The sequence below is a fragment of the Pezoporus wallicus genome, unplaced genomic scaffold, assembly GCF_028554395.1.
Source record: "Pezoporus wallicus isolate ANWC-B61680 ecotype Strahan unplaced genomic scaffold, APGP_CSIRO_Pwel_v1 contig_6484, whole genome shotgun sequence".
Classification (NCBI taxonomy): Eukaryota; Metazoa; Chordata; class Aves; order Psittaciformes; family Psittacidae; genus Pezoporus; species Pezoporus wallicus.
The window spans coordinates 3033441-3177619 of NW_026638903.1; the positions used below are offsets into that span (position 1 = coordinate 3033441).

The 144179-nt window shown below is 39.4% G+C and overlaps 2 long non-coding RNA genes across 2 annotated transcripts; one reads left to right on the top strand and one right to left on the bottom strand.

Annotated features, from left to right (window-relative positions):
* The first annotated feature begins 14611 nt into the window (after positions 1 to 14611).
* On the top strand, positions 14612 to 99996 carry LOC130601222 (uncharacterized). Its single transcript, XR_008972625.1, has 3 exons — positions 14612 to 14747; positions 58002 to 58090; positions 99748 to 99996. It is a non-coding gene; the product is annotated as an uncharacterized LOC130601222 (long non-coding RNA).
* On the bottom strand, positions 74646 to 83339 carry LOC130601221 (uncharacterized). Its single transcript, XR_008972624.1, has 3 exons — positions 82067 to 83339; positions 79575 to 79621; positions 74646 to 75109 (listed from the first exon to the last, which is right to left on the bottom strand). It is a non-coding gene; the product is annotated as an uncharacterized LOC130601221 (long non-coding RNA).
* Positions 99997 to 144179: the final 44183 nt, after the last annotated feature.

A 144179-nucleotide genomic window follows, 5' to 3' on the forward strand; every position in this document is an offset into this window, starting at 1 on the left:
CCTCAGAAAGCAAAATATTAACATCCTTATTGTACAAAAGGGCAAATGCAATCAGACATTCAGGCAGTATTATTTAGGATACTCGTGGCAGTCTGGGAACCTCAGCTGCTGCTCTTTACTCTGGAGAGTGCTGCTTTTGTCCTTGGGAATGGCACAAGCATGATGAGTAGCATGCATGTCAAGGACAGAGACAAAATGAGATGGTTTTGGACTGCTGTGTACAACAACTTGTATCTGGAATAAAAAGCATGTGCTTTTGTGTTCTCTTAAATGTGAGGTGTAGAACACAATATATTAAGCAGCTGAATTTCTCTGTGTAGTTTTTAAAGCTGTCTAGGAAACTTGGAACACCATTTCCATTTATTTGGAAGAAGTGGCTGACTCATTTGTCTGCCCTGAAAAACCTCTACTTCTGTTCCTGACTGAAATAAGATGGATATTCTGAGAGCGATTCCCCTTGTACAACAGGAGAGAAGTACAAAAAGTCACAGCTTCTGCTAGTACTGAGCCTGACCATCACTGAATGTATGGTTGATTTGGAAAATGTTAAAAGATGCAAACTTCTGCTAGGTACTACAGTAGCTTTAATGTGTCCATTCTTTCAAGCAGATTGATATTGCAAAATCTTGGTTTTTGTGGGTACAAATTCAGGGTAGCTAGATCAAAGGTCTGCTCTAGATTCAGACCTTTGAATGTTATATTCAGTACGATGGAACCAAAATCAAAAAAATCTTGAGAATGGAGAAAGCTGACATCTGCAACTATATTCCAACAGCCTAGGCACACCATCAGGATTCAGTTTTCCCTTATTAATATGTAAAGATGTATTAGGTCATTCTCCAAGAGCAGTGCTCAGCAACTGTAGAGATGATATGCTTAAACTGAGTGACACAATTTTTTTTTCCTTCAAATTCAAATTTTTAACAATATAGTTTAGACATGAGGTATCATATTTTCTACGTCTGCCTGTCTTTCTGTTGTTCCTGTAAGATGCCATGTTAAAGGACCTTATATGGTAGTTGCCTATAGTCATAGGTTTTCTCTAGCCTTTTTAAAATGCTGTTATATTTCACAGGGGAGCACAGAGAAGGTGTAATGTAATTACACTTTAACTTTTCAAATGGAAAGGTTCAGATTTTTCATTTGTGTGTTTTATAGGCCCTTAACAATTGTACCATTAAATTTAATGTCTGTTATGAATGAGACTAAAAAAATAAAGGGACACGGTCTGTGGGAAGCGACCTGCTGCGTAGATGAAGCATGTTTTGATAACATCTTTTGATAAGGATGAAAGTAAGCTCTGCTTGATAAATGATAAACTCTTATTTTTATTCATCATGCATTGAATTACAGAAGTACAAAAAAAGCCATACCAGGGTATGTATGTCGTTGAGTAGTAGGGAACAATTAGGAAGGCAACTTATTAATAACAGGCTAGTGGTAGGCAGACTTGCTGGCTACGTGCAAATGAGGGTAAGAAGGGGTTTGCTCCCTCCTTTCTCTATAGCTAAGCATAGTCCTAGGCTACACAGCCTACATAGGCAATACAGTTGGTAATTCCATATATGTTCTGAAACAGCTAGAACCACAGTTCAAGCAAATTCAGTACCAGCCACTGTAATAAGTATCACATAGGGCAAATATGTATTCCCCTGGCCTGTGTTTCCACCTCCCACATTATACAAGCAAGCAGGAAAGAAACTCTCACCAGAGGTTAGGAAAACTGTGATTTATAACATCGGTGGTAGGTGGAACAGGGGAGACCAAGAGAGCCAAGTATTTTAAGCATCTGTTATAGGCCTGTGCCAGATGCAGGATACCAGACAAGATGTGCCATTTGTCTGTTCTTGAATGGAATTTCCTATGTCCTTAATACCAAGCAAACTCTGTTTATTTATAATATAACTGCTTTTGGTTTTGTAGAGATGATATACAGCACATTTCATCTCTTCACTTTCACAGCGACATTTAAACACTTAAAAAGTGATTTATTTAGCTGTGTGAATTCAGTCGGGCTTGAAAGGTGTTTTGCTTTGTCACTGGTGAATCTGTAAAGATCATAAAACTTTTCTGTTTAGGGAGACTGAACTGTGTAGTTTCCAGAAGTAGTTTTCTCTAACGCTTGTCTAAGAATGATACCCAAGTTCTTATAAGACTATGTCAGTAGGCAGTGACTTCAAGTGACCATTTTCATGGGAACAAAGAGAAGAATGATTTGGGAAGTACTGACTGTCCTCTCCTGAATGTGGATTTTTTTTTTTTTTCTCCCCGCTTCTAAGTCTTTATACTTAATAAGTGATTCCAATTATTTCCCAAAGAAATAAGCAGTAATTTCTAAGCAGAGCCTTTTCTCAGAGTATGCTGATTCAAAGCTACAGCTTTTTGGCAGAAATACAAGTATTAGTTGTAAAAGGAAACATCTCTCATTTCTAGGAATGCATTTCTAGACAAAATGAGACAGAAACATAACCTTACCAGAGTAACAGTATCTCATAATGAGATTGATTACCTGGGAGTTGAGTATCCCACCTTTAAGTCTCTGTGCTATCTCATTAATACCAAAGACATAAGCCCTAAACTACACATAAGACCAGGAGGAAAAATTAGTGTTAGGGTATCTAAGCCTAGAAGGAAAATGCAACAGCCCCACAATGGAAGACCTTGGCTCCAGAGTAAGCCAGTTGTATAGAAGGATTGATCTTTTGCATATCAATCTTTGATAATGTCTACACCCTTTCCTGCCAGCTCTGAAATGCCCATTAGCTCTGCTTCAAAGGCACATCAGGCTGGACTGTTGAGCATGCTAGGCTCTTCCATAGGCCCCTTCTGATACCTCTACTCCAGCGCCACATCTCCTAGTCCTTTACCAGCAGGATGTGTCCTCATCACCTTGCTACTCTGCAGATGAAGACCTTGAGTTCAGAGGAGGTGACACCCAAGACAGACTTCTTGACCTGAGCCCTCAGCCGACCCTAGCTTTTTCATAGAAATGCCTTGGCTTCTTCCAAGGACAGGAGAATTAAAATAAACAAAAATCTGCAGGATGGAAAAAGTGAGAAGTTGTAGTTAAAAATTTGCTGACAAAAACATGGAGGTGTACAAAATCGTTAATCAGGATCCAAGTTCTTTCAGTGATATTCCCTATTACTTTTTAGGTCACAAGGAACACTAAAGCATGTGCAATTAACTATCTGCATAAACAAGCTGCATGATCTCATCCCTTTCTGCCTCAGTTTTTCTGTTTGTAAAGCTGAGGCTGTAATATTTGACAGGGGTATTGCTCTGAAATCCAGCTTCTGACTAGAGCTGTTACTGCAATAATTACTGCAGCAGACGTCAGAATCAAGTGAAAGCACTGTCATTCAACTATTGAAACACAAACCACAGCCATCACTTGCCTTGTGTTACTACAGGTATAGACCCAATAGAGCAGAAAACAGATTTCACACTTGCTTCTAGATGTGAACCACTGTTTGAAGAGCATCTTCTCTGCTCCTAACCCCCCCCCCCAGTCAAAGTGCATTTAGCTGTTTCTGGCTGTAGCTAGAAATGATACAGCTGCATTTTTTGGCTTATATAGCTTGAGCTCAACCCTCAGAAACAGCTTAGTCTGAGATGTTTTACAAAACTATTTTTCTCTGTAAACATTTTTGTTCTATAGTTATCACATGATATCTGTGCTCCCTTATAACACACTAGTGACTGTGTGCCTTATCTTCCCATTACCAGACTGGTCAGTTACTAACTCAGGAGGTGGTCTGCAAGCTGGGGACAGAGGTGAGACAGAGATCACTTAATGAAAACTGGATTCCAAGCTGGGAGTCCTGTGGTAGTCTGACAAGTTGATGCTGAGCAACACAGAGGTCAGCATCTCGAGAGGCAGCTGAAGATATGGTCAGCCTGAAGAGTAACTTCTAAGCTAGCCTTGAGCTCACGGCTTTGGAAACTGTTGTTTGCAAATAGAGCTCACGCAAACAGAGCACAAAATACAGGATCCAGCCTGGGTTTTGGGGGTCTTGCACACATTCGAGTAATTCGGGTTACTCAGAATCTACAGGCAGGTCCTTACTTGAGCTTTAGGACAATCTCTAATGGAGCTAAATCATGCCGCCTACAGAGGCTGTTGCAAGGAGGCTGCTGCTTCCCACAGAGGTGAAGTCCAGCCAAGAATAGCATGTGTTTCCTCCTCTGCATCTAGCACAACTGCAGCTAAGTGGTTGCTTATGTTCAGAAATGAATGAAACATTCAATTAAAACAAGAATCTTCACTGACGTGACCACTGCTGTTTAATCGTTACACAAAATAGCCTTGTCTTGCCCAAGCATGCCTGGCTCTTTAAGGATAATGGAGACAGTACAGTGTTTGGATAGCTATTTTTCCTGAAAAATGGGGAGGGTGTGCCTGTGTGAGGGCATGTTCACAAGAGCATTAGCCCAGAAAGAAATAGGTACATCTGGAAAGAGCATAATCCAGGTTGCCAGACTCTGGCACTGCCATGAGAAATAATCCTTTCTCAGGAAAGTACCAAAATGTGGCTGTCTGGTTTGCCCACAAGTATCTGGGCATTTTTCTTGGCAGGCAGGGGTACTGGCAGTTATCTGCATTTTGATTCCTGACCCAACTAGTGTCTGTTCTTTCTTTGCTGAAGATGGAAGGATACGCCTGTGGTTAAATCACTGGCCTAGGGATTAGGCAAAGTGGTTTCTACTTAGATTTTAGTCTGCATCCTTGGCCAGGTCACTTAAGAATTTTGAAAAGTGCTCAGCACCCACAAACAGGATCAGATTTTTCAAAAGCTCTCTGCTTCCACTGAGGCAGTGACCAGATGATCAAAAGAACTTTTCTGAAAATTTGGCTGCTGGTGTCATTGAGAGCGCTACTGGGTGCTGAGGAGTCATGAAAATCTGGTTCTCATTAAGGTGCCCAGATGGGAACCAAGATCTCCAACTAGCCCCCATCATGATGGGAAGACACCTGAGAATCTGGCCAGAAGTGATCTCTTGAAATGCTACACCAGGAACTTTCTCTGTGCCTCAATTTCCTCTAAATGAAAGTGATGTTGCCAGAGTCCTTGTAAGGATAAATTCATTAATCTACTGTATGTGATGTACTTGGATGCTTCTGCAGCCAGGAGAGGGAGGTGAGGCGTATGCAGTGTAACATCTTTCCAGACATACCAATCATCTGTGTAAGCAAGTGTGTTAAAGGGGCTGGAGTAGGAGTCCAAGAGTCAGCTTCACTCTATGTACAATTTGCAAGTCTTCAGGTTCAGGAGCTGCTGCTCTTCATCTTAAACCCTTGTTCATGAGTCAGGGCTCTGCCATGCTAGGGGATGTAACAAAGTCAAAAAGACTCACCCTGAAAAACCTTTGTGTTAAACAAAGTAGGACAGGGAGAATATATTGAAAAAAAAAAAAAAAAGATAAAGCTGTTCCATTCAGCTGTTTGCCTTCTGAACTCCCTGCCTGTTGGGTACAGTAATTTTATAATTTTCTTTCCTCACATGATATTCCTTTCCATTCCCACTAAGGCACTTGGTATTCTGGGGTAGTTTTAGACTGTTAGAATTTCAACTTCACAAGATTGGTTACTCTCCTTATACTAGATAGGCACATACAGTAATATTTTTTTCGCAGGTGTTTGGGGTTGTTTTTGTTTTAAGACCAGGGAACACTAACTTCAAAATGGACATTTATATATATATTTAACTTACAGTGGCCTCAACTTTGCTTCCAGATGGGGAAATCTGAAAGGTCCCAAGCCTCCCATGGTGCACACTGGAGCAGCCTTCCTTCTCTTTCTAAGCAGCCTCCCCTCACATGATGCAACATTTTCATTCCAGCTGAGAGTGGGGGCTCTCCCTCTTCCCTCCTTCCCCCCCTCCTTTTTAGCCTTCCAGCACTGTCCACATCTGTGCAAGCTAATGCTACCCAGATCCTTCTCAAATGGGCACTGAGGGCTGGCACGCAGAAGCAAAGCCCCCAGGCTGCATCTCTGAAACCCAAGAAACCTCAAACGCATTGTGTTTCCGTAAATGCTCCTCAGCTGACTGGGCTGTGGGGAATTTCTGCTCTTCCCAACCCTTGCCTCTCCTTTGGCAATGAGGTGCAGACTTTCAATCAACTTTCTGACTGCCTATGTGCAGAAATGGTATTAGCGTTAGAGTGAAACCACAACATGAGGGGCCCTGCCTGGCTGACGAGGAGCCCCTAACCACAGCTGCCCTTGGCCCAGGCCTTGCTTGCAGCCCAGCAAGGGTGAGCCGTCACCACCCCGTCGAGCTACGGCACCTTCCTTCAGGGTTGCAGTGGCGATGGCGCGGCCCAGCTCGGGCTGGGCTAACGCGGGTTCGCGCCGTGGCCGTTACTGGCTCAGGTGCCTAACAGCCGCTTCTTTTACAGCGTTCTAAACAAAAATGGGGGTTTTGGGGTTTGTTTTTTTTTTTAAAGTAGAACACAACATTATAACTAAATTGAATTCACTGACAAAAAACCCTGGTATCTTGACAGCTTTTCGGCATCAGGTACAACAGTTCATGTTTTTCTGGTCTCACAGACTTATGAGCAGTTGAGCAAGCAAAAATATTTTCCCTCATCATCTTTGGTGGCAGGAAGGAAGTGTTGTTGTGTCATGAGCAGCAAAACCTGTGGTGGTCTGTGGTGTTGAGTGCCCCTGAAAACACCAAGTTACTCGGCTTCATCTCTGGTGGGAGCTGAGGAAGCAGCTGTGTCATGGATGCAGTCATTTTGAAGGGTAAGGCTGTGTGTTTTGAGGGTCCATCAAGTTAAAATTCCAGCTCTCAAAATATGGTTGATGAATGGAGCATTGAATCACAGAATCACAGAACTGTCTGGGTTGGAAAGGACCTTAAGATCACCCAGTTCCAACCCCCTGCCATGGGCAAGGACACCTTTCACTAGAGCAGGTTGCTCCAAGCCCCGTCCAACCTGGCCTTGAACACTGCCAGGGATGGGGCAAGCCACAGCTTCTCTGGGCAACCGTGCCAGTGCCTCTCCAAAAAGGTTTCTGTTCACTTATTTTTTAAACACTGATTTTCATGAGTTAAACAGTAGAAAGTCAAAATCACATGTAGCAGAGAAAATGTCTCTCAGCAGTCACAAATTGAATTTGCTTTGCTTGTGTTTCCTTTTGTACTGTGTTCTTGAGAGCATTCAGCATATGAGTGACAGATGTGATGTTGAAAAAAGGGTGTTTCAAAAAGAATAAGATACTCATTGCAAGTGAATTCTGAACTCAGTGTAGGGCTGGAGTTTGTTCTTGAAATCTGAATCTAAGAGCTTTCTTGCCCTGACTGTGGAACAGAGATAATGCCATAAGAATCACATGCCAAAACTAACTGGTAGCTTGGATTTTAGATACTGAGTATTGCAACTTGCTTAAAAGCAATCTAGAAGTGAAATGCAATGAAGGTGATATTACAAAAGACAACTGAGCCAAGTGGAATTACTTTAAACTACAACTTTAAAGCCATCTGATAATTTTATAGCAGTACAAAAATAAAAAAATTACTGCTGAAATGAGTCTTTAATCAAGCAGCAATCTTTAATATTAAACAGTTTTCTTTATTTCCAGGATAGTATGAACAGTGTTTTTAGCTGAGGCTAGTAATGCAAGCTCAAGGAACAGTCGTAAAACTTTCCATGTTTCCTGATGTAGTAAGTTATGCCCAGATCTCCAAAAGATAATAATAGCCTGTAGGAGTTCCTAAGCATAAGAACTAAGAAAACCCCTGTTTGGACTTACTGGCATCAACCTGCTAAACTGAGCTATGCTGGTTGGAACTGGAGAAGAGCAGGAATTCCTGTAACAGGCACAGAACATCCAACTACTGCACCTTTTCTTTTGTGGAAGACAGAAATCACTGCTGCATCTTCACCTATATGCACATACAGAAAATCACTCTGGAGATCTTACTGCCCAGACTTGCATGTAACTTGTATGCAGAGTAAGAACTCAGTAATATCATGAGCACCTTCATTCATCACCAGAGCATATTTTTGGAGCTATTCAACCAGAAGGCTGGAATAGAATGGGACAGAATCCTTCCAGTTGTTGCCTTGTTAATTTGTGTTGAGAATTACAACTTAATAAATAGGCAGGGTAGCTCTTGTGAACTGACATTCAGCCTGTGAATTCTGTATTATAGTACTGAGTCTTGTCCAGTAATCTACAGCAGCATATCAGAAATTGTACCCACAAGTATTTCAGTCTTGGAATACATTTGAATGAAGCCAAATAATGATTACAGCTGTTTTTGAACACACAGCTAGATTTTGCTAAGCTCTGCCCACCCTCAGCAAAAGTCTTTCCATTCATTGGAGAGCTTGTGCTCTGTTTGAGCGCTCTTTTTTTATCCTAAGTTGACCAGAACTTGGCTTTGGCCCTTTAAATCCTTCTCCCTATCAACTCAGCAACCACAGAGGCAGTTTATTACTGAAAAGAAATCTTAGAATCAGTTTTGGCCAGCATTGTCTTGGAAAGTTCATTTTATTAACATGGTTTTGATTTTATTTCAAAAACACTTTGACAAGCACTGACATCTTTGGAACCAGTAAAGCACAAGAGACTTACTCCTAAAGGCCTAAGCTTTGCATTTTTCTGCAGCAAACAATGTGATGTGCTACTATGGTAAATTCAGTTCAAGCCACTGACTGAAAGGAAATAAGTACTGAGTGTTCTCTTTTTTCCTTCATTTTCTAAAATACGTTTTGTGTGAATGCTAGTGCTTGTGGGATGTACTTGCTTAACTACTCATCGCTTATTTGCTTTTTTATCTAAAGTGTGACAAATATATCAATACTGGCAACATAAACTTCCCTTACAAGTCTTCTTTTATTGCTCAACATTGACCTTAAGTAACTACCTCTTGACTTTTTGCTGAGATTTGCCAATAAGGGTCCTAGTTATGTGTTTTATATTCCTGTTCATCAACTGAGAGTTGTTCTAAGATCACCTAATTCATTTACAAAGAAATTCTGGGAAATAGCTGAGCGGGTTTTTTTTGTGTGTGGTGTTTTTTTCTTTTTTTAAGGCATGCTGAAAGAGAGTTTCTGGTTTCTTTGCTACATAGAAGAGCCTTGTTGTGATATTCTGCATTCACGGGAGCTCCACACATGGTGGGAATAATGGAAGGGCAAAACAGAGGTAAGTCATGTGCTGGGATAAGCAGACTTGACTGAAGAAATCTACCAGTGGTAAGTGGATAGTATTTGGTGTGTGTCCCTGGGGCTTTGCCATCTTCCAATCTGTCCCTTTGGAAATTATGTCGAGTAATTAAGAGACAGTGTAAGCATCTCCATTTCAGGGGCTGTAGTGTATTTTATATATATGGTGTTGTTTCACATCATAACACTGGGTTTTGTTAGAAACTTATTTTGCTGTCTGGAATTTTAAATTGTGAAAATGGCCAAATGCACTGCTTGAAGTTCCCTAGGCAAGCCCACAGTGAGCTACTGTCCACTTCTTTCTTTCCTTTCAGAGAGAAGAATGCAGCAGTATGTTGGTCTGGAAAGAGTAGCTGCTTTTTTAGTCAGCAGGAAACATATGCTGCAGATGTTTCAGAAATCTGGCTTTTAATATAGCTTTGATATCTAGTATGTCAAGTTATGACTCATTCTCCCTTTAACAGAATACGTTATGTGTATCCTATATGTTGCTGTGATGGATACTTAGGAACTGAAGTGAACTAGCATACCTGTGATCCAGGAGTATGTTATTTTCAGTACTATGGATATCTATTTAAAATAGAAATTCTTTCTTAAGTCTGGAGTATCTTTTTTTCATCTCAGCTTTATTTCAGAATGACTGCATAAATTGTATGACCTGTTTCTCCAGCTGCATAACCAGATTATATAGGCCTTTCCCTACAAGAATGGAAAAGAACTTTTTTAGGTTCTTTTTGTTTTGGTTTGTGATTTTTGTGATTTTATTTTTTTAGGGAAGTGTTTAGGGGATTTTGTGGTGGTTTTTTGAGTTGATGTCTTCTTGCTGGAATCATTCATCTGATTTTTTTTTGTAAATGTGGAGTTCTCAGAAGCTGACATTCTGAAGTGTTACAATTTGGGATTGCCGAGAATGTTGTCACAACTGGCCAGCTGTCTCTTAAACTCAGTGTAATGAACACATACACACTTTTCTTGGAGAGGTGGAAAGCCCAAGATGTGCATATGGTGTGTAACAGAAGGATACTCTAGCTGCTTGGTATTATGAATGGCATAGCTGCTAGCATGCTTCTTAAATCCTAAGTGGAAAGTTTCTTACCTCCCAGGAATTCCATATTACTTTTGAATGCCCTCATGTTGAACTCAGTGTAGTTGTTGATGAGACCCTATAAAGAATGATGTCCACTTACGTGCACAGACACCACAGTCATCAGTTTACAGCATGCAAGCAGCACTGGGAATAGAATTTAAGACCTTCGCCTCCGCAAACACAGCTGCTCATCTGGCTATAGGCTTTGTAGCCAGCAGAGGGAACTGATAAACGCTCTCATAGGGCTGCTTTATATATGTTTTTCTAACCAAGAGAGGGCACTGACTCTCACTCACTTTTGAAAAGGGTCTGTTACAAGTCACCCCTCAACAGTTTCACCTGCCATTCAAGAACAAACATGCTTACATTCATCTTGCTTTTGCTATAAAATACGGACTTGCATGAAGTTGTTTTAATCACCAAAAGATGCCCCTAGACTACATCGTGATATTAATCCCCTGCAGTGCAATTACGAGACATTAAATTCATTACACACCAAGACAATTACAGAAACACATCCAACATTTCAGGAGTACAGAGAGACCAAACACAATTGTTTACTGATGTGTACAGAGAATAGGCACAGTTATTGCACAAGACCCACAAAAAGCTTCAGAACCAGGACGCACCAATATATTTTTAAACACACATCGCTCCACAACTTTTGCTGAAGGAGAATTCTGTTAGTATAAATAATAGATCTCACTTTCTGGACGGAATGCCACAAAAAAAGCAACATCACTTGCACAAAACTCTAGAAAATGTAAATGGCAAAAGTAAGAAACTTTTGTACATTCAAATACAGGTACTTGTTGGTTTTAATCAGATAGAACCATCTCTAACGCTTTTTGTCTTTTCTTGTTCCTTGCTACAATAACTCAATTGAATCACTGCTCTTTTAGAAATTTGACTCTAGTGAAAAGTAAAAATTATCTCCCTGTAGAAAGAAAGAATGCTCAGCGTAGAATAACTGAAAGGCAAAAATAGCAAGGGAAAATACAGCGATATTTTAAAGTTTCAAGGATAAAATTTAATCTTTCCTTCCCTGAGATATATGGAAAGACGTACAATAAACAGAAATTTCTGCCTTGTAGATATGCTCATGAATGTATAAAAATTGTGCTACCTTCTATGGTAGGTAGTGACAGGACAATTTTTAGAATCTATTCAATGTTTCATACAAGACCTACATGAATAACTTTGCTTAAGCAGTAAAGAGATTTTCTTTGAGCTCTTTGCTGCTACTGAGTTACCAAGACTGAATTCTTAGTCAGATGTTGCCCACTGTTTCTGGTTCATAGCAGTGGACCTCAGTTTGCTTATCCTTCCAAGAGTGAACTGGTCTCCTTTAACCACAGAGGATAAAAAAGAGGTGGTCATTTGGTTGATTGATTATTTACCACCTCCAAGAATGATTGGCAAATCCTATTATGGGTTTGTAAAGGGTTTCATAGGAAGTTCAAAAGTGTTAGGAGGAAATTACCTCTCAAGATTTGGCACTGGAATTCTCCCTGCTCCTTCAGCCCTAAAGAGTCTTGCAAAGACAGACCAGCTGCAAAGGGGTGTGCTTTATAAGGCTGAATACAAAACGAAGCATGGATTGAAGTGCTAGACTGAAACCTGGAAGCTAAATCTGACTCTCTACCATGTATTTTCACTGTGACCATAAGAAAAACTGTCCATGTATTTAATATCAGTATGGTCAGAGAAAAATGTGTTTTTGCTTCACAGAGAGGCAAATAAATTCATGAAGATCAGAATGTCTCACAAGCAGTGGTATTGGCAGGCCTATGGAGAGATAAGCAGACAGTGATGTGTTTATCCTGTGTGTCTAAATACCTAGTATAACACTTTTGACAGCAGTTGGAGTTGTACTAGTGGCTTAAGTGCCACCAGTATAACTTAAGTGGCTAAATGCACACTTAAAGAACCTAAGTGCAACTGCCAGGAGAAATGGCTGAGCATACCTGCTTAATTCTGAACTGGTCTGTGGCTGAAAAAATAGTACAGTCTCTACCTTTTGCTTTTTTAAAGTGTTATGGTCATTACTCAAAAAAAATCTAAACTCCTTGTTCTTCTGCTTTTTCTTTTTTTTTTTTTTGATCGCAGTTGTAGCAGTATTTTAAGATGACAGTATTTTTATCTTAGTATCTGTATGCGTTGATCTTATAAAAAGGAGTTACAGATCAGCACAGAAGTCAATAAATGCATTCCTAGACATCTAAGTTCTCTTGGAGACCTGCTGGGTGCAGTTTCCCTTCATCCCCTGCTGTAGAGTGATGCTAAGCTGAATTATCTACTCAGCCTAAGAGAGAAATTGCTCAGAGGAGATTCTGATCGTAATTAAACACGTTCCTTTGAATAAGGTTTTTTTAATATGTCCTGCAATCCATTTTGCAGATGCCAGCACATCAAATTTCAGAGCAGGCTTTAATAAAAGGTATTTTGCTATATACACATTTCTTGTGTATAATGACAAATGCAATTTTTAATGTGTTGGGGTTTTTCTTTCCTTGAAAATTGCTCTGTTAGAGATTTTGATTTATCTGATAGATTAAAATACTGCGTGAACAGTGAGGCCTTATTGCCAGATTGTAGACTTAAATTCTGTATGCATTACACTTTAAAATCACATATCTGTGTTTTACAAGAGGGGTGTTTATAAAGATGGAAGGTAGGTTTGCTATGAAAATAAGATATTAACTAAGGAATGAAATTTTGTAGCTTAGAGATAAGACAAGAGTTATGAGGAAAACAACTGCTATTCCTGTCTCTTAAGGTCAGTTTATATGGTTTACCTGGATGCAAAAATAGTTTTACTGTAAGCCTGCTTTAGAAAGCACTGCACTTTTTTTTTTCTTTAATAGTTGCATTTGTGGTGGTTTGTTGTGTCGGGGGTTTTTTTTGTTTGTTTTTGGGTTTGTTGTTGTTTTTTTTTTTTAATACTTATGTAATCTTCCAGGAAATTAGTTGAAGGCAGCATTTTCAGTGTTTTTTTTTTCCCCCCATTATTTACAATAGGTAACATGCAAAATAAAGAAAAACTTTTAGATAAAATAAGCAGGAAAAGGCAATTTGAGCAGAGTTTTGCTGTTATACAGTACTGTAGCTTAAAATGTTGCAGCTGATGTGAGTACAGCTATATGTGGACATAATTTATTTTTAGAAAAGACTTTATTTGGGGAAGAGCAAAAAAAAAAGTCAATTTAGAAAGAGCATTGTTTGCCTACCAAGAAGAAAATATCACTCAACTGCAGAATGTATTACATAGTGTACAAAAGAACAATTTAGAGACAGCATTCACTACTTGCTTTCAGTAGTTCATACTTTTCCTCCTCTCTGAGCACTGGAGAGAGGCATTCTAGGATTAGGATTTCTGTGATGGAATTTCTTTAAACAGGTGACTGTGTGTTAAAAGTGCAGTGACTCACACAATGTGAGAAACTGGGACTATTCACAAGTAGGTTAATCTCTGAGGATGGACAGATGAATAAAGTGCAAATACAGTTATGAAATCACACTTTGTTTCAACCGTTCCAGTAGCTGTCTCTGAGGCACTTAACTATTCCTTCTTCTAGCATTAGGAATGCCTATGTAGGCAACTGTAGATAAAATATAATTCAAACTGATCTAGAAATTTCATAGACACACAAGGTCTGTTGTTCCAAGAAACAGAACTTTGCTTGTGAAATGTGTACTTTAAAACTGTTTGGTGCCAGATAGTGAATTCCATCAGCCTAATTACTGTACTTCTGTGAGGGCTTAAGCTTCATCAGACTTTTTATAAAGGCAATGAAACCTGTGAAGATACACTTCAGTCACAAAATTCTCTCAAGCTGCCTAGTAAATAGTAATAAAAACCAATTCCTTCCTTAAATTAGCTCTAAGTGGTTTTTTTTTTGGGGGGGGGGTGTTGTTTTTTTTTTTTTTCCTCCCTTTCTGTTTTTCCCCTCCCCTCAACCAGAATTTAAGGAAGCTTTAGAGTGTAGTTTATTTGATAACTTTGGCTGGACTGAGAAGGAGACTACTAAGAGGGGTAATGAATTGTTAGATTTGATCTGGGTATACTGATTTCTTAAAATCAATCAAAAACGGAGAGACCTTTTTCCAGCCACACAGTTTCCCATCAAGGTCTGTTTTTATTTCATTGCTAAACCAACAGACTATTACTAACTTAAATGTCAGATGACACTACATCTGAAAAAAAAAAAAAGAAAGCGGGGGGGGGGGGGGTGGGGGGTGGAAGCCAGCAGCACCACCCAGCAAGGCAGTGCTGGAGTTCACATTGAGACTTCCTCACAATAGCTGGTTAGATCAGAAACCTGAAGTAGCAGTAATCTTACCTTGAGTATACAAGATCCAAGGAGAGAAGATCACTGGCTCAAAACAGTGGAGGACTGAGAAAGTGCTCTGATCTGCTGCTAGTAGCATGCACTTGGCTTTTATGTGCAGGTGGGAGGAGCTGCTCCTTACGGTAGGTGGGCAGTGAGGATAGCAGGCAGACAGCTTTCAGAAGGCATTGTAGAATAGGTTTTTGCTCTTTGGGGAGAAGAGGAGAGAGGGAGAAAAAGGAAGCTGGATCGCGTTTACAGGAGAAATAGTGATGGATTTATTTGTTGGGGTTTTTTCTTTAAATATTTAGTTATGTAAAGATTTTTCTACTGTGTGTGTTCCTTAATCTCTGAATTATTCCAGTTACAGTCACAGTTACTGTACAATCACTGTTACATTAGTTACTACTAGGTCTCACTTTGTCTTTTGGAAGAATTTTTATAGCAGTGAGATACAAAGGCTGCTGTTTCATTTTCTAAGAAGGGAGAGCTATGAAGAAGCAGCCCTTGATCCTAGAAGTTGTTTGTTTACTCTGGGATTGAACTTCCTTTTTATTTCAAATGTCTACTAGATCTCAGCTCTGGAATCCTCCTAAGTTTCCATTGTGCTGAGCTACTCAGCTTTTCGTTGACGCAGCTGTAACATGTTCCATCTACACACTGACTTTCTAGCACTTTAGAGCAGTTTTATTGTTCCCTGTGTCTGAGTTCTAAACAATTTTCCCAACTGGTATTCTCAAAAGGCAAATGTATCCAAAAAGACAAACCAGTAGAAATATGCATTCCTGGTGGTTTCTGTGTAAAATTACTCATTGTTCATTTTAACTCATTCATTGCTTTCAGGGCACTGAGAATGGATGGCACAGTGTCCAGACACTGGCTCCTGCAGGTGAAAGAGACCTTTGTACCCATCTGGAATACACGAATTCTGTATTTCTGTGTGTCCCTACACAAGGCATCTGGGCCTGTATTTTTTTTTTGTCGTAATATATGAGTAAAACCTATATCATATTGGAACATTAGTGAGTGGAGGAAGTTAGAAAGAACAGGAAGGGGGCAAGGACTGGTATGAAATCAAGGGTGAGGTTAGAGGTACATACTGATTTAAAACCAGACAGAAAAATGAATGAGAACCTGAGTTCACAGAGTTGAGATAAGCAAGTTTGTAGTGAAGGTAACAGAGAGGCGATATGATATATGCTGCTTCTTGCACTAAAGGGCCAAACTGGTCAGTGGACAAAGAGGTATAAGATGCTTATAAAATCTGGGAACTTCTCTCAATATCCTGACTTGACTCTCAGTGTTAGACTCTTGTGTCAATATTTTAATATCTGAATATATATATGCTATGATCACTGTAAATAGCTCTCGAGTCACAAGATATTTATGATGGGAAAGATTATGAAGACTTAAGATAGATTCAGAGTAACCTTTCCTTCCTTATCTTCTTCTGTTCTCTTTACCATGAGTGGTATTTTTGGTTTTGGGTTTTGGTTTTTGTTGTTTGTTTTTTTTTTAATGTAGTACTGAGCTTATCAGAATCATAGAATGTTTTGGGTTGGAGGGGACCTTAAAGATCATCTAGTATCAACTCCCCAGATACTTAGTTGCATTCAACTTTATTTGGTTTTGTCTTTTTAGAAAGAGGCTTACAAATCAATTGCCCATCAACTTGAATGTCTGTTAGGTGGTAGAAGTAGCTGCCTAACCTTGGTGATACTTAAAACTGTCAAGCTGGAGAAAGGACTGGCTAATTTTGTTACAGGTATCATGTTGCTATTAGGTAGGGCAATTCTACATTATTGCAACTGATTGAGGAAAAAAATGTCATGTTATTTTGTTATTTCTGCAGCACTCAATGTATTTTTAAAGTTGTCATTAAGAAATGAGTTTCAGTTCTGACAAGATTACTGTGTGCTTTTAGGAAAGCTTCATGAAGTAACGGTAACATGGGTAACAAGTAAAGCAATGGTACAAGTTACTGCAATGTTTATGTAGTTGGTTTAGTTATGGCACATAGTAATGATTCAGTTGATTAAAAGATGTACGCAAACTGGAATTCTACTCAGCTAACATCTAAACAATCAGATGGGTTTGTATTTAGAGAAATCTAGGTCAAGATTTTCAGAAATTAGAAAGTGAATAGTACCCATTATGTGATGATTAAACTGTTCTTACTCTCTCAAAATTGCTGAGCTTTCTGTAGGTTCTTTTAAAATCAGTGGCTACTTCTATAAACTCAGTCCCTTCTAAAGATCAAGCTGTTTGTGTGCACTGATCATGTGTCCTACTATACTGCAGACTCAAGGCTAGCCTTGCCTTTTATACTTCTAGAATAAGAGAATTAAAGAAGTTTTTTAGTTCTTTCCTTCAATGAATGTTAAAGCACTTTATTACAGTATTAAATAAACATACCAATACATAAAATAAAGTATTAGACCTATGCTTATGTTTATTAAAGCACCTGTGATTTTCTAGTTACTGGATCACTTATCTTCCCTAATGAGATTTTTAGTAGATGAAAACTTTGCCAAAATATCTGTGGGAAATTTGATTAGGTCCACATAGGATTAACTGGATTTCAGGGCACACTGCCAGGCTGGACAGTAAATTCAGTGTGGATAGTGTGGCAGGAAGGGTTTTCACGTTCCTATGACTAGAAACAATGACCAACCTTTCAGTTTCCATCTGCCTATTAAAAATAAAGTTATTTTTTCAAGGGACACTTCAGTGCTCTAGCTCTCTTGCTCCATTCTTGCCCCAGAATGTCCAAATTCATTTGCCATGAGCTTCCAAGAATTGTTTGAGGCATCCTGTGCTTTTCAAAATCTGTATCAGGTTTTTGCTTTACTTGATGTTATGGCTACACCTCTAGTGCAATAGAACTGTTTGTAAGGGAATGTGCTTCATGAAGGTACCTTAGACTTGCATAGATTGTTTTACCAAACTTCTGGGAACTGTGCACATTCGCTCTTCAGTGAGTCTTCTATTATATTAAATTTGTTTCAGCATACAGAGTATATGGCAAAAAAACCCTTATTAACAGAGGTGGCATTTCACTCTAGGCCTCTTAAAAGGAGATAAGCCAAAATTCCTTCATTTGTTCCATAAAGAAGCTAAGTGATGACTCCTAGTTTGCCCTGAATGTAACTGAGCTAAAATAATGTGGCTGAATGTGTTAGTGGGGGATGCAGAAATTATCACCCTGAATAGATTGGAAGGTTGAACCTTTGCAAATAAATGATTTCTGTAGCGTCACAGCAACAGCTCTGGTAGGTGGCTGCATGCTATTTGGCTGTATTATCAAAGGAGGAGGGTCCCAAACATTTAGGTAGCATGGTGAAGATTAGCTATCAAGGTCAGGGTGTCAACATTTATTTTTTTTTAAAACACAAACCTGAAAGAATTAGAGGGAGACCTCCTAAGGTAAAGTGCGATAATACAGCTGCAGTAACCTCATGAGGTGAAAGTTAACATTTGGGGGTTTTGTTGTGATGTTTGTTGATATATAAATGTTTTGAACAGCCTACAGGTAAATTTCTTTAAACCTACACAGCCCTCATGTAAATATATTCTTTCATCTTATCTGATTGTAGGACCAAAGACACAAACAATTTCTCCATTTGACCGGTAGTGTATTCTATTAACCTATGGCTTTGAGCAGCATTGTGTCTTCTGTCATTCTTCCCATCATCGTAAGATTTATCCAAAGCCTTTCCAGCAGATTTGCCTTTTAAAGAATTAGATGTGACAATGTTGTAGTTTTTATAGAGCATTTTTGTTTGGTTTTTGTGTTGGTGGTATAGGTTGTTGGGGTTTTTTTTTTGGTTGGTTGGTTGGTTGGTTGGTTGGTTTTCTGTACACTAAAGATTCACAAACCTGGAAGGAAGAGTAAGGGGAGAGAGTGAACAGTTTTCAAAGGGCCAGATCAATTACGTTTGTTTTCTCAGTATACCAAGAATCTGACTGATACTGTCTTTCAGATTTGCACTTGTAGATTAGGGCCAGTCAGATGGTTTGGCTACAAAACTATTGTATGCCAATCCAATGTAGGATACAAAATCAGGATCTATTTTGAAAGTGCAGATACTGCATTCTAGATAAGCATACATTAAGGCCTGAATGTGCGTGTTGATGGAGCACATTTAAGAGAAAAATGCCTACCTCAACATTTCCTCCTGTATGCCAAGGTTCATTCTTTAGCACGTTATTTGATAGAGGTAGGATTGAAACAAGAAACAAACAAACAAAACCAACCCTACAAACCATACTTTTTATACAGCATGTTCTGTATCAAAAGAATTAGACCTCATAGCAGCCTTCCAATATCTGAAGGGGGCCTACAGAGATGCTGGAGAGGGACCCTTCATCAGGGACTGTAGCAATAGGACAAGGGGTAATGGGTTTAAACTTAAACAGGGGATGTTCAATTTAGATATAAGGAAGAAGGGTGGTGAGGCACTGGAACAGGTTGGCCAAATAAGTCTTAAATGCTCCATCCCTGGCAGTATTCAAGGCCAGGCTGGATGGGAACTTGGGCAACATGGTCTAGTGTGAGGCATCCCTGCCCATGGCAGGGGGTTGAAACTAGAGGTTTCAATCTTAAGGTCCTTAAGGTCTTTTCCAACCCAAACTATTCTGTGATTCTGTAACTAATGCCATTTTGTGTGCATCTTGGCTCAGCTGATTGTGTTTAGTATCGTGTCCATCAATGAAAAGGGAATGCAGTCAAAAGCTGCTAGTATTAGATCAATCAATACAGCCTACAGTTGCATCATTTATCTCCTGTATTTACGGAATTCCTGTATTTGTGGAAGCTCTGGACTTCCACTGGCATTCACTAGCTGATGTTGATGCTTACCATATCAAAACAGAAAAAAAACCCAACATACTTTAACAGAGTGACTCTTGGCAGTGTTTACTGAAAGATTGGATGTTTTTCTAGGTATATGATATAGCATAAGCCATACTAACATCTGAAGGATGGGGATTCACTTGCTGGGGAAGCAGTTCTGCTAAAAAGCAATGGCAGAGTCTTGCTAGACAGCAAACTGAATGTGAACCAGTAGTAGGCTGTGGCCGCTAAGTTGTCTTAAGGGCTGTAGCACTTGCGTTTTCAGAGAGACTGCAGGAACCAGTCTTGTTCATCCTGGGGAGCCTAACAGACAACACTTTCCAGTACCTGTGGGGAGGTTATTAAGAAGGTGAACCAGGCTCTTCACAGTAGTGGGAGGACAGCAGACAATAGGCCTAAGATGAAAGAAGGGAGGTTGTGTCTGGAAATGAGTAAAAAAATTTTCCATGCAAGAACAATCAGTGGCAGTGGAGCTGGTTATCTGTTGAGGTTGTGCAGGCTTCAGCCTTGGAGACTTTCAAGAATCAAGTGGATAAAGCCGCGAGCAGACTGCTCTGACCTCATGGCTAACCCTTCTTCAAGCAGGGAATTGATTCAATTAGAGATCTTCTCAGGTTCCTAACTATATTGTACAAAAATACTGAGTAAGTTTTCATGCAAGTGAAATTGTGCAAGAGTTCGTTAGCCGGGTTTCAGTTCATCTGTGTTCAAGAGATTGAGGCATTGGCCCAGGGGATGATCAAAGCTGATAAAGTGTCATTGTATTCAGATCTAGGGTTTGTGCATTTCTGAAAAATAACCGAGATAAGACATGGAAGTCTTAACTTCTAACATTTGACTGAAGATTAAATAAGACTTGTCTTCAGTTCCACCAGAGTGTGCTTGGTGGCAGTATTATGCATTCTGTGTGTGCCTTTTGAATATTTTTCTTTTAAATAAGTTTCCTGAAAGTTTATTTAATGCAGCCAAGTGGCACACATTTTGGCTGTAATACATATTCTTTTAAAACTCTCCTCCAAAAGATTATATTGTGTTTTTTATTTTAAAAAGATAATTTGTGCTCTGTTTCAAAAGAAATATAGCATCCTTGGGAAAATATACTTCTGATCAAAGGAAATATTTGGCCCAGTGACACTGAAGTTAAAAAGGGAGTGAAACAGAATTTGAATAAAAATGTTCATGTTTCTGTCTCTACCACATAGGTGTTACACTTTATTTCACAGATATTGCTCATTTTGCAGCTACACAATGAAACAGTTCTAATACTATACATATTTTTGCTATCTTACATCATTAATAAATTCTTTCCTCTTCTGCACAAAAAAGATGTATAGCGACAAATTTTTTTAGCTTCATTAATGTTTAAACTGCCTTGTATTATGAGGAAATCACTAAACCACTGGAATTTAATGCCAAACATTGTAAGAATTCTTCTTCAGGACTGGGAGAAAAGTATAGTTTTATTGCATGTTTGGTCATTAGCAAAATTATTTTTAAATTCTAATGACTGAGGTTTTTTGTTGAAACTCAAAATTACTGTAAATTGTTCTGGAAATGGACATACGATAACTTTGACGAGAACACCTAAAACACATCTTGTAGTAGCAATCCACACTTTCTTCAAATTGCATCAAATAGTGTTGTGGGAGACACAATATTATTTATCCTAACTCCTTAAGAATATGATGTAAAGGAAGCAGGCCAGCTTCTGCTCTCAGTTGTATTGTGGCAAAATAGGAGTGTGAGCACAGATGTGATTAGCAGTGCTCACATGGATTTTGGTGGAGTTGCATTTCAATCTTTCCATGTTTTACAGTTGTCTTAGATCAGAGCATGGTTTACAGAGTGTTTAGCAAAGAGCTATCAGCTCAATGCTGTTTGCAAGTGTTTCATAACTTTCATTATTTTTATTATACATTAACTTGTAATCAGTCTTCCTCTTACTGATTTTGGTTTAGAGTTCAGTGTTTCCATTACTCTCTTCTAGGGTAGATATGAAACTGTGCTAACTTGTTCCCAAGAGCCATAGGCTAAGTTCAAGTAAGTTAAGAACTACCACAGTTATTTCATAGACTTCTTCCATGGTGTGTCCATCTTCCCCACCCCCTCCCCTTTTTTATTTTTTAGCAAAGTACTTTACAAGTTAGTACTTCTAAGTACTGACAGAGCAGTCAGCTCTGGAAACAAGTCCTTTGAGTTCACATTATCATGATGGTTAAGAAGAATTGTGAGTGCTCTGTCCAGCTTGTCTCCCATCTTTCATAGGAAACCACTGAAATCATTACTACTGGGCAGCACTTAGATCAAAAGAAGTTCTAGTATGGATTAAAAGATTTCCTGACATTGCTGGTGAACAGATATAATACTTGAGTAAATTTCAGTGGTTTTTTGTTTTTTTTTTGAAAGAATTGGTTTATTATTAAGAAATTTGCTTACCCCCAAGTTCACAAGGAGGAGAAAAGGAATACAAAATGAGCACTTCATGACACATCAGCATTTCTGTATGCATTCCCAAATTTATATTTGATCTTTTTTTCCCCATGGTGTTTCATCTGGAAAAAGCTCTTTTCCTGTCAACATTCAAAACATTACCTTAAAGAATTAGTATAAAATGATATTTTTTGTGTATTATATTCCGGAAACAGGCCTTTTTCTAACTGTAAAAATTCAGTTAAGATAACTCTTACAAGTTTGTAATAATTTCTTTGTTTTTAATTTATCTCATTTGGAGTAGTGGATACTCAGGGTCTGCCCCTGCTCATGTTAAAACTGGAGGAGTTAGATCAATGTTGACTTTTTGATTTTATTTCCTTTAATTCTCTCCAAAGCTTCAAAACATTAGGTAGCCTTTATTAATGTGTTGTAACACATTCCATAATAATGCTAGACAAGCCTGTGACAAGAAAGTAAGTTCACCACTTAACTAAGACTTTTGCATTTAAGATGACAATGGTAAGATTTTTGTTTTTCCCACTTGCATTTGTCTTTTAGAGTTATTTCAGTAGCAACCCACTATCCAACCTGCAGAAAGGATCTTCACTCTTTATCTCTGATCCCGCTTTGGGCTATATATTAAGAGTAGCTCTTACAAAGGAAAACAATATTGCATGTGATTAATCAGAGGATTCTTCTAGTGCAAACCAATAAACTGATAATATCAGCATCAGGGAGATGGAGCATCCAGAACTGTTTTATCTTTGTAATAGCAGTGTGGTTCCACTGCTGGAGATGGAAAGTAGTACATCTAGTACAGATCCTACATTCTCTGATGGGAGATGTGTAAACTTATGCTGTAAATCACTATCTGACCATGTGGTTTTCTTGCACTAGACTACTTTTGGGCTGTTTATCAAATTCCTTGTAGTCCCATTTCCGTGTCGCAATTCAGTGTTATAAATTCTTAAAATTATAGAGAACTTGACATTGTTTTATTTCTGTGAGTGCTCAGTTGAGGGTTGTTTATTTTAGCAGAAGAGCTCTTCTAGCTAGGATCTGCCTTTCATACAGTTGCAACAAGAACAAGCAGGCTGAACTACTGAAGCTTCAACTTTCAGCATAGCATGTTATGTGAAAGCCTTTCTGCTCCATCCAAATACAAAGGCACTTCATATCTTAAAGCATTTATTTCTGTTTATGGTTGACTGGATGGAGTGTGCAAGTGTTATTTTTCTCAAACAGCTCAATATTTGTTTGCTATTCTTAACATTCGAATAAGTGATAAGCCAAAATCATTTTCTCCCACGGACCTCAGATGAAGTTTACGTGAATGAAAGCAGCTTTTTATTTGTTTGGTTTCAGTTGACTTTTTGTGTGTGTTGTGTTTTATTTTGTTTTTCTAAATGAATGGAGTCAGCTCTGTATATCTCCACTAAGCTTCTTGGTGACAATTCTAGAGCAGTTCTTCCAGAGATCTTTAGAAATGAACTATCAGGTATACACAGTTGAGTATGGAAGGAAATGGACTGTTTGGCAAGTCAGATGCTGTTTGGCAGCTCCTATCTACATATTCTTACCATGCAGCAGAGGTGAGGCAGCTGAAGGGACAACCAGTCAGGGAAGAGGAATTCAGTGTAAAATACTGACAAACTTGTTATCCTGCACTCATGTGTCTATGCCATTGTTTATAACAATTTTGTCTGATATACCTTATATAGAAATTTCAGGAGAAGTTCTGAGGTAAGTCCTTGTTCATTTTTTGGGTTGGATAGTCAGCTGAAGTAGGAGATACATATTTATAACATGTGATTCAGGAACAATGGGAATAGCTTTCTCACAGGATTCTCTCTACTTTTCTGGTGGTGGAAGAAATACCATGACTGCAGCCTTTATAATGCATGGTTTTGGATGAGCAGGACATTGTCAAATGTACTTAGTTAATGTTTTGGAACCGTCATCTGGTTTTCTTCATAATTTTTCTGTAAGAACATTTCCATATTAATTTGTTTGCTTAGTTTGCAGTTCTTGCCCTCAAACTTGTTTCCTCTGCCCCGCAAAAACATTTTAATTTTTCATCCCTCTATACTGCAGGTGGTTAATTAGTACAGTAACAGCAGTCACCACTGTGTGTTAACGCTTAGCAAAAAGTGATTTTGTTTTGTGTTTTCATGGTGTTCAGTTCAAGTCCTCACTCATGATGAGGACCAGTTTCCATCTGACCTTTCCAGCCACCTCTCTGTAGGCCAGTTTTATGATTCTGGAACAGCAAATTTCAGGGTTAAATTCATGAGAACTAGAAAAAAAAGTGGACTTGATCAAAGCTTCTGCCTATGAAATAATCTACAAAGAGAGACAAGACAGAACCAGCGTCAGGCAGCACTCCAGAAATTTTCTGATCCTATTATTTTTGTCATAACTCTTTTTAAAAGTTCATAGCTTTCCAGCATGACAACTTAAGGATTCAAATATGGCTGTACCTCAGAGATGGCTGTTTTTTTTTTTATTGTTGTTTCTTTCTATTTTAGCACCTTGTGCTCTTTTTTTTTCGTAAATGGGTCTGAGCCTGTTGCCAAATGTTTTGTAAACTTTACTAACAAATTTATGTCCTGTTCACATTTAACTCCCCCCCCCAAAAAAAAACTAAACAAAAAATTCCCTGAACAAGATCAACCAAACAAAACAACTCCGCAAGCAAAAAACAAATAACAAACTAGGAAAAGGGCAAATCTTGAGGAGGCATTGAGCAGTACAAATGTATTCTCTACAAGAAAAAACTGATCCAGTCAGAATTACTGCATAATATTTAGATTCTGTAGTAATTTTGTCAAAAAAACAACACCAGTATATCTGTATAATGTTTCTTGTCAGTCAAAACAAAAGTCCTTGTGCAAATCTGAACTCATGTCACTTTTTTTCAGATTTTTGAGAAGCAGGAAAAGCAGGAAATAAAGCAGGAAATAGGAGGCTCCTCAAGGGATTTCTTTCTTTCATTTTTTTCTTTCTTTTTTTTTTCTTTTTTTTCTTGTTTGACTGTACTTTGGGTCTTTAGGAAAGGGAACAGTATATCCCAAGTGTCACTGACTGCTGGAGGTACTTCCAGCATATGTATTAATTTATTTACTTAAAAATGAGAGTTGGAAAACAGTCACGATCTGTAGATTGGTTAGTGACTAAACTGGGAATGCAGTTGCATTTAAGCCTGTGATCTTTAAACTTACACACTGTGCATGGTGGCTACAGGAGGATCAAGGGCGTTTACTGAACATGGACATTTAAATTGCTCAGTGTTCCCAAATAACATTTCATGGCATAGTATTTTCCACATTCCTAAAGACAGTTGAAAGTAAATTATAATATGTATGAGGAAAGAATCTTTGACTTTTTTTATTAGAACAAACATGAGGGTCTGAGTATTGTTTCCATCGAAATATTTGATTTAGCACTGGGGACTCTGTGTGTATTTTTACATATGCATATACATATGTAGCTGCCCTATATTAGGTTGATGCAGAATGGCATTAGAGAGGTGGCTTATAATTTTTCTCCTTCAGTATTAAACACCCTGCTAATTAGGTGGAGCATTTAAATCTTTGCACAACAACTTTCAATGAAATTTGCATTGACTTTTATGGTCACAGTAGAGAAACGGGTTCAGTGCATTTCCTTTTGATCAATTATTCATTAATTGTCATTCAGTTGGTGCTTAACAATACAGGTTGAATAAAGTAAAATCATAGATTATGGATATTCAGAGAAAGAAAATTCTTGTCTTTAAACTGAAAAGACCAATTCTGTCTTTCACCATCTGAGTATTTGGGGTATCACCTCTCTGTTCACATAACACACAGTACTTTTACAACATGACAATTTCTGCAAAAAGGTGTCCTCCTAAATATTCACATTCTCCACAGCTTTGACAATGGCCTGCTTCTAAAAATATATGCACTAGTAGCAAAGAATTCAGAATACAGCGAGAAGAATGCTCAGAAATCAGTAGCTTCTTACCTGCAAGGGAGTGGAGGAGAGCTGGGGCTGTTTAGTTGAGGGAGAAAATTTAGGGGGAACATTAGCAGGCTTCAGAAGTATATAAAAGAGCACTGCAAAGAGGAAGAGGCAAACAAAAAGTCAAAATTTGAATCAGCAAAGAGCAGAGTTTGCTATCTTTGCTATCTTATAAATTTTTTATTTGTAGAAAAATCTCAGCTCACCTGTTTGTTTACACTGGCGCATACGTACAGCCAGCTATAAAGACTTCCATGTGGTACTGGGAGTTGTACAGACAGTGTGAGAAGCAGTATCAAACACTTTAAACAACTGATTGCATGCTTTGAATAGCAAGTACTTATGGCCATTGTGACTATGAAAAATCTGTGTGTAGTCCATAAAGTGGAGTATGCTCACATAAAAAGTTAATTAAATAATTTTGAATATTGAAAGTCTGCTCAGTGATTGATTCTGAACTAAATGGGGCTAAATTATTCCTATGAACTGTCCAGTCACAAGCAGTACTCATTTTCACTTGTAAGTAATTCAGGATTATTGTCTTCAGGTTTTCCCATGTATTTAATCCTTATGTTTCAGATTATTTCCTCTGCTAGTACAAGCTTGCATTAATTTTGTTAAGAGTTATATGGTTATTTTCTGCTGATGTTTCCAGTATCCTATGTCTATATACTTCTTGCTCCTTGTTGGTAAAGCTGTTAATAAAGAGTTATGCATTGCTTGGAAAAAAAGAAAAAATACGCTGAAGATCTTTTCCAAATTATATCTGAAGATATTTCAGAAACATTGGCAAATTTGCAATTTCTGTTACTCTCTTCCTGCCTTTCAGGTTCCTCCCTCTTCCTGAAACAATTTCATTCCCTCCCCCAAATCTGATTAATAGTAAATTAATAGACTAGATGTTATGAAAGAAAATGACTAGACTTCTAGATAACAAATTTGACTAATGGCGACGCATGCTTTTAATGAGAGAAGAAAGCAGGCTTGTATGCATCTTGTGTCTTAACTAATGAGAAGTTTTCTGGTAGATGAGCAGGATACTGCAAAACTAGGGTTTTCATATCTGACATTAATAGCCGGATTGTAAGGAATCCAGGTGTAAAATGGGATTTCAGGATCAGCGTCAGGAAAAAAAAGTATCACTGTGTATATTTCTGAAACAGCATTTGGTACTCTCTCATTTTGTAGAATAAGGTAAATGATCAACTGCCACAGATCAGAATTACTGTATGTATATGGCTGCTTGTAGAGATCTCTCAGCAGGACAATGTAAGTTAGCCCTTTGTTTTGTTTAATTGAATTGTCAGATGGTTTCTGTTGCTTGCCCAGTAGCAAGGTAATTAAACATTAGAAAGGGAAACATTTTAGAGAAAGTAAAACTTGTCACACCTCTAAATTTATGTCATAAATGTATGTCATAAATTTGTGTCACAAATTTAGACATAACTCTGGAGTATATATCTAAATCTGTCATCAAACTTAGGGTATTTGGAAGTATATTTGAAGTTTCAATTGTATCTGTTTTCTGTTGTATCAGTTTTCTGTTGACTTATTCTTTGCCATTTTATTATGGAAGGGTGGTATGTACTCACAAGAAAATGGCTAACAAATAAAATTAGTGTAAATACAGTTAAGCAATGAAGAATCACTGAGAAGAGAGATTTGGGCAACGTGTTTTCTGGTTTCTCATGGTGGTAGTGGGGCAGGAGAGGTGTTCTGTGCTGCAGGGGCTCAGAAGAATCACCATGGGCTAAGGAAGACATGCCGGCCATACAGAAAGGACAGCATGTCAGGTTCTGTGAGATTGAACCAGTTCCACAGGACCCGGAAGGTGCCTCTGTGAAGGGAATAAAGTGAATCTTTGCAGGATCATCAATGGGCAAAATACATCTCGAGCTTCTTACTGACCCTGAGATTTCTAGGTAATTGAAAAGGCTGGAAAGCCAGTTTAACAATTCTTTTAACATAACTTCAACAATTCTTCCCAGAGTAGAATAATTTTTTGTACAAAATACAGGGAGAGAAAACATACAGAAATGGAAGCAATGCTACGTCTAGAATCTGTAGTTAAGACAGAATTGAATAAAAGTTAGGGAAAAGGCTGGTAATTCCAATGGTCTGTCCATGTATTTGGGTTTTTTCTTTGTTCTTTCTGTCTTATTCCCTCATTATCTCTCTTCCCCTCTCATTGTCGCTGCTATCATTTTCTGTCTGACCCACATCCTAAAGTTACTTTGTGCTACTTGAGAACATAAAATGTTGCATTTGCCATTATGACATAACCTACTTTCAAATATTTGAAGAATGATGCCTTGCCAGTGACTGCAGTGAATATTCAGAAGTTTTTTGTTGGCTTGTGGTTTTTTTGGGGAGGGGGTAGGTTTTTTTCTTTATTTCATTGCTTTTCAATTATTTTTTTACAACAGTGGAGTAAAATCTGAACTAATTTCCCAAAATAGAGATTAAATGGGGGAAAAGAGGGAGAAAAAAAAATCTTTAAAAAGCACTGTGGAGGTGTAGACCGGATGTGCTGTTAAAAGCCCAGGTGTACAAGGGGCCTTTAATTGCTGTGGAGACTTCCCAAATATTGTACTGGAATACCTGCTCAGTCTGTCAATGAGCAGAACATCCGGGATGAGGGGGCTTGCTGTCTCTGATTTGTTGATTTTTTTTTTTTGTTGTGCACTCAGTGCTTGCTTATCAGAATCTGATTATTTGTGTCCAGCTATTTTCAAGACATAAGCTATGCAAAAAGGTGGGGTTGGGTTGGGGTTTTTTTGTTATTCTTGTTTGTGTGCTGTGCACAGTCTTCCTACCTGATTAGCCATTTTTAAACTTTCTTGAAAATCAAGTTCCGTTTAACCTGTTAGAGACTTGAGTCTAGTTCTGTAATGTCACTTGTTGCTTGGAGGTCCACTTAGTCTCCCAAGTAAAAAAATCTGTAAGAAAGCATTTCTACGCTTATGGCTGGCAAAAATTTATCAGTTTTCTCCAGAGAGTTTCTAGCACATCATGCATGTATTCCTGAAACAGATTTCGGTTTCCCAAGTGCTTTTAACATTTCCCGATTACTGTCAGAGCCACCCAAAGAATTTGAATTTGAACAACTATGTCCCATAGTTCTTGTGTGGAAGAGACAATGAAGAGCAGTTAAAATTTCCCTGTAAAAGTCACAACTTTATAAACTGCTACTGTACCCTCTCTTAGCTGTCTTTTTTTTTCTATACAAATTCTGGCCTGTGCTATGTGTTCTGACTTCAGCCTGAAGTTGATGTTTGTATCCAGTGATGTGTATAGAGGTCTGATTAAGGTAGGGTACTAGCTGACAAAACAAGCACCGACTATGATATTGTGTGTTACTGGAAAGGCTCTAGAGGAAAACATTCTGTACAGGACAGTCATTCCTGACCATCAGGCAGGCAGAAAGACTAGTACACTGGAAAATTTATTGTAACAACAAATATACACAAAAATCACACATGCAGGCAGTTAATGTAAGAAAAGCCCTGGCTAAAAATGTATTTATGGAATTGTTACAGTAATGAAAATGTCACTGAAAATATAGTTAAACCAATGAGCATTCAAGAGAGAGAAAACTACTTGGGCTTCTGTCTATTTGGAGCCTTTGCAGGGCTGCTATGCACCTAGATATAATGCTCACTGGTGAATCTGAACCACAAAATTGAGCATGTAAGGGAATGATATTTAGGGGCAAAATAGTATTGTTAAGGGGGATGATGTAACTTGTGGCACAGTTGCAAAATAAACAGTGCTTTACACTTCTCCGAGTTTACCCTGGCTTCTAACTGAGCCTTTTTGGGCAGAAGCATGTGTCCCAGTTGCTGGTGTACTGGGGATAACAGGGTAGCCTTTCCCTGCTTGTTTTCCAGCTGTATTGGCTCCATCAGTTTGCCACCTGTGAGCACCTTCATTGTGGGAGTGTAGGCCTGTAGCTAGCGGATCACCTCAGGGGACATTGTTTTATCCTTTTGACATGTGTAAGAAAATAGGTAGAAAGAGTAAGATGATCATCTTGTCTGTCTTGTACCTTCAGCTTTCCTTGCCTGCACTATAAATGCCTTTCATGTCAGAGGTTATGATGTTGGACATGCTCTTCCTGTCTGTTTAAACCTCTGAAAGCCTGATCCCCTCATCTAAGCTGAGTTGCAGTTTCCTAGCCCCAGTACAACAAATAGCTGCAAATGGCTAGAGGGAAAAAATGACTTTTTCCTTGTGTCTGAGTGCAAGAGGCGCCACCAAGAGAAGGTGCCACAAAGAGAAGGTGTCAAGCTGATCCTTCTTGCAGAAAGATTTAATAGCCACTCTGAGTCTTTTAAGTAAGAAATACAAATATTCTGCACTTTTTTTGCCTTATTAGTCTTAAATAGCCTACAAAGGATGATTTTACAGGCACAGTGACAAAACCCTAGAGAGGATTGAGTGGCACTTAAACTTTTAGATGGTTCTTGAAAGCTCACAGTCGATTTGAATTACTGTAGCTGAAACTCTATGCTATATGTGCTAGAGGCAAAGATCTAATATAAGGCCTGTATGTTTAGTCTGAGGAACTGCAAATACTTTCTGGGGACATGTGATTCCTCTTGTGTGCCCCCCCCACCCCCCCCCCCCCCATGTTTTTTTTAATGGATTGGACAGATTATGGAGCTTCTTTCTTTTGTGTGAGAGTACTGCAATACAGTGATGGCTGTGGAAGAGGTCTTTCTATGGATAGTTTCTGTCATCTTGGTAGCTGGCTATTAATACAGGCTGTTCCCATGCATAGTAAACTTCTGTGAGTGAAAACACCTGTGATGTTCATACCAAATACAGGAGTGACATGGTAGATGGTAAGCTCTCCATGATGGAGAATTTGTTGTCAGGATTGTTTGGTGGCTATCTCCAAAAATTGTGCTTTGTCTTATGAAAGAAAACCCTATGCATTCTCATATAATAAACCCCGTAATTATTAGTTTGTCTTCCAACCCATATTTTGAAGATATGCTTGGGGGAGCAAGGGGGAGGAAAAGCAATCTTTCTTCTGAAGTGACAAATGACAACACCTCTTCTTTTTTTCAGTCCAGTTTCCCAGGGATGTCTTGTCCAAGTGGCCTCACACTTTCCCAAAATAATTTCCTCTGGCTACAGACCAAACGTGAGAACTTCAGGCAAAAAATTGGTTCTTTAAAAAAAAAAAAGGTTGAAAGGGTATCTGTTGAGAGAGGGGAAAGATTTTCAGCCTTATTGTGGTAAAAATGGAATGATATATAATAATGCTTATTTAGCACTTAGGGTTACTAATTATGTGTTAAAACCAATTCTGATTTTTGTATGGCTCCTGTAGATTTTCTTCTGTCTAGCTGTGTGTATGCATATTGGATGTAGGGAATATCAGACAGAAAGTCCTCAGAGTTATGTCAGTCTTCTTCCCAACCAAATTCTGGCACTGGTCTGTCCCCTCACCATTCTCAGGACTCCTTCCCAAGGTCTCTAGTGGAAGGAAGTGGCACTGGTTGGGGCTTGCTGGCCTCATTGCTGTTTACTCACATGGGAACAGCTGTTCCAGTAAACATCACGGGGTGGTGTAACCCTTTAATTCCAGTGTTTTGATCACTACTTTGGCTGTCTGTCAAAGCCATTAAATTGAAAGACCTCAGTGGGTATAGGGTGCAGCAGTTGCTTATTCCAGAAGCTTCCACAATAGCTGGATCCTCAGAATGGACATGTGCCAGTGCAAAGGTGAGATTTATATTTTTGATTTTTATTTTACAATAATGCCTGGATTCCTGAAGCTAGATCAAGTCCTCTTCATTTTTGCCTTGTACAAAAAAAGTAATATGAAATCAAGCCATCCCCAGGGAAGTTTAAAATCTTGATCAATTTAGTAATCTAGATATCTAATATCTATATTGCAATTGCAATACTCTTTAGAGATTTGCTACAAAATGCAATAAAACACCTACCTCTCAGCCACTGATTTTGTGCAGCTGGGGAAGCGTGAGGGGAAAGTTCTTGTTTAACAGAAAAAGGAACTTCCTGCTAGCTACAGACTGAAATAAGGAGACAGCATTTAGAGATTTTTCTTAACAGAATAATGGTTGGTGATGAAGTTGCTATGGGCTGGACTGGCATATGTGTAGTCCCTGCATACCAGCAATGTTAACCTTAGAAACAGGAACAAAGCTATCTTTTCGATCAGTTGCTGCATCTCATGTGGGAGCTTTCCTTTTGAAAAATCCAAGGGAGACCAGTGGACACAACATTTCTTTGCTTGGGTTTTCTTTGCCTTTTAGGGTTAAATTTCCTATGATCTGTAGCTTTGCAGGAATGGTGTCTGTAGCCCTCTCCCACTTGCCCAGGGAAAGATGGACAAGCTCTGCCATCTGTCAGAACAGGCTATTTCGAGAAACTGCACAAGTAAACATTCAGCAGCAACATTACAGTGTTAGGCTGCTGCATGTGTAAAGTGTAAAACATGGAAATTAGTAATGTGACCGTTGTACTTACAATAGTTTTCTCCATATGTAAGCAATCAGTAGACTCGATTAATTATAGTATGAATGGGGTAGAAAGGACTTACAGCTGATGGCAAAGGAAATTCTATTATCTAAGAAGGGGTATACATACATTGTGGCTTACAGTAATTTATTCCAGGTCTAAATGAGTATTGCATTAAAATGTGTAACTTGTGTGTCTGAGCTCCTGCCAAGAAAATCTATTACAAATCACTCATTTGCTGATAGATAAATGCTGCTTTCCACTTATATTTCCCACGGATGTTATCTTTAGATGCAGCAATGTCCTAATTTGGGCATAAATGTATTTTCCCTTTTTAACAAAGAAGTTAAAATGTTAAGTCAGATGTAGGCTTGTTTTTTCTTTGCCTGGGCCAGCCATATGATGTTGGTAACTTGCAAGATGCGTCAAACCCTCACAACACAGGGAAGGCAAGTGATGCTAGTGGGATTAATTTCTAAGGTTTTTTGGTTTGTTTTTTTTTGTTTGTTTGTTTTTAAAGGTAATAAAGTGGATCAGGGCCTGTCACTTACCTGAAAACTGATTACAAACTGAAGCAGACATGATGACGTATGTCACAGATCTGAGTATCTCCCCTGGGGAGCTTTCAGCAGTTGTAAGGTATCACAACGGCATTATGCTAACAGGAGAACCAGCAACAGTTGAAAGCAGCAGTAGGGCATGGAGGGTTCTGCCAGGAAAGTAACAGACACTAGAAGAATTGCTCTCTCTATGTATTCCCCTATTTGTGCAACAGCAGCTTCAGGAAGGGTAAACACTGCAGCTCATGCAATCACTGCTATCTCCAGTGGGCTAATTTTGGTGGGTATTGTAATGCAGGCATTTGTTCTCTTAGAACTAGAAGGAGATACAATTAAGTGATATGTTTTGAATGTGTTCTTCAAACATTTTCAAATAAATAATTGTTCAGAGTTGTTTTTCCAAAAACCACTTGCTTGCTTTAAAAATTTCCTGGGGTTTTTATTCATTTGTTTGGTTTTTTGAATACCCTCATCCTCTCCCAGACCCCTCAGGATTCATAATTACTCTATAGCATAGAGGAAAATCATTCTAGGTGGAATTCCCCCAAAATACCATTTTGTCTAAACCCAAGTGAAAGTCAGTGGATTTCATGCTCCAAACCCAGTTAATTTCCTTTCAAAATCCCACATAATGAAAACAAATTATCACCTAAGTTTTACTGGATAACATTTACAGAGCCTGTACATAAATTGTCTCTTTAGTGCAGGGGGAGGACAAAATGTTTTTAGAGATCTAGCTTGAAGTAGGGGTCAGTAGCAGTTACAGCAAAAGTAATTGGTATTTTTCACTTTAGTGTCTGCTGAATGAATGAAGCCGAAGATAAAGCAGTGGTGTGTATTCAGCCAAATGATGGTAGTCATGGAGAGAAGCAGCAGCTAACTGAAATAACAACAAAAAAAAAGTAATACACATGAGACTTTTTTGTTACACAAAACAGTTTTGTCCAAGAAAGTATAAGGCATGTGGTAACAATGAGTATAACTGCATTTCATTTTTACAGTGAGATAGCTACAGTTACAAAATACTGTGCAATTAACTGCTTAATTCCAATATCAGAACTGTAGCAGGGCACGGTGGGAATATAGTTTCTTTAAACTCATAAATGACACACAGGAATCTAATTCTTGCTGTCTTTCAAAGTTTCTCCTTCAGTGTATGCTTTCTCTTGTAGCAGAGGCTTTAAAATCTGCCAAAGACATCTAACTTCTCTGACAGCTTTCCACTTCTCAGTTTGGTGCTGCAGACCCATAGTGTCTATTCACACCCTGGGCGTGATGCAAGAGAGCAAATATTTGCCCCATTAAATTGAAGCTCGAAGAGGCAAGTGACTTGCCAGGTTATAGAGTGGAATCTTTTCATCTCAGCACTTTTAAATGGCTTTTGGATCTAAATGTTGACACTTTGATACTGTGTGTCTGCAGAAAGGAGTAAGTAAATTGAAACGGAAAAAGAAATTGAAACGGAACTGGACAAACATCTTGGTCAGAACTTTGCTCACAAAAACTGTGAAAGAAAACATTTCATGGACGCACACTAAAATAGGTTAAGTTTTCTAGTAAAAATAAATACCTAAGGAAAAGTGATATAAAAATGGTAGCTTCCTATTTCTGAAGTTTTATAGATTAAATATTTTAAACAAAAGCATTTCAGATAGAAGAAAACAATTAAAATATTTGCTAATATGTTTTCACAATCATTCTCATTCAAAAATCTCCTTTCTTTAGACAAAAAAAAAAACAACAAACAAAAAACCAGCTCATCATCCCTTTTGATTTGTTAAAAACTGAAGACATACATTCTTTCAGATTGTCGTCTTTAACTTTTGCAATTACCAGCAGCAGCAAAAGGTATCTATACAGCTTTGATCAGCAGTTCTTAGATCTGTATGGGATCTCACTGATACAATGATCTCTAAGGTTGACGGCTCTGTGACAGACTGTGATTTTATTACTGCAGTGATGCTACCTACAGTTGCTGGCTCCAGCTTGGCTGTTCATCTGTCTGAAGCTGAAGCTAATATGGTGGTTAGATTGTAAATGGGAAAGGAAATAAAATAGGATTTTGTAGGGGAGGGGTTTGGTTGGTTTTTGGTTTTTTTTTTCTGTCTTTTTTTTTTTTTTTTTTTAAGGAAGTAGAGAGCTATTGAAAGATTCCCACAAAGCCATGTGTTCTTTGAATTTTGTGTAAGCCCTGTTTTAACAGCTTAAGTAGAATATGGGGTTTACTGGTTGTTTTGCATATAAGTCTGCTTTACTCTACATTAATGATTTCATTGCATGCAGTACTCAGCTATTTCTGGTAACTGACATTAAGAAAATTATCCAACCAACAAATATTTTAAGTTTAAATATGAAAGGAAATAGAAAGCCTGTTGTTCTCATGTTGAAACATGGTTTCTTCATTTTTTTTTCTCTTGACAGTGTTTGACTGCATCCTTCATAATTTCTGACAGTATTTAATTTCCTGTTTGTTTTACCTTATGCCTACAAAAATAAAGGGAGCAAAGTGACTTTAAAACAGGCAAGGACACTGATATTAAAAAAAAAAAAAAGGAAGGGGTGCCAAACCAAACCCCTGAATTGAAATGTACCCGCACAATGAGTTTTAAGAGAGTCCAGTTGTCCATAACCCAACATCAAATATCTGGGCTCACAATTACATGTGAAGTTTTAATAAGGTAAATGGATTGATTGAAAATAATTTGTGAAGAGGTTATGAGAAAAGACTTATCTAGTAATTGTGGCCAAAATTTAAGCCGTTATTTCAGATGTGAAGCGTTTGGTAACAAGATCATTTTCATGAAAAAGTAAGCCCTTTGATCTGACAATGAATTTGGTTCTTTTGTTGAAATACTACTCGGTCTACCAGCAAACAAAAAATATATAAAAGAATGAAAACAGTTTTTTTCTTTAATCAAATAACAAAACACCCCAAAAGAAAGAAATTAATAGCATTATTTTACAACCATATGAAGTGTGAGATACGATCTGTTAATACACAAAATTCATGACACCCCAATCATCCCCCCGCCCCCCAAAATCAGCCTTTTTGTTTCTGAGGAGGAACAAGCACAGTTTGCCCAAGTGACTATAAAGCTAAGTGGCAATGCAGCAGAATTTCCACTGGATTAGTTATGCTAAACTGATGCTCCTTTAATGTAGAGATGTATATAGAAATAGATAGACCCACTCAGAGACTTAATTTGACTGTACAGCCAAGCTTTTCAATCAGAGCTTAATCACTTATCTGAACATCAAACCCTTCTTTCTCCCTATTGCATACCTTTAATCAATCACCTTTTCATACTAGGAACCAGTTTGTTCTTTCCTTTTTTTCTCTCTTTCTTCCCATAGTATAATTACTACAGAATCTTGATTCTTCTTGCCTGTTGTGGTACTGGGGTCTCTCTTCTCTTTTGGGGAGAGAATTGTTTCTTTGCTGGGCTGTGGTGCTTGCTTCATGGTACCATGGAAATCCATGAGTATTCTTTGGCTTCCCAGAGATTCAATTTTGTTCTGCTGGGTGTGGGGGATTTGGTTACAGTAACAGCCATGCCGCTGGGAAAGCAAGCAGACCTCAAAGGACATTTTTAAAAGCAGGAGCACCTTTGGAACAATAACACAATATCTGATAGGGTGGGCATAGAGGAGGAGAAAAGAAGGGAGCCAGAGAGATCCATGACTAATGCAGCAGTAGTCCAGACAGATCTAAATCTTAGGACAGATTTCAACTATGCTATGCACTGGCTTAACTCTGATCCTGCTGATACCAGACTTTCAAGGAGTGGGAGAAGGGTTAGGCTACTACTGAGTGTTTTTGTATCATTCTGCCTTTCAGTCCAGTTCTGATCAAGTGCTGGAGTGTATTCAGTGCACCCACAAATTGCATTTAGAAGTATTTTGCTGCTACTGCTGACAATAAATTTATGAAATAACATACATTTCCTGTGTCCTGTGTGTGCCAAGTTTGCGCATGTCTGCATTCAAACACAGATGAAAAATTAAATTTGTTTGGCTTGAGCACTTTTCACTGACAGCATAACTGATTCTTCTTGAGTTCCTGGATAAGCTGTAGCTGAAACTATTTGTTCTGCTTTTACTGCCTGGTGCCTCAAAGCTGGGGTTAGAGCTGGCTTGCTTTAAATCAAACCTGTGCTGAGATAAACTGACAGCTAGGACAAAGGCAATAGGCTGCCTCTTTCTCAGTCCTCCCAGTTCAGCCTCACTTCAGAGAAAGTCTTCAGAGAAGGGATAAACTTAATTGCAGATGGTATTGGAAATTCCATATGACCTTCAGTAATTAGAATAAAATGTGTTCTTATGTATTATTTTTTAATTGTTTGATATTTTACAATAGTCATATGTCTACATATCCTTCCTTTTTCATGTTGGAAAACAAAATACAGATTTGATGTCTTGCAGTATTGGTAACTGCAGTGAAAGCATGTTATGAGATCAGAAACTGTAGACCCCTCTTTTTTGAAAGCATGTCTGGTTTATCTTGACAGCTAATTTAACCCAGCACTTTTCTGGTAAGAAGAGAGAGTAACTCCAGTTAAATGGAGACTCCCCCCAGCTGACAGAAATGTTAGTTAGCATTGGCAATTGCACCAATATCAAATACCATCTTGATTTTTGAAGCAGCTTTTAATTCTGCTTATTGATTAGATAGAGTGACTTTCTGAGAAGGAAATGTGTGGTGATTTCCATCTTAAGAATCTGTTTTTATAAGTGTTCAAAGATTTTTGCATGCATATCTAGTAATTTCAGGACCAGTTCTGATTTACAGTATGATTAATGACATTACTCTAGAAGCATGAGTTGGCCAAAAATGTGTTACAAATCAATTAAGTCCATATTCCAACTCTGTAGGTTGTGGCTGGTTAAAAAAGAAAAGTTGTTATAAATGACGGTTCCTCATTATCAGTGCTCTGCAGCTGGAGTATTGGAATTAGGTTATCTTTAAGGTTGCTTTCAACCCAAACCATTCTATGATTCTTCTTAACTAAGAAATTATGTTTGCTTAATATATGAAAGTATTTGCTTCTATATAATAGTATAAAGTGTGCTTACCAAGTTTCTGGGTGTTATTAGCACTTTGAGATGCCTCAGTTTAGGGTATACTCCAAAGAATATAGTTTTCAGAAGAATCAGAAAGGTACTATATCACTTCAGGTTGTATAAAGTTGGTATGAAGTATCAGCTGTCACTTTTGAAAGAGTGGGCACATGGATGCACAATTTTTAAATTCCAGGATTTGTACTATGAATGCACTAAGCCAGATTCTTTGTAGCCTCAAATAATGCATCTTCTGTACTTGCTTATTCCTACAGAAAATACCTTTTTATGACTTGCTGCTTCCACTGTACTGAATACAAACTTTTTCTTTGATATTGCAAGTTTTCCAAAGTACCAAAGTGATGGGAGATAAACATCATCTGTATGCTTTGCTAAAGAGATTGGCTTTGTCTCCCCACATAGACAAGGTTTTCTGGTTCTTTTGATCAGATCCTCCACACCCTGTTGCAAATTTGGAACTCATGCCAAATATAACATCCAGCAGTGAGATAAATCTAAATTCTTTCATGTGAGCTACAGAGGGTTTTTTAACACTTGTGCTAAATATTCTGTACATATTGTTATCAAAGCTGGTCAAGTAATTTATTCTTCAAATCATTTGAAAATATTGTTGTTGCTTAAGATGCATCCTTTTAATTTCTTAGTTATTTGCAAATACATATTGCTAGCTTTTGTTATTATCCAAATTTTAGTAGTTGGGAAAATTGAATTTTTACTGGAAAATGACATCTGGATGTTGGAAGAAAGAAAGCAGACAGGGCTTACTCACTGAAGTCAGTGGGACTCTTTCTGACATTTAGCATGTCTGACAGAAATGGGCCTAAATGCAGCATGCTGCTTCAGTCAAGGTATTTCCAAGGGGAAATATTGTTGCTAATGGTTTTCATCATGAATACTGGGTACAGCTAAAGGTTACCTGTTACTTAGGAAAGCTGAATTCAAAAAAGGTGTAGAAAAAGTGCTCACATTGTCTGAGGTTGGAGGGATCCCATAAAGAAGAATAAGAAAGCCTGGCCATCATGATCAGGTAAACTGTAGTCTATAAATACATTAGAGAAAGAAGTGCTATTTAGGCTGAGGGAAACGCTGACACAAGAACAGATGGGTATAATCTAACTGTATACAGTTATTCTGGATTTTAGAGCATTTCTAATTCTGAAAGAAATGAGAATCTATGAGAATCTATCTCACTTTCCACTAAGAGTACTAGGAGCAAAAAATACCAAAAAACCCAACCTCCAAAATAAAAAGCTCTAATGGATTATAAGCAGAGCCCAACTGGCATACGAAAAAGATTATATGGCATGGTTGCCTGTAAAAACAAGGGACTGAACTCAATGACCCAAGAATCCCTTCCAATCTGCTGTTCTTAATTAGGTATATGAGTATATGAGTATCATGGGAGCCCTTCTACCCTCCAGCCAGTTCCTGCGAAAGGATCCTTTTATTTATGTAACTTCCCACTGAAATCCCTGCGAATCTGCAGAACCCCACTGACAGGTAGGTGATATGGATTCTTGGATCAAATTCCAGGGAGGGTTCATGATCCCAGAAGAAAATTCTGTATCTGGCCTTTGCAAACCTTCTTGGTTTTGCATGCAACTTCTGTTTCAGTTCCCAAAACTCCCTTCCCTTCATTGTTTCATTTTCCTCTTGAAGATAACTTTTCTCCTTGAAGAATTAATTAAATGATAATAAATCACACATTTATGATTGAAATCTGTGTGGATGGAAATACATGTGGATGAAATACATGCAGAATACCTGTTGCCAACGTCTGAGTGCCCTTGTCACTGAAATCAGTGTAAATGGAGCATTCAGTGTTTTTCCTGACCCTTGAACCAAGATGATACCTTTTATCACTACAGGTCAGGTCTTGTGCCATGAAACTTTAAACACATACTTCTTATAGGATCAGTGGGTAAATGTTAAGTCTTTCCGTTACACAGGATAATCTGACCATTTCTGCCTGTTGCTTCACCTAGGAATTTGTGCATTATGCTGAGGACTGAAGAGATTTCAGTGGATGTCTGAAGTCTCTGATAGAAAGTCCTACTTGTAAATTATTATTATTATAAAGAGCTAGAAATTAAAGATTGTATTAGAAGTTCTTACTTGCTATGATGACAGATGGGAATGAAATGATTCCCGCTAATTTGGGCTGGCTGGCAACAAAGCCTGACAACTAGAGTTACTGCTTTCAGTTGCTCAGTTTGACTGCTGGGAATACTCTGCCAAGAGGAAAGTATGGTACCAGGGCCTGAAAGGAATACAAGTGCTGAGTAAAGATGACTGAAATTTTCTACCCATTCCATCCTGAGAGGAAAGGATTGGATTCTGGCATTTTTCTTTGGCAGTGTTTTACATTTGACTTTGTACTGAAAACAGTGTATTTCTTCACATACTGGACATTCTGTAATCAATAATCTTAGAATTTTATTACACTTAAAAATATATGTTATTGAAGCAAGCTTCTGCCTTCTACATGGTTTGTGCCCCATTTAAAGGTTTTTCAAATTAAATCCTGATTATTAAACCAATGGAAAAAACGTAATACTAGTATTCTACTCTGTACGGCAGAAGGTGACTGGGTATCTTGTCTCTGGGAGTCTAAGGCACCATGACTAATCTGCGACAACCACAGGCCACCGGGAACAAGCTTGCAAGAAAAAAACTGCAGCTCTAACACATACAGGCTAAGAGGTTTCTTTGGCCACAGGTTTGCAAACCTCTGTAAATGCCTCTCTACTCAGAACCTTGTACCTGTGAATGGAAAAGAGAGAAAATTTATCCAAAGTGAGTCAGCCTCGAACTCCTGCTGCCTTTTAGTTGTAAAGTGGAAGCTGAAGTCTGTCATTATCATGCAGCACCTGGCATACTGCTCTTCTACTTGACCTTTTTCTCAATACTGCCTGTACAGATGGCAACCTGTAATTTCTCAGTAGAAGGAGCAGCAATTGCAGGTGACTTAAATTTAGGTGGTTTAATGTTTTAGAAATGCCAGCTGTCTTCGTTTTCTTGTAAGTAGGAGAACTGAACTCATAACTATCAGATTACCATTGTCTATGCAGAGAACATGGGCAAAGGCAAGACTGTTTACCTGTGAGGGGTGTCAGGACAGCCTCTTTGCTTTATGTTGTTATTTGCCATTTAAAAATGCTCTATAAACTGTAATGCTGTTCCTTCATCTTCACAGGACTGTCAGGAGATTTGTTAATATTTTTTAACAGCATAGGGAAATGAAAAAAGATAAGTATAGGCATTAAATACTGTCATTTGGACCAGAGGATATTTCAGTGGATATTTTAGGCAATTTGATTTTCACTCATTTTGTTTTATAGATATGTACTAGCTTTGGCTTGGTCCTTTTGCTAGTGCAAGTAATTTTGAATTTCACTGAACAATTTTCTGCTTTGTTTCTTCACATTTAAAGTAGCAAGTGTTTTATGTCTGTGGGAGTCCTAGATTCCAACATTGGCTGGGGTTTTGCCTCTTCCTTTTGACTTGCAGGATATGTATTAATTGAAATGAAGTTTTGGAGGAATTCAAATCTGCCCATGTAAGGAAGTGCATGACAAGCCATAATGGAAACATACAAAGTATAGCCATTTGTCAAAGAAATCTAATCTGTTGTCTTGGAAGGCACTTTGTGTTTAGTTCATTGGCCTTAGAGTTTACTTCTTGCAGAGGTCACAAAGCTTTATTATTTTGACATTTTGATTAAGATTTGGACAATTTGAAATGAGGAGTTAAAATCATTGGCTGCAATTTCATCTCTTAGATTAGCACCCTAAGCAGTCTTAGTTTGACATTGCTAAGGAATGAAATTGCTGCTCTGCTCCTTTTGCTTTCTCTATGTCATCTGGATGTACTGCTTGTAGGATGTTCAACCCATTCAAAACACTTTGGGAAGGTTATTAACTTTGATTACAATGTCTTCAGTAAGCAAGAAGTTAACTTTACCTCAGCATCCTTATATTCTGACAGAGGGGTTCAACACTAGAGAGGTTAAAATAGTCTGCAGAGCTACGTAGAACCATCTTGAGTCTCAAGTTGAAGGTAAAGGGGGCAACTGGGTGTTCTGTGCCTGTATTATTTCCTTTTTGTGAAAATGCTTATTAACTTAATCTGTGTGTTATTCAAGCAGCTTGCAAATAATTCCTGAAGATCTTTGATTGCTATTGTTTGTCTTGACCTGAGACTGAATTTATTTGACAATTAACATAAACTTCAAATTTATGAACCACCTTATGCAGTACAAAAGGGGGGTGGGTGGGGCAGGGGAGGTTAAAATTATTTTCTATCATCACTTATGCAGGTAGCAGAATCTTCCCAGAATGTCACAAAATTTTAGTTCCAATTTAAGCTGGTAAACTCATTATGTCAAGTTTGTTAGCCCTATTTCACTGGTATGGAAAAACACATCAAAGAGATGGTACTGCTACCTGTTCAGTCTTTTCAATTTCAAACTTTTCAGATTGATATTCAGGAACACTGAAGAGTAACCTCTCCAGTTAAAGTTAGTATTAACATTTATGAACACCTTATGCTTAGCAGTCCTAAAAATTCAGAATTCTTTACATTCTGTCTATCCCTATGTTTGGGTCACAAAGCAAGCCATGTTACATTGCCTTGTAACCCAAAGGGCTGAGTACCTGCCCTTTGAGGATCCATGTCCCTTCTTTTGATGGCACTTAATACAGGGACTAAGATATCTCAAAGTGGATGAACATATTTTAGGAATAGAAAAGACAATAATTAAGACTTGCATTAGAGTTCACTGTAATTGTGGTTAGAACTGAGATAACAAATCAAGAAATAATCACTCCTTATATTGTGATTTCTGTAATTTCTTTCCCCCCATGAAGCCAAATAGAATCTCTTGTCAACAAAGGCTTTCATAGGTATATGTTGAAGCTGAGGCTGATAGCATGTGTCTATAAAGCGTATCAAAAACTTGTCTGATCTGCTTTCTCCATATGATCCAAAACATGCTGGCAATATTCTTTAGGTTAGATATGTCAAATTAGATAATGATGCTGACCAAAACCAGAATCTTGTATTTAGCGTCAAATAGAAAGAAGCCAAAGATTCCACATAAGAACAGACTTTCAGCTGTTGATCAATTTTGCTTTGCAACCACTATGCCGTCCTTACTGGGAGACAAGGTGGGAAATAGTCTTTCAAATAGTAGTATCAGAAAAAGTCAGAGAGCTGTACAGAGATTTGTAAGAATTACTGATAAAATATTTCATTACTTAGTACTTCTGTGGATGTAGTCATAAGGAAGAAATGTAGATATGGGTGATAGGCTTCTGTAGGAAATGATGGGAGAAAGGATATTTTCTTTTTCTAGATGACTTGCTTTAAACTGTTCAGGAGCATAGGAGGTGTTTGAGAGGCAAAAAAAAATAATTCCCAAATTATGGTAGACATAGCACAGTTTTTGAAGGGTGTCTGGATTTCAGACTGGGACTGGCTTCTGTCCATCCTGTTCAGAGCACAAGCAGAATGAGGTTGGGTCAGTCTGTACACAGTGGGGGTAGACATGTTCTGTGTGGTGTTTTTAAGTGTGTATACATTTGTGTTATGTAAGGATGGAAGTCTTGGCAAATATTTTTGTATGTGTCTTCCACTGCATAAATAATTTTTACAGCTTCACTGAATAAATCAGGATTGATTTCAAATAAATCAGGATTGACAGTCCTTGAACACTTTTCAAATGTTTTCATGTAAATGTCTTCGATTTCACAACCTGTTTATGATGATCTCTTGTGAAGCCATTTGGCTCTATTGAAAGCTTCACTCAGTGTCTATAGATGTAGCATACTTCTTCAGTATTAAAGAACAGCAGTAAAACATAGCAGCAGCACTACTGCAGCTTCTGCAAATTAAGTATCCTTTATACCATCCCACTGTTAATAAGAATGAGGATGCATCTTCAAACCAGAGCAAAACTGTGGAATTTGGTGAAATGGATCTGTGCAAAGGAAATCTGCATATGATGTATCACTATATCAGACATTTGCTGTATGTGATTTTAAACCAAATATAGTTTTCCTGCACATGTGTGTTTGTTACAGCTGTCATTTAAAATCTTTTTCTAGATGAAGAACTGCAGACAGCTATACAGTACCTTGGTGTCCTGGGTTTAGCAGTAGCAGTCAAAACACAGTGCTGCACCAGCTACCAAGAAGGAGAAAAATTGACTGCTACTGCTAAACCCAGGACGCTTGGCTAAAACATCTCTCCTGTAGTAGCATCATATGTGGCCTCAGATTTCCCAAAACTTCTGGTGTTTGTTCCTAGGTGGAGAAAGAAAACTTTTTCTTGTATCTGTTTAGCTGTGAATCAGTTGGATAAGATTCAGTTCAAGTAACCAAATAATTTTTGAGAATGATGGAAAATAAATTTTCCATTATTAAAGAAAAAGGTTGAAGTCTTTTTGAACAGCTGTACTGCTGAGGTGGGTGTGGGTAGAATGTTCAAGTCTGGTGGGAGTTGCCAGAAAGGATTTTGTGCATTTGAATGTACTTGAGACAAAATAGGTCTGAATTAATTAGGTTTTCGGTGAGAGGGGTGGTGACTAAAGCAGAATATTTTGCATAGTTTACTTTCCTCAGGAGCAAATGCTGTCACTTTGGCATGATTCAAGCCTGTGATCAATGCAAAGCTAACCTGCCTTTGAGGGAAAACCAGAGGCTGCTCTCTTTCTGGACTCATGATGCCTTCAGAAGGAGCCTGTAATACATGAAGAGAGCTCCACAGAAACTCTCCTTCACCCCACTGTTGCACACAGTCCAAGAGCCTGCTTTCTGCCCTTTTTATGGTAGGGCAAGCTTCTATGAAAAGAATTAGGAAACTGCTGAAAAAGGCTTTCTACCATTTGGCTGAGCCCTAGGAGAGATGGTTCTTACTTTGTACCCATCTTTATCCTACAGAATGAGCAGGAATACAGAAACAAGGATAAATACTTCCTTTTGAGATTCTACCTAGGATTTTATGACAGTCATGAATGACTATGTGTTGTGACATTAAATTTTTGCCTCTGCACCTCTATAGCAGTGTACTAGCTATTGAACTTTTAATACATCTTCATGTAGCACTTACCTAGCCTCTGTTGTCTTCCCTCCTGCCACCCATCGAGAATGACATTAAATATTCCATAGGAACATATATGGTGATGGTCCTCTGAAGTTTCAAGTAACTTGGGACAGCAAAGGCACTCTAAAGTGTGTGTGTGGCACTTAATCCCCAAATTATTTCTATTACATTTCATGCAACTTAGAATTTGAGTTATGAGACATAAACCAGTGAATTACTGTATTTCTGGGTCCTTCTAGGGCCAGTATTTTGAAGCCATACACTTATGTTTGAAAGATTGATTCTTTTGCACTCCAGCACTTTAATCTCGAGAGACATCTGTATTAAAGTAATTTAACATCAGAGTCATAGGGCTTGTTTACATTGGGAAATTGACCAGCATTGCTACAGCAGAATAGCTTTACTTCAGTGTAACTCCCCCATGTGGATGTTGGGCTCTGGAATAGAACTGACTTCATTTTGGAATAATTACTCTTACTAATTGTTCCAGACTAGAGTGTCCACAGGAGGGAGTTATGTAGAAAGAGCTATAACAGAATAGTTACAGCTCAGCTGACTAAATTCACTGGGTAGGAATGCCTTGTGCAAGATTGGATTTATAAGGGTAAAAATCCAGTAGTTACAGGAAGCTCTGCTCTCGTTGACAAAGTGGGTTGCTAGTGTTAGTTATTTCTCCTATACAAAGACTTGTAGTTTCCACAGTGCTCTGGGAAACGGCAGCAATTTTGCTTTGATAGCGTTCTCCAAATAACTCAATAAATTTAATATAAAATACAGCTTTGTCTTCCCTTTCCTATCTCCCTCATGTCTTTTCACTTTCTAAATCAAATTTACTTTTGGACATATAATTCTTGGGTGAAAAATAAGCTTTTTATTTTTTCTTACTGTATTCCCTGACCTGCTGGCATTTGTCAGTTCACTGACTCTACATGCCTCTCATTACATCTGAGTTAAAGAATACCTTCTTGAAGGATCTTTTCACCTTGGTCACCATATGGTCAGCCTTTGTCACTAAAAGGGTAGCAGGATGTCTCAGGGTTTTGGGTTGTTTGCTTTTGTTTGTTTGGTGGTCCCCCCCTCCCCAGAAGGTCAAAGAGGTGTTTGCTGATACCACGTTCTCTCTATTTTCTAAAAAATATATTGCTGATAGCTGCCTGAATGGCTGGGGAAAAGAAAAACAAATAAACCAGAGATGCTAAATAAAATTGTAACTTCTTCCATAAAACCTTCAGTTACAAAATATGTTTCATGGCTCCAGAAATCTTAAGGAATTGAGACTTTGTGCAGTTTTATGCAAGCTGTTCTGTAAAGGTGAGAGCTGTATGTTTTAGTCGTAGGTCTGCTAAAGAATCAGCATGTGGCCTTTGTGGAATCACTTGTGTCACCATTTGCTACCTCTATGCACATAGACATGCTATAAGGCATCAGGTAGCATGACTCATGCCACTGCAAGCACTAAGCTTTACTTTTCATTGCTTAAGGTGCTAAAACTCTGATAACCTGTCTGTGATAGGCTGTGGGCAGTGATGAACTTTTTCTTCCAGTTCTTCAAACCAGTTCAAAGTCAGGTGGTTGCATTGGCCTGAAGATGAATCCAAGTTAATATGCCTCATTTTACAAGATATAGCACTGTATAACATAGTCACTCAGGATGCACTTTGTAAAATGAGGTCAGCTGGCTCACTGTTCTGAGTATAGCAATACGGATGTTTCAAAATAGCGATGACTATTGCCTTGCTATTAGACCTACGATTCAGTTGTCTCCTCTAACATGAGACCCATATCCATCATACAACTGTTAACTCGTATGGGATGTTTCTAACTTGGATTAGGAGGTAATAGGGGCATGTAGTCCCCACCTGTATCTAGGGAGTGTCTGCACCATGGCTCTTTCTGAGAGTTTACTGTGGGAGTATATTTTGCTGCTTTCCTTCAAAGCAGTGTCTCAGAAAATATGAAGAAAGTATTAAAAAATAAAAGCTATAGAAGGAGTTCAGGTAAAGCAGGGAAATCTCTTAATATGGCCACAAAGTGCTGATCTGTAACAACTGAGGCTTTGAGCACTTGAAACTTTTAATGCCCTTCTAATCTAATGCAGTGCCTCTGTGGGAAGTGAACTCTTAAATCTGCATTTAATTCTGACAAGTTGTACTGAGGCATTGAAGAGATTTTTTTAAAGAAGGATGTCAGACAGATCTGTTTCTTTGCCCCGAATTCTGAAGTTACTTGTCTACATGTCCAGTGATACGATATTTTTCAGTCACTAGACAATTACCTCTGCAGAAAGAGAACAGGAGAACACTATCCCTGTGTTCCCATGTGTCCTCATTTCTGAGCAGATTTGTCGAAGGCTAAAGCCATTACCAGTACAGTGAAGCCCACTAAAATAGGTCAGCCACAGCACTGCTGACTGCCGTGTTTCCAACACGTGGCATTGTGGCAGTGTGAGTAATTCCCTGATGGAATATATACTTGAGATTGATTAGATGGTAACTGTAACAGTTGAACCAGTATGCTTCTAACATTTTCTTCATTAAACTGAGAGACAGGATGTTTATTAAAAAGAAGAATGTTTCTTCTAAATTAAAAGAAATTGTAAATCAGACCGACTGCTGGACTCCTACAGTTGCTGTGCTGAAGGCAAGGAGATTGTTTGAACAGGACTTAGGTGGTCAGAATAGTCTCCCAGGTCCTGCCCAAAGTACTGCACTGCAGGTGTTTCAGTAGCAACAACTCATGTTTCAAGGTGTCTGGATATTAGGAAGAGGACAGCAAGCACATCATTCATCTATGTCTCCTTGGACACAGTTCCTGGCTGCCGTACAGAGGATCCCTGTTTTTAATACCCCAGTCCCCGTACAACTCAGGCCTCTTGCCCCTCAACTTGCCATCTTCTCTAGATAGCCCAGTCCAATATGATAATGTGGGACGTCTGATTTTGTAGTTATAAACTAGTTTGCAACTGTGCCAAATTAAATGCTCCAATGTGAAGCTGTCCTCAGAAGACTGCAAGATCTGATCAAGGGGGTAAAGATTGATTTTTCTAGCCTCTTAGCTTGGCATGTGAAGCTGTTTCTTAAAGAATTTAAACTATGTAATTGAGGCTTTTTGTTTTGTTTTGTATTTTTCTTGAAACAGGACTAATATGGAAATTTAAAGATCTAAGTGGTCTCTTCTGAAAGTTCCTAACATTGCTATCAGTATCATTCCTTTTTATAAACAGAACTGTTACAGTTCTAAGAAATAAAGTATTCAAAGAATGCACTCATAAAAGATTACGCATACAATGGAATTTTTTAGCCTCAATGGGAACAGAAGGCTTTGTGAGAAGTGTTTGTGTGCAATGAACATAATGTTTAAATCAATTTTTAAGCCATTGCTAATGAAACACCACCCTTTAAATAAAGAGCTACAAGGCATGCGTATTACAGATGCACAACATATCAGTTTCTGCCTGGCATATCAAGGCCCTAGGGGTTTAGGTTGTGAAACAGCTGTTCAACAAGAACCATGTTTGAAGGGAGGGGAGCAAGGAAACAGCCTGAAATGCAGCTTGGAGTGATGTGAGATTTATTCTCTTAGTTCATATTTTCTGTAGTTTCATCATATGATTTGGCAATTCTGCAGAGCTGGCATTAAACACATCACATGGGAGCATGACAGAGATACTTCTGACCCTTGGATGAATGACAGACCTTACAGAAAAGTAGTTACATGACAGTTCCTACCTGTTCCACTTTTGTAGTCCAGTTTTTGTTTCTATTGGTCTTCAATCTGTTTCTCTCATCATGTAACTGATCTGACCACATTTTCAGGGGTTTCCTTTAGTGGGGCATGGTGACGCTGCCCCTAGTCAGATTTTTCAATGAATGGAGAGGTTGGGTGCATCCTTCAGCTGCATCTCCCTTTGCATATGTTACCTGCTGCTGGAAGTCTTCCAGGCAGATACCCTTCACACCTCAACCCTGGCTTTGCTCAAACCTAACAGTACAGAAATACAATTTAAGTTGAATTGGTTATTCTGAAGGGTTTAGTGAATGGTCTGATGGGTATGTACCTTCCAGCCCATGAGTTGCTGCCACATTCTTTCCTCAGGGAGCTGTGAATGTTTTTTTCTTGAATCTATAAGGTTCATTGCCAACAGTATGGGTTCTTGATCTTGACTGGATAACTCTCAAGCTTAAAATGAATTTTCAGCATGGGTATGAGAGTGTTTCCACTGCATATAGACCTTCTCACAAACATCTACAAAACCTTGCTATCGCAATGTTCTCTTGCATACACATTCGTTCCTATGAACTTTCATGAATTACAAGCAGAATGAGACACACACAAAAAGCCACTAAGTAAATCTGGTAGTTCTTTATTCAAGTGAATGTTTAGATCAACTGATACACAATAGCTGCCCAGAACTGCTAAGTATCTCTGGTATGAATTTACGTCTGGAATTTCCACTGGTTAGCAGAGTTTGTTACATACTCATTTCAGCAAGCATAACCCACTAGAAAGTAAGCCACTGGGAAATACTGTATCTAGCTAGAGCTTTCTTTGGTCTTTTTTTTTTTTTTTGGTGATGTTTTTGTTTAACTGTCACTGCATCTGGTGAGCACATTCAGACTGAGACAAAAAAACAAAAACCAAAAAACAGAGAGCAAGTGAGAAGTTCCAGTTCGTGGAATGTTGCAAGCTGCTGTGTCACTGGGGATGGCAGGCAGGCAGGCAGAAAACTTCTCTCTCCAAAGCTTGACACTACAGTGGGAAAATGTGATACTTACTAGAGTGATGAATTGACTGAAGTCGTAACTCTGAAATAAATGTGCAGTTGCAAATACTGAATATCCTGCTCTTAACTAATTTCTCTTCCCCTTAATCCTTACACCTTATGCTTTTTCCAGTATGCTTTCTGAACTGTATTCTTTGAAATGTTACAGTCCAGATGGCCTTACGTTTTGTAGACCTAGGGGCTACTGTACGTTTTAAAACTACTTCAGTTAGTTTTATTCTAAAGTGATGGTCCCACTTAGACTATAAAATAGATTATTATCTAATTACAGTTTGCAGGTTCCATGTGGAATGAAGCAAAGATTACTTTATGTGAATTTAAAAGAAAGTATTTCATTCTTCCACTGAAGCAACAAAGCTAGAGCTGTCCTGAATCCTCAGAGAAAGCGAAGCCTGGTTCCCATGCTGTCCTGTGCACCATGCTTCCCAAAGAATGCTGTCTTCTGGCACATACAGCTCCTTTAGCCTGCAAATGTATAAGCTGTTGTCTGAAACAAGAGGAGGCATTGTCCTTAGAAAGAGCAGCAAAGCCTGAACCATGAGAACGGAAAACCTCTAGTCTCCTCTTTCATACCTGGACTTCTGCCATTATAAGGATTGCATAAGAAAAATACATCTTTTTCTAGTCTTCTTTTTCCTCTCCCTTGGAGCTGTGCTCACTGAGAGCTTTTCAAAGAGGGGAAGGAAACAGCCCAAAACTTAAGGGGGTTGCTGAGGGGGTCTAGTTCATACTAACAGTTTCTAACCTTTCCTTGCCCACCCCTCAAAGGCCTGACAGGAAGAGAATTAGCCTTAAAATTTATTCATTTCTAGCTGGATTAATGGCTTATGGCCTGACTTTCAGACCCTCTGAAGTAAACTGAAATGCTTTCCTTAACTAGTTTCCTAGTAACTGAATTCATTAAAAGTTACCTCTCCTGACAGTTTAGGTATTTTCAATACGACTGTATTGCACGGTAAGCAACAATATTGCTTCGTGACAGACAAAAATAATGTTAAAAAGATTGAAACATCTCTTATTCCAGCCAATGTTCAACATGAGGAAAAAGAGAAGAGATAAACAAAGCAGCAACCGGTGCACACATACCTCCAGGTTTCAGTAATATTAGAACATGGGAACCCATCCTCTTATGACGAGCACGAACTGAGTAGATCCAAAGATCCACTGTAGAGTTCTGGTGGTGTAAACAAGTGTAGTCACTTGGTCAAGTGTTGTTCCTCATCCCCCCTCTGCCCCAGTGCTAGTTTCAGTGAAAAAGGAAAAACGTTCTGTTTTTTTGGGGTGTATCTGCATAGTGATGGTAGCTCCACCCAAACTCTAAGCCACAGGGGCTCGTGACAACTCAGAATGGCATCCATTGTGATACACAGTTGTGGACCGGTGGCTCAGGCACCAGTCCCACACCAGCACATCTGACCAGTTTACAGAGCAGCGCACATCCCAGCATCTGGAAACACAGGCACAGCAAGTTCACGTCTGTACCTGAGTGTGTAAATATCCCCTCTGATGCTTTAATAGCCTCAAAATTTTCCGGTTTCAGTGGAGCTTAGCACCTCATCACGAAAAGTTTTCAACTGCTTTGAGGACAATCAAAGCACACACACTTAATTTTCACATCAACTGCAGGGGGGCTTGCCAGCTTAACTGCATTTGCCTGCAAAGGGGTGTCGAAAGGAGGCTGTGGTATACTGACACACAGTGCCCTGGTGTATATGATCCACGAAGCTGTGAGTTAGCCGTTGCCTTTGAATAGAAACCTTTCATTTCTCTAGATGCAGTAGTACAAGGTATGTTACATGTAACAAAGTAACATTTGGGAGCAAAGCAGTTATGAGGGGAGGCCTGGCTGGTCTAGAAACGGTGGGCATGTCCGTAGCTCACAGATCTCGTGTTGTCACCAGGCTGGGTCACCCTTGGGTTCAAGGAAGCAGTTTCACGCCTGTCCTTTAGAACTGGAACAGGCGCGGGGGCGCAGCGTGGAGCTGTGTACATGAGGCAGGTTTGATTCGTTCCTTCCCCTGTTCTTACACGAGTATTTGGTCACATGGGAAACGTTGCCTCTCCTATAGGTAGGAGGCAGTTGCGTCAACAGCCCCGCCTGCTAATGAAGCCGCAGGAGGCGAGAGGCGAAGGGTGGAAGCACCCTTCACATGCAAAGGCGGTGAAATGGGGCCAAAGAATGCGGGGTGGCATTCTGAAACCGCCGCCCGTGGGTAGCGGCGGGTGGCGAGGACGTGCCGGAGTCGGCGCTGGCTCCCGGCCCCGGACAAAGCGGCTTCCGCGGCGCTCCCGCGAGGTGGCGCCCTCTCCTCCCGCAGGCGGGCGGTGCGCCGGGGTCTGGGGTGCCGCTGCCGGCCTCCTCCCTCCCTCCATCCCTCCCTCTTTCCTCCGGCCGGAGAGTCTGCGCATCTCGGGCTGTCTGCGAGTCCGTGTGCCGAGGCGGTGCGACGTGCTGGGGCCATGCCCTGGGGTAGAGGCGCCCGGCGGGTGGCGGGAGAGCAGCGGACCCTGCCTGCCGCGCCGCAGTTTTCCTGCCGGCGACTCTTCAGGAGGGCCTGAGGGGGACTGTCCGCCCTGAGGAAAATTGTTCAGTGCTAAACAAATTCACAGTGTGAGGGGAGATGGAGAAAAATGGCTAAAGTAGCTATTCACGGTTATGTCTCATCTCCTAGTACCCTCACTGATTTAAAAGCCTGTGGGACAGTCAGATGGGCATGCAGAGCAAAGGCAGGAGTATGCATGTCTTTTGCTCTAGCTGGTGAATAGAGCTGGAGAGAATTTTCGGCTGAAAGAAATGTTGCCCTGTCATTCAGGAAGACACACACTGTAGAAACATGAATATTTCAACAAGTTTGGGGTTTTTGTTGTTGCTTGGTTGGGTTTTTTTGTTTGCTTGTTTTGTGGGAAAGATTTGAAGATGGGAGAAAAGTGTCTTTATGTAAGGACATGGGAATGGGGGATGAGCCTCATTCACATTCTTCTATCTAAATTAAGTCTCTGCTCAGAATCAGAGCAGGAGCAAAAAACAGAAATGCCAAACATATATAAAAATATAGCAATATATAAAAATTTCAAATCTTGTCAAAATTTCAATGAGACATTTTGATAACTTCTACTTTTTATGAAATGTCACTTGGCTTTAATTTTATATGAAGCAAATTTTATTTTGGTAATCTAAAGGGCTGCCGTGAAATGGAAACGTTGGCCTTCTGGCAGCTCACATGGCCATTAATTGCATCTTTTCCTAATCATGTTGTGAGGGCTCTGGTGTCTTATCAGGCTGCTCTATTTATGTATATTCTGTATCTGTTTTATTGTTTGCTAGTTATCATAAAAGCTGAAGTAGGTAAAGCTCAATTGCTTGACAGTTACTTACATGCAAATGAGGTACACTTTCCATAGCTTTTAACAAATACTGTAATATAGATGTAAAACATAGAAGTTACGCTTTACTCTTTGGGTCTGAGGCCTTAAGAGGTGCAAGCATTGCTGAATGTTGCAGGCTCTTTTCTCAAGTTTGCACAAATTTTGCAGTGACTGAAAGTGCTCCATTGTATTTCTTAAAAAAATCTGAACTTCCCAGAAATGTCTGAGGTATTACAGTGGCAAAACAACTCAGTTTTGCAGATTTTTGATGATGCAGACTTGTAGTGTGGTGTCTAATATAGGCTCTCTTAAGTTTAGTTTATTCCTCTGGTATTTTTTTGCAAATACTTTTCAGTGCTGAGGTTATTGTTCCTGTAATCATTCGTAGGTAGGAGATTTGTTAGTACTTTGCACTATTAATATGTGGTGGTGGTTTTCCATTTCTTCCAAGACTAGAAGCTGCATCCCTGTGCGTTGTAGTGGGCTCAGCTGTAAAATGGGAATCATGATATTTATGTGAGGGAGGTCAGGACTCACTCATATGTAAAATACGTGGCTGTAAATTCAAACCTTTAGGAGTAGATGAATTGACCTTATGAATGAAACCTCCACCCTTCTATGATGACTGATCCTGTTTCTCTGAAGCCTTTTGGAATGGAACTGGAGTATTTCACATGTACAGAAATCTACACAAAGGCTATCCAGGCTTGTAAAGTGTCAGAGGTGCCAAGCTCACTAAATATGTGCAAGATTCCAAAAGCAGTTTGAAAAAATCTTTTTTTCCTTCCACTGGCAACACTGAAAGTTTTGTATTCCTGCATTAAAATGCTTATCATGCTTTAAATTATTACCGTATGGCATTTATAAAAATTATTTCCTTGCTCTCATTACTCCAGAAAGAAAGATTAGCATTATCTATACACAGCAATTTTTGCCATTGAAGCATTCAGCTTATACACTTTGAAGAACCTCTGATCAAAATACTATGTAAGAACATGATTATATTATTTGGCTAACAGTAATTTCTATAGCAATAGATTAAATAGACTCTTGTTTCCACAGGATTTTTGTAATGAGTACAAGGATGGAGATGATGGCTTTCAGTTAAAAGTGCAATTATTTTTGTAACGTACCAAGATTCTTCTTTCAGATACTCATAACTTGCACAGCTTTCAGGCAGAATTACTACATTTTTGCTTACAGAAAAGCAAAAAAATTATAAGGAAACTTTGAACAGAATGTATCTCCCCTTTTTAAGTCACACTGGTGCCTGGCACATGAATGCTTCTGCTGCTCTTATCAAAACATAAATGGACATGTGCCTATCTTAATAGTAATTTAGCCACAGATACTGTAACTTGCCTGTTTTCATGGATGTTGCTGAGTCACAGAACTTTGCAGGATAGGTTTTATGACCACTTGCCTAGATTTTTCAACACCTAGTTATTTGCACATCGTGTCAAGGACGCAGGATATACAATGCTGTAGCATAATCTCTGTACTTATTTTACCTGAGCATGGTTGGCAAATTGCAAAAGCGAATTTTGAAATATATCCCCTGTCTTTCATGTGTTTTGATGCTGGTCTTCCTTCTGTAATATTTAGCTGTGATTCAGAGTGCAGAGAATTGCTTTTGTGCAATTTAAAGGTTACATGTTCTTTAAAACCTTGACATGTTTTCACAAGCACTGTAGGAAATCTGTAAGTTTTGGTGCTGCTGATGATATACTCAGGAGGTTTAGAAGAACAAATGTTAGGGTGAAGGCTCCCAAGTTCTGTTTCCCACTTGGTTATCATCTAGGCGTACAAACATTTCTGTAACACATATAAATAGGCATCCATTTGGGTTGATTATTACAACCTTACCCAAATGGGAGAATTGAAGTTCAGGAGAGAATATGGGTTCACAGGAGTATGTGTGAGGAAGAAATCAGCATCTGAAACAGGATGTGGCTCCAACATAAGCAAAGTTTTAACGCCAATATGTCAGCTCTTTCTTTACCTCCAAACAAATTACTTTGTCAGTTTCTACTTTCTTGCCTGAAAATGGAAAGAAAAAAAGTGATTGCAAAATAATAGCACTCATTTAATATAAAACTCTTTGCTTACTAGCCCTTTTATTCATTGACTATATGAAGATGCCTAAGGAAGACACTGTGGTAACGTAACACTTTATATAATGCAAAGTTCAAGTTCAGTAAGCTTCAGTACAGTCCATGCATTTTTCATATGTGGCTCTGTCCTCAAGTTTCAAAGAAATACACAGGTAAGCCAAACTTGAAAAATTTTTTTTGGAGCTTTCACACTGAGAAACTTACTCAACCTTTCCAGAAGCTTAGAAAGCCATGCTTTTGAAAGTTTTTAATATAGGTTCCACTTGGATTGACTTTATTAAATTTGTTAATCATTGCTTTTCCTTCTGTTCTGAATGAGAATGTTGCCATCTCAGAACATGCAGATTAGTAACTACTGAGCTAAGGAGGAGACTCTCTTGAACAGTAATCCTATTGCTTTATATTCCTTCTGCTGTCTTTCTGGTGTCTCAAAAAATGTTTTTGAGTTACAGCATCTCTTCAGGTCCACCTACTTTGTCCATGGCCTGAAAAAGATGAAGCAGGAACACTGTAATGAGAAACTTGTTTCTGGTCTGTCAGTCTGCTTCTTGCGACTTCAGCTACGTATTGAATATGTGTATGCCAGTTTAGTAGCTCTGTGGAAGATATATCACATGTATCCTAGGAGAGCTGTCATACCCTGTCCCTTCTTCATTTTGGTTGTGCTGCATGTGTAACTTCATAAATAAACATTCGTTCATTGAATGTAAATTTGGCTGAATCACTCTGCATATGTGAATCATTTATTCTTGAACAGAATAACTTTCTGTATTCAGTAACTTAAATATTATGTAACCACTTCAAAACTTGTACATTTGAAGGAAAAAAGAAAACAGTTTTCTTCTGGCCTCTTTCCTTCATTTCTGTAGAAACCTTTTCAATTGTGATTCTGCTTTGAAACACAAAAACATCAGCTCCATTTTATTCAGAGCTTTAGCTTTGTCTAAGGCATAGTGGAAAATAACCTTTTACTGCATTTTGCTTCTGTTATCATTTAGAGCTAACACTGCTCTGACAGAAGGACTCAAGTTATGCTGTGTCACATGCAGCATCAAAACTGTTTTACTGAATTGTAATAATTTACAATACAAGAGCAAACTCACTGCTAGAGACATAGCAAGCATCACTGAGTCACAGTAGAATACTGGTTTGTGTGTCCCACCCCTCTGGTACTGTCAGAATACAGGAGAAAGTAAACACTTCACAGGATTTACATAGCATAGGCTGTATTTGCGCAGTCTATAAATGATTATTATAGAATAGAATCATAGAATAGGTTGGAAAGGACCTCCAAAGGTCACCTAGTCCAACCCCCCTGCAATGAGCAGGGACATCTTCAACTAGATCAGGTTGCTCAGAACCACATCCAGCCTGGCCTTGAATGCCTCAAGGGATGGCTATGTTTAATTGTGAGTCACTGAATGCAGTAAGCAGGGATCTTCATGGAGACTAGAGTCCATTTTGCAAAAATAACTTCTGTGACTAGCTGCTCTTTGCAGATGTATCAATCTGACATCCAGAGAAACCTTGACAAACTTGAGAGGTGAGTCTGTGAGAACCTCATGAAATTCAACAAGGCCAAGTGCAAGGTCCTGCACCTCGGTCAGGGCAATCCCAAGAACAAATACAGGCTGGGTGGAGAATGGTCTGAGAGCAGCTCTGAAGAGAAGGACTTGGGGGTGTTGGTTGATGAGAAGCTCAATGTCACCCAACAGTGAGCATTTGCAGCCCAGAAAGCCAGCCATATGCTAGGTTGCATCAAAAGGAGCATGACCAGCAGGTCAAAGGAGGTGATTCTCCCCCTGTACTCTGCTCTCATGAGACCCCACCTGGAGTACTGTGTTCAGCTCTGGGGCCCCCAACAGAGGAGGGGCATGAACCTGCTAGAGAAAGTCCAGAGTGTTACGAAGATAATCAGGGGGCTGGAGCATCTCTCCTATGAAGACAGGCTGAGACAGTTGAGGTGTTCAGCCTGGAGAAGGCTCAGGGTAGACCTTAGAGCAGCTTTCAGTACCTAAAGGTGGCCTACAAGTAGTCTGGAGAGGGACTTTTTACGAGGGCATATAAGGATAGGACAAGGGAGAATGGCTTTAAGCTGACAGAGGGGATCAAGCTGAGATCTAGCTGAGATTCTAGGAAGAAGTTCTTTACTGTGAGGGTGGTGAAGCACTGGCACAGGTTTGCCCAGAGGTGCTGTGGAACCCCCATCCCTGGCAGTGTTCAAGGCCAGCCTGGACGGGGTTTTAAGAAACCTGGTCTAGTGGAAGGTGTCCCTGTCCATGGCATGAGGGGTGGAACTAGATGACCTTTGGAGGTCCCTTCCAACCCAAGCCGTTTTATGATTCTATCATTTGCACACATGAGGCTTTATATTAGAACAGTAACAGACAAGAAGCTGCAGTCCTAGATTGTTGAGAGCCTTGTCTGATGTAAGACAGGAAATTTAGTAGTTCTGTAGCACAAGCATGATTCACTCATGCAAGCAACAGTGATCTCTGAAGTTGGTATGCAGGATAACAGGTGGAGGGATTTAAGTATCTGAGTGTTTAAATGTACATTTCCCCGTTACTTCTTCTTACTTCTCGGAAGTAGTATTTTGACAGTGTAACAAAAGACTTGCTGGAGGATCTGCTTTCTTGTGCTTCCAACCTATTTTGCCATGAGTTTGCTGTTACAGAATATGAAAAGCCTGGTAAGTTCAAGGAAATGGGACATAGCTGTTCTCTTCTGGATCTCTGTGAGTACCCACCTAGGTGTGTACAAGGCCTCACGCCTTCGTCTTTCTCACACAGGAGCAACCCGTTGATCAGTTGCACTTACCCAGTGGGCTCTCTTTTGTTTCTGGTAACTGTTCTTCTTTTGGACTAGGAGATTTGTGATTGAGAGGGAATAAACAGGGCAGTCTGTTTCAGCTAAACTGCTGTTTAACAGCAGGGCCAAAGCATAACATTAAAGAAATAGGATAGCAAAATTACACTTTGTCTACACATAGTTCACCTTTCCAGAGGCCTAACTTTCCTCTTCCCAGGGTTCCTAATAGTTCTACCTTTCCCTAATTACGTGTATAGAAGAGTCTGATTTCCCAATCTCAAGAGAGAATCTCTGTCACTTTCTCTTACGTGTACCTCTTGAAAAACTATTGAATCCCTGGATCCCTGCTCTCCTTGCAAGGACTGCTTATCTCTTGGGAAAACAGGTTGGACAGAGCCTTGAGCAATATGGTCTAGTATGAGGCATGCCTGCCCATGGCAAGGAGTTGGAACTAGATGATCTTAAGGTCATTTCCAACCCTAACGATTCTATGATTCTATGATTATTGGCATTCAGTCTCAAAAATAAATCCAAGTAAATACTTACGTAGAAACAGTTTGCAATTGTGATCTGCCCGAGGCCTGTGCTCTGCCTCCCTGATATTGTTCAGGCTGAGCGTGGGATTTAAATTATCCTGGTGATTAAAGATCAAGCTTGTTTGAGCCTTAAAGGGACATTTTGTGTTTGAGTCCTCTCTAGACGCTTTAGGCTATACTGTTGTGCTAATTTTTTCGGTAGGTAATGATAGAAAACTGGAATGTAACAGCTTCTGCGAATTAAACTGTATATCTGCTATGGTACTGCTGGGCTTGGAAAAGCACAGTAGGCCAGATGCATGTTTAATGTGGCTAGGCTCAAGGATCCTGAAAATAGGATGTGGTTTGATCCAAAGTGAGAGATATTAGCTTAATTTTCCATCTGCGAAAGAGTTCCACTGTGCTGTTTACATTACTTCTCTGAGCCTTCCTCAGCCTGAGCACTTCGTACAGTTCTTTAGAAGGGGGTAATTCACCCTCTCCCTTCACAGGATATATCTCTGCAAACTCTCAGGTCTCTGAGAGCCCCCTCTGTGCCCTGTTACTTTACTTTTGCAGACCTTGGCACTTTGCTAACTCTTCTTCCTGGATGTGGCTCCCAGCAGGGCCATTCAACACTGCTGTTAATCAGGCAAAGGGCTGAATACAAAACATGTGCTGCTCCTGCTCCTTGTTATACAAGCCATGCTTCCTGCCTCCCCAGTGCTCAGCAGAGCTTGCAGTGCAGTTCCTATTTAATGAAAACATATGACCAAAAAATAGTCTGTTATCAACTCAGGATTTTTAAGATGCTCCCTAAGCCATTCAGCTGTCCCACAATCCAACTTACTTGATCATCTGCTGCTTCAATAATATCCTTTCTGTTTCTGGAGCTTAATCCAGTTTTGTGTGATCAACCTTAGGAAGCAGGAGTAAGTAAGGAATTGAAAAATGTTTCTTGTTTTTCCGCTAAGCAATTACCTATTTTATTGGGATTTTCCAAAAATGGTGTAGTCTCTATTCTTAAAACAGTATGATATAATATTACAATATGTACAATGTATACTGTTGTGCAAAAAAAACCCGTATCTTCAGCAAAAGCCTCAGAGAACTTGAAAACTAGACTGGCAAACACATATCAACAAACACTATCCTATCATTGACAATATATATTTTCATGCAAAAGCAATTGATTGTACTTACTCTGTAGCGTTCCTTATCAACATCAGTGATTTTAAATGTACTATATACATTCACAGCTCAGATTTCCATTTCTGAACTTTGCGGTGTCCTTGCTCAAAGCTCATAGGTACAAGGAAAATCCTTAATATGTTCCGTTGTGTCACATGGCGCAGACACTCTTTAAAAATCAAAGCTTTCACTATACCATTTCTCCTGCCAACATTTCTGAGTGTTAAACAAGCTAAATTTCATAGTTAGAAGCCAGAATAAATATTTCTGCCACTTGCTGCTCAGTGTTAGTCTGATTTCACTCTAAGCTACAGTAAAGATGTTCCTGGAAAAAGAAATCATTGGCTGATGATCATCTTTCAGAATGTATTAGAAAGCTGAATGTATTCTGACCAGGATTTAATTGAAAATAGATGAAGAAGGTTTCTATAGTGTGTGTATGTAAATACCAACATGCATTAGTCTAGCTTCTTACATATATTTTTGATGGGGTCAGCTGAAGATCAGCGGTTCCAGAAGGCAATTACTTGACTTTGAGATCTGTGCTGGGATGTGGTGAATTTCCCTGACGGGTGTCTTTCCCTTCATTAACTACAAGAGGAAGCTGATACAATCAGCAAAGTCTAGGTGCGTCAGTGACTGAAGTGGCTACAGTTATCTATGATAAATCCACTTGGTACCTTAAGTGTATGTACATATGCAGCACAGAAAACCTGGAAAGCACAGAATATTCAAAGTCATGTGCTGTGGTGCTGCAGAGATGATTTATTGTTACACATAGCGCACAGACAATTTCCTGTCAACTCTGGCTTATTCCAGATTTGTCCCATTTCTGCAGCCTGGAACCTTGCCTTCCAAAGCAGAGGATAACTCTGTAATCATGTACATACCTTCACATAACAGTGACAGTTGTTTCATCTGCTGTGTGATGTAGAAAATTTTGTGTGTATGCTCAGATGTTATCAGTCATGCTCCAAACACATGATAAATTAATATTCAATCACACTGCATCTGTTTCAGAAAATATGTCCTCTGAATGTCACAGACTATTTTGGGTAGTCAGGTGAAATGCTGCCTGCTTTTGCAAATGCAAAGTCAGTTGCACAGGATTCTGAGGTAGAGAAAAACTTACTTCTGAAATAAAACCAAACCAAACTGATAAAAAATTAACCTTATGCCTATAGTATGTCATGATCGGAATTTCTCACATCTCTGACTTCCCTAGAAAAGTGCTGTTTCATTCAAATGAGATATGGTAGACAGTGGCCCATAAGAATGTAGGTTGTGGCAAATGCTAAGTAGAACAGGCTTTATCTGGCAGGCAGAGTGATTGCTACCTAAAAAAAACATGTTACAGGTCTCTGTAGGCAATTTTCCTTGCAGTTTTGTTTGATCTGTATTTATGCTGCAAGCCAAGGATTTTGCATAGGGCTGCATACAAGGAAAGGCATATGTTCTACACTGTGGAGGAAAGAAAAAGGAATGGAAGGATATGTGGAGAGAGAAGAAATGGACTATTTAAGTCTCCCCACAACACAGACTCCAGGATTTTTATCCCACTATTTGTCGCATTGTGTATTTCATGATAAATCAAAACCCCACTAATAGAATAATGTCCAAGTTATGCTATAGCTAGTCTTGTCCTGGTCATCTAGACTCATCATCTTCCACTGTGTTTTGTACCCTTCCTCAAAATTTCTCCTAGATTGAATGAAAAGAAATTTATTAGACAATACCTACTAGCTAAAAGAACAGAGGAAGGGTACTGAAGATGCAGACAGCGTGAATTTTTTTCATAGAACTGAGAGAAATGTCATTGAGTTATCTGGTATTTTTGTTCCTACTAGAGGTGAAACAGTATGACAGGCTTAGTAATCCCAATTTCATGCATAAAAATGACATCAGATGATGCTTGAAATAATGTCAGGGGCAGCAAGAGGTGCCAGCCCAATGGGCTGAAATAATAGAGAGTCAATAAGACACGGTTTTAATTTATGTAAAATGGACGCTTCCAAAGAAGGCCCAGGGATGAGATTTAAAGATAAAGGAAAACCAGTGACATTGGTCTAAGATACTCACAAGTAGCTTGAAAGTAAGACAAAGCCAGCAGTTTGAAGGAATGGCTAAGGTGCCACTGTGGTCACAGCATGCCGAGCAGAGAGTGAGGCACTGTTTTTTTGTGTGTAGGAAACATTCTTCTCAGTGACTGATTAGGGGGTATCTGGTGAGTCTGTCCCCCAGATATAATCGTCACCTCAGGGACAGCAACCTATGGTACTCATTTATGATCATCACCCATTTGTAAATACAGGATCCAGGAGTTTGCTAAACAAGTTGAGATTCAGTTGGAGCTCAGAAGAGCAACCCACAGTGTGAGTTCATTCTCACTTAGTGACAGTGGGAAGGCAAATGTGGATTTACACACAGTGGGAAGGCAAATGTGGATTTACACACAGTGGGAAGGCAAATGTGGATTTACACACAGTGAGAAGTTCTGAAACAGCAGAAAATTCCTTTGCCTTAGTCTTCAGGCTAGCAGGAGACAACCCATATGTGGTGATCTTCCCCCTGTCTCCTACCCCTCCTAATTAGTTTATCCAGACAAGTACTGCTCATTACAGGTTATTAAAATGCTAGGTTTAATGTTTTGTTGTTTAGCCATCCTTGAATCCTGGAAAGTCTTTCTAACAATGGGCAAAATGTTTGGTACGTTTCTTTCTCACACACGTAACTCAGAAGTGTCTCAGCAGATTGTTTTTTTTTCCGCAAAAGTTCTCTAAGAAAATTGCCTTTGGTCAAATACCAAGCATGGAAGACTTTGGCCAAAAAGACTGATATTTTATGAAGTTAAGGGATTATCATGGAAATTACTTGATAAACTATGCTAAGATTGATATTAATGTTGTCAGCTATAACCTGTCAGTGTCACAGGTGTGGTTGGTAGCACCAGCTGTCTGCCCCCGTTTTGCCATAATAAGTTTGCTTTGCTTTGCTTTATAACATTGATAAACTTACATAATTTGGGTTGAAAATTTCCATGTCAGTGTCTGCCCAAGGCTGATTATTTTGGAAAACTCAGTTCAGCCATTCCCAAAAATAAGACTAGAGGAAAATATGTTGGTTCTGACCATGTCTAAAAAGCTGTGTCAAAGTTTTGCTTGAAAAGCTCTAGAACTCCAGTGCCTTAAATGACAGATGTAGCATTTTCTGGGGTGATGAGGCTGAAAGTAGAGAGGAAAAGCTTCATGTCAGCAATATGACTTCTGTGGTTTCACTCAATGCTGAGCACATACGATCAAGTTATAAGGCTCTAGGAGGCTCTAGGAGAGCATGGGCTCTGAAAAGACCTACTTGAATGCAACAGTTAAATATTCCCAGAATCTACCTCTGTACAGGCCATTTTGCACCTTGGGGTTTGACAAGACTATTTGCAACTAGAGATGTGTGCCATGTCTGATCTAGGTAAGGGCAATGAAAACAAAGAGTTGAACCTGTCTGGGGACAAGGGTAAAAGATTGAGCAGAGGAAAAAAAGTAGGGCAGAGAGAACATAGCTGTTTTTAAGCTTGTGACTGGGGGGTGCAAAGACATGTAAAATCATCGACATCAACGCTGATCAAAAGCTGAAAAAACAAATTATAATCTAGGTTTTCTGACTCACATATGAATACCCTGACAGCAGTCAAAGTAATCAGAAATATCATCTGAAATGTCTGCTATTTTGAGGAGGCGTTTGGCCTTTGACCATTTTAGTTATTTTTTGATAGGACAGACTGGGAGACTGTGTTGTGAAGAATCAGAAGGGAAGTGGTTGTAGGGTTATGATCTGCTACTTCAGGCATGTTTTAAAGATCGTATTTGCAATTAAAAATAAAAATAGTAAGAAATAAATAGAATAGCAGTGACATTAAATTTTAGAATTAGATTGCAATTGGTACCTAACGAAATCTTGAAGTATGTGGATCATTCAATTTAGAGGCAAAAAAGTCCAAGCCCCTACCTTCTGGGAAAATTCAAACCTAATTCCATAGTGTCTGGCTGAGGCCAAGGCCTATATATAATACGGTATTTGCCTGTAAGCAAGTACATGTAGAAGAGAAGGCTGAAAGGGAGATCCTGTTTTGTTACACCAAAGATATCTGGGGTAAATCAAGTGAAGTAAGAAGAACCCCATTTTTACAGCTGCATGACTAAGTGAACAATGTCACTAAGTCCACCATCTCCAGAGTAAAAAAAAAAAAATAAATGAGGGCAGTCTCTTGAAAGTTCTCCCTGTTTTTACTATTGAAATTATATAACACTTAATAATCCCTTCTTTATTTTCAGACTTATTTGCTAGGTCCAAGAATAATTATTTCTTCTTGGCAACAGCAAATCCATCATTCTCTAATTTCCCCACCTTGGAAATTGCATTTTTTATTTTATAGTTGGCATCATCCTCAAAAGAAAACAAACAAGCTGCTAGTCAGTGAAAGAAAGGAAAAGAAACATTAAAGAAAGGAAAAAAAAAAATCTTCAAAACATGTTTAGTCCCATCTGGCCCTAGAAAAACATGGAAATGGGTGAACAAGTACCGTTTCCAGGATGGGCTGCCTTTCAAGGGAAACAAAATCTGGATATTTCTATGTCTAGACCACAGAAGAAAAAATGCTTTGGTGCTAATTAACCCATCAGTAGCTTACAAACCCTGAGTGCTGCTCAGCAATATATGTAGGGAAGTTAGCAGATAGAAGCTGCCAAAGGAAGTGCGGGAGAGTTCAAACTGGGAGTCAGAAGATCTAGGTCTTACTGCTTACTCTGCCCCTGGCTTGCTCTTTAATTTTAGGTGCTTCAACAGCTCAGCTTGTTTCTGCCTCAGTTTTCCTCTCTGTAAAGCAGGGTTATGACATTAGTGTCCCTCCAAGGCTCTCTGATACTGAGAGAAAAAATGCTATGAAACAAGATCTTGCTCTCTTATATGGTATATAATTTGTCTGGCTATTTTCTAAACAGAAACCGCAGTCTGTAAGGTTGTATGTTGTAGTCAGAATTTAAACAGACACTGAGTAAGCACTCCTTTAGTAATACAGCTATATTGCTGAAAGGGTGTATGTATCAGAAAACAGTATATTCCTTGCTTCTCTCACACTGCATGTGCTCAGATAGGAAAATAATATGTTTGTTTCTAAGGGAGGTTTAGAGGGATGTACTGATACGAGCCCCTCAGAAACATACTAATTATGCTTTAGGCTGATTTTTTAATGACTAAAGCCTACGTACCATGAGCATGTCCTTAAAAAATACGGAGTTTCAGTGTGGATAAAAATTAAAACATAGAATCAATATTTCACCCTCAGGCAGGTGCTGTCTTTGATTCTTCCCATGCTTTTCAGCCCATCCCTTCAACAACCTGCCATTCTGCTGGTTGTGAACAGAGTGGCAATTGTGCCCATATGGCTGCTTTGGTCTAGAAATAAAGTGATCATCTGGTATCTGAGTTTTACCTCGTGATCCCCTGTCGGTTCCCTCTAATGCCTTAGCAACCCTCCCATTCCTCTGTTACCACAGCTGCCAGTTCAGGCCTAGCTGTATCAACTTCGCTGACTGCATTACCCCCTTTCCCATTTGGAAATACGTGTTCCTCATCTGTTTACATGCCACCTTTTTCCTGGATTGGGATGAGCTTTCACAAACTGGGGATTCCAGAAACTGCTAGGGAGGGAAAAGAAGTTGGTGAAGGCTTTTTCTTAGTGATGGCTGACGGGAACCCTGTGTTGCAGCTTCAAAACTTAGATGAATGTTCAGTAACACAGCAAGTTAATTAATGTGTACTCAGGGAAGAAACTTGGGAGAGAAGGTTCAGCATCTCTGTACCAGGCAGAGAGCAGCTGTGAAGTACCAGAGCATTCCTGTCCCTCTGGATGGACTGTTGTTGCTTCAGAACAGTACCATGGTGGAAGTGTTACCTGCTTATCAGAACTGGCAGAGATAGGAGTAAGGGATGGGGAAATATGGATTAGAGCAGGTGGAAGCAAGAGCCAGAATATGTGCAGTCTTTTTCAGACCTCATGCAGATTTCTCTACTTTCTGGAATTTGGTGTTTCTTCCACATTTCTAGACATTTCACATTGATAAATTAGTTCAGTGTATTCCTTGAACCTTGCTGATGTTTAGGTTGTCACCCTCTTGATGGGTAGCTTGAGAAGTGCTCAAGCAAAACTTTACAATCCCATCAGCTTGACTTGTCAGTTCAGGGAGAATGCTGACTTAGATGTTTAGATAAGTAGTGGTACCTTGAAGTTCTAGTTTGCCTGATCAAATCTACCATCCTTCTCTCGATTTTTTTTCCTTTATATTGCCTCTTTTATTCTCTCTCTGTCTTTTTAAAGTATATTTTTATCTTTCATAATTTAAATCTGTATTTTCATTCATTCTCATTCTGCATCTCTCCTCTCCTTCCATGCACCTGCACCTGTTCCTACCCATCTTTGTCACTGAATCACAGAGTTGCACAGAGTAGCTGAAGTTGAACATGTCTGGAGGTCTCTTCTGTGTGTTCAAAGTAGGGTCAGCTATAGGAGGCTGCTTGGGGGTGTATGTGGTTGTGTTTTGCATGTACCCAAGGGTGGAGACTCCACAACCTTTCTGGGCACCCTTTCCAATGTCTGACCACCCTCAAAGTAAAAAAAAAAAAAAGATTTTTCTTACATTTTAATGGAACTTTCCACATTTTTGTTTGTGCCCATTGCCCCTTGTTCTGTCAGTGTATGCTTCTGAGAAGTGCCTGGCTCCAACTGTCTTACTCCCTCCCATCAGGTATTTTTACATACTGGTAAGATTCCCCCTTTCCTTTGGTAAGATCCTCCTTTATTTTTTATTCCCTTAGCTGGTTATCGTATCAAATGTAGAAAGTGAGAGGGCCACTGCAGTAAAAAAGCCCTAAGTACTGGCTGACTACAAGGTAAGACTTCCTGGAGTCATAAGACTGTTTGTGTTTGGGAGACAAGTGCTCCAAGGCAGAGGGGAATTGTCAGGGGAGGAAATAGGCTGAGCAGGGGCAGAAGTTCTCTGCTGGAATTCTCTGACCGTAGTGACAGGGAGTTGAACTCCATATTCAGCTCAGTATTGGCTTGAAGCTGCAGAAAAGGACGCAGTGCTAGAAGAAAGTCTTCTCTGGAGAAAAGAAGCACTAGACATAAAGGCAAATAGCTTAGAAGGGAACAGGGTCAGGCTTCTTGTTTGAGAGAAGAACAGAACATGGGTTGTTTCCATAGAATAGGTTACTGCAGCTATCTGGATAGTGACAGAATTTGTAGTTCATTTGGGGGACACAGGGAGAACAGTATCCAGATCCTAGAACATACTCCTATGCTGACAAGAAATTGAAGGGAGCTTTGATAACAGAACTTTGATAAAAAGTGGCATTACAGAGCGCAGAAATGGTTCAAAAGAGTGTAAAACACCAAACTGCAACATTTAGGTTTAACTTTACATCCACTGCTATAGCATATTTCAGCATTCATACTATCTCTTGAAGCTAGTCTCCAGTCTTAAGATATGAAAGTTATTTGCCCTCTCCAAGGACTTTGTAAGTTCACAGGAGTGAAACCTTTAAATCATATCCTGCTAATACACGTTCCAGGAGTGTGAACAAAGCGTGAACTCCAGAGGAGACAGTAATAAGGGAAGTCAAGTCAGCTGACCTTTTAAATCTGGTAAGCAGATTTTTAAAAACATGCTAAAATTTGATAATATGAAGGAACTTGTTAGGTTTCGGAGCTTTGTTATAACTTATTTTAACTCCTGAGACAAATACGCCATACCAGCATATTAAACTAAACCTGCATAAAGACAGACTGTCAAATTAATGGTGATTTATAGTCTGCAAGATTATAAAATCACAATTAAAGAAAATACAAACTTTGAACAGTCCAGCTGTGAGTTCAGCTTTGTTCACTCAGAAAACTGACTTTGTTCTTACAATTCCAAAAGCATTTTGTTGTCTAAATGGGAAACATTTGTCTTAGATTAAGATTGAAGTGTATAACTTCAGAGTTGAAAATGGAAATGTTTTATTACTCTTTGTGAATAGATGGTCTTTCCACTCTTCTCTAAATACAGTGTGTTAACGTTTGTAGTATGTATATATTCTGAGTGTAAACCCTCACAAATTTCCTCCAGTGACAATTGTGCTAACAGCTGATTTTTGGTTCTGTAGCAGAATATTTTAAAAGCCAGATCTAAACTGAATTTTCAATTTCATTAAATGCCCAATGTGAATAAATGATAGGGGGTTTTGTAGGTCAAATTAACATTATCTCAGCATTTTAAAGGAATAGGTAAGCTGAGCTGAATGACTAGACTTGAAGAATGTGGTCAAAATCAGCGAGGAGGAAGCTTTGGGCTCTGGGATAAAAAAGGAGTACTCTCCCTTTGGCTTTTTCTTTGCCTTTCGTACAACTGTCACAGAATGCAGCATTCTGTTAATGCTTAAATTAAATGTTTGAAATGAAATACAGGAAAATACATATTTTCTCCAGTTTTCTCTCTAAAGTAAACAAATTCCTACTGACTAGTTTTTAATAATTTGAGTGGAAGGAAGAAGATCCACCAAGCAACAGCAGTCAGCAGTGATTTCCTAACTATGTACAGAGATCTGATATTTGATTTGTGGTTGAAGAAGCCTCATAAAATATCCCATGTCCTAGAAACTTCGTATTTCCTTTTTTTCTCTGAAAATACAAGTTACACTATGCTATATAACTTTGCAGCATTATTCCTATTAATGTTGTATCTCATTATTATAGACCATGCTGCTGTATTTTATAAGAATATATTTATTTTTCTTTCCAAATACTTTAATGTTAAGTAGTCACAGTGAAATTAAGGAGACTACGTTTAAAAAAAAAAAGGTTGTTATTTCATCTGATATTGAAAAATTGTAGGGTTATTCTGTTAGCTAAGTAAAAAGGTGAACAATTTCTTTCATATAGCAACCCTGCTCATAAATCTGTTTTAGCAACAAGTTTGTGTCGGTTTATCATTTTCTGAATCGTATCGCAGAAGAATTCTGAAGACAGGTGAGAGGTCGTTTAAATGGTTTGGTAAGTGGCATTCTAATCTGATGATTCGTACTGATTCTGTTGGAACCAGATTTTGTTAGAAGTAAAAATAGGCAGATTCTGTTCCAAAAATATTTTTAATATCTGTTTAAACAAAATACAAAATTTTACACAGAATTCATGATCCCCCCTATTAGTGTTCCACCACTGTGTGTTCAAAACAAGAAATCTAGAGGGGAGACTGCTGAACAACATCATGAATTGTGGACATACATATGTATTAGAATTCTCACCAGAAGTACTCAGATCTCACTTTCACATGTATGTGTTTGAAATAATTATCTGTTTGACCAGTAAGGTGAAACCATGTGACTCGGGCAACCATCACAGTAGGAGGAATGCAAGTGTAAAGCAGTAATTTCAAATAGGTTGTAACCAAGTTACAGGTCATGTAAGTTTGCCTAACCTATTCATGACATCGAAGATCTCTACAACCTGTAAACAGACAAAAAGTGCTAATTTAGTTTAATTCATAGTCCTTTGTAAATAGCCAATAGAATCATAGAATCACAGAATGGTTCAGGCTGGAAAACACCTTAAGGTCATCTAGTTCCAACCTCCCTGCCATGGTCAGGGACACCTTCCACTAGACCAGGTTGCTCAAGGCCTTGTCCAGCACTTCTGAATGAAGACCATTGTTCAGCCTCATCTGTGCAGGCTGATAAAATCTTGCTGGAAACTGTTGTGGCTTACTTACTGTTTACAAACTCAGGTCCTTTGTGTAGTTCTGATTTTCCTCTCAAATATACCTCACCAGTGAGGAGCTGCAGTTACTTTGTGAACTACTGAAACTGAGTGGTCAATTTCTTAGTATTCCAGGATCAGCTAACATTTATACTTCTCTCATGTTTTCCTGAGCGCTAATGTCTGTTTTTCAGTTTTAAATACACCCCATGATTGTACTGTATAAGACTCGTTTAAGTCACATTAGCATCGCTAATGGGGACCCCATTTTACATTAAGTAGTCTTTCATTAACTTTTCACTTTTTTGGTCTGCAATGTTACTAATTTTCTTTGTGGTGTCTGGCAGAGGTTTAGAAGTTGATAGGATGTAGTTCTGTTGAAACAACTTCATGCTTTCAGGAGTGTGGTCCAGCCATTTTACATCTCTCTATATGATGTCCAGTGGTTTCTTTCCCTTAACCTGCCATTCACATACCCCATTCTATGATTATTATTCCATGATTTCCCTTTGTAATGTAAATGCCGTGCATTTGTATGAGAAAAAAATTCTTTACATAACCATGGCTCTGTAAAACCACCATGTTATAGTTCATAGGTAGCAACCCTGCTGTAAAATGCTGTAGAAACATGCAAATGCTACATTGGGATTTCGCTACACTACTTACTGCACTGTTCAGGACCTTTGCCTTTCTACTTGAATAACAATTTCTGACAGGTTTTTTTCTGGCTTTCTGGGAGGTACGGAGAGAAAGACAGCATGCAGAGGGACTCAGAGGACTAAAGTCAAAATTATTTTTCCAGTCCTGATTCACTTGGAGGCTGTAAGGATGCTTGGTTGATGTTGCCATCACAGTTCCTAAGGGTCTCCCACTGCAGAGTTGCGGAATCTACTGTATTAAGATGGTTATCTAGTTCTAAAGGAAATTTTAAGCATCTGAGTTTAGGTTTCAGTTATAATATAAAAGGCTTGTAGAGAAATAAACACTGCAGAGCAAATTCCCAGATGGTTATTTATCACTCAGCATGCTGAGTTATACATCAGTGGTTTGCATGGGCATTTCTGCCTTTGAAACATTTGTTTTGGAAACTCTTGCCCCATTTTGAAACACAGAAAAGCACATAATCCTGTTCCTCATTATTGCATATTCTTTGGCATTGTTGTTAATACTGCTTGAGTGCCACAGTGTGGCTGGTGCCCTTCTATCATAAGGAAGACCAGCTCTGGTATCATGCTGTATCACATGTTTTCTTAGTGGTCAGACTACTCCTTTCTCTCTCTCTCTTTTGTATTTGTTGTTTGGGCTCTCTTTGTAGCCTCTCAGTTACACCGGTATTCTCTACAAAACAAAGAGTGAGGTCCCTGGCTGCTTGAAGCAGCCAGAAGTTTTGCTTAGATGTCAAAGAATGTGTGAAACAGGATTTTTTCCCATAGGGAGAAGTCCTGATAAAGTGCACTTATTTTTGTTCCTGTTATGACTGTAGGGTAAGATTCTTTATGGGTCTCCTGTGGGACTGGGATAGTGCAATGGAAAAAGCAAAGAATTATGGTGAGATTTTGGGGAAAAAAAAAAAAAAATTCTTGCTCGCTTAATGCTGAGGAGGACAAAATAGGTGTGTGGTCAACCTGAGGAGGTTTGTGCATGAATTATCAAGGCTTCTAAAGAAAGGAAGCTCTGATGCCTGCACAGCATCTCACTGAGATTGTGGGTCTGACAAAGATGTATAACATTTGGTTACTCTTGTGACATAGTACCACATCTCTGGCAGAGATATTCTCACAGACTTTTTGGTAAGCTTACTTATCAGAGATGCCAGGTTGGGGGCTGTGAAGCTGACCTGAATCAGAAACACATGGGTTTTCTTGAGTTCCTTGTGGGCCACTACTGAGCTCTTGTGTGTAAAATCTCTAGGATCCATAACTCTAGATCTGCTACTGCTCCTATGGAGTATTGTACCCCAGACACAAAATGTCTGTCACATTTGGAATTTCCTTAAAATCTTGAAGACCCTGTTAATTTGGTTGGTTGGTTGGTTTAATTTGGGGTTTGTTTAGTTCTAGGCTTTATTAGAACTCCAATAGGGTTTGCAGCCAAAAGCCAGACTACGCCCCACAGTGATTATTCTGCAAGGTAAAAACTATCTAAGATAACAATTATAATAAAATTATAAAAAGAATATTAAAACCCAAGTAATTTTAGTTCTTTTTGACTTCTGAGAATAGATAAAAAAGCACATTCATTTTTATGTAACTATACTTCAATGTGGCAGATGTGCAACAAGTGGTCATGGTATCTTGTCCGACTGATGAAACAGTTCACTTCATTTGCACATGGAATAAATTAAGACAGTTTTGGCCCAAGATGAAAATGGGTAGGGCACAGACTGATCTGTTGCCTCTTCTGCAATAGGATGTTACTAATAAAAAAGAACAGTCAGAATTATTCAACATTGCAAATTCACAAATATTGGTTGGATAGAATCATAGAATAGTTAGGGTTGGAAAGGACCTTAAGATCATCTAGTTCCAACCCCCCTGCCATGGGCAGGGACACCTCACACTAAACCATATCACCCAAGGCCTCATCCAACCTGGTCTTGAACACTGCCACAGATGGAGCATTCACAGCCTCCCTGTGCAACCTATTCCAGTGCCTCACCACCCTAACAGGAAAGAATTTCCTCCTTATATCCAATCTAAACTTCCCCTGTTTAAGTTCTGACCCGTTACCACTTGTCCTATCACTACAGTCCCTAATGAGTCCCTCCCCAGCATCCCTATAGGCCCCCTTCAGATACTGGAAGGCTGCTCTGAAGTCTCCACGCAGCCTTCTCTTCTCCAGGCTGAACAGCCCCAACTTCCTCAGCCTGTCTTCATATGGGAGGTGCTCCAGTCCCCTGATCATCCTCGTGGCCCTCCTCTGGACTTGTTCCAACAGTTCCATGTCCTTTTTATGTTGAGGACACCAGAACTGCACACAATACTCCAGGTGAGGTCTCACAAGAGCAGAGTAGAGGGGCAGGATCACCTCCTTTGACCTGCTGGTCCCACTCCTTTTGATGCAGCCCAGGATATGGTTGGCTTTCTGGGCTGCAAGCACACACTGCCGCCTCATGTTCATTTTCTCATCAACCAACACCCCCAAGTCCTTCTCCGCAGGGCTGCTCTGAATCTCTTCTCTGCCCAACCTGTAGCTGTGCCTGGGATTGCTCCGACCCAGGTGTAGGACCTTGCACTTGGCATGGTTAAACTTCATGAGGTTGGCATCAGCCCACCTCACCTGTCAAGGTCCCTCTGGATGGCATTCCTTCCCTCCAGCATATCAACCGAACCACACAGCTTGGTGTCATTGGCAAACTTGCTGAGGGCGCACTCAATCCCACTGTCCATGTCAGTGATGAAGATGTTAAACAAGACCGGTCCCAACACCGATCCCTGAGGTAAGCCACTTTTTACTGGTCTCCAGCTGGACATTGAGCCATTGACCACAACTCTTTGTGTGCGGCCATCCAGCCAGTTCTTTATTCACCAAGTGGTCCATCCATCAAATTGATGTTGCTCCAATTTAGAGACAAGGATGTCATGTGGGACAGTGTCGAACGCTTTACACAAGTCCAGGTAGATGACATCATCTGCTCTACCCTTGTCCATCAGTTCTGTAGCCCCATCATAGAAGGCCACCAAATTGGTCAGGCAGGATTTCCCCTTCGTGAAGCCATGCTGGCTGTCACCAAGCACCTTGTTGTTTTCCATGTACCTTAGCGTGCCTTCCAGGAGAATCTGCTCCAAGATTTTGCCAGGCACAGAGGTGAGACTGACTGGTCTGTAATTCCCTGGATCATCCATTTTCCCCTTCTTGAAAATGGGGTTATATTTCCCTTTTTCCAGTCGTTGGTAACTTCACCTGACTGCCATGATTTCTCAAATATGATGGCCAGCAGCTTCGTAACTTCATTTGCCAGCTCCTTCAGGACCCGTGGATGGATCTCATCAGGACCCACAGACTTGTGCACGTTCAGATTTTTAAGATGGTCTCGAACCAGATCCTCTCCTACAGTAGGCCCAAGGTCTTCATTCTCACAGTCCCTGCATCTGCCTTCCAAGACTTGGGTGGTTTGGTCAGAGCCTTTGCCAGTGAAGACCGAGGCAAAGAAGTCATTCAGAACCTCAGCCTTCTCCAAACCCTGTGTAGCCAGTTCTCCTGAGAGCTTCCTGAGGGGGCCTACATTCTCCCTAGTCTGTTTTTTTATTTGCTATGTACCTGTAGAATCCCTTCCTGTTATCTTTAATACCTCTAGCTAAGTTTAATTCTAACTAACTGGGCCTTAGTTCCCATTAAAATGTGCCCTTAACATCACAACACATGCATTGGAGTTCATTGGTAAATAAACACTTATATGTGATTAAGGAAGCTACAGGAATGTCAGTCTACCTTCCAGCATATTTTAGATTTTCCATAATAACATTCTGGCAAGTAAAACTTGATTTTTGTCTCCATAATTAATACGCTTTGGGATGATTAAAGGCATACCAAAATCTCTGATGAGAGCAGTCAAACTTCCCCTGTTTATCTGTCCGGCTCCATAATAGATTGAGGAGAACTCCCAGATCCAGGGTCACTGTGTTCGGGTGGAGGCTCACAGCACAAGTCTTAACTATCATGGCTTATACTTATTTCTAGAGTTTGGTGGCCATTTTGATTATATCCAATGTTGAGCCTATATTTTTATTCCACTTTTCAGCAGTTTGTCAATCATAGCAAAAGAAATGTCTGACTATTCAGAAAAGCCTGCAAGTCTTCCTTGAGGTTGTAGGTGCATCACAGACCCAGATTCCTGCAAGGACTGCTGCATCAGGAATGTCTGCTGTTGTAGCAGGACAAGAGAGAGGAATTGGAAGAAAAGGCTGTTACTTGAGAGGTGAACAGGGAAATTCTGGTGGGCATACCAGCACCTGACATTAACCACATAGAACTAGGTGAACAAAACCAATCAAACAACGCACCAAGAGAGAAAGATGCAGACACACTTCATAAATCTGTAATTCAAAAATTAGTTCAGCATGCATTCTAGGCTGACATTCAGGCCAGTTTATTGTATTCAAACCTTTTCCTCTCTCTTAATCTGTGCCTTTGTAGGGTTGTGTTCAGCAACCACTGATACAAACAAATGGTTAAGGTAATAGAATAGCTTGGACTAAGCTCTAAGGAACTGCTGATGCTTAGTCTCTGAGAGTGTTGAGAGAACAGAAAATTGGTGGGATGATGGGTTGGAGGAAGACACAGGATGCCTGTTGAGTGTATTGCTTCCTACTCAAGTTCTCAGCTGGATGCCATATCAGGAATGTACTTTTTCATTTGGCCAGGAGAGTCAGTCTATTTTTCTTCTGCAAGTGGTTGTTGGCATGTGAACCTGAAATCAAAAGAAATAAAATGGAAAAAGCCAAGTACTTCATGTAAGATTCAAAATATAGTGCTACAGACACGTACAGCATTATACAGTTAAGATATTTTTGCAGTGTTCTTATAATACAATAGAGAAAAATAACCGGCTCACACAGTTACCAACTCTGTATCTGTTGTTGGGATTTGGTGGAATAAGGGCAGTTATCCATCAGCAACCTGATTCTACTTCCACTGAAGTTGTATGGAGTTTCGCCGATGGCTTTAGTAAGTGGAAGAACAGCATCTGGGAAGCTACAGATGAGGAAAAGCCAGCATTTGAAAAGTTTTCTCAGCAAGTTATTGGATAAGAGCCACTGTCTAAAGGGCAGTGGGTGGCCCAGAGAGCAGGAGTTTCAGAGAAAAGAGGTAAAAAATGGATGCATATAATTTTGAGAAAAGGTCTTGCATAAGAGGAGGGTTTTTGAGGGACATGGTATGCCTGATCTTCCTGTTGACTAGTGACAATGGAAGGGCCCATTGTGTAAAAAAAAAAAAAAAAAAGAAAATGTAACAAAGCCCAGGTTTGAGTTTTGAGGTGTGTTGCTTCACAAAGTGTTGGTATCAGAGAAATGCATCAAACAAATGAAAATGGATTTGGATGACCAACTGATGTTCACAGCTGTTGGCTCAAAGGAGCCAGACCTGAAGTAGGGGTGTAGGAAAATAGGTGCCTAGGAGGTTTTTCTTCATATATCCTTGTTTTAGGAAAAATAACTTTCAATCCCTGTAGACTGTTAAGTCAGGTGACAGTCTCTGTTGCATTGTATTAAATCGTTCCAAGAGGACTGCACATCAGTACACTCCATAGCCCTATCTTCTCCCTCAGTATTGACAAACCACTGCATCAGCTTCCCTGTTGCCATTCCCAGGATCGTATGTAAGAGCTCTTGCAAGCATTTGGAAAACTGACATCTTAATGTGCTCCCCACTGAAAGGAGTGATGCTGCAGTTATCATCCTGACAAGGGGGCACAGTAGGTGGGGAAGGGGATATGTGAGAACAGTTCACACATAAACTAGGAACAAAATGGAATCATATGCTTGACTGTTCAACCATCTTCACTGATTTCCATTGGGTGGCCTGCTAAGAATATCAGGAATAGTGGTATATCAATTTAGGATATGTTTTCTTTCATTTGCAAATGAGAATTTCTGAAAAGGGTACATCAGGAATGTATCAAGGCCATGTTAAATTCTTCTTGTCTGTGATCCATGAAGACATAAGGAAGATGCCTGCTGGATGCACAAACTATAGTTTCACTGATTTTCACACAGTAGTCAAGACTCTGCTAGATAAGGACAGGGAGAGCTGAACAAGTCTGGTCTTTGCAGCAGTGCTGTCACCATCAGAAAAATCTGCTACATTCGTTTCAGATCCTGTATGAGAAATCATGGATAGACTGTATTCATGCAGTTTGTATATCTTAACTGTTATTTTCTTCTTACTGTGGTAAAAATGGGCAATTGATTACAAGTACAGGTATCAACATGAATATACACAGTATCATCATGATGGGAACGGTATAGGGTAACACAGCTCCTGGAGTACCAGTGTATGTGGAAAGAGACTTGAAGGTGTTGAGTATAACAGTGGAAGCCTTTGAGAAAGCAGAAAGAGACAGGTACTTGTAGAGTGCAGGAGCATAATATTCACAGCCAGGAAAAATGACAGACTTGAAGCCTAGCTCTGCCATTCTCCTTTCTAATGCTTGGAGGCACTATTCTACATGTACATCTCATTTTTTTTTAGAAAACTTAGCAATATCTGTTGTTTCTGCGGTCCTTGTTATTTCTAGTTTGTGAATCCTGAGATAAGTGGGTATGATACAAGTTTTGAGGTGGGTCTGAAACTGTTGTTTTAACAGACAACCCACTTAAAAAAACAAAGCAAAACCAGCACCTCATTCACACTGGGCTGTTGGCTTCCAACATCTTCAGACATGCAGTGAATTAGAGTAGAGAGGCCAATATCATAGCAAGGTTGAATCCTTTATGGTTTCAACCAGGGTTCAGATGGCAAGATCAAGGTCTGAAACCTAAGTGCTCTGCTTTTCTGATGTTTTCCTTTATTTCTTTTTGCATGTTTGAATGATTTCATGTTATGTATGTCTACTGGCAAGGATTCAGGAAGAGATAACCAAATGACAGAACAGGCACTAGCACTGCATTACCCTTCTCAGATTAAGCTGCTTGGAAATAGCAATATATATTACCACTTGCAACAGGAGAGGTAAGAGCACAGGATACAAACTTCACACTCTTTAAAGAAGTACTATGTCGGTCCACAAAGCTATGTGCTAACAGCAGAAACTCCTCATTCACCTTTTCAGCATTCACAGAGTGGGATATGTGGAGATTTATGTACCAGATGAGCTAAATTAAGTGGCTGTCTAATACCTCTGAATGGCCTCATGCCTTTCATTAAACCGGTGGCTCATTGAAGACCTTTCTGTATATCATCCCATTATGCTTTTCTGCCAAGAAGCTTGGCTAATATATTAATCAGTTTTATAATGGAAAATCAGATTGTGTATGGTAAAGAATGTGCGTTTTCTGCTTCCCAAAGGTTTTGAATATTTACAATTAAAAGGTACGCGTCTCATCTGCAAGCTAGGGATCAACCACAGCTGGGTAGATGAGCATAACAGAAAAATTGGAAGGAAGGGGGACTTCTATCCCCTTTTGGGATCCTTCCAGGAAACACGTATTTAAGCACTTCTATAAACCTATCGTATCAGAAAAAATATCAATACAATACAGATTGCATTTCAGCCTCTTCTACAACCTGATAATTGTGCTTTTTTAGGGACTTATGAAGCTCTTTTTCAACTTGTAGTCACTGATTAATATTGCTTAATAGCTTTTCCAATTTGTCCTGGTTAAATCTGATGTTTGTGCTGTGTGTGAACTGCAGATACGCAGATTTCATACTGTATATGCAGCTTGTTAAAGAGCACCATCTTGCAATACTGACTGCAGTGTTGCAAAAGTCCTGTCTTATACCAAAGAGTATGGGAAATGCTTTTGCTATGAAGTCTCTTAGCTATCTAGGTTTAGATGCACAATGCACACAGTTAAGACAACACTGAGCATGAGAAACGTTCTTTATTCTTTACAGACATACCTCCTTCTTGAAAGCTGTTTGCTCCATGGAGTTTACCATACTACTTTAGAGCCACAGTGGCTGCCTGAGGAGTAAGTCCTCTAAACTAATTGATTTGCAGATATACACACTAATTAGGGAAAAGCGCTAAGAGAGTGAAGTCCACATTCTGCTGCTCTTGGTGATGTCCTGTACTGTTCAGCTGGCACAGAAGTGGCTGCACATAGTACCAGAACAGTATTTGCTTCTGCAAGGAAACCAAAACTAGCACCCTAACCCTGGTTTGGTCAGATTGTATGGATGATTTCAGGCTTTTCTCCATTTAATTCTCTTACTTCCTGTAAAAGGTTCACCAAGATAAACTGGAATGAAGCAGAGCTATATCACAATCCAGAGTTTTAATTTGCTTCCACAACCAAATTTAAGTGCTTTTGAATTCTAATGCTGCACCAGGTGTCCTGAGAATGGTACAGAGGGCTGGTGGTAGAGAGGTACCGTGTGAGTATTCCTGAAAGCTGCTCTCTTGTCAGTGTATTATTCTGTATATCTACCTGTGAGGAACTGTGCTATAAACAGCATAGCTTTCATACAGACTAATTCTCTTCTCTTTACGCCACCTGTGCTGAACATGCCTTTATGCACATGCACTTTCACAGGCACAACTCAAGGTGGATTAAAAACCAATCATTATTGCCAAAAAATGCTAATCAAGATTATCCAGATTAGCCAAATTGTAAACTAATCTAGAATAGGAGAGAAATTTTGAAATAAAAAGTTTAATATTTTTTAAAGTCAAAGTGACAATATGTTTGGAAATATAACCTAATTATTTTAAAAAATAATATATTGCAGACAAAGCTGACAGTGCTTCAGGTCTTGGGTGTTTTGTTTTGGGGTTTCTTTTCCCTGCTTTATTTGGTTTTTGTTTCCTGTAAACCATAAAAAATTCTTTTTTTGCAGTTGTGTTTAGTGTTTGCAAAAATTCATATTTTTTCAAAACTCTTTCAAGAAAAATGGAAACTGACAGCAGCATATCCAGGAGAGACGTGCTTGGTATGTTAGGAATTAGTTTTTTTGGTGAATTGTAGTTGTCCATGAAACTAAACACAACTTACATTCCATCTAATCTGGTTTGTACTTTTTAAAACAGTGAAACTAAGAATATCAACTTTAGCATAGAAAGGCATGGCTTTATTTTAAAAATAAAATGTTAGAATGTTTATATCTTAATAGGAATGTAAATTTAATTTTGCCTTGTGTGAAGAGTCTTCCTGCAAAACACCATGGTAAGAATGGATGTAGTTTTCACTGTCCATAAGTTTCCTTTTTACCTTTCTCAGACTCCAGAGCAGCAGCTCAGTTGCTTTAAGTTCATAGTCTGAAAATAAACAGAACCTAAGAGTAATACTCATTACAGTATTCAATTTAGCATGCCCAATATTGACACATTAAATTACGTAGCGTCCCTGAAGACCCTCTCATGAGCTATTAATGAAAGTACTACAACACAGTGGTATAATGACCTAGACTGTAGTCTCACATACCCCCATGGTTTTTTTTAAACTGAACCTCCCTTTTCTGTAAGGATTTTAGGCATGCATCCCCTGTTTTCCACTGGAGAGCCATGCAAACACAGTATCCAACCACACGTACGTGTTCTTTGGTTTACATATAATACATATGAAGTTGGATTCATTGTTTTCGTTGCCTGGGTAACTTCCACATGCATTCTGTTCTGTGAGGTCTGAGAGGAGGGGTTGTTGAGGGAAAACTGGAAGCAGTAACTGGAAGCAATACGGTGTAAATATGTATTATAAAGTCATATTGCAAAAAAAATTGTATGTGCCAAACAGCAAGTTCCTTGAAATTATGCTTAGCTTTAAGCACATGAATAGTTTTTCGTACAAAATGACCTATGTCTGGTCTTACATGAGAGGAAAAAAAAAAGATGGACCCCAAATTAGTAACTAGATTTTGCTTTATAGCCTAGAATACTTACTCAGATGCCAAGTCTGCTAACTGTACACCACCTTCAGTACTTTGCTGAAAACATTGATAAGCACTGCAAGTAGGAAGTTTTATGCCAAGCAACCCAGCCACAGCTTAAGGAAAACAGAACCTTAGAAAGGGATAAGTAGAACCAGAGATTGATCCTCTTTCAGTCTCTGCTTCAGAGCTGTGCAGTTCTCCAGGAATTTTAAGACACTGTATATGACCTTATTGCAAATCAAGTACTGTGATTAGTCTTTTTTTTTTCTTTTTTTTTTTTTTCCAGCAAAGATGAAAAAGAATCTCATAAAAAAAGAAACTCCACACACTTGATAAGGTGAGTGGAAAGCCTGTCACTTGACTAAAATTAAGACAACTTTCTATTGGTCTTTACAATGGCTTTGATTTTTGCTTTTGTGATGAATGAAGAAGAAATTTGATTTGGCTTTTCCAAGTTTCACTGCCAGAGACTTATGACAAAAACAGACTTTCAGGAACCCATTTGAAGAAGTATATTCCACTGGATCCGTAGGATTTCTATGGTTTGACTGAGAAACTGGCATTTGCTGAATAAATGGGAGCATAGACTCTTCTGTGGTCCAGTGGGAAGAGTCGCATTCTTAGGTGATTCAGTGCTTACCTGTGAGAGCCAGACAAACACCTGAATGCCAGAACAAATTAACAAATGAGCACAGTTTATACAGGAAGATGAATTTACCCTCCTTGTTTTAAAATAATTTCCTGGCCAAATAGTGTATGGAAACAGCAATATTTAATTAATACTGAAGAACAGTGGGGAGCACTGGCTAGCAGGTTTAAGGGTCTGTACTTACCTGTTTGTTACAGGGCTTATATGGGCACATGTATTTTGCCTGATTTAGATTCTAAGTTTTATTCATCCAGCTGGGAAGCAGACATGTACAGTATTATTAGGGACATGGAGTAAGGCGGGACTGTAATTTCATTGTCCTAAAATTCAGACTTTTCTTTCATTTCCTTTTCTAACCTAAGGGGCAACTGACAGCTCTCCAAATTTTACAGGAGAGAGGGAATTCATTTGAACTTCATTCCTTACCACAAAATTCACTCAAATTATCACAAGACATATCTCATACTCTGGTATCAATTAGCAGGTCATTGCTGAGGTTTTCAAGGATCCTCTGTCCACACTAGATGCAGCTGATTGGCATTTGATGTTGGTCAGGTGCTGCTCCTCTAAATGTTACAAGAACTGCCCCTCAGAACTACTTAAACTGGGGGCAGTTTCTTACTGGCTTCAGCTGAGAGTGATCTAATTTTTATCCATCTGCTTTCACTGCAGTGAGAAAAATCATAGTGCCTTGGCTAAAATGGCTTTTCCAAGATTTAACCACTCTAATAATTTTTAGGGGTAGGATTTAGGGAGTCACTGTTTTCTAAAGAGAAGGGGGTCAGTAAAGTTTTGCCATTCCAGGGTAGCCAGATGCTATACAGAGACTACTTCATTTTTGTTGCTGCTAACTCCCTTTGTAAGACAGAGTAAAGATCCTTAATAGCTTCCTGCATGCAACTAGAGAGGGAGAAATCAAGTTTCCGAGATGACCCACTCACCATACCCGGTATGCAGGGGATGTTACAGTTCTAAGAATGAAGAGCATCTCTGCAGTGGTTTAATTCCCCAGCACTAATTACTTGACTACATGTCCCACTGCTTTGGTTATGTGCTGGGTACTAGAACAGAGGCATTTATTTCTAACACATTAGAAATAAAATAAATTTTTCTGGAATATTCCTGTAATGTTGTCTGAGTCTTCCAGGAAAGTCAGTACACTTGTTTTATTTCAGTATGTCCCACCTGGTTTTCCTCTTCAACTGCTGTGTGATGGAGGGATTCTTTGGGTCAGTCCCTTTTGGACAGTCTTTCAACTGCATTCAGGTTTAGATTTCCCATGGCACATGTTCTGGGCTCATAACTTCATTCTCTTCTAAATATTTTTATCTTCTTTTGTGCATAAACAAAAAGTTAAGGAAACATTTAGCTCTGACAGTTACTGGAATTTCTTGCAAATGCATTCCACTTAAAACCTAATGCATTTCTAAGTGATTTGCCTGTGAAGATTATTAGTTGTTTGATAGAGTGTATCTGATAGATTTTGAGGTTTCATGTTCATCTTTTAAGATGGAAATAACATTGTTGCTGGAGAATCCTACTTGTAGGTTTTCAGTAATGGAAAGAAAGTGCTTCTAAGCCAACAAACACAGCTAGTGCCTTGCCAGTTAGTGGCATTATTTTCTTCTAGACTGAAATTCTTACTCATGCAGATTACTGCTAGTAATTAAAAACTGCCTCCTTTATTTCCTTTGCTTTTAAAGTAATGGTTGGCTTGGGGTGTCTGAGGTTTTCACCAGACTTGTCTTTATTTTGTCATTACTAATTTGTTTTCTTCTAAGTTTGGACAATCTTTTATTTCTTACTTGCATACAGATTGAGCTTAGAGAGGCCATACAATCCACAAAAAAATGCATAACATGTTGCTGTGATGCTTGTTATGCAGAGTCATTATACTGGTTTTATGTAGACTTTTATTACATGCAAAGCTGTTAAATGCCCCCCTCTTAAATTCAAGGTTTCCTAAGAGATCCCTTTATAAGGCTTTATTTTCATTTGAATTAACGTTGCCAAATTTGAGCTGTTTATAAGGATATTTTCCATGTCTGTCTGAGTCTGAATTTTTCATTGTAATGTTTCAGATTAAATGGCACAGATGTTTCCAAAAACAAGATTAGGGAAAACTGCATTGTTTTTCTCCATAGTTTATTTTTTCATAAGTCCACCAGGGATCTCTAGAGTCTTTCATTCTCTGGAGCAGAGATTTGAAACATCAGGATAAGAGGAAAGCCATGAGGAGGAGGAGGTGCAAGAAGAAATGAGATGGAAACAAGCCCTTAGGGATCAAATAGTTTATCTAAACAATGCTCTCCTGAATGTTGCTTTGAACCCATGAGTCCCAAGTGGGTTTTTTCCTATGCTCTCAGCAATTAGTTCTGAGACTTTTTGGAAACTTATTATTAACTTCTTTTAGGGTCATGCTGCTGTCACCTGGGCAATCTTCATTCTGGTGTTTCCTGCTTTGGTTTTTGGTGTGGTTTTCTGGGGGGGGGAGGGTTAGGTTTTTTTTTCGGGGTTTTTTTTTTAGTGCTTTGAATTATAACTAACATGATTTCAACTGTTTTTCCTTTTGTATGGGTATGCATGTAGTTTATATCATGAGGGTATTCCAAATGCAGTTAATGCAGTGCAAAGTTGAAGAAAGAAATATACCCCTGTATGCAGGGGTGTTTGGAGCTAGATGATATTAAGGGCCTTTCCAATCGTAACCATTCTGGGATTCTATGATTAGTGCCAGGGCTGATGCAACACAAGAAGAATAGTAGTGCAGAAGGTGGCAAGGGCAATACAACAAAGGAGAGACATAAAATAATTGTTAGATTTTCTTAATACAAAGCTATTATATAGCTATAGGCTCTGTAGAAGGGAAATGGAAGACTGAAAGTAGGGCTTATAAGGGGAGTTGTTTTCATATGGCTCTTTCCAGTATAAGGGATTGTAATGAATGGCATCTGTAAATAAAACTTTCTAATTCCTGCAACCATCTCTGACCAAAAAAAAAAACAAAACAAACCAAAATCAATTTCTTTTTTAAGCTCTTGACTTATGCTAAGTTAACAAACCCCAGTGTGTATCGTTTTCATAGGGTACATTTTCTTACACTGAGTTTTCAGAACAAAGAATCATTATTCCTTTGCAGGCAAAGACTTTGTATTTTGCAACATGTCACATATTCTAGTTGACAGAATACCACTGTGTGTGCAGAGCTTATTTTTCTCTGGCAACTATGAGTGATACACATGGTTCAGTCTCGTACCCTTCATTAATTAAAGTTGTCTTTGAAAATGAATGTCAAAGCATTAGCCAGGAAAAAACAAGATGGAGAAAAAGCCCTGTTCTGTAGTTCAGTTTTTAGGATGAATAGTGTAATGGTAAAGAAATTTGTGAAAGAAAATTGTTTCAGAGATCTAAACAGATCAATAATACAAAGACAATTCAGGGTACTTATTTTTTTTAAACCCCAGGAGCTTCATTGTTGCTACACACTGTTGTGGTTTAACCCCAGCCGGTAACTCAGCACCATGCAGCCTCTTTCTTACACCCTCTTTTCCCCCCACCCTCGGTGGGAATGGGAGGGGAATCAAAAGAATATAAAAACCACAGGTTTAGTTAAGAACAGTTTAATAGCTAAAATAAAGTAAAATATAGTGATAATAGAAAGAATACCAACAATAACAATAATGATGATTAGAAGAAACAACAAGAGAAGAAATGAAAGCTCAGAAAACACAAGTGATGCACAGTACAATCGCTCACCACCCACTGATCTATACCCAGTCTGACCAGAGCAGTGCTTCATCTCTTCCAGGTAATTTCCCCCAGTTTATATCCTGGGCATGATGTGCTCTTGTATGGAATACCCCTTTGGCTAGTTTGGGTCAGGCATCCTGTCTCTGCTCCCTCCCGGCTTTTTGTGCCCCTCTTCACTGGCAGAGCATGAGACTGAAAAGTTCTTGATCGGGGTAAGTGCTGCTCAGCAGCAACTAAAACGTTGGGATGTTATCAGCATTATTCTCAGACTAAAGCCAAAACACAGTACTGCACCAGCTCCTAGGAAGAAAGATAACTGTTACAGCTGAAACCAGGATACACACTTCTGCTAACACTTTCTGAAACCTTGTCTCACGTAGTTCCACATGACTGTGGGGAAGAAAACTGTGCTTACAGAACATTTCCCCTTCGTGTAGTCCAGTATATTTCACAGATCTACATTGCTGCAAGGCACAGCCAAAGATCAATAAAACTTATGTTTCCTGTGAGGAAGATTTCTGAGTCTGAAAGAGGTTCAGGAACACATGGAGGCCAGAGTTCACGTCCATTGAACACTATTTACTAAATCAGATGCAGAGACAGGACCTGCAGCCCTAAGAGCATAACACCCGCAACCAAAACAGTTGTGTCCCATAGTTGCAGTAGAGCAGCTGTTCTCAAAGTTGCTCAGCCTAAGGATAGACTATCTAGATACAGTGAAAAGGACAAGCCTGAAAACCCCTAAAGAAGGAAAGCAAAAAGGCTGGGAAGAAGTCATACTGACAAAGATGAGGCAGAAGGCAGGAAGATTGAGGAGACATGGCAAAGACTCCATAATGGTCCCAAGAAAAAAAGATAAGATCACATTACTAAGCATGCTGTCATCATGCATATGCAGAATCAGACCAACTTTTTAATTATTAGTTTTATTTATTTTGGAACTGTACACACATGTAGAACAGAATGAGCCAAACTTTCAGTAGAGTGTGTGGAAGGGTGTTTATTACATTGGGTTGACATACCTGTACATGCAAGTCATACCTGTAATATGCATTTTCAAATGTACGATTGGAATGGACATAAAGTGGCAGAAGTGGAATATAATGTGATTTTTTTTGTGATTTCAGCAGGAAAATGTCTTTGTACTTTTGTCTTTATACTTTTGTACAAATATCTGTATTTGTACATTTATGTGTTCTTCCCCGTGCTCTGCAATAGGACAAAATAGGCTGAAGATATACTAAAAAAAGACCTTCTAGTGTGACAAGCAGGAAAGGTATCTGATCACAGCAGTTAGGTATAACACTATCTGAAAGATAATGTACCTGGGTAAAAAGCACAATGGGGATATTTTGGAAATGGAGGAGAAGGCAGGCTATTAGGGCCACCCTGTTTGCTACTTCTGTCTTGTTCATCTGGCATGGAGCATGGTTAGTTTCAAGTCCTAGAATAAATACTAAGTGAGACACAGACTCATCCTGTAAAGCTGTCTTCCATAACCTGCTGTTGCTCTCATCTCATTCTGGTTGAGTAACGAGAAAAAGCAAAGAAGTAAGGAGTGTACTTGCTTATCTCCAGATCAGCTCCCTTGCCTGTTTTTGTATTGCATTAACTATCTAGGAAGATGGACTAAGAATTTAACTCATCAGAGTTCAAAATCATAGGGCAGTTTTCGCTTTTAAATCAAATATGTCTATTTGGCACAGAATGCTATGTCTGTTACAAGGATCAAGATAAAATGCAAGCCCATTCCCTCCTCCCATTTCCTTCTGTCTCTCTTTTTCTCTTTAAAACTTACTAAAATTAATACCAGACAGTATCCTTTGACAAACGGGTAGAGCTTCCTGTGGGTCATTTCAGAAGCAGTTCTCAAGTTCTCATGGGAAAATCTGATTGCAAGTGAGCAACAGTCCACATAGAGTCTAGTGTTTAAATAAATTCTTAGCATTTTGTCTTAACATTAGTATCTAGCAAATACAATAAGTTATTAAAACAATATGGCGAATTTGAGACTGAAATTGTTTGTTTATAGGGAGCAACTTTTATTTGGTTTGTCATATGCAGGTACTGTTAGTGCATGAATGAAAACTAAATTTGCAAAGGGAAATGGGTGCCAAAACCCTATTTTGTTAAGATTTGAATACCTTAAACTCAAATTGAAATTCCCAGCCACAGTTCTTAAATATATTGGTTTTGTATATAAATGTTAAAAAATACTCCAGAGTTTTTAATAAAGATGTATTCATCTAAAGGGATAAAGGATCTGGGTGCAGGGTAGTAATATGTGTTCTGTTCAGATGTTTTTCCCCAAATATTTATGCACAGGAGAGTAGCACTATCTAAGCCCTAAATTGTTCCCCCTTCCAATCCAAGCAGTCCCCACTCCCTTCTTCCAGATGAATATACAAAACTTCACATCCAGGCTTTTTTCCATCCATCAACTCATGACAGACAGTCTAGAAAATAGTGTACCCTAAATGTCATGTAAATGTTAGTCTTAATCAGGCAGCCAAATTCAATATTGTGCTACAGCTAAAAATGAATTAAAGAACCTGCCACACACACTTTAAAAAATTTCCATAGAAAGGAAGGTTTAGGCAAAGTTCAAATGCACAGGATAAGTAGAACATAGTCATAACAGGATATGCCTTTTGTTAACTGAAAAAAATGAGGAAGAGTCAACATCCGAAAGAAATTACACTTGCTTAAAATGATATAGTAGAGGGGAATCCATTGATACTAGGTGAGAAGGCCTACCTGTCCTCCCTGGGGAACATGGAAACAGGAAAAACAAACAAACAAAAAAAGACCACAAATACAACCCAAAACCCAAAACCATCTCCATGGCACATTATAGGAAGCTAAGAAGGCTTGACCCCTCAAGGCACTGTGAATAAGGTGACAAAGTAACAGGGAAAGCCTTTTCTATGATTTCACTTCCACATTATCAGCAATTCCCTTTGACAAAAATTGGCCACAACCACCTTTTCCTTTATCCTTACCCTTTGGCACTGTGTTAGTGATGAGTGACTGGCTCCTTTCATAGTAGAGCTACCACTGTAGCAATTAAAGCATTTTCTGTTTCTTAATGGTCTATACTGAACTTTGCAAACATCTAAGACAGCTATCTCAGAAATAATTCCACTATATTCTGAGCAGCCCAATGGTTATCTGAAGTGGCAGGTTTTCTCTTGTCTAGCAATTTGCAGTTCCAGCTCCAGAGTGACAACAAAGATCACATTGAAAGTCATTTATTGTGTCTCATTGATTTCCAGGTCAAAGCTCCAACTGACCTGTTACTAAGTATGTTTTTTCTGTGTTCCCCATAGTCAGCTCCAAATGCTTTTGTGTGGTGTGCATGACACTTCACCCTTACTATGAGTCGTTAGTTGTGTGATGTGATGCCTTTCACTTGCATCACTTGTCTTCCAGTCAAATCTACTGGCTGGTTTTGGTTTGTTATTATTTCCTCTTTATTTCCTTTATTTCCTCCTGGTACATTGATAATTAGGTGACATTTGGTATGTCTGCTGACAGCTTTTACTAGCTCTGTGGATATCACTGTTATTTGCAAACTGTTTTGGGTGTTGGAGCTCAACAGCCTTGCTCTGATTATAACTTGAAGGTTTTTAGAAGGTTCATTATTTTTAATATGTTCAGTACAGACTGTAATATATCTGTAATATCACTGCCTGCTAGCAGTGATGCACGAATTGACTCCACAACTCGTTAAAGTTGTAAAGTAGGTATGCTTTTTATTCAGCGCTGAGACACACGGGGATAATTCCTCAAAGTCATGCTTACCTCAGTGTTGTTTCCCTCTACATTTATTCTCTAAAGTTATATATATTCATAAGGTTGCACAATACTCCTATACATATTCATGTCCTATCCCCGCTTCGTATTATGAGTTAGAAGGTCCTTTGCGCCAGCGCAGTGCCCCCTCTGGTCATGGGCAGGGGTCTCAAGATGAAGTAAATGAGTCTTCCTCCTGTGGGTGGGGTCTTCAAGATGAAGTAAACGAGTCTTCCTCTTCTTGAACTTTTCACCTTTTAGTCTTCACGTATGGCCTTAGGGTTTGGTCGGTGTCCCAGCCATAAACCATCTGCATCTCCCCCTTCAGGGGTCTGCTTTTCCTTATCAAAAGCTGGTTATCAGTAGAATCAGGCCTCTGCTTTTCCTTGCCAATAGACCCAGGTGTCTGCTTTTCCTTATCAATTGTTAGTGCCTTTGTTCTGCTTAGTAGGCATGATAGGTACAGACAACACTTTTGTTTAAGCAATCGAATTCCTCTAACCCCCTTGTACAACCCCCCCCCCCCCCCCCCCCGCCGCCGTACACCCCCTGTACATTGGTTAACCCTGTATCAGCAGTCTGAATTCATACTCCTTTTTTAATATAGGCATTTAACTAAATAGCTAAACATATCATTGTACAATTTGTTTCTGGTAGGGAAAATGAGAATTAACAAAGTGATTTCTTTTTGTAAAGAAAGTTGATATCCCTTTTTAAATGCCAGCAATTAGGAATTAAAAGTTCCTACTTGTTATTTCCATTTGGAAAAAACAATCTGATGATGGTAGAGTGCACATTTGATGCAGTCCTGCTTATGGATGAAGGACATACCTAAATCTTGTTCATCTGACCATATTTGAACAAAAGCAGTTATTTGGCCTGTAGCTCTGTGCCTGTCTTTCTGGCAAGCTGCAATCTGAAAGGCTGGTGCTTTGCCATGCTGATTGTCTCCTCCTGTTTTTCTCCTTGCTGTTTACAGTACACACCTAGGGCCAAATCCATCTACAAATCCCAATGGTTTCTTTTGTTTTCTTTCTTAATAGAAGGCCACTGAAACTTCTCTGCTTTTGCCTGGAGTGTAAGTGGCCTCTCCCAGTTGATTAATTATAGAGAGGTTTGTGATTTCCTTTAAATCACAGACTTACCATGTAGTGTCTAATCAACCAGTGGTATTCTGGGCAATTGTGAAAGGGTTTGCCTATCAGTTTCTTCCTGAAGCCCAGAATGACACAGATTTTAGATTTTCTAAATGTTTGGGTTGATTTCCTGTGTAATATAAGGACTTCTACCACTTCTAGTATCTCCTCAGTATCATGTAATTCCAGAAAGAAAATTAAGTTCCAAGCCAGGATCCCTTCCAAATAATTTGTTACCTTTCAGTCAGAGAGTTGTTTTGGGATTTCAGCAGTCAAAGGAGCTAGTCATCCAGCTCACTTAGTCTGGGAATAAAATCACCATCACTTTTACTCTGCTTTCTGGCTTTAATAGTGTCAGAGATACAATGGCAAAATACACTGGCAAAAGGCAGGTTTGTTTACAGGTCCTTTTAACATGGATCATTGACACAAAAGGCTATAGCTCTGGCAGTGCTTCAGTGCATCACACTTGTATTATATTGGCAAAGCTGACAACTCCCATGAAACTACTAGGCTTATATTTGTGTCATCCAAGCTGTGATAAAGTTAACTCCATCTTAGTGTAGTCCTTCCAGGCAATAACTGATAAAACAGGTCATTAAAAAGTTCAAAGCACCTATTTTTTACTTAAAGTAAATAAGTACTTATTTTTTACTGATGCTTGCATTAAAAATACTAATTTTTTTACTTGATTCAAGTTTCCCAATGTAAATGATACTGATACTAGGTTGAGAATATATTGCTGTTTTGAGAGGAGAGGTGGGAAAGAAGTAAGAAAACTTACCAAGTGTTAATTTGGCAATTCAGATTTTAAGTCTGGATACAAATATTGACTGCCTCCTGTTACTTGCTACCTATGCTCAGCCTCTGAATACGAAGTATGCTTATCCAAAGTTTTTTATGCGATGCATATAATTATGTGCAATCACAACTTTCCTCTTTGTATTTTGTGAATAGTTTTACTGTTTGGAATGCAGACCTGAAACTCATCCTTCTTTCAGCTGATACGTTCAGAGATTTGCCTCTGGGCTGATATGTATGATGTAGGAGCTAAAGCTAGCTTCATCCACCATTCAGCCACTGGGTTGTTCAGTATTGTCCTATAGCCCTGCCAGCAGCAATCATAGCTCTTCCTTGCCCTCCTAAAAAGATTTTAAAAAAACAATACTCCAGAAACAATTCAGAGCCACTATTGGCCTAATTCCTAGTTTATTTAGGGGGACTTTATTCTCTTTTGGTAGAGTGAAGGGCCACAGAGAATCAAGGTAAGTTAAATTCACTTTAAGGTTTCTTCCTAGTTCTTGAGGGTCATCAAAAGATTTGCAACTGGATTATTCTCACATGCCTTGTAGCTGTTAGGAATCAAGTAACTTGTCTGCTTTCTCTGCCTGAATAAGAAAGATGGTACAGCTGTGTAGATTAACAATATACCAGGATGCTTTTAATAGCAGAGTATGAGAAATTGCACTTCAATGTGGATTTACACCTGTCTGCAGTTAGCCACATCTCTCCCACTTCTGACCTTGTGTCTAGTTAGCACCATTTTGTAGTTACAGATACAGAAGGCAGTAAGGTTAAGCAATGAATGAATACTGAGTCTGGCCAGTTTCCCCCGGTTCTCTTTTTCCTCTTTCTTCCTTCTCTGCTACTGGTCCCGCTCAACTAGCATGATCTTGAGCTAGGCCTTCCTAATCCCAGTACTGCAGTATGGTAACTGTCTTTGTCCTCACTAGAGAAGAAAAAGTGTAAGGGTTTTGCCTTATGCTAAACCCCACTTGCTTCTGATTCCCTTTTACTTGGCTTCTGACTGGTCATGGGCCATACTACTTAACTCTACTTGTAGACCTGGAATCTTTGGACTTTATGGCATGGTGGAGCAGTCAGTGTTTTCCTGTCCTGTGACTGTTCCATTACATTAACCACGAAGTTAGGCAATATCGAAGAAGAGGAAAAAATACAAAAAAAACCACCCCACCTTATCAAAGCTCTGCATGGATGACTTATCTAGACACCAAAACTATCTACAGAGAATAACAGGCTGAATAACAGGAGAATAACTGCTGTCAGTGAAGCAGAAGTGGGAGCTGCACTTGTTCTTCTTGCTAAAAGGCAAGAACAGCATCCTTTGCTCTTGCATAACCTGCACAATAGCAGATTTATTAGTCCTGTCTTTGCCCACGTATGTCTATATTGCAGTTCTTTCTTGACGTGCAAGAAATGGTATGACAGTTGCATTCAGAAGATTCTATACAACTGGAATCACAACAAGAAGGAGGCACATCAGCTATATTTTCTCCTGAACATATCTTTTTCTCAAATTTTAATTTCCTTTTCTGTCCTTGACTCCTAATGCCTGTGCCTCATAAAAGCATTGACAAGGTTTGAGGAAGACTTGTGTGTTCTGGTGTAGGAAGACATTATCTAATTGGCAAAATAAGTTAACAGTAGAATATCTAATTGCAGGATCCCCATCACCCAACACTTTTACCTTACACAATACGAATGAGATTTGTTAATATCTCTCTTATAGGATCCTTCTGGAAGCAGTGATATTTTATGTGAGGTTCAGTGTGAGTGACTGTGAAAACTACAGCAGTGCCTTCCTTGCATTTCAAAGAGATCCCAGTTTGCTTGCATTTATTATAGAGGACTGTTTCTAATGGCATATACCATGAGTCCCATTAACCGGGCCATCTGTATTAAGCTCCTAGGAACTGATAGCTATGAAAATTACAGTTTCCAAACCAGAAAGTCCTTCCTGTTACTTAATACATTTTTAACACAGAAGGGCGTTTGTTACATGTGAGTTTTTGGCAGTAACTTCTTAGCCACCTTTTCCTGAACTTCTTGCATTTAAGAGTTGCCTTCTTAGACTGAGGCTAAATTACTTATGAATACACAAACAGTTATTTTGTTAATGCTTTGGATATTAGGGTGAATAATACCATGGCCCTAAGCAAATTTTTCATTGGGTTTTAGACGTGTGAAAACAATAAGACCAATGATTTAAAAAGAGGTTATTTATTGTAATACTTATGTCGTGTCTTTGCAGAGCTTGCTATTTTTACCAACTAAAAAGCAGGGAAAATCTCAAAAGCAGTTTAAAATAATAAACTTGTCTTCAGTCAAGAACAGATCCCATCAGCCTATTGGCTTCCACTTCTGTTTGGAAAGGAGCATTGCTGTACTCTTCAGATATGAGTTTCCCATGAGTTTTCACTGTGGGCAGTCTGTAAGTTTTGACTAGATCTTAGACAGTGACACTTTTGAAATTAACAGCTTCTGAAAGAGTCCTGAGGAACAACATTTACATGCCTTACACCTTGTATGACAGATTAGCATAAAATCTTGACCTCCTAAGACTAGCTGTTTTCTTTATTCCAGCAGAAGTCACTGAGAAAGGAGAGAGAAGGTTAAAAAAAAAACCCAAAACATATATGTATATGGGGTATATATATACACCCCCATTTCAGACTGTGTTGGTCTTTTTCTCCCAAGAAGTGAAATTGTCTGTAAGAATTCACGTAATGCATGTACATGATTTTTTGACTTCATATCGAGAACTTGCATAGGATGGAAAACAAAATGCACAGCATCTGTGTTAAGAATGTATGCTTGTCCTGAGGAGCTTTGACACAGAAAGAACCTGCAGCAGTGTTTGACACAGATGTGAGCTTGCTCTGCAGTGTACGCTTCCCTAGATGGCATTTTGCTGCTGTTGCAGTGCCCCTTGGATTCTGTTTTCTTGGACCTTAACAGCTTTACCACAAACAAGTCTGACAATAAAGCAAGCCACTTGGATGTAGAGGTGCCCACATGCTTGAAGGCTACCAAGCATCTTGACAAAAATGCTTGGCATACAGAATGGTAAACAAATTCCAGAAATGTGAGCATGAAGGGTGGTCTCCCAGTAAGGGTTGTTTTGGGTTCATGCGAGGAGGTCTGCATGTATCTGAAGCACTGCAGCCATGTTCCTGTATCTAACCTGTCAGTTACTACCTTGTTGCATCCCATCTCCAGCAATAGAGAGCAAAACATGATGACTACAGGAACCTGAGCAGCATACTACCCAGAAAGTGGGATGTTATCAAGAAAGTGGGATGTTGTCTGTAGTACAAAAAAACCCTACCTTCACTTTCTTCCTGCCTGGAACAAATGGCATCTTATCACAACTAACTCGCTGTTCCCCTTCCAGATAGCTCAGTAGAGGATATTGCAGATTTTACTTCCTGTCAGTTGTATTGTATCAGGCTTCATACAGAAAGATTGCTGTCCCTAACTACTAGAGATTCAGACGTAGCTCAAGCTTAGAGCCAGATGGAATCTCTTTGTTTCACTCTGAACCATTAGTAGGGTTCCAGGGTGAACTGTTCTCTCACAGACATGTGCAAACTCTTTTTTCCTTTATCAGATTGCAAACAGGCTCAAAACCTTGAGAAATTACTACAAGAATGATATATGAAAAAGAAAGAAACCACAGGAAAATATGCATGTGCACATTGGCAGAATTGCTTAGAAATGGAAGATCAATCAAAAACATAAAATCATACAGTGGCAACTTTTAAGCCATTTTTCAGCAGAGACCTACAATACTCATTCCTCTTCATTCTGGGATCAGGCCAGGTATGATGAGCAGAGTAGGCTGACTTAGGATATGGAGTCCTCGATTCTTTTCCAGAGCTCAGGAAAATCCTCAGGAACCTGCTGTTAAGCCAACACCAATAGCACTACCCATGTATTTGAACAGAATATTTGGATTAGACCCCCAATGAGCTCAGCCAAATCAATTAGCATCTTTGCTATGTCTGATCTGTATTTGGTTCAGTAATACTTCTTATACATGGCATCAGGGAGTAATGATTAATAATCATAATGTGGTTTTGAAATTCTTGAATGAAAGCAGCTACATCAGTACAATGTCTAAATATTTTAATGAGTTTGTATTTTTTTGTCAGTGCCAGTATTTTGTATGTTGTAAACTCTTCAGCACAGCATGAAACTCCAATCCCATTAAATTTTATTGAGCAACTTAATAAAATGAGTTAAATTCCAAAAAGAAAACAAAACTGAAGTATGAGCATAAAGAACAGTTTTGTAAGCCCTGCTGTGGGTCCATGCAAGGGTGCCTGGGTGGGTATGGAGCCTTCCTTACTTCATTGGTGCAGGCTACCCCTTCTTGACACATAGGTGTTAGCCACAAAGAAATAACTACAGGAGAGCTTCTTATTTCCTGTGCAGCTTCTATTATAGCAGTAGTTTACGCTACCACAGGCAAACCTGCATTCGAAAGCACTCCACATACCCAAAGCCTGACTTGCAAAGAGAGAAATCAAAGGCAAGCAATGTTAAGTGACTTTCTGGCTCCTCTGGTGAGGTTGCCAGAGGAATTGTCAGCAATCCCAGTCTGTGAATGGCTTTTGCCCTGAGAGTGTTTTGTGGCACAGAATTGGTCTGAGTCTACTGAGTCCACATTAAGCCATCTGTCAGTATGCCGAGCAAATTCAATAGGTTTGGGTCAGTAACCTACAGACAAATACAAGTAGTGCTCCCAAGTTCAAGTGCAATATTTACCTTTTAGGAAGACTCTGTATCTCCTTCTAAGATAAATGTGAACAAGTAACAAAAAAGGTGTTTCATAGGTACGAACCTTTCCCAATTGGCTTTATTTTTAATACATAAACAATCTCTTCTCATTGTTGCTTCTCCTAACCTGTAAGATCACAGAATTTGTGGGCTTCTTTGCTCATAATGATATCCTGTGATACTTAGGGGCAGAAACAGCTAAAAATAGTGGAACTCTCCTCTGCTCAGCCCTCTAGGAAAATATTTTGATAAGCCCAGGCAGCAAGCAGGAAGGCTTAAAAAGGAAAGTAAGACATACCTCTCTGGATCTGAATAAACCTTAGGAAAGCATGTCTAAGAAACAGACTACGCTCAAGCTTTTATTTTATATTAATCAATTTGCCTATCCAATGTAAAACACATGTCATAATCCATTCAGGTAATAAGAACAAGGAATAATCTCTTTCTGAGATCTTGCTGCTCCCTCTGCACTCACATATGGCAGGTGATCAGACTTGCTTTACATTTTGTTGCTCAGCAGTATACATCAGTAAGGCTGCCAGGGAGCTACTGTTTTTCCGTCTACCATTTCCACACCAAGACAGAATTATCTGGACACAAAACAATAACAAAAAAAATCAATTTTATATGGAGTGTTTATAGGTGCCCAAAAAAAAGAATGTGCTGTGGCTCAGATTATCCAGATGCTCATGATTTTTGGGTGCCGTACCCTTAGGATGAATAATATAATAACTGTAAGGTGGAGGAAGGGGTTAGAAATTAGGGAGCTAATTTTCTGGGAGTAGGCACTATTCCAGGTTGTATTTCAAGTGTATTAACACCATCTAACTTCAGTATCTAGCTTAAGTGCTGTGCCCATTGGAAGTTTGGTGCCTACACTGTGGTAAAACTGTCACTTTCTGATTATTTCTGCAAACCCTGTCCCACAGTTTGTGGTGTAGTAGTAAAAGTGAGAATGGACCCTTGCGTTGCAGCCCTTTGTATGTGTGGTGACAAAAACACGGTAAGAATTTTTGTACTTTGATTATTTTTTGTAGTATTTTATTAGCAAATTCTCTTCTTGGAAATTTAGGACAACTTCCAGTGTCACAGGTGAAAGCTGAAAGGTCTTTACAAAATCATGGCTAACTATGTGCATGTTAGTTCTGTGAATCACTGCGGTTTGTTTCCATGGTTTATGCAGTGTTTAAATATTTATAAAAACAACAACAAAACAAATCCACACCAGACCAAACAAGTACAAGCTAATTCTCAGAGTGATTTACCATGAGTACTGTGAGCAAGAGCACATCTGCAGGCTAGTGCCCTCATTTTTCAGGCCTGCCTTGAGAAAACTTACTGTTATATAACTCAGGGCAAAGCTGGATAATGGCTTACCCGTCAGGAAAACACAAAATATCTTTGCTTCTGTGAAGTTTTGGAAAGCTCCCCTTCCCTGTGTGTTTTATGTTCTGTTTCCTGAGGAGTCCAAGTAATCAGATACCATGCCATACCCTGGAATGTGATTGTGCCAATGTAGCAAGCAAATGGCTGTCAGACTGCAGGCACTGTATTCCTTATAACAACCAAAAAACCCTAACCCAAACAAACAAAAAACAGCCACCTGAACTCCTGAATTCTATCACAGTATTCTAGGACATTTTTCAAGATGACTGTTTTCCAACAGGCAGAACTGGAACACATTTAAAAAAAAACCCAAGTCAGTATATTTTGGTCAAGGCTCAAGTAAACTTTGGTATTGCCCTGACACTGAGTCCTCTCCATAACATCAGTTGCATATATGCTTCTTCACCTGGATTCTTACCTGTCAAATGTGAAGCATACTTTCAAGGGGGTCACTCTAACACTTAGGGTTTTTTTAAGGCTAAAATATGTTTGCCAAATATTGCATGTTTAATAGGAAATTGAATACGAAGTGGTCTTAAAATACTTTTGACTGCATAGAAATAGCTAAGAGTTCCCAGTATAAGAGTATTCCTTAGGTCATGGTTATTATTTTGATCATGGTACATATGGAAAACTGATCATCATGTATTCACAAATGCTGTAATTCACTGTAGCGTTTGTATGGGCCTGGTACACTCTGTGTTTGGTCAGACCACTCATCTGGGATTACATACCTTTTCTATAGTCTAGGTTGGTGTGGGAGAAGCATGCTTAACAGGCTGAGCAAAGTAAGGCGCTCCCTCAAGATTGCTCAGAGAAAAAAAGCATGTTCAGAAAAGGCCTGGAGTAGAAAAAGCAGAGCTCTAGCCTACCTTTCCAAGAATTCTTAATGTCAAGTGAAGCCTGGAACTAGAAAAACATTTTAGTACCAGCCACCCTGTTATATGCATAAAACTCGTATTTTACAGGGCATGAAATATTTCTGCCATATTTGTAGTCATTTTCTCTTGTTGATGCCAATTCAAATACATGCTTCCTCTTCTGATCTTTGTTACTCCTGTCTAGCTCCCTGTTCATAGCTTTCCTTCCCCCAGCCTGCAGTTCTCAGGGGCATCTCATTTTTTACTTTTTTTTCCTCTTGATATTTCACTGATAAGTTTTCCGTAACATCTAGATAATTTTCAGGTTATTGGTTTCATCTGTTCTTTCTTTCTGGTCTGTAGTGACTTTTCATCATTTCCATTCATTTATTATGTTTTTTCTTATCAACTCTGTTTTCTGGTTTTGCCTTGTGGAATCTGTATTTATGCCCTAACCTCTCTCCTTTAGCAGTTTTCTATGCTGTCTAAGGAATGTACAGTCACAAGATAAAAGGGCACTTCTCTCTCATACATTCCTTTCCCAGGAGACCAGGATTATTCCCATCAGTGCAGGACCTAACTTGTTCCTTCTTGAGGTCAATTATATAACAAATTTTCAAGGCCAGTTTTCAATCCCTGAAAAATGAAAGAACAAATCTCATCTCAAGTATGATATTTTGGTAATGATCTAAAAATTGTTTGAGGTGGTCATCTCAGGTAATTAGTTGGTTAGTGGTAGATTAAGGGGGTAAAGGAAAATTAGTGGAAACTAAGGGATAATCTAGAGGAGTAATAGTCAAGAAAGCTGTTGACAAATAGCTGTCATTTCCCTCTTGTCCACATGGACAGCTTCTGATTTCATTAAGTTTTATTTGGAAGCTATTTTGCTACTGTGAAGATTTTGAAGCTGTTGTGCAAGTGTATTTTTATTTTAACCTACTGAAATGGGCAGCTCTGTGTCCCAAGCGAAAAACCTGTGAGAATTCAGGTTCTGGAATTTATCCAGTTGCCCAATGTTAGTAATGATGATGACTGAAGATACTCATATCTTCCTTTTGTGTTTCAGAATCATAGAATCACAGAATGGATAGGGTTGGAAAGGACCTTAATGTCACTGAGTTCCAACCCCCTGCAATGGGCCTCACAATGGGCAACACCTCATGCTAGACCATGTCACCCAAGGCTCTGTCCAACCTGCCCTTGAACACTACTGGAGATGGAGCATTCACAACTTCTTTGGGCAGCCTGTTCCAGTGCTTCACCATCCTCACAGTAAAGAACTTCTCCTTATATCTAACCTGAACTTCCCCTTATATCTAACCTGAACTTTCCCCGTTTAAGTTTGAACCCGTTACCCCTTGTTTTATCACTACAGTCCCTAATGAAGAGTCCCTCCCCAGCACCCTTGTAGGCCCCCTTCAGATACTGGAAGGCTGCTGTGAGGTTTCCGTGCAGCTGTCTCTTCTTCAGGCTGAACAGCCCCAACTTTCTTAGCCTGTCTTCATATAGGAGGTGCAATCTCACTCAGTTGTCACAAATCATCTGTATTTCTTGGAATTTCAGTTATCTGAAAACATGCAGTAATGTCGAAAGAATTCAGAATGACAGTGATTCCCTCTCCTTTCCATATGGCCGAGGAAACTGATGTTATAAGGGGTGGTGAAGGAAATTGCATTAGAAGTATGTAAGAGATAAAGTACATGAAAAGGGAAAATATTACTTACGTTTAGAACGAATGAAAAATCTCTCTGTACATCTCTCTGTGAAGTCATTACTGTAATGTCAGTATTACATGAAACATTTTCAGAACTGCAAGATTGTAATTTTATTGGCACCACTGCAAATGCACATAGAAGGACTCACTTGTAAATGTTAGTTTCTTTTCTGGAAAATAGGCTACATGTGCAGATATTTTAAAGAGTGCTGACAGAAGCAGGTTGTTCCTTGAACCTTCATCTATAATATAGAAGTGGCAGATCCTGAAATAAGTGTAACAGTAGACAGAATGCTCTAATTTGTGCTGATTTTCTTCTCTTACTGAATTCAAGGAGAGATGAACATACTCAACTTTAAGATGAATCCTGGCATAGAGTTTACGGGGAGGAAAAAAATGCATTTCTCTCTGCTTTGTGTCACATTCTGTGGCAAGACTAGGGAGATGCTTAAGTATTAAGATGTTAATGGACATAAAGGATCAAAATTAATTAAAGGTAATTAAGGTAATTAATTAAGGTAATTAAAAAAATCCTTTTGCGTCTTCTTCTGATGCTAGGCACACATAAAATTTTACTGATCGAACATCTCCCAGAATATGTGTTTTCTGAAGTATAACTTAAGACTGTGTTCGTGTTGACAGAGGTACTGCCCTTGAGAGGTGCTGAAAGCCCCTTGGACTTGAAGAATATCCTGAATTTCCACTGTCTTCAGTAAGAAAAGAAAATACTCAGCACCAGGTAGGAAGTAAAAGAGACCTGATTTACTGTACAAAAAATGAGAAATCCTGAGATATATCAAGGGGGCTTGTATTTCAAACTCTTGCAAGTCCTTATGAATTCAAAATGAAATTTCATTGTTCCTTAGGTAAAAACTCTCAGGAATATGCTTGTCATTAAGCCCTGATTTAAATATATTTTATGATGTGATTGTATTTGTATTAATTACTCTCTTGGTCTTATATATGTTCATGATGATGCAAATTATTCCTTTTAATTTCCCTACATATTTTAGTTTTATAGCCTACATTAGCAGAAGTGCAATGATAGGGCTATAGAGACCTAAAATTACTCAATTTTACTCTTTCTACTCTTTTCACCTTGTGTATGTGATACTGCTAATATTGCTGACATTTATAGTAATTATGGTGAATTGCACCACATATTGGAAAAACTCCAGTGCGGAAGCTTGCTGCAAATCTGACCTGTTCCTAGTAAAGGATGTGGAATTGCACCAACATAAATACTGATACAAGTTCTTTCAAATAAGGGCATCTGACAGCAAATATTTCTTTTGCTTGTGGACAGAAATACAGCTCAAGAGTGTGTTAGGATTTCTGAATCTAAGTTTTGCTGTGTGTTGTCAAGAATCATCTCTAACAAAGATGAAGTATGCACCAAGTATAAAGAGTTGCACCAAGCTTTAGCCTGAAAGGGAGTAGCAAAAAGTATATTCAAAGCACTGGCAATTGATCAGTTAATGACAAAACGTGTTTAGGTGTTAACAAAACCCTTTGGTTGTGGCCTAGCTAGGGTGCAGTTAATCCACCAGTAGTTCTATACTTCGTCTTACTGTGGAACCAAATTGCTGAGATCCCAAAGCAGAAGTGGGTGTCAGAAAGGCAATTACATATGATTGAGACCACAATGTGGTAGAGTTAGCTGGAGAGAAAGCCCAGCAGTCTTAAGCTGATGCAGGAAATAAATGCATAACTTTATCTAACAAGTGGAAAAACTGATGTTTAAATTATTAATCTGAATGTATCAGGAAGATGTGGTAGTGTGGTAGCTCTGTAGTAGAGGATTGGAACTGGACACAGAGGTCCCAGGTGGTGTTTGCTGACCCCTTGAATTCTGCAAGCCATTTGGGAAGTCCATGTATCATGCCGGCTTGCAATGAGGTGGGAGGGCAGAGCAGGAGGAGAGGACACAGCAGAACTGAATTATGGTGTGTCAAAAGCTGAAGTCGGACACAGAGGCAGCAGAGCAAGCGGCTGTCTTGCATGGATAGAAATCAGTGATGGCTTTTTGTTGTTTGTTTGTCTGGGGGGTTTGGTTTGCTTTGCTTTGCTTTGGGTTTTTTTGCTTGCCAGCGTGAATACCAAATGTCAAAGACTGTGAATATAGAAGTAGTTGTCTATGGCCACTCATGAATATGTAAGCAAATAGTAGTTAAGGATAAATGCTTTAGACCTGAAAGTGAACTAGTGATTCTTTAGTTAGTAGTGATTCTTTGGTAAGTAGTTGATACTTTGCCTCTTCCCAGTAGAGACGGTGGAGGAAACGTTGTCTGTCCTGCAACCTGACCTCTCTTCATATTCCTTCCACACAGTCTGTGAGAACAAAATGGGCCGAGCCTGTAAATGGAAAATCTGCTTTTGCATATCATCACTACTTGATAAAAGTAAACAAAGCCTGTTCTCACTTCATTATTGCTACAAAAGGCTTATGGCTATTTTCTGTATGACAGAGTTTGCAGTGTACATGCATAAAAACCTAGCACCCATTTCTGAAATGCAGGTAATAAGAAACAAGTTTCTTTATTTGTGTCCTTAAGTCTCTAAGACACTTCATGAAGAGTCTCCAGTAAACTGATTCACAGTAGCGTAACAGCAACCTTCCTTTGAGCCCCTCAGGAAACTCAGAACTTCACTGACAGTAATGAATAGTATTGTTTCCTATGGGCTGACATCTCTTCCTGAGAGATCACTGCCTCTAGGAGTGTTCTCTAGGTTTTCCAGGCAAACTCTCTTCCACACAATATGTGGTTACTGAAAGCTGTCCTCAGATGGTCTGTGGAATTTCCCAGGCAGCCATCCCTGAAACTGAACTGGGATTAGGGAACAGCTAATTTAAGAGCTCATCTACTATGTAAAATAAATTCAGTTCTGTCCCCAGTGTTTCCAATTTTAACTTTTACACTCAAGTGGTATAAATTATTGTCCTTACCAGCTGAGTCTGCTGTCATGCACCTTCCTGGTGCTTAAGAAAATAAAATAAAAAAGTAGTAGAGAGCCATCACAGAACAACAGGAAAATGTTTCTCCAAGCTCCACAGGCGTGAAAGCACAGCATACCCCGTCCTGCCCAGGCAGCAATGGATCTAGATGATGAGGAACATGTCCTTGGCATTGGATCTAGGCTGCTTTAAATGTAATGGTAGCTGGCCAGTAGCTGTGACCAGCACTAAGACTGCAGCTCTGACCAGCTCAGAAGTTACAGAGACAAAGCGGTGAGCTAGGGGTTTGAATAAGGTGTATCAAATCACCCTTTTGGTTAAAAGTTGGGTCAGCACAAGCTCTAGCACTTGGACACTGCTACAAGGTGATTAACCTCTATGCTGCCTGAATGAGAAGCGAGCAACTGTGTTTATGTTTGCACCTGATTACACCACAAGGCAAAATGCAGGACAGGCCTCCTTCACACCCTCTCCCCTTGCCTGTACTTCTCAAAGGCCAGATGTGGCCAATCTTTTCTTTATGTAGGATGAATCTGGAGGGTAGCAAAATAGAGCTGGAGGTCTGGAGTTCTGCTGCCCCATTCCTGCCATGGGCTGATGGGAATGTAAACAAGGGTGGGAAGGAGAGAGCTTCTGTCAGCCACGAATCTATTCTCAGGAAGATGGGAAGCCCGGGAGCCAAAAATATTACAGCATTGTCTTTTGGAATTGACCAAGCATGTGCGAAATCACTATCTTAATGATAAACAGTGCTAAAAATATTGGCACGACATGAATCCAGCCTCTGCAACAAAGGGGTTTGGGTTTTGTTTGTTGGGTTGTGGTTTTTTTAATAATTGAAAAAGCAGCTCATATCACATATTTCTTTATCACATCTTTAAAGACTGTTATCCTGCACCCCTCTCTGGATTGCTGTATGCTGAAAGAAATGACTCTTAGAACTATTTTCTGTAGAACTGTAGTAGACATGAATACCAAACAACTTCACAAACCACTAAATATTTGGCAACCTTCTAGTCTACTGTAATTTTTAAAAAATGCTCAAGACAAATGTTTATGTTGAAGGGGGGGGAATCCTGAGGATAGAGCTGTCAGTTAATGGATAATTTCAGCTTCCTTATATAACCCTGTTCTATAAGCCATACTTCATAAAGACTGAATACTCTTCTAATCAAACTTTCCTCAAACCTTAAAAAATACTTAATTGTGTATGGATGCTGCTCTGGCTTTTCTGGCATGTTACATACAGGATGTCTGGCCAGTTCTCTAGTCTTCTCTCAGATATCTTACTGATCCAAAATATTTTCACCAGACACCCTGAAATGGAATCACAAGTTTGCCAATTTCCATTTCATGCATCTTCCTCAGAAAACTGAAAATTACAGCTCATGAGCACTGACGATTTGATTGCTCAACATCCAAACTTAACTCACTGGAACAAAATAACAACAAAGATCCAGATGATGATGACTGGCCTCTGTGAGACAAAATTGCTTGCAAAAAAAGAAAGAAAAAAAAGAAATTAAAAAAAAAGTTACATTATTTCCAGCTCAGAATTTAGGCTATGAGGGAATTGGTGCTCTTAAACCACTGATAAAGCACAGGTCAACAGTTACTAGTAGGCCTTCATCAGCAAGATTATTACATTATTACACTGACATTTCCCTGAATCTGCCCAGGTCTCCAAAGCAGAAAAACAATTCTTGGTGTCTTTACACTGTGTAATTTTCAATTTTTTCAATTCTCTGAGCTCCAAGTCAGCACTTTTCTGAGAAACATATATGTCAGAAGAACAGTTCTCAACAAATGTCTCATATTCTGATTTCCTTGGATTTTACAGCAAGATTTCAAATGCTGTTGAAACTGCCAAAAAAGAAAAATGTGTTACAGTATTACAGATGATAGTATAGTCCAGCCTGAGTTTTTAACTTCTAACCAGTGCTGAGAGCTTTAGCAATCTTATTTTACTAAGCCAGGAATTCTAGGCAGAACTTTATTAAAATACGGCTGAATGACCTGTTACGGGAACCAGGCTCTGCAAGGGGAATGTTTGTCAGTTTGGCAATGTAATGGTCCTGCAAGTTGGTTCATTGTTCACTAAAGCTGTAGCCTGCGACTTGAACATCTTGTCCTCTGGAAAGGGATAATCTTACCTAGATGCCAAATAAGGTGTGAGGTCCTCATATTGAAAGGATCTGCTCTGGGTCAAGTAAAAGTCTTAAATTCCTTACCTATTATCCTCTCTTCCCAAATTCATTCAAGACAAATGCTGATCCACCACCCCAGCCAATGGTTTCTAAGAAGCTTGTCCTTATTCATTCCAAGATGGGGCTACATGTTCAGGCCACTTCTTTTCCTTCCAGAAAATCTTCTGGATGGAAGGAATATGGAAAATGGGAGAGATCTGTGGCTTTAGTAGTAAACCACACAGGATATATGATGCTATGGTAATCTGACTCTGTATGATAAAGATCCAGTTGATGTGATGTTGCTAGAAGCACTCCAGGAAGCTGGTAAAGATTATAGCTAGGCCAGGTCCATTACTCCGAATAAGATTGCTCAGAATTACAGGATATTTAGAATTGAAGCCCAAGGAGGGACTGTTTTAGGAATGATTTCAGGTTTGTAGAACTGGAGAGTGAAGTGATAACCACATACAAGAATACCACATTGTAACTAAAGCCCAGAACTTCCTCAATTTCAGACTTTGGCTGACATCTTTTGTCCAAAGTGATGCTTTGACTTGGAAGGTGCTGCAAATCCCCATGTAACTGTAGTCAGTGAGAGTTTCAGGAGCTGGATCTTCTAGAAACATCCCTGCTGGGCATAGCAACCACAATTTTCAGGAAGTAATGGAAGAAAATGAAATACCTATAGAGCTGAAAGGTGTGTCAGGTCAGGAGTGCACTCTCTGGGCTTGCGTATGGTAGTAGCCCAGCTGCCTCTGACATTCATGAGCTCTTGCACCAACCCAGTTCTTCTTGAAGCCTGAAAACTTTTTCTCAGTCCTTGCTCAGTGTAATGTAACTATCCCACCAAGAAGCCCAGGCAGGAATTGATAGTGAGTGTATGGGAGATTTCCAGTGACTGATATCCAAACATGTTCTGAATAGTAAGCTTTACATAGTGAATATTGTACTTGAAAAGGAATAATATGATGACTAGTGAGGGAGGGACTGTAAGCCCATGGGCAATCATCCAGAATTGGAAAGGAAGGCTTTTACAGTACTGTATATCAGTTTATAAATATCATCAGAGGGTTAAAGTAACTTCTTACAGACAGGTCATAAAAATAAGGGAACCCTAAGGGGTTCCAGGAGCAGCTTTAGTTGTGGGAACATAGTATTTTTATTTGCAATTGGATACAGTCTACATTAGTATAGCAGCCTCTTCATTTTATGCAGTATAAAATGGGAGGGGACAGTGTCACTTCTGTCTGTGTCATCCCAGCAGATGCTCTGTGTTCAATAAAGGGCTTCAGTCCTAAAGACTACCAGCCCAGCACATTTCACTGAGGAAAAAATGAGACATTACTTTAAAATGTTAAAAGCCATTATTGCCAAAACATGATCTAGAGAACCATAACATGCTCTGTGTTCAGGGCAAAAACAAGATGGATACCCTGCATCCAGCTGTCTCCTTTCTCTGCTATCGCGAATTTCTGCAAGGTGTGTGGATGCAAAATTATGGGAGTACAGGCAAATTTATTATCTGGTTGCAGGTGACCTAGCTCTTTTCCATTCATTGAACTCATTCAGACTGATTCTTCGGCCCTGCTACTCTGAACTGTCAGCCTGTACCCCTCTTTGCACAGCTATCAGTGTCTACGCAGCAGTGGAGGGTCTTGCCATGCTCCTGCCCTGGCTAGCCTCCAGGACTGAGCTCCTGCTCCTTGCTTGAAGAGTGAATGCAGGCACGATCAGGCCGCCCAATAAAAAAAAAAACCAACAAATTATATGGGGGATCATTGCAAAACACCCAGCTGGAGGTTTGTAGCTACTTGTAAGCATTACTGTGTCTCAGGAGGTTCATATTGCCTTTACAAAGGGGTTTCATGAATAAAAGCAATGGGGATTTTTAAATTCCAGTCGGATTATTTCTCCCCCAAATCGCAGAAGGGGAAGATTGTGCCTTCTCCCTCCTGCGTTGTTTCAGTCCCCGCAGAGATGCCCGCAGGCCTCTGCCGCGGGTGAGTGCCGGCAGAGCGCCGGGGACGGGAGAGGGGGACGGACCAGGGCCCGGGTCACGGCCCATCAGCGGCCTTCCCCGGCCGCCCTCTGCCGGCCGCCTGCGGGCTGCTGCTCTGTGGCCGTCCCGTATTTTGCTGCTGTCAGCCGTCAAGGGTGGAAATTACACATTGTGGGGAGGCCGGATGAGAGTCGATGACCCTAAACCACCAAACAGTGTATTTTAAAAGGGATTTTAAAGCCAGAGCTTTAAAGTACACTGCCTGAAGTTAAACATTTAGATGCGTATTTAGGCATCAAAGTAAACAGGGGGCTGATTTTTAAGATGTGTGGAACAGCTCAAGTTTTCCACCCAGAGGCTGTATATTTGTTAATTTCCTCTCAAAATCTGGCAACCTCTTTGGATCTTTAGGAATGGAGTTGCAGTTTTAGCAATCCAGAGAAGCCTGAGAGTATCTCTCAAATCTTTGCTAGGGAACTGAGAGCTCAAATCCAGAAAAAAAAGCTGAGGCCCCTATTCTGAAACACAGCAGGCATATGGATGCCTGTGTTCAGGAACAAGATAAAAACAAGCAAAAAACCAAACAAACAAAAAGCAGGTCCTCTCTATTTGCTCACTTTCCTGCCTTGCCAGTCTTGTAAGGCTTTCCTCAGCACTGCAGTTTCCACATCACAGCTAGATCCTTGAGAATGAGTGTACTACCTTGGGAGAAGACAGAAGTGGGCTCAAACCCCCTAGACTGGTGGGGCTTCTCCTTTCTGAGCCTGTGTTCCAGTCCTTATGCTGCGATAGGAAACAAAGTATGGTTCTCCCCTTTGTCCATCTTTTTTCTTTTTTTTTCCTAAAGAAAACAATAGCAGTAACCCCCAGTTGTGAAAACAGACTGATCACATAGCTAAAACCATGACACTTCTGCTGCTGTCGCATAACTGTGTTAGTGGGGAGGACTGTAGCTGCTCCTCTCTTTTGATCATTTACGTTCACCTGGCTTAGGCAGCTCTTGCTCCCCTGGCCTCCTGATGAAGGAATAGTTTGCCCCAGTAAGCATAATTTCAGCAGAGCATAGCATGAAGTCATGTGGTGAAAAGTGTGCTGATTAAACCCACCACTCAGTAAGATTTTTATTATTAAGGGTATGACTTCAAGGTGGGAGTCAGTATTGCGGATTGTGCAAGCGATGGGGTTAAGATCTGGGACCTAGGGGTGGGCAGGTGCCATATGGTGATGATGGCTGAGGCCCACAGGTGTGCCACGTCTGGTTTCCTGCAATCACTGAGAAAGCTGCCCACTGCATAAGCAGAAATAGCATGAGAGCAAGGCTGGTAGCAGTCCACAGAGAAACTAAGGCAGAGAAACACTGTCAAAAATGCTGCCGACAGCAGCACCAGACGTGCTAGACCTTGGCTTATTTGTATCACTGAAGAAGATAAAGTGGTTGTAGAGCATTTCTCTAATTTTGTAGTATTTTGATACATGACCTGTATAAGAAATAGTGTGGCCAGGAGGGCCAGGGCAGTGATCATCCCCCTGTACTCATCACTGGTGAGGTTACACCTCAAATACTGTGTTCAGTTCTGGGCCCCTCACTACAAGAAAGACACTGAGGTGCTGGAGTGGGTCCAGAGATGGGCAACAAAACTGGTGAAGGGTCTGGAGAACAAGTTTGGTGAGGAATGGCTGAGGGAATTGGGGTTGTTTAGTCTTGAGAAGAGAAGGCTCAGGGGGTACCTTATCATTACACCTACCTGAAAGGAGGTTGCAGTGAGGTGGGAGTCAGTCTCTTCTCCCAAGTAACAAGTGACAGGGCAAGAGGTAATGGCCTCAACCTGCACCAGGGGAAGTTTAGATTGGATATTAGGAAAAATTTCTTCACAGAGGGGGTGATCAGGCATTGGAACAGGCTGCCCAGAGCGGTGGTGGAATCATTGTCCCTGGAATTGTTCAAAAACTGTGTAGATGCCCTCAGTGATATGGTTTAGTGGTGGACTTGGCAGTGCTGGGGTAATGGTTGGGCTTGATGATCTTAAAAGTCTTTTCCCAACCTAGTTGGTCCTATGATTCTATGATTTTTGGCTCAGGAACTTCTTGCTCTGTTGAGACATGAATGAAACTTCAAGCAGTGGGAGTACCACTGAGTTGGTCCTTTACTCCACACAGTTTCACAACCCTTGGATGATGAATGTGGAAAGATGAAGAGTATTATCCACAAGCAATAAGAAAAATGTTGTCAGTCATGAAAATCTGTAAAAAAACCTTACTAGTTTTTCAAAACTAATAGGTGTCAGATAATGAAAATAGATTAGCATAGCATTTACATACTTCCATCTCTTAAAAAAATTACTGTAATAATCCTTTTGCAAAAATGCAGTGAAGGGGTGTGACAGACTATTATATTTAGGTCACACATGCAGAATATCCTTCCATTATGTTGTATCTAAGTATATGTTTAACACAATTTGCCATGTGTTAAACATACATAGTATGCCAGAAACAAAAGGTGCCACCTCATGTTCTGGCTTTTAGAGTTAATTTGAACTTCCCTGCAAGACAAGAGAAGGTGAAAATACATTATTTCTACCCTATTTTCCTAGGTGTCTTGGAGCAGTTCCCCTTTTGGTTAGCCCCTAGAATCATCTTCTGATCACCTTTCTTCTTCTAGTCTCTCTGACTGAAACCTTTCTAGGTGTCTCCAGCCTCCTGGTATCAGCTTTTCTCCTATTAGACAGCTAGGTAAACCTCTGTTGCAATTCCAGGTTACTTTTGGTCTCAATGCCTGGTCTGTCTTTAGAGCTATGCCAGATATCACTGATGGATTTAGCTACAAAGTTTCTTTTAAGACATTTCATAAAGGCGGTGATGGGACCCAAGTAGTTGAACCTCCCACAGCTGCTTTTCCAGATCTAGTAACACCGTATTAGCTTCAGTTCTTCCAGGGCAAGCATTGCTGATGCAATGAGCATAGCTATAAAGATACTGCATCCTCATGGCCCCGTCATCTAGAAGGCCTCGTGGATACAGTTTCCAGTCAAGGAAGAGATCGCTAATCCTTGCTGGGCTTAGCACTCAAGAGGCTCTCTTTTCTGGACACTGTAGCTGTTAGCTTGCGGTGCTTCCATTCACTGCTTCCTTTTCTACATCATCTGCATCCAGGGATACTGGGTGCCGCACTAAGTCTAGCAAAATGACTCCAACTATTCCCCAAAACTGCAATAAAACTGAAACAATACAGCCAATACTTTGATGTTTCTTTCTTACTAAATCTAAAATATGGCTCTTACCAGCACTAGAAATCTTCCCAACAGCCTTCCTGATAAAATGCAATATTTAGTTGACTAACAATGTTGGCATTTTAAAAACACTTTGCAGAAAAACGTGAGTAGATGGAATGTCTTTTCCCATCAGTACAATTAGTTTCTAGGTGCCTGCACAAAGAAGGATCATGAATGGACACCTAAGAAAATGAAAAAATAGCGCATTTATTGATCAAAATTAAAAAAACAAGCACTCCTTCTAGTGGGCCAAAAAGGCTTGAGAGGCAGACAAAGCAAATAATTCCACTCATTCCTTCAAGACAAAATATAAATCAGTGCAGACATTGTGCTGAAAAGAAAGTTCTCCAGAAATATTTCAGGTTCATGGTTTTGTAGCATTCTCTCCAGTACAGGTTCCCTAGTGTTTACTGACTTAATGTTTTAGATTGATACTATAAATTACCAATCTTCACAAATTTTACTCTCCATAAGATGCTGCACTAAATTTCCAAGATCTTGCGCAGCCCAGTTTGGTCCTGTACTTCTTTCAGCCTTGAAAGAGAAAGGATGGCAGCTCTGGGAAGCTGTACAGCCACAACATACACACCCAGAAAGACTTTTCGAAGTAACATCTGGCAGCACTGAACTGTGCTGTATCCATCAATCTGTAGAATCTATCCCAAGACATGGAGACAGCAGAGACAGCTCAAGAAATGGGTTGTACATGTTGAGGACAAGACATAACGGGCAAGGAAGATAAGTTATTCAAGAGATGTCTGAACCCTGCACCCCTGCCTCTGCAGGTGGGATTTCTTTTTAATTCTCCAGATTCAAACCAGAAAGGCGCATTTTGTCAGAGCCCCTTAAAGACAGTTTGTGTGAAATCTTTACCCATGCCATGTGGCTTCATGATCAGGCAAAATGCTTTTGATCTTATTCAGTAGAAACTCAGAAATAATTCCCACAGCTGAATGCTGCATGACCCCACTATCTGTTAGATCCATTTTTACATCTTGCAAATGGATGATGATATGTCAAGAGAAAAAAAATATGACAAATGTAGATATATCTAGATAATAATAAAAGAATCTGTCGTGATGCAATCAATAGTTCATATTGGCATGGCTTTTACATTGTAACTGCTAAGAAGACTTCAAAAGACTATGCATGAAGAAGATACAAATTAAACCACTTTTGTTAGCCATTTGTGCTACTGAAAGGGCCACTTGGGAACTCTACTTGTAATAGAGCTCCCAAAAAACTATGAAACCATCTCTGCCACAATAAAAATACATGTCAGAGAAGGAAAAGAGGAAGGTTATTTTAGAGAGAGATGTAAGTCCTTCAAAGGTTTTCATCTGGAGAAAATCTTGACAAAGTCATTCTGAAAGGCCTTGCTAACAGGGAGAGTAAAATCCAGATCTCATAATCCCCATGCCAAAACTGTACCGCCTGTATTTTACATTCTCTTAGGCACTTTTAGTAGGTAGCTTCTGCCTTTTACCTTGCTGATAACTGGGCACTTGTAAACTCGGTAGAGAGAAGGTAGTCGGGCAGTCACTGCTTCAAACATATTGGGAGAGTATCTGCACTAAAAGTAAGAGAGCTTGTTAGAAGATCTGAAAGTGATGACAAAGTTGGTGTCTTACTCGAATCAATTCTGGAAGACAGAATCATCCCTTGACAACTACTTTCTTCTTGCTACTTTCAGGCACAGCATGAAAGAGGCAATTGGTTTCTGAAAGCCCTACACAAAAAGTTTTCATCTCACAGTTTAGTTGTCACTTCAGATGTCACTTCTACAAGAGTACAAGAATGAGTGTGTTCTGAATATGAGAATGCATACTTGCATGATGTTAAAATGATAGCTAGTACCACCAGAGCTACTGTTTCTATTGCTGTTCCTAAGAAGGTGTTTTAAAATCCATTGATCAAAAAAGCTATGTCTCTCTATAACCAATGCTATAAAGACCAGCTATCAAAAATCACTGTCCTTGAAATACAGATTTGCTGAAGGGGAGACAGATAGCAATGCTGGTTTAGGAGGAGCTCCTTCCATCTGTGGAGGCCCTTTTTTCAAACTAAGTTGGTTTAGTACAGCCAGCATTTTTCATGTGACTTTTATGATACAGATTTCAAATAGCTCAATAGTGACATTTTAATAGTTTTTATCAGCTAAGCGAGGGGATTATGGGCAGAACTTGTGGCTTAGTGCCGTTCCACACAAATTCCAGAATATTGGTAAAATTCTGTATTTTCTAGCGCTAGTTTTAGCTGCTTGTATCAGTCATTAATGGGTTCTCTATAAAATCTTTCTGATTGTTTTCTGTCACATAGCTTTATCTTAAGGTATTAGCAATACTTTGCATGTGTATAGTGCTTTAATCAGCAGGCCTTGGGGTCCTTTGCTGAAAGATCAATTTCATTTGTTCTGAGAAATTGAGGTATTCTAGGAGTTAAGGCAGTTGCATATCAGACAGTGAAGACAGCAATCCATTATTTTGTTTTAATAAAGCTGGCACCATCCTTTCTGTCCATTGGAAGGGGACAGTTTTTGTGTGCAAAATATAATAGATGACCTAGGATTAAAGTTTGCAGTAGAATGTATGCATGCAGGAGGGCCACATTCAATATTGGTAAAGCAGTGCTTGATTCTGACATTCTGTCACATTTTAGTGCTTGATTTTGTTGTCCTAATATTGTTATTTCTAGATATTTTCTTTAATTGAAAGTTCTACATACATACTGTGCCACATTTTGCTAGTTTTAATCCACTCAAGTGAATTGTAACAGCACAAAACTGGGGCAACAGACCTAGGCTGTACAAACAGATCTTTGTTTTGATGTCAGTGAGTCATAAAACAGTACTCAGAGGAAGTTTCAAAATGTCATTTAGTTATTAGTTCAGTGTGCCACTGATAATTATCTAGAGACTTCTGAACATTTTCATAGTATGAAGCATCTCTTGATAGAAACTCCAGTTCAGGAAAATGTTACAGCATGTTCTTAAGTCCCACAGAAGACAAAGCACATGCTTTTCTGAACCAGGGCCAGAGAGACTGTCTCGTTTGCTCTTGCCCTCCCATTCACAATCACATAATATCTCTGTACCAACTCAAAACCTTGTATACATGGAAAAATGTGAGTGTTACATTGCAGGCAGTTAGGGATAAGTGGTTCTGTCCGTTCTGAAATAAATTAATCATTCTGTGTTTTTGTTTCATCTGCTTCTCCCATCTGTTCTCTTCCTCTCTCTTCCAGCTTCCTCTGTTTTATCAGAGTTTCTCAGTTCAACTGAGATCAGAAGTTGGCCCAGCATGTGTTTGTAAATTTTATTGTATGTGTCTTAACATGGTTTTGTTCAGGGGGTTGTTTTCTTTTTTTTTTTTTTTTTGTAAATCTCTTTTTCTAAAAATGAATGCAAGTCCCAGGCTTTATGGTCTCCCTTTTGTGGGAAGTGATAACGTTTTTCCCTATGTGTGGTCAAGTGAGGAAGGCTGTGTTAACAGAAACCTGGCTGAAGGAGCTTCTCTGAGCTCAAGAATCCATTCAGCTTCCAGTTTTGTGAGCAAGACCTGCTTGATAGCCAGCCACATTTAAGGGGCAGAATGTGGGGTCTTTGTAAGGCAAGACTTAAAGGCCTTATGCCCCTCTCAGCTCCTGCTCTAGTAGCTCCACCCTAGAGTGAACTTTGCACCACATTAAGTGCTTTGTATATGCTCTTGAGAGTACGGCCAGATGTGGTGTGTGTATACCCTTTTTATGCAGCTCTGAATACAAACAGTCATCAAAATAAATTAAATAGACTAATGCTATCCACAATAAAACAAAAATTTTAAGTCAGTGTTTTCATGACATTTTTAATTCAAACATTTCTGTATGGCTTAACCTGTACAGCAAGGCCAGGTTAGATGAAGCCTTGGGTGGTATGGTTTAGTGTAGGGTGTCCCTGCCCATGGCAGGGGGGTTGGAACTAGATGATCTTAAGGTCCTTTCCAACCCTAACTATTCTATGATTCTATGATTCTATAAATAACTGGTTTGCTTCTTTTCTTCATCTGCTATGAAGGCATCTTCAATATAAAGAAAAAAGGAGCAAACCAAATATGTTATGATTCACTTGGAATATGATTTAAAGTTTCTGAAAGGTCACACATTTGTGCCCTGCTTGACTGCTCTTCCTAAAAATCCCCTAGTTTGCTGTGCATGCATGACATTTGAGAACTGTCATAGGCTTGTAGAGCAGCTTGATGTGTTCCACAACTGAGCACACTTGTAACAGTCATATGCAAAGCCATAAGTCTCACCAGTGCATTTGGAAAGCAGAAAGTTTTCCAGTCCAACTGAAAGATCTGATTCTGTTCATACTTCTGCTAGAAACTGAGAGTAACTCCACTTGAAATCAGCAAAATTGTTACACTGGAGTAATATAAAAATCAGACATCAGTTTCTAGACTTAACTGTCCTGGGTTCAGCAGTAGCAGTCATTTTTCTCCTTCTTAGTAGCTGGTGCAGTACTGTGGTTTTGACTTTCGGCCCGGGAACAGCGCTGATAACACTGATGTTTTTAGTTACTGCTAAGTCATGTTTAGTCTGACCAAGGACTTTCTGAGTCTCATGCTTGGCCAGGGAGGAGGGGAAGCCGGGAGGAAGCAGAGACAGGACACCTGACCCAAACTAACCAACGAGGTATTCCATACCACAGCACGTCATGACCACTATATAAACTGGGGGCAGTTACCCAGAAGGGCTAGTTCACTGCTCAGTTGGGCTGGGTATTGGTCTGTGGGTGGTGAGTGGTTGTATTCTCTTCCCTTGTTATTTCCCTTATCATTATTATTATTGGTAGTAGCAGTAGTGATTTGTGTTATACCTTAGTTACTGGGCTGTTCTTATCTCAACCCGTGGGAGTTGCATTCTTTCAATTCGCCTCCTTATCCCTCAGGGAGCAGGGGTGGGGAGAGTGGGGGGAGTGAGAGAGAAACTGCGTTGTTCTGATTTATAACTGGGCTTAAACCACGACAGTTCTGGTTTTGGCACCCAGTGTGGGGCACAAAGGGTTATGATAACAACAGATCTGACTGGAGTGTGTCCAATCATATTTGTGATAAGCAGTCGTTGTTTTGGATTAATAGTCACACATCACAATTTATTGGCTCTCAAAGCTGTTGCTCTTGATCTCACAGTTTCAGCATGTCATACCTTACTTACAGCCGATATTTGCTGTGTTAGTGTTTATCAGCTGGGGGTCTTGGGCTAAGGTTCTTGTTTCATTGTACTTTATGGTAGTGACTTGTAATACAATAGACTCATTGATCATGAAACTGATCTGGCTTGTGTTCCCAGTGTGGTCACACTTCTATACTTTGGAAGGTATATAATAGAATTGTATAGCAATTACACATCTTTTTTCTTCTCCTTGGGTGGTCAGCCTATGAGGGAGACATTCCTACACACCCCTGCAACAAGTACAGCAGCCACACCAGCCCCAGTGACAACTACAGCAGCATCACTTGATAGTTCTGAAGGTTTTGAATGGCCTTTGGGTACCCTTGAGACCTGCCTGCTGATTGTGATGGGGATCACCATGTTGACACACATACAGAGTGTGTTTAGCCCATGACCATTTTGCCTGATCTTGAAAGTTAAGTGGTGTCGGGTTTGGGTCTTTTCTAGGATTAGACGACGATATAGGAGGACCACCAAGAGATTTTTCCCAAGGCTGGACAGTCATGAGTGGCAGGGTGTGGGGGACAGTATGGGCAAGTACCTAGCCCACTGGGCCTCTCCAGTGCTTTGAAAGCATCGGGGATGGAAGGCAGCTGTATGGAGTCCCCAGGGACAAGTTGCAGAAACTGCTGAAGGGGAGGGTGATTTATTTTGAGCCTGGTGGGCCCATGACACTTCAGGCCATCAGGGGAGAGATGCAACATAGAGATGGACTCATGATTGAGGGGTGGACTTAGCAATGGGCACTACTGCCCAGGTTATTCACGAGTGTGAAACGTGCTGCAATTAAGCAAGCCAAACGGTTAAAGCCTCTCTGGAATGGAGGACGATGGCTGAAGTACAAATATGGGGAGGCCTGGCAGATTGACTACATCACACTCTCTCTCCTGCTCTGAAAGACTGTTACAAGAGATGGAGCCCAACATCATGGACTGGATAGACTCAGCAGCTTTATAGGGATTGGTCCATGCACTAAGGAATGATCTCTTTCTCTCTCTCTGTGGATATATATATATATATGTAGATATATGAGATAAGAGTGATGGTATTGAAAATGTGGGATCTGAGCATGACGTGAATGGTATGGAATAAGGAGCGGATACTGTCCTGGGCTCAACAGTAGCAGTCATTTTTCTCCTTACTAGCTGGTGCAGTGCTGTGTTTTTGACTTTCAGCCTGGGAACAGCACTGATAACACCGGTGTTTTTAGTTGTTGCTAAGTCATGTTTCCTCTGACCAAGGACTTTGTGAGTCTCATGCTCTGCCAGGGAGGAGGGGAAGGCAGGAGGAAGCAGAGACAGGACAGGGGCTAGATGACTGATTGGTCCAGCTGGGTATTGGTTGGCAGGTGGTGAGCGGTTGTGTTCTCTTCCCTTGTTATTTCCCTTATCATTATTATTATTGGTGGCAGCAGTAGTGGTTTGTATTATACCTTAGTTACTGGGCTGTTCTTATCCTGTGGGAAGTACATTCTTTTGATTCTCCTCCCCATCCCTCCGTGAGCGGGATGGGGGGGGGGGGGGGAGGAGGGGGGGGATAGTGAGAGAGAGACTGCGTGGTTCTGATTTACAGCTGGGCTTAAACCACGACAATAACATACCTCAGTTTTAACAGTAAAACATGGAAAAAAAAAACCTTGAAGGTCACAAACCTTTTTTTCTTGCCTGGTTCCACTTGACCTTCTCTTGAGCCATTTTGACTCTCAATTCATTCAGTCTCTTGCAGGCACCCAGTACTGGTTTCATTCTGTCATTAAATTCAATGTTCTCAACTATTACTTTTTATTCCATACTGTCCAGCAATTACCCCTTCTCAATTTGCTTCAATGTGTTTCCTCTTCTATGCTGTTGGCTACTGAAGTCAAGTTATTAACAGCAAAAGAGAATCCCTACTTTGATTTCCTATACATAGTCTAGAATAATTTTGAGTTGCCATTACTGTCCTGACCCTAGTAAACCTAGCCTGTCTTGGCAGCACAGCCCAGCTAGTAATCAGTAGGAGCTGGGAGCAGTCTGGCCATGCTCTGTGGGGCAAGAGCCCCCGGAAATCATAGCTGCTAGAGAAATCAAAGCTCTTACTAAGCATCTGTGAAATGTATTTTTAAAAATTGCTTTCACAAAGGCAGCAAAAAGGACTCCTGGCAGGATTGGTTCTTCCTCTGCCAAATTTTATATACATGCTTTAAAGCAATAAACAAATTGCATACAAGAAATAGCCTCAGATTTTTTATATGTGGGCAAAACTTATTTTCCCCTAATTTTCTTCTCAGAAACAACTGAACCGTGACTCTTGAAATTTAAAAACACATGAATAACAACAGACTGGAGCAAACACCAGGCATGGAAAATTTCAGTCAAACTTGTAAAAGTTTAACTGAGTTATAACAGCATCTTATAACATGAAATGTCAAAATGTCTCCTAATAACAATGGAATAATGGTGAAGCAAATCCACTATTTCTGTGAAGGGTTGATTAGGGAATGAATAACATCACAGGAGGAATAAATGGGAATAAATGAATGGTGGATAGTAAAAGGTAGTACACACATGTTGTAGAAAAGTTTAGCAAGCACTTCAAGTCTGCTTTGATATATTCTTTTCTAATCCTAAGAAATGTTACTGGTAGATTTAATAACCCTTTACCTAATCTTCCCTTCAGAAAGAAAAATATAAACCACACTGGAATGTTGCAAAGTGATGATAAAGTGAGAAATGCTTTCAAACATCCAACTGTTTTCATGGGTAAGGGGTAATATCTTGGGTGATCTTTTGCCTTCGTCATTCAAGTCTTACATTTTTTGTAAGCCAAGCTAATGTATGGCAGCTAACTCTGAAGCAGCCACTCCCATTGCAGTGGTAAAAGGTCCCATTCCTCTCATCCAAGGCAAAGAAAACTCCACTGCAAGAAACAGTTGCCTGTTTCCAATGCATTGTAATATATGGTTTGTTAGATATGATGACACTACTGGTGTAGATCTGGCCCATGGCACAGATGAATCTTTCTAAAATTCTCTCTTGCACTTGGTTTTCCTATGTGTTTCACCCATGCTAGGTGCATCCTCTAATCTGTTGCTGAAATATGAAGAACAGATTCCCTTTCTTTTCTCTCCAAAATGAGTTTTGTGTCACAGTTAAAAATAACTAGTAATTCACAGAGTTTAATAGGCTCCAGCTGGAGTTCTTTGTCTAGCAGTTTATAAGTAGTCTTTCCTTCTGAGGAGCAAAATGTGTTAACAACAAAGATGGGATAATCATTTACTGTCATGGTTTACAGTATACCCACACTGTAGCTTATGATAGGTCATCAGTCCCTGTGGCTGTCAGTCCATAACCTACAAAACACACTAAATTTCCCTGTTTCTTGGGACCTGCTCTTATCTAGGATTTGGGAGTAACACTTTACACAGATTTTTGGTCCCTCTTGATATCTGTCTGCAGTGCAGATGATTCATATGGATATGCGTCTGTGTGAAAGATACTTTGGCCTTCTCATTAGACAGTTCTTTGGCGGAATAAAATAAACCTGGCATAGCTGTATGCCTTCTTTCTCACCTGTTCTTGAAAGAGCTATTTGTGTTTTTAGGGGAGTATCAGCTCAGGCCGGTTCCTTCCAATCATTCTGTTCTGTCAGCCAAATTTTCTCCTTTACCCTGTAATGCAGGTTTTTCCCCCGATTCTAGAGATTTATTTTAATAGGAAAGAAAAAAAGCAGTAACCCAAGCCTCTGTGCAAGCAGCTGTGAATCCAGCTGGACCTCAGAATAGACACTGGGGCAACTTTCAACATCTTCAGCAGTAAGAAGTTAGAACATACAACAGTAGAAAATAAATAAATAAATAAATATTTTTCTTCTCTTGAAATAGAAAAGGAATAAGTTGCAGTCCACACAGGGTACAGTCCTTTATGCAACGTTGCCTGTCTGAAAATCTTTATGAAAGCTGGTGCTTTGTGGTATTCCAAATGCAGAACAGTCTGACAAAAGAGTAGAAAAGCATATTCCAAAGAAAGGAATGTAGTTATATTTAATTCCCTGAGAATATTTCTCTAGGTTTGGGCTTAATTTGTCCTCCAATATACTTTTCCCCAAAAGGCTTAATTTAATTTCATACTGTCTCTTTAACATGAAACAGTGGAATGCATCATAATATTTTCCCACTTGCCAAGATTTGCTTTCCCAAATATGTCCACTTATTGAATGAGGTAAAACCAGATTGCTGTCTAGTTGGGCAGCAGACATGGCAGATATGTCTTCAGAAACTGCCTGGTAAGTGGCTCAGACACTCTGAATCCTACATGGTCTAGCGTCCAAGATACTGGGAGAAACAATGATACTCTAAGGAGTATTTATCCATGGAGAGCTTCCAAAAAATGGGTTAGTTTTCACTAGGTTGATCAGCTACTGAACTAGACAGACATGACACAATACATTTCAACCCATCTTCCAGCCAAGATGTGTTAATTATCTGCTGATTTATTACAATTGGACATGTTCTCACAAAAAAACTCTGCATATCAGAAAAACAAGTACTGCATATCAGCCAGTGTCGGGTTTTTCCACTGTCAACTGGAAAATTGCATTTTCTATTAAATATTTTAGTGTTATTTTCAACCTGATCTAATTTTGATGGCAGAGGGGCGTGTTCCTATTGTATTTTGTGTTGTATAATAAAAAAAAGCCTACACAGAGCATCAGGTGGTCTATACAGTAGTGGCTGCACACAGTCGTTGTTAGTGACCACTACCATTTCAGGAACTGATATCCTGAGAGCCCTAAGGACTGCACTTGATTTTACCCAAGGAAGAAAAGTCAGGGGAAAAGACTGTGGCTATTACCCTAAAAAACACAAACAAAAAAAATAAAAAAAAACAGCAAAAAAAAGCCCAAACAAAACAACACAGTAGATTTAGCATAAGCAGCAATTATCATATTGATTTTGAGCATTGGTTGGTCAGATTATTAACCTTAGTGCTTGTTTCTGCCTAAGGAAAAACATGGCTTCTTGCTGGAGAGTTTCTGTGTACGTGCTCCTTTTCTTTCACATCCTTTTAAAGCCTGAGGCCTTGCTTTTGGTTTCTCTTACACTTGGGTTTTACTCTATCAGGCTAATTTAAAGAAATAAACATCTGGTGTTAATGGGTCAGATTCACCTATGTGCACCAGGAACATCAAGCAGCCATTAATCCAGTATAAATTGTTATTTAACCCAGATTTACAGCTGCATATTGTCAGTAGACTTCCCCTCTCATCTTAGTTGTGATGCAGCAGTGTTTTTCAAAGTGAAGGTCATGGTCCCCTTGAGGGCTGTGGAAAGGATCAAAGAATGGGTTGGAAGTTGCAGGAGAAGTGTTGTTAATTACTAGCAGCTCCAGCTGTGGTTCTACTGGTTTTGCTTTGGCGCCAGTAGTCATCCTGTCCTTCCTATCGGCTGTCAGCTCCTCTCCTGCACACCAGCCTCTGGGTGGCTCCAGTGTGAGCCTTTGGAGCCATACCACCACGAACCAGATCAAGGGGTCAAACTGGTTGATGAAATGCTCTGCCAAGCAAACATGCACTCTGTCACAGCCAGATCTGTTTCCAAGCCCAGTTCACCATGCAGGCACAAAATACAAAAGTGTCTGTTGGCGTCATGCAGGCTGCAGTACAGGGTAAGAACAAGTGGCTCTGCAGAGGGGAATACACAAGCTGTGGACAGCAGTTTAAGCAACATAGCCACAGCTGGGAGCATGTAGTGTCAGATCATTCAGGCTGGGGGAAGGAGGAGGCTGTAACTACTTGCTGCAGTTTTTAGACTAGCCAGGAAACTACAAATGGACTTTAATTGCAGACAGTTTGTCTGCATGGAAGATGTGAGTATTTAACTAATATAACATATATGAGCAGCCATTCTGGGTCAGACCAGTGCTCTTATTAGCACTGTATCCTGCCGCCAACATGAGCCAAGAAGTATACAAAGAAAGCAAGCATGCATACTACTTTCCCCAAATACCCTCCCTGCTGCCAGCCACTTGCAGCTCAGGGGTTTTCTGCGCTACATGTAGTTGAATTTAGCAATCCTCAGTGGATTTCTCTTCTATGAATTTCTGTTTCCTCTTGAACCATGCAAAAGTTTAATATCTGCAATGTTCAAAGACAGATTGTGCCTTCATATAGTAACTGCAACAAGTCCTTGCTTCTCTGCCCTGGAGTAAATGAGCTGTAGCTCACTTATGGAATCACACCGAGACAGGTGAGCCAAAAGGTGTGGATGGGATTGCCACAGTTCTAGAAGGTTAAAGAAAACTGTTTTTATTCAAAAGAAGTAACCTACTCAGTGTGTATATGAGTAGTCTCTTCAAGAACTTGAGAGACCCAATTGTTTAGCCAATGAGCATAGGTTTATCTTTACAGACTTCAATAGCAGTAAATGGCAATTGAGCTTAGTGGCTATCTACTGGCTTGTAATGTCTGCTTTTGCTGCTGGGTGTGTTCTGGTCAAGGGAACTGAACAACAATTAACAATAATTGCTCCCTGCATGATCATCATAAAATAAGAAAGCACATAGCTTAGAACAGCAGAGCTCTCTGGTCATTGATCAAGTATTTCAATATTCAGAATTCACTATTTAATTTCTGCTCATTGGATCAAAGCTCTGCCAGCTTAATTTCAGTCAAGGATCCATCAAGCTTTTGTGCTGACCACATTTTGAAAACAATCTGTACAAATTCTTCCTGCTGATGCATTTGTCACTTTCTAACAATGATTATTAACTGGATAGGTATGCAGTTGTTGTGGTTTAAGCCCAGCCATAAATCAGTTTCTTTCTCACTCTCCCCACCCCTGCTCCCTGAGGGATAAGGAGGTGAATTGAAAGAATGTAACTCCCAAGGGTTGAGATAAGAACAGCCCAGTAACTAAGGTATAACACAAACCACTACTGCTACTACCAATAATAATAATGATAAGGGAAATAACAAGGGAAGAGAATACAACCGCTCACCACCCACAGACCAATACCCAGCCCAACCGAGCAGTGAACTAGCCCTTCTGGGTAACTGCCCCTAGTTTATAGAGTGGGCACGACGTGCTGTGGTATGGAATACCTCGTTGGTTAGTTTGGGTCAGGTGTCCTGTCTCTGGTTCCTTCCAGCTTCCCCTCCTCCCTGTCAGAGCATGAGACTCAGAAAGTCCTCGGCCAGACTAAACATGACTTAGCAGCAGCTAAAAACATCAGTGTTATCAGCGCTGTTCCCAGGCTGAAAGTCAAACCCACAGCACTGCAACAGCTACTAAGAAGGAGAAAAATGACTGCTACTGATGAACCCAGGACAACACTGCAGGCATAAAACCTACCTCATTTAGCTTCCAGTTTCTATAGGTTGTTGATTTGGTTTACCAAGTATTGGCTGAGGTACATCTTCAGCAGAATGTATGAGTTTTCCTTTTGGTAAATTCACATCACAGCCTACATTCCTAGCTCACAGTAGCAAAAATATGCCCTTCAGAAGCTTATTTATTTTTTCTCTTACAGTGTGTATCTAAGACTGAAAAACAGTAGTAAACTACATGTCACACTTGAGGTAAGAATCTGGGAAAGCTCAGAAATACCAGGCTGATGATTTCTAAGTGCATCTGAGCTGTGACATGATAGATGTGCATGTACAATGAGTACTGCAGAGGAAACATATACGGTAACATGCACATCAGAAAGTGCTGCGGTTTAGCCCTGGCAGGCAGCTCAATTCCACCCAGCTGATCACTCACTCACCCTCCCTCTTCCCCCCCCCCAGCAGGATAAGAGAGAGATTTGGGAGGGCAAAAGTGAGAAAACTTTTGGGTTGAGATAAAGACAGTTTAATAATACAGTCAGCTTTTATTGCTGAGCATGGCACCATATAGTCTGGAATATCCCTTGGGTCAGTTGAGGTCAGCTGAACTGGCTGTGTTCCCAGTGGAAAAAGTTGAAGAAATATTATTTAGATTCAACTTGGAGGGCTCAGGAAAATAGAAAAAACAGACAGGTGTTTTTTAATTACTCCAGCTATTTCATTTACTCTGAAAGAAAACATTTAGATTCATTTGTTGTCATCATCATCATTTTATAGCAAGGTTTTTGCCCTTCCTTACATATAAGGTAGATCTTTCTAATGAGTAAAGGACATTTTAAAGCCAAAAGTAAAAGTGTCAAAGCAGACCACTCTGGCTATCCCAAAACAAATATTTCCTACAAAGAGAACTGGAGAAATAACCTTCAGAATTCTTTCCTCTTGGCACATATTTTGAATTGTTTCACTTCCTCCAGAGCTCCATTTCTTCTATCACACCTACTGCTCACTGAAAAGAAAAACAAACAAACAAACAAAAAGCCCGACTCTATTCAAAATAGACTTGCCCAAATTCATGTCAGGAAATCCCTTTTACCTTAGCATTATGTTCTGAAAACCTGCTCATGAAGGTACTCCATGCTGTAATGGTGTAGATACATTACAGCATTTGTTTAAATTGCTCCATCTTGGTCTATAATCTTGCCTACTTTCTGCATGCACTGGGGACATGATCTGTGTGATGACTCAAAGGATCCAAACAGCTTCTCTGAAACTGCAGAAGTGTTTGTGCAGGAGTAGGCAGCTGCTGCTTTGCACACAGGGTCCACAGAGTTGTTTAGCCAAAGCTTTGCATCATGACTAATAACATCAGGTAATCTACCTATCATCAACTACCTGCCTATCCGCTACAATCAATGACTTTGAATTAAATGCAGTTAAGGGAAGAACAAGTAGGACAGTAACATGCTCTGAAAGAAGCCAGCCTTGGGCTAAGGGCAACACTGTATGTTTTGCTTGAGGAATACACCAGCACTTCTGGGAAGATCCATTCCAGAGGAAAATTCTAAGGCGCCTGGCAGCAGCTTGTTAGATCTGAGAGATGACAGACCACAGCCTGTATAACTGGCTATTACTACTGAAACAAACCAGTTTGTTATTATCACTAGGTACTGTACCACAAATGTTTCTTAAGTTCTACCCTTATAAGTGCAGATCTTAAAATTGCTTTTTTTTCATGGAAGTGCCTGCTAGATTTGCTGTATTCATGCTCTCCCATTTGTGGAGGTTGCTCCATGTGTGTGGAAGAAAGGAATCGGATAGGAAAGAAAGGGATTTCAAGAATAATTAGTACTTTCCTGAGCCCCTATTAAATATGTGCACATCGTGCGCCTCCTTCAGCTCTTGGCCTAAGATGAGGATTTCATGCTTCATTTACAAAGCATTAAAAGGCCCCAGAGGATCAAAAAAGCAGACATGTAGTTTGAAATAACTGGGAAACAATGATAATTTTTCTCATCTGATTATCTTCTTTTTACATAATAAAATGAGAAAACGTTTTCAAATGGACTTATTTGGAATCAGACTAGATGCAGAATGTGTCGTTCGTCTGAGATGTAGAAACTTCTGAACTTACTTAGGAAAACATTGTTTTAAAGGGAGTTCTTCAGAAGAAAGCAAATAAATTCATTTAGGGAAAAAAATACATATTGCGGCATAAATGATGAAATATGACTACAAAATGTATAGCTTTCTCTCGTGGATTTATTTTTTCTAGTTGGACCTTCTACACAGACCTGGACATATCCTGGACAACAATAGCTGATCTTACTGAAATGTGGGAAAGGTTGTAGTGGTTTTGGGTGTGGGAAAATACCTTCCAAAAAAGAGAACTTCTTGCTGCTGAAATCAGACTTACAAACTTCTGATCTGACTCAAATTCTCAAGAGTGAAAAACAAGTATATTTGAAGCCCATGAAATGAATGGCAGTCTTTCTTTTTACTTCACTGACCTTTAAGAATGACTTTGGGGTTGAAATCCTGCCCTCACTAACTTCCATGGTTCTTGGGTGAGGTCCACATAGAAGTGTTTACTACCTCTGGAACATTTCTTCAAAAAATGGGGAGCTTCCCTCTATTTGCCCATACTAACCCCATTGATGAAGTGGAACCAGAACTCAGACAAATTTACACTGAATCAAATGTATTTATTGATGAAAGTACTTGAGCAATCCTGTGAATGTCTGCATCCCTCCTACCATAATCTTGCAGGTGCAGAGGGTTTTTTTCCCTATGTTTAATTCTGTCTAAGGAATTTCTGCCCTCCTTCTCTGTGGGACTATGTGCAGGCACAGCAATCCACATGGTTCCCTGCTCCTCACAGGTCAGCTGTAGGTTGGAAAGGTGTCATGATGTTTTAAAAGGTAGTGTGACCTAGTTTTTATCCTTTGGGGTGTGAGTAAAAATATGGATACTTTTTGTAGCAGCCAATTATTGTATAAAAAACTGAGAGTGAAGGCTGCATTTTCTCTCTTAGTTTTAAGTAAAGCACTGTCTACCCATAAGCAACTACAGTGTCAAACAGAAAAAAACAACTCAGTGCATACACTTTTGTTAGGTTCATTCCTTACTGCTTCTGTGGCTGCTACAGAGATCATTATTTTTCTGGTTTCAATACTGAAGCTGTACTTCAGAAATGTATTAAGGGACTAAATATAAAAGCAGAAATGTGTCAGCCTCAGCCCCAGCCCTCCATTCACTTGATCCCCACTAGCTGAGACAGTGGTTCATATGCTTCAAGTGGCTGTGGTTAAAAATGCTTTTATTTCTATCTAAAGTTACCACCAATAACACAGGGCCCTCTACCAGCACTGTCGCAGGGTTGAAGTTCTTGGAAGCCGTAATAACATGATTGTTTCTCTTCCTGATTGTATGATCATTTTAACCTTACTTATAGCTGTTCATTTATTAAAATAAATAGCTCAGGAATATAGTAAGTTTTAAATCCCAGCTGTTCAAACAGACCTTTTATTTATTTTGTGTGCATGTTTTGGTGGGCAATTTATTCTATCCATTTTCCTTTTTTTTTTTTTGAACTTAGACATGTGCAGTATATTTTCCAGCTATGCTTGGGAACTATTCATGGAACTGCCACTGCTTCAACAGAAAGTCATAACAAAAAATGAACTTTGACTTTTTTTTAATAGCACGAGAGACCTATGATAGTTATTGTTTTCTGATTCAGATAATGATGGACAAAGTATGGTGAGATTGCAGCTGTGCATCTTAATTTTCCACCTGTCCCTTCATTCTTACCTTAGGGAACTGCCTGCTTATCTCTTTTCCCTGAACTTGGCTTAAATGCTTATTAGTGTCTTTTATGCCTTCTCCCAAAGGGATGCTACTTGAGAGAAACATCACACTCAATTTAACAGCCTCCTTTCAGTTAAGAAGCTCAATTTCCTACATCAGACATCTTATAGGGGAGGGGTGGGTGTAGATTTAAGTCTTGTCCCTCCCCATCCTTCTCCAGTGAAGCCAAAGGTTTTCCCCATTTCCATCCTCTAAAGGAAGAGGCCAGAGGGCAGTACTCTGCCAGTTCTGAGGAGACACGGGAAAGGGGAGGCATTCTGCAGCAGCAGAGAAATTCAGCAGTGTTAGTTGACATCCGGGGATGATCCAGAGCACAAGTTACAGAAATGTGCTTGGGAGCTGTTTATGATTTTAAACCTGTTTTATACATTATTAACTCAGACTGGAAGGACAATAGGATTATTGACTCCAAATGGGGTCTTAAAAAATGAATTGTCTTTCTTTTGTAGTTTTGTGCTCTTTCATGTTATCACATCACCTCACACATCAAACCAAGCTAATGGTTTTCTTGCATTCAGTGCTGCAAAACATATAATGAAGCCCAGTCCCAGAAGATAAGAGACAAACGAAACAATAATTTGCATCTGTGACACAGAAATGGGACACAGAAATATGAATGCCTTGATTTTCACTAGCATTTAAAGTTGGCAGTATACTTGTCTGGTCTTAAAGTGGATAATAGATCACTTTAAAACCCCACTTTTAGTACTGGAATAGTGTAAAATATCGTTGTAAATCAAACTAAGGACAGGGTCTTTTGACAACTTGTCTTCTGACCACAGATACTGTAAAATTCTAGTGTGGCTTTCCTGCATGTCAACAGGTTTAAATAATCAGGAAGAGTGCATATAAGGTCTGCTTCAGATAGCTTATACATGTGAATGCCAGTAGACTAATTCTGACATATACATCTTCCTATAGCCTAAAAATGGCAAAGCCTATTAATTCACTCAAAGTCACCTAGGAATTCTGAGTCCAATTTCTGAAAGGAGCCAATGAGTTCTGCTTCAGGATTTAAAAAAACAAATGTGTTTCCTTTCAAAAGCAAAAAGAAAATCTTTGTGAAGGTGTGGTTGGTCACAGTACTACCCTCTCAACCTCTGACTCCTGCTTTTCCCTGCATGATATTCTCCTGCACACAGACCAATTGTCAGCAGATTCTGAGTGTGTTTTCCAGGTTCTAGCATACTATAAGATGCTCCTAGAGGAAAACATAGAGGAAACTGTAGCTGAACATTTTCAGGCTCTGTTACAGAGCCTCAAAAATAGGAGAAATCCCAGCATGTTACAGTTAAATTGGCCCTCCTATATTACGCACCCTGTGCTCTAGACAGATCTGATCCACAGTTCACAAGAGGTCATACTGGGAGAGAATAGATTAAAGGCAAAAAACAAAGAGAGGCCAAGGGAAGAGTAGAAGCTTTCCTATCTTTGTTGAGGAATGGCTAATAGGAATTGAATGAAAATAGCTGCCACCCACAGGTATGGCAAAAATAACAGATTCCTGTGACAACCATGAACAGATGCGTAAGGAAACCTTCTTTCCAGGGTTTGCAAGGCACTGCTTTAGGGCACCAATAGCTATGCAGCCTGGAGTGGTTGCTGATGTTCTACTGAATACCACACGAGTGCTACCAACCACCAGGGAAGTTGCAGATAAAGTGATTTTGTGTGAATCCCTTCCCCTCCCTGTTTTGCACACATCAGCATGCATCCAGTCCCATGCAGGACTTTCCAAATTGCAATTGCATATTGTGCTTCCCCTGAAATGTGCAAGCCATCTGCCACAACTCTGGTTTTCAGCCATTTCTTTGTGAATAGGCTCTTATCAGTGTCTCTTATTATTTGTACTTTGAGGTAGGCAATGGGGAGTCCAAGACCACCAACACTGTCTTTGTCTGACCAGATGCATGCAGAATTATTTTCTATAAATAGCTGAAGAAGTTTCTGAAAACCATGTTCCCATTTATATTTCTGTTGGATTTTTCATTAGTTCTGCCTTGTGTATTTGTTTTTAATGTGTCAATAAATAAGAATAGTGAAGTATTGTAAGCATATCATCAGAAAAGTGCTAATGACTTCAAAGAAAAAAATCTAGTTTATAAAAAAGGGTGAAGACAGTTTGTAATTCACTATAAATGTACACTAATGTTTTTAGCAAGTGTTTTGAAGTATGTGAAGTACTAGTAAGCAGTACTTTTTTCCCTCTGTGAGCAGCTGAGATGGCCATCATTGTTATATGGGAGGGCAAAGGACAGTTTAATTTTGTTTCTTTTGGTTTGGTTTTGAAGAAAACTATGCTAAAGAAATGTCCTTTGACCTACAAGGGCTTAGGACTTCACTTGCACTCCTGTAAAGAATTCCGTATCCAGTAATTCTAATCCCCTAAACACTAACTGAGCACTGCCTAAAAGCCAAAATAAGTCTTTCTTTTCACATATTGTCTCAGTGGAGCACAGCTGCTCTGTGCATAGTGGACAGAAAGGTGATCTGATGCACATTTCCATTGTTCATGAACATAAATATATGCATCTACACCACTTTTTGCCACAGAAATTATCCTGAATATAGTAGAAAAATAAATATGCAATTCTCTCACAAAATGGAAAAGGTCTCAATAATTCAATAACCTGAAGTATTAGATTGATAGAAGGTTTTGACACTTCCCTTTGAAAGTTGCAGGTTTATTTATGTGTATGAAAATAAGATGAAAAATCAAAGAATCATAAAATAATTTGAGGTTGGAAGGGAGCTGTAAGAGCAGGGCTGAATTTAAAGTTATTACGGGTTGCTCATGGCCTCATCTGGTTTATATACCTCCAAAGGCAGAGAACCCACAACTTCTTTGGCCATGAAATACAATTGCTTCATATGCTCCTGTATTTTAAATGGGAATCTCCATGGACAGATTAGTATTTCCACAGTGAATCTAACCTTTCATATCCATTACCAGAATAGCACAGTTCAGCTCCTATTCAGTTAATGTAGATTTTCTTTTTTCAGAAGACTTCAGAGGAAAGTATCATGTCAGGCAAATCCATGTTTATTAAACATAGTCACACAAATAGGAAGGCAATAGACACAACCTACAAGCTGAAGTATCACTAGTCAGACAGACTGATTCTAGAAAATACCTTTCCAAAAGTCTTTGTAATTTTTAAAGCAAATTTTAATCTGCTTTTCACAAAAAAAAATTGGAAGTTCACTCAATTTGGGTCCCACTTGCTGGGAATATTTTAGTAAATTAACTTCTTCTTTTGAAAAAGAAAAAAAAACCCACAGGAAATTAATTTAGAAGTTTTAGGCAGAAACCTGAACCTGAGTTTTAAGGTTATCCCATGACTGTAACGCTCTGTCCAAAGAAATAAAATGTTGTATGTAACAGTTTTTCAGGTACCTCTTACCTGGGTGCAGTCTGAAGAACATGTTATTTTAGAAAATTACAAAGGCAGGTTGGCTGCTTAGTAAAAGGGTCATCCAGTTTCTCAGCAGTTCTTTCTTAGCCTAACAAGTGTATGATAGAATTACCCACACTGGCATCCATTCAGTGCCTGAAGGCTATAAAACCTATGATGTAGTTTGCTTCATCTAGCTGATTACAGGACTTTTCTGTAAGGTATGCAAGTATACAGCATGGGATAGTTTGGGGCTATATGTCTTCTCCATAAAGATGCATGTAAATTTGCAAATAGTAGTGATGTTTAGTAGTCCCAAAGCCTCACTGTTCTTTCTTCTTTCAGAAGCAGCCAGTTGTACTAAAACCTGCGAAAAGAGCAATAAAAATGAAATTTCTATAGATGTCTTGCCAGAGGCCTGTGTGCATTACAACTCAATCTGTGTTTCTGTAATCGAAAACAATGCAATGTGTGCCTCAGTAATACAAAATTAGAACCAGAGTGACAGACAAAAGGGGAGATCAGTAAAAGTAGCCTGGGCCACGTTTAGATGCTCACCTTCAATTTGTGAATTAGTCTCTTAATGAGGATCTCTTTATTAATTTCCTCATTATCCTTAATAATATATCATGAATAATATTTCATTATCCTTAATGAGGATCTCATTTATTAATTAATAAATATTTCATGAATAGCATTTCTGCACATTTCCTTCAGTATCCTCAGCTCTGCCCATGTAATCTCTATTTACTTGGGAAAAAGCCAGCATTACTGTGACAAGTCTGGGGCTGTATATGTTATCAGTAAGCATGTATGTACTCTTTGACAAGGTTTCTACAGTTAAATTGTATTTATAAGGGCTGGGCTCTTCCTGCATTCTCTCAGAGTCAGTCTTCTACCCTACAGCGGTTGACATCAGTTGAAGGAACTTCATTACCTACCTCTCTTTGAAACTTGGATGAAATCAGTCACAAAATTCAAGTGGTTGAGCTGGGCAGACAGACTCATAGACCTAACAACAAAATTTTTTTTCAGTTTCTGGGCTTGCAAGAAGACAACTGAATTAAGTTCTGGGTGTGTCCAGCTGAAGGCATAAAAACTGATCTTACAATGGTCTCAGATGTTACAATACTGACCCCATAAACGTTCTTTTGTGCCATCATGACTCTCCTCTTTTAATTTGAAATGTCCCTGCCTATGAAATTAAAGCAATATAAAGGAGTAGCAGCTCAAGATTGTGACAGCCAAGAGGTAAAAACTTTATGGAATTTCATACTAAAATAGTGGGTCATGTATGAGTGAATAATTCCTAATGAAAATATTACCCTTCCTGTTCACTTCGTGTGAGGTAATATAGTTCAGGCAGGAAGAACTTTGATTTTTTTTCATTAATATAATTTTTACAGACTCTAAAAAAATCTGGTCTTGACTAGAAAAATCAGTGTCCTCACACACCCTGAGTTTGGGTGTCTACATCCAGAACTGCTGAGCTTCGAGTGTGTTGAAAGCCTCAGGTATCTTCCACTTTTTCTCCACTTTTTCTCAGAAAGTTTGGACAGGTTCAGAAAGCATCAGATCTCCAAAAGTAAAGATCTTTAAGTTTCAAGCTTACATGTGGCTTGTTTTAAACCCTACTGCTATATCCTGTAAAACTAGATCTGCTGATACTTCTTTACTGGCTTGTAAAACTTTATTATCTCTCTCAAATCCCAAGAATACTGTTTACTGAACTACTAGTTCCTACTTTCCAAAAGACACCAGACACCTATAAGGAAAATTCAGCCTAGGAACCAAAGTTTGTCAGCTTATTTTGAAGTTTTGGCTTGAATTATGACAGCAAAGAAGATGCTGTTAGCATCAAAACCACTGCAATTTAACTGCCAATTAAGAAGCCAGTGGCATCTGTTCAAGCACCACCTCCATTCATGCTACTGTCGTTTACTGTTACTACCCACTCATATGTGCTAAAACAGTCTATACATTTGCAGTGAGAGGATTGTTACAAAGTTGATTTCCTGAGGGCCTCTAGGGTTGTTTCTGATGTTTTGAATGCATAATTAAGGGCGAGATTCAAGTTAACACAGGCTTACCTGATCATTAGTGAGGATTTTGATGAGTGATAAATCCAGGCCTTCCCTAGCCTTAGTCAACAAAGTGCAAGTTTTCAGAGTACCATAGTACTCATGTGACTACTGCCCGATTCACTAGTGCCGGCCAAGGAGGTGAGATACAGCTGTCCTCTGCCCCCAGAAGAGACAGTCAAGGAACAGTCAGCATCACAGGCTGAACAGCTGACATGTATTGATTCTAAGATGGGTTGATCTTGGAAACAGCATTGCTTTTAACCTGGAATATGATTAAAAGCAGATAGGAGTTTACCCTAGTTGGCGAAGCAAAGGAGATAACACTCCATAATGTTGGGGGTCAGTTGTCCAATGGCAGTAGTTTCAGATTTATCTACCAATCTGTTAACTTGTTAGAATGTAAACTTTCTCCAGGTACTTCCTTTTACGGGCTGTATCATTATCCCTTTGAAAAATGGTCTTTGCTGCAGTCTGGAGAAATCTGTAGGAAGCAGAATACAGGCTGAATGTTTTAGCAGCAGAGAGATGTGTAAAGTTTGGTTCTTTTGTCAAACCTTGGCTTTTCTATGCTGAATTTGAGTAATTTTTGCTATGTTTTGAGTTCTCTACACTGTTTTTTAGGTGCTTTGTATTGCATATACTTGAGTTGCTGGTGCAGCTGAAGACTCAGTCACAATAAAAATCTAATGGTTTGATCACAGTATCACAGAATGGTTGAGGCTGGAAGCACCACTGGGGGTCATCTAGTCCAACCTCCCTGCAGAGTCACCTACAGCACATTACTCAGGATTCTGTCCAGGTGGCTCTTATCTCCAGGGAAGGAGACTCCACAACCTTGTGGACAAGCTTTGGTATTCTTTCCATGACATGTCTGATTTGCAGCCCTGGCAGACAACAAACCTCTCTAGACAAGCAGTTGGGTTGGCAGATGAGGTGCCTCTGCCTCTGCAGCAGGGAGTCACCCACAGCAATCACTTGTCACTTCTTCCAGTGATCTGCATATCTAGGGTCCAGGATGCTGGTCACCAGGGACGTCAGGTTTTCAGGGGCCATTTTTTTGTAGCCAACAACTTTCTTGGCTGCAGCTGTGCATCTCTTGGGGCTGATGTGCAGAGACAGCAAACATTCTCATAAAATGAATGTTTCCATTCTTTTCAATGTGGACAGAAATGGTGAATAGACTTCATTAAACTTCCAAATATTCCAGTATTTTTTAGAGCATGCTTCTCTTTAGAAAGTTGTAAAGTTCTGTTCACCAAAAATAATAATAGTAATTTTTATTCCTTTTAACACCTTTCTTCCCATAGTGCTTCAGAGACTGATAAACTAGATGCAACGAGTAACCACAACTGAAATGCAGCCAATTCTGAGGTGAAACACAGCAGTTTTAAAATGGCAAACAGTAACATTTACAAATGGGTTAGGAGAGGACAAAAGTAGTAATAGTATATGCAAGTGAAAATTCAGGGGGAATGTAAGAATAAAAAACCAGGAATTTGGTCAGTACATACCGTATTTAACGCTTATACTAAAAATAAGAATTGCAGGGAAGTGTTAGTAACTGAATGTTCTTTTAATGCTACGTTCAACTTGTTGACAAGTGTGTTCAGTATGTTATGAAAGCAACTGAAATGTTTGACCAAAATGTGAAACATTAGGATTTTGTTTCACTCTACACCTATTTTTAGGAAATTATCATTATTTTTACCAGGAAGCACTAATCTATGGAAAATAAATAGCTACCCAGGAAGAGAAATAGTCTTGAGGAGTTCCATCAAGTTCAGGACAAGGAGGACTGTGTATCAGTGAGCAGTCTTTTTCCCTCTTTTTAATTCTTTTCAGCTAAGGTTTCTTCCAGTAAGCTCTGCCTTGTCTGTATTCCCTTATATCCTCTCGTGATTTCCCTGCAGTACTCTCGGCAACATAAACAGCTTTCTGTTCAGCCTGTGAAATCTCCCCATTTCCCAACAGTCTCATGGAAGTGTGTAGGCACAACTGTGTTAGTCTCTTCCTGACAGTTCTGCTTTAACCACTTATCACATTTTTGAGGTAATGCTTTGCAGCCCTGGTGTAGGGCCCAGTGGTGCCAGCCCATGTACAGACATCCAGATCACAGGCCCCATTCATCAGTAGGTCTGTCTCAATGGACACAGTAAACTTCCCAAAACGGTGATGGAAGATGGTAATGGCAGCGAAATTATGCCACGTACAGCAAAATCTTGACTTCAGGTTGAGGTAAGACTCCCCAGAGTTGTACATTCATCTTAGGCTAGGTCTGGTTCAACAACAGAAGCAGACCTGTACCCCAAGCAGTTTTTCCTGAACACCTCAGGACGCAAGGGAACGCACAGTGCTGTGGAAGGGAGACCAGGGCTGGGCATAGCTGCTCCCCTCCCACATTTATTCCCCACCTGCCTCTCCTGTCTGTGGGGAGTCCACTAGGTAATCTATTAGGGAGAATATCATAATTCCTATGTTAATCTATCTTCTCCTGTCCTCTGAGCTGGCATTGTCTCTGGAAGCTGAGGAACACCTCCAGAGCTGGCCAGGCAGGGAGGGTGAAGAGGGGAACTGCTCTACTGCTGATGTAGAGTTAAATTTTGCAGTATCTGGGCTGAGGACGGAAAAGGCTTTTTTGGCTTTGTTCCTCCCCTCCATCAATAGGACAACATTTAATTTTGCATATGTTGCTATGAAATCTGGAACTAGCTTTCAGTAAGCACTAGATCTTTGTGGGTTTTTTAAGTTCCTAATATTGTTTAGCTCTCCTGACAAAAAGCTGTAGTGTATAGCCTGAAATTCAGATGGATGCTTCCTGTCATTAAAATTATTTTGCTATTAGTCCAGCTAAAATAAGAGGAAGCAATTTATCCATTTGATCCATATTAGACCCTTCTGATAGCCATTATAACCTCCAAACCCAGATGTCTCAGATCAAATTGTTTAGCAGATGAACATGCATTTCACAGGAAAAGCATATTGCTCAGGCTGTCTAGCAGGTGTGATGGGAAATGTGCTATTCTGGTGTCCAGCTAGCACAAAAGCCAACTTCGTTCTCTTTGCTGCATTGACATTCTTCAGCTTCTTTTCACATTTTTTCTGTTTGTTCAGACAATATGAATCTTCAAATGATGGAAGGATGCCTGCAGCCTGCTGGATAAACTGGTGTTGTTGGCAGTTGAGCCAAACACTTTGCTATAACTTAAAACTGCACCAGAAATCCAAAGAACTCAAATGCCTGTACACTCCAGCGCAAACAGACATTGTGTAAATATTTAGTCTGAGGTATTTTATTATCTTGTTTCTCTTCTATTTGAGAACCAACATTTAACCTGTCCTGGATTTTTTACTAATATTTTTTCTGCAGTGATTGAAAAATGTAGTGAAGTCAGTTTGCTGAGCCTCTGTCCTCCTAGTCACAGTGAAAGAATCAAAATTAAAAAGTTACCTAGGTTGAGGGGTTGGGAAATTGTTGCTGCTGCTGTGGAACCTGGGATTTGTGTGGAAAAAAAAATAAATCTCTCAGGCAGAATATGTTCAGATTTTTTTATTATTATTTTTAATTGTTGAGAATTTTATTCAATATGGACAAGAGAAAAAGTTCTTCCATGAAATGCTGGAGAGGTTTCAATGTAATGGGCTGCTAGGAAATATTATAGATCAAAATAAACCCTTCTGAATTAGATTTTTCATGGGGGGTGGTGATTCTTACTTATTACAGTACATGTTAAATTGTCATTGCTCACTTCTGAAGATTTAGCTTACATATTCACTCTTGAGTAACTGAAAGGTTTGAGCAGCAGAATTGATTCCACTTGGAAAGAAGCTCCCAGACTTCAGCATAAGATGTATGTTTCTGGTCAAGTATTTCCTGCCTTGCCTGACTGGAAGTTTTTCTTACAATGAGATGGCTTGAAAGGAAGAACTCATCGTTATGTATTGCAGAGATGTGTGGGTGCTATTTTTTAGTTTTACTAGGTGACATAATGATGTCTGTCTTAAAATAAATGCTTTTTGAAAACTTCATTTTCACAGACATTTCAGATCAAATCCAGCTGAATCACTGGGCCAGCAGCCACCCCTAATAACTGAGACCATTAATTTCAGGAGAATTGCATCAATGTTCAGTTTGCCCAGGAAGCAGAAGATTCAAGATTAGTCACCCAAGTTAGGATGTTGAGTTGCTATTTAGGTTATTCAATTCCCTTATGGTGAATTACTCAGTGCCAGTATAATCGGAGTACCCAGCCATGTATCAGGGATCCAGTGAACCAAATCTCTTTTGTCCATCTTCCTCTACAGTGCATCTTTGTATATTATGACTGTGGTGACCAATAGTACCAAAGCTGATGAGATTTTGGACTTACTTGGATATATATATTATCAAGAGATCCAAAGGAGAGGAGCAGACTCCTCATTTGTTAGATTGCTGTGCTAGAAGTGCTAGTGAAAAGAAAGGATCTTCAGCAGCGTAGGTTGTTCTGATGTTCATCAAGTCATTTATTCAGTAGTTTGGGACTAGAAACCCACAATTTGAATCACTAATGGCCTTTCACTTTGCTGTAAGGTAAGATTTGACAAATGCTTCATCGGTACTGTTTGTTAAGTCTGTATTTAACAAGTTGAGCAGAACTGCAGAAACTTATAACAAGTATTAAAACTAGCATAAAATATTTTAAATCTTCAACCAAGGTGGGTGATTTCTCTATCCAACAAAACTTTCCTATGGTATAAGAGCAGGCAGGATTAAGAACATGAGCTTTTTTTTTTTATGTTTGCAAATAAGATGGCTCTTCCTTGTTGCTCAAAACGTTTAACCCTCTAAACCTTACTTCTCGTATCATTGTAGAAAGCTATGTTCATTACTTATCAGAAACACAGAGGCTTTGCAACACAGGGGTGTTTTTCAGACAGGGTAGGAAAATTCACAGGCAAAGTACTGCCCTGTTGGGTTTAAAGAGAAAGCTGTTTAGCTCTGTTGCTATGTCACATGATGGAGGACCATGAACCACATGTTTTAAGAGGGTGCTAAAGCCTTTCTTGTTATCTTCACTAAGTAAATCCATGCTGCTAGCTTCTGCTGTCAAGATGGATTACATTGCTAAAGTGTACTCATCTAGGTATTGACCCAAAGGTCTATTAAAACCAGAGGGTTCTCCATGTGGCCTTCAAGGGAAAGAAAATTTTAAAAATTAAAAAAAAAAAAAGTTTGAACATTTTCTTCTTTTTCCATACAAACCTGGTCAAATATTACAGAATGTGTTTTGTGAATTTTCCTCAAAATTTGTTACTGGATGCTTAATACAAAAGCAATCCAGATAGTTCTGTGTCTTGTTCTACGCTACATATGTTCAAAAATTCCCATAAAGCAAGGCTTAGTTACTTTTCCTTTATAATCTTATAGAACCTCCAAAAAAATGAATATTCTTCCCCTGTTCCCCTTAGTTGTAATGGTTTTCCTTATGGTCTGAGAGTTAGGATATATGGCTGTGGATCTGGAAACTTTTTCTAGTTATCTCCAAAATCTTAGTACAAATGATACTAACAGGCGACCAACCAAGGAAATTATGATGCTTGGACTGCGTCTTTGAAAAGGATGTTTTGAGTGATGCATGATTATGATTTTCCAGATAGCATTCAGATGTCAGAACTGGCAGTTGCTTCCCCAAACAGCAGGTATTCAAGCTGTCAGACAAGATAGTAATAAGTACCAACAGAAAATTTTGTGAGGAATTCAGTATAGCACAATGTCCATGTTTGACCACATGCAGAGTCATTAGGCAGTGAAAGTTTTATTAAATCCACAGACTGATAATAACAGATACTGAACTCAACACTGAATTTGGGGAAAGTCAGTAAGTGTTGTGTACGAATGCTCCATTATTCCTTATTAATATGACAAAGACTTTCTCAGAGCAATCTCCATATATTTACCCCAGAGCTGTTCCAAGTGGGCACTCTTGCAAACAGCCCTGAGACAATTATCTGTCCTAACTCCTGGGATTGTCTCACTGCAAACTAAAGTGAAGAAAAAGATTGCATTCATATCTTAACTGTTTCCCTGAAAAGTTTTGAGGCATAGACATGGGTACTGAAGGCAAGTTGGCAATTCTATGTATTTTTAACCAGAGTAAGGTTACATCTAGTGTGTAACCTTTTGTATTACAGCTCACACAGAGATGTCATGGGACATCCCTATGTGAAAAAAAAAACTAAAAAAACCCCACCAAGAAACCAACCCAAAAATCAGCTTTTGTCTCTGGTTTTAGATTGTAGAAAAGATACAGGTCTTGTTCTAAGCCACTGATCCTTCTGACAGACCTATGCTCCTATCCTGACACGTACATATTCACTTAAACTATACATTGTTGAAATTTCTTCCAGGACAATATTAAGCTAAAAAGATGAGTGATCCAAAGAAAATGTCAGTTGTTCCCTCACTTCAAATATTGACATTTGTCTGAGTACTTCTCATTGTTTAGGTTGTCCACAGACCAATTTAACTGAGGCCAACTTGCCAAGAAATAGGACATGTCTCAGTAGGAAATGTCATAATCATTACCACTCCTTAGTGCACAATTTCTGCCTCATTTTTTTATTGTAATCAATCAATGTAACTTACAAATTGATGAAGCTGCTACCTGAATGTCACCATGCTACACAGTTCTGCCTTCATACTAATGCTAATTACGCAATTTTATTAAATTTTTTTTACATTAATTTTCATTTGATGTTTGGGTGTGCCTTACTAGATCAATATAGTTCAAAGATCTCTTCACTGGTATGTTACTTGAGAGTTTTAATTCACTGCTATGTGCTTGGTGTCAGAGAAAGCCATTAAAAGCAGCATGTCATATATAGATTAAGATCTATAGTCAGACAGAAAGTTTTCATTTTAGAAAAATGTTTCTTTCAGTCTAGTTTTCACCATAGAATGACTGAAATATATTGAGAGAAGGAAAATTCTCAGACAGACTTGCTAAACTTAAAACATATCTTAATCTGTTCTTATTGTGTGGTAACTTTTGCTTTATAATTGCTTTATAATTTCTATAGTTATGTTGTCATTTCAAGGGGCAGCTTAATGGCACAGAAGAATAGCGATAGCAAGGGAAATTCTGATCTGATTCCAGAAAAAAGAAATTTACAGTGAAAGTGATCTAACACTGGAGCAAGATCCCCAAAGAAATATTAAAATATTAAAATCTCCATCCTTGGCAATATCCTAGATTTGGCTGGACATGATCCTGAACAACCTGTTCTAACTTCAAAGATGGATCTGCGTTTAGAGGAGACTTGAACTAGGTGACCCCAGGAAGTCCCTTCCAACCTAAACCATTCTCAGATTTTGAGAATATTCTGCTCTTTTGTCTATAGTTGGATAAGCAAGTGCTAGCATACAAAGGCTTATAAAATCTGAAATTTTCAAGTATAGCAGTAAATTGTAATCATAATTTTTTCTCTCTGAATGTTACTTACAGTGAAACATAGCATTTCACACAGTTACTATAGACTGAATTCACCATCATTTATTTGTACCAGGGAGGTCACTACTCTCCCTGGCTAACGGACCTAACTTCTTTGGCATTGGCCTCCACTTTCCACTGATTTTTCTGGCACTTAGCCAATTAAAATAGCATAGATGAACATCCTAATAAGTGGTTCATTCCACCTCCCAGCACTGGAAGAATCTTCCTTGCTGCCTGCTGATAGTGCTTTTCCTTGTCTCATTCTAAATCTCCCAAATGACAAGGTTTCCACTACTGCGTTTGTCAATCTAATTACTAAACAAGAAAGAGAGCTCAATCTCATGGAGTTTTCCATAATCCTAATCTAAATTTTGCCCTCTTATCTTTTCCTGTTAATCTTACTTCTGTCTCACATATTATATAAATATACCAACCTCACTCTTTGTGTTTAAATATTTCTTGTTCTTTTAGCAGCTTATATGTTATCACCTTCATTTTCCTCTGGGTATTGCTCTTCCCAGCTATTCTTTGCTTCTCTAAAGTCTTGCCATCTTTTTGATCACTGGGCATGTGGAACTAAGTAGCTCCTTCAAAACCCATATGTACCAAAGCCAAGAAGAATTTAGATTATTTTTCCCTTGTTCTGTGATGAGGTACCTCTGCAAAAACAGGACAGAAGTGCATTTAACATTCCTTTCCTGAATTGCACTGCTGTAGAAATTTATCATCCACTGTTCCCATCAGGGTTCCTTCAGCATTGCTGGCTCCCCATGGAATAGTCCCACTCTGTAGGCTTGCTCTGGGATGTCAGAGATGATCCTTTAAGACAGGTTGTAAAAATTACTAGGTTCATATTTCTCACTGGAAAAACAGAAACTGAGAATAAATGTAGTGAAATGCTCTATATGCATTTAAACCAGACAAGCCATGGAATCTATCTCCAGCATAGCCTTCCTTTCAACATGTTTCAAACACTAATAGATGCTACGTCCATGCCATGCAACTGTATGAAAGTACAGACTATGCAGAGATTTTCATGCAGCTCTCAACTCTCATCATGTGTCATAAAAAGGTCACCTGATGGACATGGGACCAAATGAGAAATACTTCAAGCATGTGAAGCAAACAAGTGGAGAAAGAAAGAAGAAAATCAAACTCATTGTGGGAAGGAGAAGGAGGGAGCAGGCCAAGAAAATGGTAATTCCCTAATGTAAATACCCTATATAGCACTCTCACTTAAAGTTCACATAATAAACCAACAGCTATCCACATTCTCATTCCCTTTCCTCCTGCCAATCTATACTCCATCTGGCTTCAGCCCTGAGGAGGCCTGCTGGCTGTGTGTCTCTCTGTGTGTGCACAGAAGGACCATTTGTACCTGCTTATCATTTGGGTACTTTCTTCATTCAACACTCCAGGAATATGTTTCTGTTTAGCTAGGAAAAAAAAAAAAAGAAGTTGTATTTCACATTGAGGGAAAAGAAAATAAATACATTTAAATTGCAAGAAGAAAAATTTCACCAATTCAAAATAGTCTGATGGCTCTCTAAACTCAAAACAGAAGCATGGGAGGTTTGCCCACCAGCACAAAGATGCGAGTCTGAATCCCCAGAGAGGGAGGCCAGCATGCCAGCAAAGCTCTCTCTTCACTACATCAGGAAAAATATGGAGCCCTGTGCTAACTGACAGTTCATCAGTCTCTGACAGTAATCCACCCACAGAAAAAAGTGCTGGGCATCTACATTTTCTTTATTGGCTGCAGTGAGACACACAGGCGGTCTTGCAAACAGATAAATATCTTGCAATCCACAGAGGAGGTTACTACACTGTTTGACCTGCGAAACACTGAACCTCATGTCCATCATTTAGAACCCGTTTGACCTGTGAGACACTGAACCTAGTGTCCATCATTTAGAGACTGATCTATATCTGCTTCTGTTTATCATGAAACTCGACTGTAGAATCTATTAGATTAAACAGCCTTTATTAAACGTCTAAATAATCACTATGCTGCAGTAACGAGCCAGTCATGTCTGTCCAAAGCTTGGGAAAAGCTGTGCTCAGTTCAAAACAGTACTTTTATTTCCAACTTTTTAACAGAGACCAGCTTCTAAATATGATATCTTTTTGCTAGTGTTTCTGGAAGCCAACCTTTCTGACCATTTTTCTTTGGCATCTACTATTCCAGCAAAGAATGATCTTAATAATTTTATATAGAGTTGGTTAGTTTTTCGTCTCACATTTATTTGAAAAGCAACACTTGTGAATTGGTCAGTGTTTCCAATATATTTCATCCAATATCTGCATCTTCAAAGTTAAAGCAATAAGGATTTTTCTTGTGGTTTTTTATTTTTTTAAATTCATTTTTTAACTATGGGCACATCTGAGGAACAACACAAATTTTGCACTTTAGCCTCCCTGTGTGCTCTGTCCTGCCATATGTTTTCCATCGAGGTTTGCACTGACTTCTCTGCTTGTCCTTTGCACTGAGTGACAGCAAAATGGCCTCCTGTCAGTGAGCAAAAGGGTTGTGGCCTTTTCATTCTGTCTGTCATCTGTTCACAAGCTAAAAGTCCATGAAATTGAGGGATAAATTTCATAAGTTGTACCAGAGCTCTAAACCAGGCTACTGGGCTCTGCATCAGAAAATATGCTAAGTAAGATTTTTAGAAAAACTTCTGCTGATCCTATATCTCTGTTTGGGTGAGGGGAAGGCACCATTAGGTATTCCAAATGAACCTGATTTTCAGGAAATAACAGATTCTGAAAAGAGTCTCCTTTAAAAATATATCAAAGTAGGGAATTCCATTCAAACACTTTTTTTAAATAACAATTGTTTTTCTGTCTCTCTTTTGTCACTACCTGTTCAACATTACTAGCATGTTCAATTCTTCAGCTGTGGAATTTCCACACATAATACCTAAACATCAAGTGAAAAGATGATATCTTAACAGGATCTTAAAAAGATGCTTTCCTCTACATCTAGTATCTCTGTGCTGCAGGAGTAAGCATCCTGTTTTTTGACATAGATATGAATGAACATATATTTTAATTATGAAACTATCATCTGAAAATACTAATACAGTTTTTTATTAAGGAGTTACCTTTATTTTCTTGAGAATTCTTTTTTTTTTTTAAAAAGATAATTGTCTAGAGATAAAAATCTTATTAAAGCAGGATTTTCCCATAGGATGTAGTCTCTGTTATTATTTTTCTAATCTTTGTCCTTTTGCCAAAGGAAAGTGAAATATCTGCAGTTTATCATCAGGGAGCAACAAGCATTTGGTTGCTGGGAGTGGGGAAGGCTGCCCAGTCCTTCAGGGCAGGGTGTCATCAGGCCTTGGTCCATCCCATTCCTCCTAGCCAGGGAGCAGGCCAGTCTGGGAGGCATCTGGGGACATCCCCATCCCTGGGCACCAGGCACCTTTGTGGTGATATGACAGGTCCAAGGCCAAGCTGGAAATATAATCCAGTGAGTCAGGGTCAGGATAAGGTCTGGTGAGAGTAACCTGGGCCAAACACTGTCCAGTGATCACCAGACACATCCATTGTGATGGGCAGGCATGAGTCAGCTTATGGGTCAGGGCCTGGGGACCATGGGCAGGCACAGGCCGTGATGTGGTGGAGGCCATAGCTCAGGCTTGGGGCCAAGCAGAACTTGGAGCAGCACCTACAGGGTTCAGCTCTGGCTGAGTACTTCTCAGGATCAGCAAAGGATCAACTCCATTCTCTGTAAGTCAGTCCTGGGCCCCAGCAGCCAAACCTACAGGATGAAGTATGCTATCACGGCACTTACATTCTTTCTTCATAGATATTTGAAAATAGTATTTTTACAAACCACAAAAATGTCTGTTTCTAGTGGAGACTGTTCATTATTATTCAAAGAAGATCTAAATCTAGGTAGCCACCTTGATGTTTTTTTCAAGGGGTGGCAGAATTCAAGCAACAGACTTCCAATTGCCTACAGTGCTTCTCCATGCAGCACCAAGAGACATAACATACGGAGACTGTGTTGTCCTAAGGATAGCTAATATTGTGTATTCCATATATCTTTTTCAAGAAAATGTATCTGAGGGGTCAGAGGGAAAGGATGAGAAGGGCTGACTGATGTGGTCAGGCTAAAAGGATAGAGATTATTCAAAATTCCGTATGGAAGATACTAAGATTCTATTTACTACAGTTTAACAACCTCTGCATTGCTTACTAGATACAGCAGGCTCTTTCCCCTCTCAGTCTCTGCACTCAGTTCTCAATCAGAGCATTTCTTGAATAAAGCAAACAAGATTAATACTAGGGATTTGACTTTTCTACTGTCTTTTGTAAGGGACATAAACTGACATTCAGCTCTGCTCTTTGAAGCTGAGAAGCCCCACCTTGTTCTTCATAATTTCTTTAGTGCAACAGAAAGGATCGCCATTAGTCCATGTAAGCATAAAATAAGGTCCTTACACACAGATATTGAGCTTGAAATGATATTGATCATTTCTGACATTAGCAACTTAGTGCTTACTGCAGCACCTGAATCTTTGCTGTGTTGAACACCTACCATTACAGTTGCCTCAAGTATGTAAACAGAGATCAGGCCCTAAAATAAAACAGAGACCCAACTATGCTCTCCTGGTCAGGCTCTGTTCTATCCTTAGAAATGAGCTTGTTCTTTCTCATGTTTTGTTTTCTCACTTCTCCCTCTTTAAAACTTTTTCATTGTGAACTCAGACAATAAGTTTAAAACTGTGACTTCTGCCCAGCAATGACCTGTTATGCGCAGTCTTGCTGTAGAACGGGAATAAAAATCTCCCTTTCTGGAATAGCAAATTTAATCTTTTTTCACTCATTCCCATATTTTTTTTAGCAAATTGAGGCAGGGAGGAGTAGAAAGAAAACTATTTGTTCAGGCTTTTGCATTGTATTGTCACTATAGCAGGGGCTCTGGAAAGCTTAACTCCTGAGAGGTTTGCTGAAAGCATCCTTAAAGAAAACAGTGAAAGAACTAATTATGTTATTTCATTCTGGAAATAAAGAGACTCTGTGTTGCGGTAATATGGCATCCTTATAGACCTGGAGATAATATTATTTATAGTAGTAAAATGTAGTTCTTATTTGGCATTTTCTCTGACTTGGTCTCTGTTTCAGAAACCAAGTCTCTCATCTTATTTCCATGTTGCAGATGGAATAACTGAGATACTGACTGTAAACTGCTTGCAAAAGATTACCCCAAACACTAGCAGCAGAGCCAGGACCAGAATTTGAGACTTGTGGGCACTATACTTTGCACAGAACAGGAAGCAATGCTGCCTCTGCAAGGGGACTGACACCACCATCTGAGAGCA